Source organism: Psittacula echo, assembly GCF_963264785.1.
Source record: "Psittacula echo genome assembly, chromosome: 11".
Classification (NCBI taxonomy): domain Eukaryota; kingdom Metazoa; phylum Chordata; class Aves; order Psittaciformes; family Psittacidae; genus Psittacula; species Psittacula echo.
In genome coordinates, this window is record NC_137746.1 from 14,640,398 (window position 1) to 14,779,428 (window position 139,031).

Here is a 139,031-nt window from a genome sequence, read left to right on the forward strand (position 1 = left end):
TGTTTCACACAAAACTCCCCACAATTAATGCCCACAGCTCTGCACAATTACATACTTCTCCAGGTTTGAGAAAAACCACCCCATTTCATTTGTATTAAGTTATACACGAGGGTGAGTGCCCGAAGCCTGGTGTTATCTCTTGCAGGAGCATATACAGGCCCAGGGACGGGAGAAAGGGTTGAATACAGACATGAGGGGAGAACCAGCACACTCCTGAGATGGGGTGACCAGATGCTGTCCCTAGGAAAGGTTTAGAGACAAAAGGGTACATGCAAAACAAGCACACAGGTACCTTGCAAGCCACTCACTGAGCATCCAAACTTTCAAGCCAGGAGCATGTCACTGTAGTCCAAAATTCCATTTGGATCCGAGGCTTAAATTCCCAAGGGAATTTTGCAAGAAGTTTTCACAAGATCGGCTCAAAAAGGTCCAAAAGACATCACTCAGCTATGAGACAACACCACAAATAGATCCAGGATCCCGAGTACCTTTTGTAACTTAAACACTGAGGAAGAGGAGGAAGAAAAGCAAGGAGGTTTAAAATATGAACAGACAGAGAGAAAGCGCTTATGTGGGTGACTGCAGGTTAAGTCCTAATACCAAAGGATTGAATTCAGCCGCGAGTGGGGTGCCCAGCACACATTTTTGCACCACAACTGCAAACACCCAACCTGGCAAGCACCGGTTCGGGGGCACCAGCACTTACACACCACAAAGCTGCACACAGCAAACCCCACCTCACTACAGCAATACCTTTAAGGGCCTTTCCTGGGAGAGAGGCATCCTTTTAGCGGGATCAGGGTGAAGCTCCAAGCCGGAGCTTGGGGTGCTGCTCCTACTTTAGCAGCACGTTGGAGTGCAGACACAGTGGATGGGATACCTGGGGGGGGGGGTGTGTGTGGGGTGAGGGAGGTGTTAGCTTTATTACTGTCACTTTTGCAGCTGAAAAACTATGGGCATGTCCCCCTGGATGGCAGGAGCCAAGTGAGGCTGGCATTGGGATGGCAGGGAGCTCAGCAGGTCAGAACTGGCAGCAGGAGTGCACCAAGCATCAGGTATTTGTGCAGTGTTGCTGTGTAAGAAGGGGCACCAACAGACGAGGTGCCAGAACACCTCATTCCTGTGAGCAATGGGAGACTGAAAAAGAGTTGAAAAACATAGCTCTGGGGCTGCTAAAGACGGGTGCATGCTCAGCATCCCCGAGGTGACTCAGGCTGGGAGTGCTGGGAAAACAGTGAGACATCAGGGTGGATCCCAGCCTGGTGAGATGGTGCCATGGGGCAGGAGCAATAGACACGGGCTTGGTGGGACGGTGGTCCCCAGCAGGACCAGGGTATGCTGGCGTTACTGGGCACCCACCTGAACGTATAGTGCCTGCGGGGAAGGGGTTTTTGGGGGGCCAGGAATAGAGGAGCACTACACCAGCACAACAGCAATGGGCTGAGAGCACAGGGCAGGAAGGGGGTGCACTGGAGACACTTGATACACCCACAGCAGAGGGGCACAGAGAGGGACTCACACAATGCTACTGAGATCCCTGTCACTTTTAATGGCACAAACCACTGCTAATCCCTTCTCCTGCTCTCAAACTGCTTGACAACCAAGAACCCAAAAGGCTGGAGGGCAAGTGCTGCTTTTGTGGGCCAGGGCAGGTGATTTCCCCCTCCGATCCCCTATTCCCCTCAGCAGCAGATGGAGCCCTCCCATCCCAATTATGGCCTTGTCACAGGCATTGAAAAGAAAGACAAATCTCCCAAAGGAAGCTGTCTCACAGGACAAAGGCTGCTGGCAATGGGAGCTGAGCTGTTCTTCCCAGGTTCGGGGTGGGGGGGATGCAGAGCGAGGGGGGGTGCAGAGCAGAAGGGGGGGCACAGCAGAAGCGGGGGCTGGCAGTGCGCAGGATGGGATGCGCACGCAGCCAGCACTTCCCCTCTTTGTCTGGAAAAGGAGGTCGCGGGGGGAGAGATGGGGGATGCAGGGAAGGATGCAGGGATGCGTCAGCTTCTCGTCAGCAAAGCAGCTGATCCCTTCTCCCAATCACAAGCCGCTGAGCTCATTCCCAGGAAGCGAGCCAAGGCGGCTCAACTGCGCGCACCTGGCGGATGAAAATAGCACTGCAAGGGACCTGGGGATGGGAACACACAACCAGGGGGGCACACAGAAAGCCTCCGGTTTTCACAGCCAGAAAACCCCCAAACCCACAAAAGGCTAATACGTACCCTTGGGCACCCCTGGCCCTGACCTGGGGTTCACGCAGGGGCCTCTTGGTGCTCAAATTGCAAATAAAATCACTGCCCAGCGCTGATGTCCCAGTGTGAACACGATGGATAAGTATAGGGGCTACCACAGGCAAAACCCAGCTCCCAGTGTCCCCCAGTAAGCACCACACAGTGCGTGCGAGCTCACCAGTAGCATCCCAAGTGCTTCTTGCAGTGGCAGCAGCCTGGGACAGGCAGAAGCTGCACCCCAGACCTGGGTGCACCCATCACCTGCAGCACCCCAAGAAGCAAGCACCTGCAATGGGGACAGCAGCAGCTCCTCGCTCCCAAGGAGGCAGCCCTGGGTGACAGCCTGACCTCACTCCCACTTACTTTTCTACACATCTTCTGTTAGAAACACCACATCCACCTGGAAAAATACCTGTACTGGGATGTCTGCTGCAGCTGGAGCAGGCCGGGTGCCCAAGGGATGGATGGCACTGCAAGGGCAGGAAAAGTGCTGCTTGCCCTGGAGGGCAGTCCAAGACATACAGGTGACACCACTGCCTGTTGCAAGATGAAAACATCAGCTGCTGAAATACACAGCCATGCTACAGGAAGTTTGTGAGCTGGTTGTAGTTCTCCTCTCCAGACTCTGATGCATGCAGGTGGGAAAGAGTGGGAATATACAAACACCCCCCAGAGCAGCTAATGCTGTACCTGTACTTATAGAGTGCCCAAGTGTGGTGAGGAGTGACTTCAGTGTTCAGAAACTACAAGGAATAGGCTCAAAACCCTCTCCTAGGACATGATACAGAGATGAAATGGGAGATCCGGGGAAAAAGCTCTCCAAAGAGGTTCTGCCTCCTTCAGAAAGCAAAGGAGCAATCAGTTTCCCACCAGCACCTTTCCCAGAGCTCTGTAAAAGTAGAGATGCTGTTAATGTGTGTTTCCCAGCAGCACTCCAGGAGAAATGAGGAACCAAGAGCAGGGAGAAGGCTAAGGGATAATACCCACCAGCTCCAACAGGGAAAATCCTGACTTCATATAAGGAGAATGTGAAAATATGCATGAGGGTGGTTAACCACCAGGAAGGGAGCTCGGTTGCATCCTCCAATCTCTGTCCTTGAAGAGATTCAAACTTGACTGCAAAAGACCCTGGACAATCTCTAACTTTCAGGTCAGCCTTTACTCGGAGCAGGACAAGATGCACCAGAGACCTCCAGAGGACCCTTTGAATCTGAATCATTCCACGACGCTGGAGGGATGCCTGGTGAGCTCCCCCCAATCAGCAGACACTTCTGAACCAGGATTTACCAGCGCCAGGGTTCAGGGACATGTTTCTCCATCTTGCCTAAGAATCTTCCTAAGCAACAGAGGAAGAGAGAAGTTTCCATCCCTATTCACTGTCATTTGCTCAGCTGATGCTGGCACAGCAGGCATGGATGTGTGAGGAAGAGAGAAGCTACAGCTGCAGAATGCTGAACTCCTCTAGTTCACCAGAGAGAGGTGATGGACCTGGGGACATAGGACTGGAAAAAGACAAGGGAAGGAGGTATTGGCTAGAGGAGACACTTGTGCCAGGAATCCCTTAGCAAAACACCTGTGAGCAAGAGGATGTGATGGCTCCCAGCATCCTGGAAAACCAGGGACATGTGAAGAGCACATGGGGATCCTTTAAATGCATTTGTGAGCACCTGAATGGCCCCATGAACCAGGAGCAGATGTTTTGGGAGCTCTGCCACTGTGCTGGGCAGCATCTGCAGAGATCCCCGAAGTTCCATTTGGAGAGAAGCTTTGGTTTGAGCCACAAAAGGCTTTCAGGTCCTTGACCCCTGGCTGGGTGCATACAGGGCCACTGTCTGTTAATGGTATCTTAAGTTTCTATGTGTTCGGAACTAAATACTTTCTGGATCTGGCTATCTGGAGCTAAGGACTTCCAGCAAAGCTCTGGATCTTATTAGGTGGATAAGGAATTGGGTGCATGGCTGCATCCTGAGAGTTACAGTCAGTGACTCAATGGCCAAATTGAACATGTGGTGTCCCCCCTCCAGGGTCCGTACTGACACCTGCACCACTTAATATCAGTGGCTTGAGACGGTGGGATTGAGTGCACCCACAGCCTGGACTCACCTGCAGGCGGGCTGAGTGGAGAAGGCAATGCACTTGAAGGGATGTCATCCAGAGGGCCCTGCACAGGCTGACGTGTGCCATACAAACCACACCATGTTCAGTGAGGTCAGGGCAATCTCCAGTGTCAGTACAGGCTGGGGATAAACTGATTGAGAGCAGGCCTGCAGAGAAGGACTTGGGCATGCTGGTGGGTGACAAATGGAACAGGACTGGCAGTGTTCTACAAGAAACCTGGAGAGGGGCTGTGGACAAGGGCCTGTAGGGACAGGACAAGGGGAATGGCTTTAACCTGCCAGAGGAGAGACTGAGATGAGCTCTCAGGCAGAAGCTCTTCCCTGTGAGGGTGCTGAGGCGCTGGCCCAGGGTGCCCAGAGAAGCTGTGGCTGCCCCATCCCTGGCAGTGTTCAAGGCCAGGTTGGACACAGGGGCTTGGAGCAAGCTGCTCTAGTGGAAGATGTCCCTGCCCGTGGCAGGGTTTGGAACTGGATGAGCTTTAAGGTCCCTTTCCAACACAAGCAAATCTGGGATTCTATGATTTAATTGTCCTACCTGCACTTTTTGACTCCCTCATTCTTCCCCAGGCAGAAGGAATGCTTCCAGTGGGCTCCTGGTTCACCCTTCTGAGTGCAGTGGGACTGGGGAGAGCAGAAGCTGTGCCTGGCCTGGGGATAACCCTGAGCCCAATTTATTAACCAAGGGGCACTGATTTTAACCTGAAATAGGGTAGGCCTGAGTTGATCCCCTGCCTCTGATGCAGCCTCTGCCTGCAGCAGCTGCATTGCACTGGGGTCTCCCTAAGCTCTCCCAGAGCGCAGCCAGGACTCTGCTCTCCCCCATATCCCTCCTCCAGGTCTGAAGCCCCCCCGGCAGGCTCCCACCAAGGCTGGAAGCCCAGGCAGCAGCAGGACACAAAGCCTCCATACACAACAAGAGATCCATCTGCCACCTGGTGTCCAAAGGCAGCTCTGCACCGTGACCGGATTGCAGAGACCTGCCTGAAAGGGAAAGAGCAGCTCCAACGAGACAAAAACACCCCCTGCTCTGCTGCAAGACCCCCCAGTGCCACCGCTCCTGTCCTACAGACCTGCAGGTCACAGCACAGCAACACTGAGCTTCAAACAGCCCCGTGTGTTTTCCATCATGCAGGGTAATTCTGTCCCAGAAGGAAACTCTTTGCCAAGTCCTGTCTCATAGAATATTGGAGCCACTTGGGTTGGAAAGGATCTTAGAGCTCAAAGGTTCATCTAGCCCTGTGCCCACCCTGCAGTGACCAAATGACAAAGGCAGGAATGGTACAAGCAAAGGGCAAGCACACAGCAATGCTTCCCCAGAGCACTCACCCAGCCACCACCAACCTGAACCCAGAAGTGTCTCTGTATTAACAGCTTTGATTTCCCCCGGTCCCCAAGTCCTTTCTGAAGCCACATTTACATTATCTGGTGACAAAAGCTTGCACAGCTCACCTTCATGTGTGCAAAGCAATCTCCTCCTTCTTAAGCTGGCCCCTTTCTAGCTTCGTTTAATGCTCCTCTAACATTTGGAGATACTCCCTCCAACACTCATGGTTTTATAGCCCTCATGTTCAGACACTACCCTGCTGGGGATGAGCCTCACGTTCTCAATCTTCAGAGGACAGGCGCCAAAGGGTGTGAGCATTAAACAGACAAACAACAGATCAGGTAAGAAAAATACTGCCTCTTCTTTTAATGTTTAAAGACCTCGGTAAACAAACAGAACAGTACAGACAGGGGCTAAACCCCTCCCGCCTCCCCAAATGCGCTCCAAACCAGGTACCAGGTGATGATTTGGGAGGAGGAGCAGCAAAGTCTGGGATTTGAGGGATGGCCAAGGGAAATCTCTGCTGTATGAGGGCAAGCAGGCAAGCCCTGGAGGAAGCAGCTTCCCTCACCCATAAGCAGAGTAACATCTTACAGTGAAGAGGGAATGGTTTCCACTCTGAGCAAGTAGCCCAAATCTCTTGCTAACACACAGAAGGGCCATGTGTGACCTTGGAAAATGCAGCTGGAAGCTGTATTAGAGCTGCAAGACAGAGTCTGCACTGACAAGTACAGCAGCCAAACCTCTGCTCCAGTGATTTTAGCCTCTTGAAGAATACAGAGAACAGGGAAGTTAGGTTCAACTCAAAGTGTTGCAGTATTCATTTAGAACACAAAAACTGAGGGGGGAGGAGAGAGGAGGAACAAGACTATGCCCTGCATCCATTCCTCCATCCTGCTCCATCAAGCTGCTCCCTGTCCCAGGGACTCTCCCAACCCCTATCCCACAACTGGCCTTATCTTCTTGAACAGTTTTCCTTGAGCTCTGGAGCACTGGATGGTTAGGAGGGACATCAGGAAGCAGCTTTCAGTGCAGGCTTCTGAGGACAGGCAACTGGGTACCTGAATGGACGGCTGGGGAGGGCAGGATGTATCAGGTGCTGCTGCAGAAGAGAGGCAGAGATCATAGGCACAACCACTCCAGCTCCATGCTGCTGGCAGGAACCTGCATGGGAGTTACGGGAGGCGAAGGAACCACCATGGGTCAAGCTCTGAAGGCAGCTGCACAGCTGCAGTCAGAACACAGCACAGATCAGTGCTACTCGAGTTCCCATATCCCAGAGCAGTGACAACTGGAACTGTAACATGGTAGAAAGGAAGGAACACGTTTCCCTGCTCTCTGCCTCTCCAGGTAGCAGAAGCCTGCAGTGGTGGTGTTTCTGCTGCCACCACCACATACAATCAAATTCAAAGGGAGGGCTAACTGGGTCCCACACCAGTTACCTGCTCCAAGCACCCATGTCCAATGTGGGACCCCCCCCACAGTCCATTGCCACACAGCAGAGCTCTCAGATCTCAACATCACTCTCTTTGTCGTTATCGTGGTCACCATCATAGAACTCGTTGGCAGCTTCAGGCCTGGGGGAGAGACAATCACCATCAGCAAGGAGAGCCTTGGCACCCTGGAGGCCACAAGAGAATGCCTTCCACCACTGAAGGTCAGGAGATGCTCTGCACCCAAACACCCCATAATATGTTATGTGAGGAGACCACACATCTCTAGATAGAGGCTGTCTGGATAAAACCAGACTTGGAAGTGATTTAGTATCTGTTCCAGGAAGCACATGGTCTCCAGTGTATTAGGACAGAAACGGAAGCCCCCTTCTCCAGAACAGGATCTGGTACCTGCTGTAGTTTTCCTCAGAGCCTCTTTCCTCTGGATCAGGCTCATCTGTGCGATCGTAGCTGAGCAAGTCAGAAGGGACATCATGGATCTGCACACTGGGAGCATGGTTCAGCATCTTCAGGTTCTCAAATATCGTCTGCCTGATCTGATCCAAGTACTATATAGGAAAAACAGAGAGAGATGATCACAGTGAGATCTGGCAGTGTGCACCAACCACTGCTACCTGCTTGCATCACCTGTGTGGTGGCCATGAGTGTGCAAGAAACTGTTTATCAGAGCAGATGGAGGAAGGATTTAGTTCAGTCACTGAAACTCAAACACACACAAAACAGGCAACCCAGCAAGGCTTTCAAATGCTGGGAGACTTCCCGACATCCCAAAGGAAAGGTTCTGCTTGTTCTTGGTCAGTTTTCGGCCCCACAAGAATTCCTTGCCTGGAAACCTCTACCTGGTTTTACAGGGCACAGCTTCAACCCCAGGGTTTTGCTACTACCCAGCTAACCCTGCAATAAGGCTGCAAGGATTTACCTGTCTGGAGTTCTGATTTTCAATCCTTGTACTGACATCAGGATGAAGGGTGAAGTCTGGAGCAAAGTATTCAAAGTACTCTGTGATGGAATGAGAGAGTTAACAGCACAGAGCCCAGAGTGCTCTGCAGAGAGCAAAGCTCATTCCCACCATGCTAGGAGGGACCAGACCCTAAAACTCAGAGTGATTTATAGCTCTGCATCGACAAGGAATTGTATGAAACAGCCAGTAAAAAAACCACTCAGGTCATTAGCAGGAAACAATCTGGATTAAATGATACATGACACAGTAATGGTGTGTCTGCCCAGCAAAGTGGGTAGTAGAAGACAACCAAGGCCTCTTTCATCCTTCTCCTATCTCTGGTCAATGCAGACCAGAAATGTTAATTCTTAAGCTGACGTAACAAATAGCTTAGCTTATGAGGAAAACACAAAACTCCGACTTACCACTGTAAGGGAGCTCTTCACTAATGGCTTCATCTACAAGCAATGAAGTTTCGTAAGTCCTGGAAACATGGAGTAAGATAAGCTCAGTCCAGAGAAAGCAACACAGTGCATGAAGGGTCACAGCCCACAGCAACTGCTCAACAAGCAGAGGAGAGACTCACCAACAACGTGCCACATTGCGGACTGTGTAACCACCTCCTCCCAGCACCAGTAAGGGGATGTTGAAACTCTTCACATACTCCACACACTCCCTAGAAACCCCAAAAGAAAAAATGCCAGAGCTGTTAATTGCAGCACACATCCATTATGTCAGAAATGTCACTATGCACTAAAACACCACTACACAGAATCCTAGAATGGTTTGGGTTGGAAAGGACCTTAAAGCTCATCCAGTTCCAACCCCTGCCACAGGCAGGGACACCTTCCACTAGAGCAGCTTGCTCCAAGACCCATCCAACCTGGCCTTGAACACTGCCAGGGATGGGGCAGCCACAGCTTCTCTGGGCACCCTGTGCCAGTGCCTCAGCACCCTCACAGGGAAGAACTTCTGCCTAATGTCTAATCTGAGTCCCCCCAGCGCACAGGAGAGGGGGAGAATCCCCACCCTGACCTGCTGCTCACGCTTTGGGGATGCAGCCCAGCACACTGAGAGTTCTGGGCTGCAAGCACACAGAGCCACGTCCCACTGTCACCATGGTTGGTGTGATACACCTGAGTTCAGGGCTTCCACCCAGGCAGCCTGAACCATGTGCTACTCTGTCAGCCAGCGCCTTTCTATGAAGCCTCATTCTGAGACCCCCTCCTGTCATACCAGAGTTAAAAAAAGCCCACAACCCTGCTGGTGCTGCTGGAAGGCTGAAGTCAAAGCTCAGTCCTCACTGCACAGGACTCAGAAGAGTCCCTCAGACTAAAGGATGGTCTTTCAACCATCTGCTGTGCCCCAGCCCTGCTGCACTTACCCATGTCCCCTGATACTGAGGTTAAAACAACCCAAGCGGTCGCAACCCAGAGAATCAGCACCACACTAGGGAGCAGAAAAAGAACAACAGAGTTTTTGCTACAGAGGCATTGCTTTCCAGACACATAACAGTATTCCCACCCCTTGTCCATCCTTATTCACCAGAGGGTAGGGACAGCAGCTTGGCCAGGACACACCAACCCTGACTCCCCAGGAACACTGACTGCAGCCCACTCCAACCTCAAACAGATGAATACACTTTCTTACCTGCAGCACTATGCAGGTGGGCTGATAGTAATCTACCACCTGGTTAATGACTGGCTGGAAGAGGTGTTTATAACCTGTGGAGAGAAAGGCAGATTTGGCTTGGCTCTGGAGAAGGACCAGCAAACACCTTGGCAAGGGAAAAGGGCAGGAAACACCTACTTTGGTCATCAATGCCATCCCGCAGAGGCACATTGAGACAGTAGTAACGCCCGCTCTCTGCACCAACTTCATACATGTCACCTGGCCAAGGAAAGACAGGAGAGTCACAACAGCTCTGAGGCTTCAGAGGTGTCGGAAGGCCAGATCTGGTCTGGGCTGAGATCTCTTAATCTAGCTAGGATCTCTCTTTTTAACAAATAACTACACTTCTGCTCCTCTGTGATTGCCTTTCCATGCCCTTTCTTCTATCATTTCTCCCTGCAGCTCTCATTTCAGGGTTTTATACTTTTATACTCCAGCAGAGCTTCCAAAGGATTCTGAAGTGAGGCCAGGTTCACACCATAAGGGAAAAATACATACCAGTACCAGGAAAGAAATAGTTCCCATATTTATGAAATGACACTGTCATGACACGGTCTGTCAAGTAGAAAGCCTCCTGCACCCCGTCTCCATGGTGGATATCGATATCAATGTACAGCACACGTGGGTGATACCTGTTGAACACAGGAGGAAATGGCATTACTGTTTGCTCCGCAGCCAACCTCACTGCCCCCCCATGCCTCAGCATCACCTGATACTTGGACCACCTCCACCATCCACCCATAAGCCACTTGCCAAAAGAGTTCAATATGAGACATTTTAGAGCCAAACATGCCCCACCACTAAAACATTTACTTCTGATGTGCTTGGAAATAGGTATTAGAGTAAAAGGTTTTCAGATGAGGCCAGAAATATCTTGGGAAGCACATATTGAAGACAACCTATTTTATAGAATCATAGAATCACAGAATGGTTTGGGTTGGAAGGGACCTTAAAGATCATCTGGTTCCAACCCCCTTCCCATGGGTTGCAGGCTTTGGTTCCCTCTACAAGCAAGATGCCATTAGTAAATTATTAAGAGCTCCAACACTTATTAATCATATCAGGGAACAAAAGACAGGCTAACCAAGGAGGAGGATGAACACTTACTTCCTCCACATGCCAGAGAACTGGCAGCAATATGTCCCAGCTGGTGAGCACCAAGAACACCACATTGGACTAAATTTACTGGAGAAGCCTGCTGGGTCACAGAGACAGGATGGAGAAGGGGAGATCATCACAAGTGAATGCACTGGGGTAATGGTCAAATGCACCTCTGTTCCAGAAACAGGCTGAGATAGCTGAGCTTGTTCAGCCTGAAGACAAAGCTCCTTAAGGGGAGATCTTAGAGCAGCTCCCAGTGCCTAAAGGGGCTGCAGGAAACCTGGAGAGGGGCTTTGGACAAGGGCCTGTAGGGACAGGACAAGGGGAATGGCTTTAACCTGCCAGAGGGGAGACTGAGATGAGCTCTTAGGCAGAAGCTCTTCCCTGTGAGGGTGCTGAGGCGCTGGCCTAGGGTGCCCAGAGAAGCTGTGGCTGCCCCATCCCTGGCAGTGTTCAAGGCCAGGTTGGACACAGGGGCTTGGAGCAAGCTGCTCTAGTGGAAGGTGTCCCTGCCCGTGGCAGGGGGTTGGAACTGGATGAGCTTTAAGGTCCCTTCCAACCCAAACCAGTCTGGGATTCTGTGATAGAATCTCCTGTAAGGGGTAAATGGGCTGTACTTGAAGCCTCCGGTGTATGGGACTCACATGAGACTAGAAAATGAGTGCACAGAGATTCACAGTGAAGACCTGAGGTTAGAAACAGAGCAGGAAGACTGGAAGAGAGGAAAGAGATACAGGACATCCCAGTACATCCCATACGTCTGACTTCGAGAGCAAGCAGGCTTGCCACCAGTCATGTAATTGCTGTCTGGTCAACTCAAATCTTTTTTAATTCTATAATATCTTGTCTTAGGTTCAGAAGCAAGGAGGGAATTAGAAAGTACAAAAAAAATAATTTAGAAACCAGATTATTCAAAAAGCTGGAGGTATCTCTGTAACTCTTCCACTCTGAATTTCTTTTTCAATTTCTAAAAAGAAAAGAAGTAATCTGACTCTTTTCTACTCAAAGCAAGTGTCCTTTGATCATCCATGTGTTGCTCAAATCCTGTTTGTAAGCCACTCAAGCAAAACAAGACAGATTGGAGTAATTTACCTGTCTCCTGTGAGCCATAATACGCATTTACCTGCAAGAAGCTCACTGTGGCCAAAATGCTGAGAGTCAGGAGGCCCTGAAATGAGCATTTCACAGATGGATGAGAAATGGAACTGAAGAACTCTTTCATATCTCTTAACCTGCATGCAGCAAAACTGGAGTCGGGTATTGCAATTCTCAAGCCCCACTTCCTATATCCGAAGAGGCCAGGACAACAATTGAGTTGTTTGTTGGCCTTCCTGGATACTAGAAAGGCAAATGAAAAGGGGAGCAGAGAAAAGGGAAACTACAGCCAACCAGGACAGGACTGCACTTGCCCCAGGTCCTTACTTGAGCAGCTCCAGGATGCCGATAACTATGTCATTAACATAACAAAACCCAGAAGCCTGTAAGAGAAAAGAGAGCAGCATTAGAACAGGATCAACACAGAGCTGGGGCCTCAACAAGTCAGGAATACACACAATTCCCACATTACCTCAAACTTCTTCGCATGATGCAGGCCGCCTGCCCAGTTTATTGCAATGTCACAGATCTAGGAAAGGCAAGTTAGTTTCAGGTGACAATGTGGTAACAACAACCTTGCACCCACTTCAACAGCCCTGTGGCACACAAATACCATTCTGGCCTTTCCTTTGCTTATGGAGGATGATTTGAGTTGGAAGGGAGCTTAAAGCTCACACAATTCCAACCCCCTTCCAGAGGCAGGGACACCTTCCACCAGAGCACATTGCTCCAAGCCCCATCCATCCTGGTCTTGAACACTGCCAGGGAAGGGGCAGCCACACCTTCTCTGGGTACCCTGTGCCAGTGCCTCACCATCCCCACAGTAACTGGTTTTGGCTACACCACATCTACATTGGATTATACCCCGTGCTCTACATTCCCTGCTAGAGAACAGAGATCATCTCCCACCACCACTGCTCCCTCCTCAGCCAGCAGCAGCCACCCAGCACCAGGCACATACAGTTTGTTTCTGCACTTGCTCTTCCCTCTCATCAGACCTTTCTCAGCCTCTGAGACTTAAACCTACGTAGATTACTTTTTTATACACTCCTGAGTGACCCTCTTCTTCAGACCTTCTGTGTGGGCTCATTCAGTGCATGTCCATAGCACAGACCTAGCAGCACTCCTGGTCTCTCAGCAGCCAGTTTCACTAAGGACTCCAGGTTCATTCCACAGTGCTAAGAGAACTTCATGGCTTTAGTATGTGCAGCATCAGTATCCTCTGACTCCATTCAGATAAAACATCTACTGAATGGTTGCCTCTGACAGTACAGGAACATTCGTAAGCTTAATAGTCCTACAGCACTAGGTATTCACACTGCAGCACAGCAGTGCTGGCTATGCTGCTTTACACAACAAAGCCAGAAGGTTCTCCTTAAATAAAACACAGTTGGCTTTTATGACGGTGTTTCAAAAGATAAGGCCAGCAGCTCGGTTACCTTGTTGTTCAGCTGTGTTGCTCCCTGCAGGGAGGCCCCGGTATAGCGAGAGCAAAATTCAAAGAGGCCTGGAAACACGGGGCTGGAAAAGAAACCACGATTCAAACACAGGACATCTCCAGAACAAAGCAAGGAATGAAACTGTCCAGGGACATCACCTGAGCAAGATCACAACTCACTCTCTGTGAAACAATTAAGTTGGGATCACTCTGACCCTGCTTATAACACACTGAAAGCCAGCAGGGAGCAATCCAGCTGCAAACACAATGGGAAACTCTGAGTTTTATAGTGATTAATAAAGCTTCCAAGCCAGCCCTGACAAGGCTTCCCTGCTCACAACCATGCTGGAGCCTGTCCTGCAGCCCTGCTGCCACGGGCCCACAGCTGGGACATGATGAGAGATGCTGAGGAGAGGGGAGGGCTGGTCTGCTCCTACACTATCTCCCCCATGGCTGTATCTAGAAGATCCTTCCCTCACTCTGCTTCCAGGCACACAGCCCTGCATGCCATACACTGCAACTGGAGATGAACCCTAGAATGGTTTGGGTTGGAAGGGATCTTAAAGCTCATTCAGTTTCAACTCCTTGCCACAGGTAGAGACACCTTCCATTAGACCAGGTTGCGTCAAGCCCCTGTGTCCAACCTGGCCTTGAACACTGCCAGGGATGGGGCAACCACAGCTTCTCTGGGCACCCTGTGCCAGCGCCTCAGCACCCTCACAGGGAAGAGCTTCTGCCTGAGAGCTGATCTCAATCTCTCTGCTGGCAGGTTAGAGACATCCCCCCTTGTCCTACCCCTACAGGCCCTTGTCCAAAGCCCCTCTCCATGGACATATGGCTGGCTTTCTGGGCTGCAAGTGCTCACTGCTGGGTTATGTTGAACATGGCTTTATGACAGCACTAAGGTCTGATCCATCCCACCATGCAGAGCCAGCCCAGGCACTGGGAGAGTACAGAAACACAGGACATGAAGCCTCTGTGTCACCAGTTGGCTGACATAGTGTCCCACATTTCATTCATGGTCAGGCGATGGCTTAAAGACCACAGGGTCTTTTTTCCCCTTTCATTTCTGAAAAGATGGTCTCTGATCATCAGAGCAGCAAGGTTACAGAACAGTCTTCTTATTCTCAGCCTAAATATTAAACCCAGGCTATTCTACTATCTTCCTGGGCTAACACTGCTCTCCAGCTAACATAATTCCTCCCATGCTAGAACTTAAAAGCTTTCCCCCTCCACAGAATACATAAGAACAACCTTACTGACAGTCCTTATAATCCTCAACCAGACAAGGCATATTGCCATTTCCTCAGTCACCCACAGAGCCTTTCCACACATTTCTTTCAAGTTTCATCTCCCACAAGCATTAAAGGCTGGAATAGAATGTTCTCAACAAGATCTCACATAGTTTTGTACAGAAGCATGAGTATCTCCTTAATTCCTGAAACTCAGGCTCTCAAAGCTGTCTTGAACTTAACATGCATATATTAAAGTGGCTAAAAGGGCAGGAGATTATTAAAAGAGATAGTCAGCATGTTCAAGAACTGAGAACAACTTGTTCTGCAGGAACAAGCAGAAATATCATCTCTAATGCAACAAGCTTACAGCCTAAATGTAGCTCTTGCAGTCTTCTTTTTTAGACCTAAGGAGAAGTGAAAGGAATTGAGGAGGTTCTAGTAATGCGAGACGCAAGAGGGACACAAACTTCATCCTGGTTAAAAACAAGAAAGAAATGGACATCCTAAATGGGCTCTCTGGACACAGCCATGTAGGAGCACCCGATTTGTGACTGTGGAGGAGGCACAGAGCACTCACCAGTCATCCCCCACGTTGAAGGCGTTCAGGCTCTTGGTGAACCCCTGCATGTTGTTGGGACTCACTCTCTGCAGGAAGTCTATGTAGTCCTCGGAGTGGAATCGGCACATGTCATGCTGGGATGCCTGGTATGGTTTGAAAACCTTCAAGAGAGAAAGGCAAGACTTATTTCCCATCCAAACTTGGATTTGCTTTGGCTGTGAGAAATCTCAAGCTAATGGACAAACAACCTGCATGTGATATATCAAAAACCATCCCAATACATTGGCTTCCTGACATCTCTCTTCATTTAAATTCAATGAGTTGCTCCACAAAACCTGTTTTTCTACCAAGCTTTCTCTTCATTGAGGGCACTATTCACCAACTTTCACACAATTTTAAGTCCTTGACATAAGGGTGGTTTTGGTCCCTCCATTGGAATTGCCTGCAGTGGACTGAGAGGTTCCAAAGTCACTTGCAGAAAGCTCACAGACAGATGGAAGAGTTGCATAAGCTTTGTTTTCTTTGGAAAGCTGACAAAAAATGCTCAGGGAAGTGGATGGATTCAAATTCAAGCCCTTGTGACAATACAGACTTGCCAGTTTGGTACTTAACACACATACCTCAATATACAGGGAGTTAGAAATTAACATCATGTATCTGGCAAGAAGCAATTTGAGTTGCACTAAAAATCAATAAGAGAGCTTTTATGTGCTTCCCAATTTATCTTTAACTAAATAAGGCCCTTTACAGACAAAGTGGAACATGAGGCTCTCTTGGAGAACAAAAAGTAGGGATGTGTGATTCAAAGCAGAAAGGGAAATAGGGGGAAGACCAAAAGCTTCAAGACAAGCTCAGCTGCTGGCAGAGGAAACAACCTGCTCCCTTCCACCCTTCACCCTGCTCCCAGCAATCACAGAAACATAGAATGGTTTGGTTTGGAGAGAGCTTAGGGTCATCCAGTTCCAAACCCCTGTCACAGGCAGGGACACCTTCCACTAGAGCAGCTTGCTCCAAGCCCTGTCCAACCTGGCCTTGAACACTGCCAGGGATGGGGCAGCCACAGCTTCTCTGGGCACCCTGTGCCAGCATCTCAGCACCCTCAGGGAAGAGCTTCTTCCTTATATCTAACTTGAACTTCCCCTGTTTAAGTTTACCCCTAAGTTCACTGCATTCCCGCACCACCACAGCCACAAGGAAGCTGGGAAAGGTGGAAGGAGGCAAACCCAGCTTGACAGGATGGCAGCCTTTTATTTGGAGGAGGCAGAGAAGTCACATAATGATGTAACCACGACACAACCTTAACAGGACCTTTTATAGTCACAGCTGACCACAATCCCTGCTTTTATTTGCTCATAACTTTCCCAGTCACTGACTGTTCAGGAGGCAACTTCCTCTGTGGTTTTCAGCTTTAAGATGGCATAAGAAGGATGTGGAGCTGTTGGAGGGGACTGGAAGTGACACATTTCTGTCTGGCAGCTCTGCACAATCACTACATTTTCTCAGCAGCTCACAACTTAATACTAAGGCATGCTGCTGCAGGTGTGAAAACACAGCACTGAGACACCCTGATTGCACTTTCTACAGCCTCAAAACAAGCCCAGCTATTACCAGTTCCTTGCAATCATCTACAACTGCAAGCAACAACCCAGGATTGAGGTCTACAACCATTTTGAGAGCATAAACTGCAGTCTAACCTCCAAGGTCAGCCAATTATCATAGAACCATAAAATGGTTTGGGTTGGAAGGCACCTTAAAGCTCATCCAGTTCCAACCCCCTGCCACGGGCAGGGACATCTTCCACTACAGCAGGTTGCTCCAAGCCCTGTCCAAGCTGGCTTTGAACACTGCCAGGGATGGAGCACCCCTGTTCAGGCTCATGAGTAACAAGGGAAGCTGCTGGTTTGCAGAGGATCACAAGGAGCAGAACCTGACTGCAGAAGGGTGAGGAACACATGTGGGATGCACGAGCACAAAGAGGAAGGTCATGGAAAAGTCTTAACAAGGCTCACAGGTCACAGCAATAGTGGGTTTGTACCCTTCTTTCACCTCCCCTCCCCATTTGCTAGCTAGGCACAATGATGACCATGACAGAAGTACTTCTTAACTCTTTTAACAGGGGAATTCCCATGAAAAGACACTGTAAATGCATGAATGTGTGTGCCCATGTATGTACATAAACCCAGAAGTGCTGGGAGCTGTATTTTAGAACAGGAGGAACATTCTGGACAGAGGCCCTTCCCCAGGGCTCATCAAACAGATCACAGACAATAGGCAGCAGCTACACCCAGCCTGTGGATCAGATGGCATAGCCTGGAAACAGGCCAGCCAGGAATTAAATCACTCAATGGTTCAAAACAGCTCACTGAAAGTGAGAACAAACCCACAAAAGACTGAAGAAGCTGCCCCGAGACAATCAGCAGCTGCAGGTGGCAAGTTCTGCACATCAAAATGCACAAAAGCCACCTCAATAGGGCCAGACCCGTAGAAGACTTTCATCATTCCTGCCCTGATGTTGTACTGCGAGGCATTAAGTTACATGCGCTGTGCTCCCGAGAGCTTTTCATTTGCTCTCTTCTGCAAGAAGGGGCAGAAAAGTGAACAAGGATTCTGGGGAAGGGCGCAGGGTTCAACCCTGCTTGTGCCAAGGGAAATCAAACAGATGTCAAAAAGGGCTTCCACACATTCATGGTTATATTGCATTATCCCCAAAGTAGATCATTTCTTAGAAGATGAAGACTTAAGTTTGCTTTTTGACTATCACTCTACACTGACTACATTCTCTCAGGTCAACACTAAGAACCCACTGGACTTGGTTGCTGGAGCTGGCTGGGCAACAAAGGCATTGAGGAGCAGGTTGGGCACTCAGCAACCAGGTGTGAGATGGGATTAATGAACCCCATTACAGCATCAAAGTGAATAAGGAAGCCTCTTAGGGTTTTTTTCAGCTTTAACTATTCTATGATCATACAGTCCACAGTGGTCACCGGGTCAACCCTAGAAGAGGCTACAGGCACAGGAATGTCACACAGCAGCCCTGCTGCAGCTCCAGACACGCTTGAACAAGGCATTGACCACTAATGATGGGACCTTTCAGATCAGTGCTTGGCAGCACAGTGGGGGCTCAGGGACTGCTCAAAGCTTTGTCTGTAACAACTCCATTACCTGCTGTGCCAAAGTGGAGCTGCAGGAGAAGCAGCACCACAGGAAAGCTTTGAAGAACCTACTAACATGCACCAAGCCCTACCACGGAGGCCACAACTCAAGCAGGCAGGTGAGAGCACAGCGCTCCACCACCCTCCATGCGTGCTGAAGCACGGACACCAGCTGTGGCTGCTGCCTGCCCAGAGCCGCCCCCCGCAGTCCCCTCTCGCCGCGCCCAGCCCCAGGAGCGGCCCCGCTACTTACGATCATCTTCTTGTAGAGCCCGTAGTGCAGGACCAGGCTGTGGGTGAGCGCCAGGCGGTGCGGCTTCATGGGGTGCCCGGCTCCTGAATGGGAAACACACGGGAAGTCACCGCAGGGGGACGGCGACCGCTCCCCACACACCGGGGCCGTGCCGGGAGCCGCCGGGCCCCCTCTAGTGAGGAGACCGGCCCCAGGCCGGGCTAGGCCATACCCCCGCCCCGCGACAGGCCCCGGCCCTAGCGCGGCCCCTCCGTCACCCGGCCCCCTCCGGCCCGGTTCCCCGCGGCCCGCACCATAGTGGAAGTTGCCCACGTCCGGATCGTAGAAATAGGCCACGGTCTTCGCCATGGCGGAAAGGCCGAGACCCGCCGCCGCGCGCTACTGCCAACGTCATCACGCCGCGCCGTCAGCCCGGACCTCCCTGAGCGCCTTTAATAGCAGGCCGGGGGCGGGGCTAGGGGCGGGGCGGTTGCTGCGGCGCCCCCGCGGTCCTAGTGCCCTCCCCAGTTACCACTCGCTGCCTGACGCCCGGCTGATCACAGTTGGCCGCTGTAGCCCTACAGGTGCCACCAAGCACGTCCGGATGCTCACCAGTTACCTCGAGTTGCACCCCAGTCTCACCTTGCTGCCCCCTACCAGCCCCCAGCTGCCCCCAATCACTCCCAGCTACAGCCCATTACTCCAGCTGCCTGCTGGATCCTCTCCCGTAACGTATCTGCTCCCCAGTCACCCCTCACTGATCCCAGTTGTCACTGGATTCTTTTCTGTAGCCCTACAGCTACCCCACAGTCACTCCCAGCTGCCCCCAGTTACTCCAAGCTGATCACAGTTGCCCCCTGGATTCTCTTCTGTAGCCGTACAGCTGCCCCCCTGTCACTCCCAGTTGCTCACCAGTAACCCCCACTTGTCTCCCAGTCACCCCCAGCTGCCTCAGCCCACCAGCCGAGGCACAGTGGATGGGGTGGTGGGGTTCCCAAGGGGCACCAAAAACCTTGATGGGTTTCATCTCCTTCTGGGGAGCAGCCCCCATGGGGACCACCACCACTGGCTGTCACCCAGCCAAGCAGCAATTCCAGCTGCAGGTCCCACCTTCAACAATAACCTGATGGCGCTGGCAGGGAGTGGGAACAGGGAGGCACTGACAGGCAGGGGGTGGACAAAAGCTCCATGGAAAATTGCTGTGTACAAAACAGCAGCCATGTGGAATGGATGGAAAACCTTGAACCTCCCCTGGAGTCAGTGAGGGACAGGGCTGGGGCCACGCTGTGAGTGATTCTGGTGGCAAAACCCTGTTCCCTGTGGGCTGGAAAGAAGGAAGGTTAAATGGAGCAGGTGGCCTTGTCCAAAGGCTTGGAAAACAAATTAGCCAAAATCAAAGCTTGGCAAAGTCTTGGTCCTGCTGGTCTCCTGCCTGGGCACTTCCTGCTGGCAGGAGGATGGGGTTTAAGGATGCTGCGCTGGAGCCAGGCTGCACAAACCACCTGCAACAAACTGGGGTGTCAGAGAGCAGCAGGCAAAGGGCAAGGACACCCAAGAGACACGCCAAGAGCTGAGTAAGGATGGAGACCACACCGAGTTGGCACCAGGATGTTCCATGGCTTCTCAGCAGCAGGATTTTGGTGCTGAGAAAATGAGAAAGATTTTGTGCGGGAGGGAAACCCCTCTGCATGCAGCAAGGGAAGCTTCCAGCACGCGTGGCTGGGGTGTGCGGGATGGGGCTGGCAAGGCGTCGAGGTGATGGCATGGGGTTTTGAGGTCTGTGCTGGCAGCAAGCAGGTGAGGGACTAGTTTCAAGGTGCCATTAAATCACGGGATCATTAAGTGATGCTTCTGTCTGGCTTTGCCACTTACTGCAGGGGCACCGCTCACTCCACACTGTTCCTCATGATTGTTTTCCTTTGGGATGCTGGCTCCAACGCATGGATGCTCCAGGGGACGGAAGACCCTCTGGCCTTGACCCCACAGGGCTGTGGGCACTCAGAGCTGTGATTCTTGGCCCAGTGAGCACTGAGCCCAGCACCATTTAAATAAACAGGCTTTGAACGTGCAGAACAACAAGGGTGTATCAGGGAGCACAAGGAGCGTGCTGACGTCTTGGTAAGGCTGTTCCCTCAGCTTGACGATCACCCAGTTGTCACTGTGCAAGGTGCTGCCACCAGATAGTGTCCAGCCAGCTGGGGATAGGGGTGAGGAAGGAATAAACACGGCCCTGCTCCCAGCTTTGCTGGCCCAGCTCCCTTTCTGGAAGCTAGTCGCTGCTCAGGGCATCTTCACGAGTCTTGGAGCAGTGCAAAGAAAGCATCAGATGCTCTCTGTGCTCAGAGAGTGAAACCACACTGTGGTTTAAAGGCCATTAGCTTGCTGGTATGTTTGAAAATCTTAAATAAGGGCTTAATAATCAGGGAGGTGTTTGATGCAATGGGATGTAGCACTTCTGCAGCGATGATGGTGGTTCTGAGGGCTGAGCATCACAGTGGAAACCCTGGTTGGAGCATGCCCATGGGATTGCTGGAGACAGGCGAATCTGTGCCGTTTAGCTGCCACGTGGACAACCAGCAGGGCCAGGGTGGATGATCCCCTGAGCAGGAGCATTCACATTGCTTGTGGGGTGACATCTGTCGTGATGGCTGCGGAGGAAGCGTGGGAAGAGAATGGACAAGAGGTAAAGTGGCAATACACTGGGACCAGAGCTGGCCATGGTATGGGGTGATGTGGGAGAACACTGTTCTTCCACCCCTCCTCATTGCTCTATCCCCTCCCTCCCTCCCATGCCACCTCTGGACCTGGTGGCTTAAAATTTAAGGGCTTCCCGGCAATGGCACAGGAGGGACCAAAGCCTCCAAGGACTTGGAGGTCTGGCAGGACTGGTGCTGTGTCTCAGCTTGTGCTGCCTTGGCTGGTGGGGTCACACAGGATGGGGACAGGAGCTGGAATGGGGTTAGGAGGAGACAGAGGATGCAGAGCCCAGCCTCTGGATGAGCCATGGGCATCCAGCCCATAGCCATGTTCACACCTCCTTGGTGTGGTGTGGAGCTTAGCCCCATGTGGGGACCATCCACCTGGCCACTCAACCTCTTTGGAAGAGTGATCTCAGCTGTGTGGATTCGTGCCTACCATGCTGCCTGGTCTTGGGGCAGAGAGGAGCCGTGGTGTCTTTTTTGGGTCGCCTGCGAGGTGCTGCATGGGCTAAGGCTCATGGTCTGGCCATTGAAGTGCTAACAGGGTCCCACAGTGGGACAGGGACTGAGCAACCCAGAGGGATGCTGAGGCTGGGCTGGTGGAAGGAGGATGGAGGCTCAGACCATTCCCTGGGGGGAGGCATTAGGAAGAGAAACACTATGGGCTGGGATAACCCAGCTGCAGAGCCAGGCAGGAGCAGCTTGACTATTCATTAGGGACTGTAGTGATAGGACATGGGGTAACAGGTTCAAACTTAAACAGGGGAGGTTTAGATTGGATATAAGGAAGAAGTTCTTCTCTGTAAGGGTGGTGAGGCACTGGAATGGGTTGCCCAGGGAAGCTGTGAATGCTCCATCCCTGGCAGTGGTCAAGGCCAGGTTGTACAGAGCCTTGGGTGACATGGTTTAGTGTGAGGTGTCCCTGCCCATGGCAGGGAGGTTGGAATCGGATGATCTTAAGGTCTTTTCCAACCCTAACTACTCTATGATTCTATGATTCCATGATTCTATAACAAGTAGTGGAGCCCCCTCCTCATGCCATTCACCCCACTGAGACCAGGATTTGTCCCCAGGTGGGTTGCTGGGTTGTGGAAATACTTCGACATCAGCAGCAGTGGGAAAAGGGAATCTTCCCTCCAAGAGGGGAGGGCTGAGCAACCTGGGCTTGTTTCGCCTGGCATGGCTGGAGGCTGGAAGCTGGAAGGGGTGCAGCAATGTGTTGGGTGGGTGGGAATGCCTGAGAGGAGAAAAAGTGATTTGTTGTGCAGGACAGCGTGTGTGGGCATAAGGAAAATGGGAATAAGCTCACAATGACTGCATTCCCTTTGGGCTGTGCAGAAATCCATTCCTGTGAGATTCCCCTCTTCAAAGAAACAGGGGCAAGGAGTAAACCTTTAAGGTCTTGATCAGCAGAGACTTGGATGATGCTGCAGCTTGTTCCAGCATTAGGAGACCTCTCCTCTCCTGTGGCGGCAGCAGCAGTGCATGGCAGAAGGAATAAGTCTCACTGCCTGTGGTCTTGCCATAAATGGTCCATCTTAGCTGTCCCTACCAGGACAGCAGACGAATGGGTGGTACCTGTGATGCTGTGACCTCCTGATGTTACAGTGATGGAGCTCCTGGGCTCCTGGGAGGTGACTCTTGGTCCCCACTTGAGTTGTCCTCACTTGTGGATAAGGACAGGAGCCTTCATCATTACATAGTTGTTGATGAGGAGCTGCAAGTTTCCTCATGGCAGTATGGATTATGGTGGGATAATTCCTACAACTGAATGTGTATGTAGCTTGATAGCTAGGGAGGGTTGTCTGTGCTTCTCAGGGTCTAGGTGGAAAACTGGCAGGTGGGCTAAGGATGGGGAGGAGCAAGCCTAGGTTGTAGTAGGAAAGGAGGGTTGGGTGAAGCCTCCCAGAGTGAGGATAATGTGGTGGAGATGGAGGAGCTCCTGGGACCACCGTGGCTGGAGATTTCAGACGGCTCAGCCATCCCTTTTGAGGAAGGAGGGAGGAACCGTTGGCTGGGGCAGAGGGTTGGGCTGTGGGGTCTCCAGGGGTTCCTTTTCCACCATGTCCTCGGTGTTGTGATCATAGTGAGGGTGTCTGCACCCCCCTCCCCTTGCACACACCAGTGCAGGACCTGTCCTGGTCTAGCTGAGCCCCACTTCTACCCCTGTGCCCCCCCCATCACCACGGCTCAGTGCTCTAAGAATCGCCGAGCGCTTAAGAAGGGGAGGGTGCCGGGGGAACCAGGGCTGGCTCGCATGTGTGTGGGTGAGGTTATTTGCCTCGGGGCGGGCAGCAGCTTGCCAGCGCCGGCTTCCCCGAGCGGCGTTCCTGTTTGCTCTCCGCTGCAGCCGCCGGCGTTTCCCTGAGCTTCCCTCTGCACCTTCCTCCCCTGAAACCGCTTCGGAGTGATTCTTCCCAGCGCTGGGACAGGAGGGCTGCTCTCGCTGTCAGGCAGCGAAGGGCTGCCGCGGCTGCCGGGAGCAGCTCGGCTCCTTCCAAGGAAGGAAGAGGCAGCCGGGAGCCGGGGGGCCAGAGGATGCTCGCCGCGGTCCCGGGCCGCAGGGATGCGGGGTTGCTAGGAGGCAGGTGAAGGTGAAGAGGAGAGCGCTGCGGAGGACCGCAGGCCCAGGTACCGCCGCAGCAGCGGGGACAGCCGGGGGACACCCTGCCTCGCACCGGGAAGTGGAACCGGCGGGCGGGCGGCCGGGCTCTGAACCCCTGGGAAGGGAGATGGGAAAGCCCAGGGGAGCCGGGGCGCAGGGAATGAGCTCGGTTCCGCGGGCGGATGATGTGGGAGCTGCCGGCCGGCTCGGCCCTTCGTCCGCCCGGCTGCCGCGGCTCCCTGCCTGCCCGGCCTCTGCCTTTGCCTTTGCCTTTGCCTGTGCCGGTGGAGGCCCCCGGCCGTGAGTAGCGAGAGATGCAGGGGGTGGCGGGTCGGCGCTGTGCGATGAGGGTGCTCATCCTCCTGCAAGGGCGAGCGGGGTGATGCCGCTCGCTGCAGAGCGCGGAGGAGGCCGGGGAACCGGTGCCCTTGGGAAGCTGCTTGCAAGGGATGGGGAAGCGCCGCAGCCAGAGGCCGGGCAGGCCTGCGGGGATGCTGCCACCGCTGCCCTTGGGATGCCTCTTGCCGGGTTCGTATGGGGCAGCAGTGTCCTTGGGAGACTGCACGGAGCCACCTCCAGCCTGCACTCTCCTCCTTGGGGTCCCAACCACACTGGACCTTGTGGGGCGAGAGATGAGCCCTTGGCAGCCCATCCCAAGCTGGGAGCTGGCTTTTGCTGAAGGAGGACAGGAGGAAAGGAGGAAGAAGAGGATGGGGCATGGGGGGGTGAGCACTGTGGTCTCTGAGCTGCCTTCCCCTTTCTCCTAGATCCGCATGTCAGACCAGCACAGCACCGACGATGGGGAGACAGACCCCCAGCACAGCCTGTCTATGGTCTTCCTCCTCGTCCTCGTCTTCTTCATCATGGGGCTGGTGGGTTTCCTGATCTGCCATGTCCTGAAGAAGAAGGGTTACCGGTGCCGGACTTTCCGGGATGAGCTTGACCCAGATAATAAAGACGTGCTGGCGGAGCTCCAGGCCAGTGAGTGCTGGGGCTCGGGGGGCTCAGTGGGGATCCGATGCTGTCTTTTGCCTGGTGTGGACTGATGCTCCTTTAAACACACTCCTGGGATGTGGGCTGGGGATGGGAGGATTACCCATCACGTGCTGCTGGGCTAGGAAAAAGGGGTGGGCAGTGCGGTGTTCCCTGGGGATTGGGAGTGTTGTTGTCTGGAGATCCCTCTGAACTGCTGGCTCCACAGGCTGGAAAGTCCGGCGGTGTCAAGGAGGTGGGAACCAGCATCTGGCTCTTCCCAAAGCAGCATTATCACCAAAAGACGATGCTGATGAACCGCCAGGTTCTGCTGGATCCCCAGCACCTAAATTATGTCTCCTATAAGGAAAGCATCCTTCAGCCAGCAGTCCCTCTGCCTCTTTGGCATTAGGAGGTCCAGCATGGAAGCATCATGGTGTTTGCTATCACTCATGTCTTCTTCCAGTCCCTGTTGTGTTCATGAAGGCTGGAGCTAGAAGGTGACTTTTAGGGGTTTTCTGCACCACTTCAGGCCACTGCAAGTCACTCTTGGGTAGTTAGATTGGGAAGTTACTGCAGCACCAAATGTGGGTACAAGTTAGAGCCTGGTCCAAGCAAGATCTGACTTTTAATGGTTTCATGAATCTCTGCTGAAATGGAGAAGACATTCCTCTGGCTGCTTCTGTAGGCCAAATGGTGCCTCATACCTCCTCCACCTTCCCTGTGCCATCACCAGTGCTTGGGGGGATCAGCACCTCCTGCTACCACTTCTCATGCACACGAAGGTAATGTGACTCCTTCAGCTCACCTATGGACACAAGAGGAGCTTCCCGGTGTCCTTGGATGCACTCCTTTGGCTTAATTGACTTGGCTGCATATGGAGACAGTGTCTAAACTTTCCAGGATTGGCTTTGCCTGCAGGATATACCACAGCCAAGGGAACATCTCCATGGGCTTCCAGGATTGTGGTGGTGCCCCTTGATTATGGTGGTAGCCCTCTTTGAGGCAGCTGCCTTCCAGACCATGGCTCTGACCTGCTCACTGGAACATGTAATGCTGTGAACTGAGCTGAAGTCCACTCAGCCAAGCCTCCTGCCTCCGACAGTGGCCAGAAGCAGGTTGAGAAGGATGCTGGGGGTGAATACCACAATGGAGCAGACACTAAACCAAGCTTCCCCAGCACAGTCTGTTAGGCTCCTAAAAGTGTGCAGCTCCTGGTTTGCTCCATCAGAGATGGCTTCTCCATATTTAACAGGACCCCATAGGTTTATTTACTGTGAACTTATCCTGTTCACCCTTGGAGACCCAGCACCAGCAGCATCCTGCAGCCAGGGGCTCCAGGGCTGGATTGTGCCCCCAAGGAACCTCCTCTTTTGATTCATTTTGAACCTTCTCCCCACTCATTTCTCTTGATGCTCCCAGTTCTGAAGGAGCAACACAACCCCTGTATGTGTCTCTACACACACACGGCTGCTGCTTTAGCCATTTCTTTTCCAGGGTGAGGAATCTTCTGCTCCCCATGGGTTTCCCAGCTCGATGGGGGACACAAGGCTTCTCCAACCTCTCTGTTGACGTGGCTGCTCTGGGGAGGGACTGGTGTCCAAATCCCAGCCCTCAGTGCCACGTTTTCTCTTTCCAGATGAAGAAGAGGAGCTGAACGAGGACACTGTGGAGAAGATTGTGAGATGCATCATACAAAATGAAGGTGAGCGCTTCCTAGGGCTGGCCTGGAGATGTGCTGACTGCCTCAGCTGATGCATTCTCTTCTTCCTCTCTCTTCAGCAAATGCAGAGGCCCTCAAGGAGATGCTGGGGGACAATGAAGGAGACATCCCAGTGCCAGTGCCCAGGTGAGAGAAGCCTGTACCGGCTTGTAGGGTGTAAGGGAGGAGCAGCCTTTGGGTATCACCTTGGTTTGGAGGCTGCAGCCAGCCCCTTTCCAGTGTGTTATAAAGCATCTTCTCAATAAGAAGTCCTGCTCTCCCAAGGGTTGCTTCACCCCACTGTCAAGGGGGATAGGTCTTCTTCATTCCTGTCCCCACAGGAGGTCCCCTTCAGAGCTGCTGCTTCTCAAGGCTTGCTGCAGTGAAACTGCTCCATGGTTGAGAAGTATCCAGATAACATGATCTGTCATGTCCTTCTATTTGCAGCCTTTGCCCCCACCGTAACAGCCAGGATGGGGGCCCACCACATCACCACACAGTGCATCTGGGCTCCACGCAGGCCCCCTGCATCCACTGCAGCAAGAGGAAGAGGCACCCACTGCATCGACAAGGACGGTCCAAGGATGGCAAAGGCAGGATGCACCCTGGAGAGACCACTGTCTTCTCCGTGGGCAGGTACTTCAGTGACACTTGCCAGACACAGCCCATCTGCTCTGATGGAGCAAGCATCATGCAGAGTCTTCTCAGTTCCCCATGCAGAGTCTTCTCAGTTCCCTTGTTCCTTTCCCCTTCCCCACTTGCAGTCCTGAGGACCCAGGCGCCTCTTGGACCTGGAAATGCCTGTGGTATGTGGTGGGCCATGATGCTCATGTGGTAGCTTCCCTCCTTCTCCTTGAGGAAGGTGACTCAAACCTGGGTTGTTCTGCTGACTCAGTGCTGGGCAGAGTCCCAGATCTATGTCCTTTCAAAGCTTGCTGTCCCAGCTACATGAAGCAGGGCTCTTGCTGCCTAACAGCAGCAGTGACTCCAGGTTTTAGGGATCTCATTAGGAAGGAGAGATGACAGCAGGGCCCAGGTCCAAGTTACCAGCCACCGTCATCAGAATGCAAGGGTGACTGTGTTCCTCCACGTCTCTGTGTCAAACGACTGTAATTAGATGTGTCAGGAATATAAGAATAGGGGAGTGTGCCTGATACTCCCACAGATACTTTTCCAGTTCCCAACTGGTTTCACCTCAAGGGACTTCCTGTGGTCTCTGTGTAGTCCATAACCTCTAGCACCATCCGCAGCATTGCCCAGGTTGCCCCATTCCCCAGCACAAACCCTTTAGCGAAGTCCTCCAGGGCTCAGCTCCGCACTGCTGTGCTGACCACAGCAGGATGATGAGCAATTGCTGGTCCCTGGATGGACACCTTGGTGAGACACAGAGCTCTGCTGTGCTCAGATCCTGCAATGGGTCTTCATTAGAGCATAAGACCTGCTGAAGCTGCACATTGTGGTCCAGAGTTCATGGTGATGTTGAGCCAGAGTGGGCATCACGGGGGTGAGCTTTGGGTTTTTCCACCATCACAGCCAGGAGTTTCAGTAGGGAGGTGAATTGGGGGCTTTATGGGGAGCTGAGGGAGACACACGCTGGACCCTCCCCATGCTGAACTCCAGCTATGATCTCACTTTATGGTGGCTGATGGCTTCCAGCTTCCTCTTTGCCTGTAGCTGTCAGCTGTCCTTGGTGGTGGTTGGTTGCCAGATCTCTGCACAGTTGCATACTCATGGCTAATCTCATTCCCCGGCTGGTGCCCAGCTCCATCCACTCCTCTATGTCAACTGACCATGCTCTTGTCAGTCTCCTGTCAGTCACCTCTGAGTGCCAGAGGAGATGGTCTCCTTTCTTACAGGCACCTTCCTGCAAATCTGGTTTTGGTCTCTTCAACCTTGTTAATATCCTGTGTCACACCAGCCTTTTCCATGGTGCAGTCATAGCATCTCTCCAAGGTCGTATTTGAAGTTTCCACTTTCTGAATCTCCTTGCTATGAGGTCCAAGCGTCAAGGGTCCTGTGAGCCCATGAGATACAAAACTACCTCCAAATTCTGGTTCTCATTTCCAAGCTGGCCCCTTTGGTCTTTCAGATCCTGGATGACTCTTCTGGAACTGCCCTTGCTGTGCCTTATTTACTAGGAATATCTTGATTGCATGAAGTGCTTTGACTCATGACTGCTGCTACAGACAAAAGCTCCTTTAACCCACCTCTTCTGTTGCAATCCTCAGGTTTTGTTCTCTTTTTCTTGCCATTGCTTCTGTCTTGGACACAGTGGTTGAGAGTCCAGCACCCTTCCATGTTATCTACAGCTCATTGGCTGAGTCTGGTTGGCAGCTGATAGGCACAGCCTCATCCCTAGTGGAGTGGAAAGAAGGGAGGATAGGGGAGGTCCACCAAGATCATCAGGGGCTTGGGCACGTGGCATGTGAGGAGCTGCTGAGGGAACAGCGTTTATTTAGCCTGAAGAAGTAATAGAAGGGGATCTAATTGCTCTCTAAAACTACTCAAAAGGGTGGGGGAGTTCAAATGGAAGCGGAGCTTGACTCTTCCCAGGGATGCACAGGGAAGAGGCTGTGGTCAAAAGCTGCAGCAAGAGAAATCCAGAAAAGCCATAGGGAAAAACCCCTTTCACTATGAGAATGGTGCAGCCCTGGGGCAGGGCCCAGGGGAGCGGCGGTGCCTCCAGCCTTTGAGACTGGATGGGGCCTTGGGCAACCTGCTTGAGGGTGGGAGGTGGCCTGGTTCCGAGCAGAGGGTTGGACTGGAGACCTCCCGGGGGCTCTTTGCTCTTAAATGATTCTGTAATTCTGAGGCAATCAGCGTTATATGATCTGCACTCTTACATTATTGACTGATTCACCATTTACCTTAGGGCTTTCTCTAAACCAGTTATCAGCGTCAGAGCTTGTCCACTGGAGGGTCTGACCCTCCGTCCTTAGCCTGGTCAGCCACAGTGTCCCATCCTGCTGAATCAAATGCCCCAGTGATGCTGATGAGAAGACAGAGCTCTCCTGCCTTTCCCCTCACCACACAGAAGCTGGTTACGTTACCTCTTGTGCCTCCTCCTGTCCGAAACCTGCGTGCTCCTTTGACCCTGTTCCTGGCTCCTCCAGGCTGGCATTGCTCAATGGTCTTGTCACCTGTGCCTCCTCCCTGGCCCTCTTCAGGTCTGGAACATTCTCTGGTCTTCCCGAATTGCAGTGCTTGGTGCCTTATCTCCAGTCATCCGGATAGACCTGAAAGGTCACATTTGCTGCTGCTTGGCTTGACCCAAGCAGTCCTGTGGGTACCTCCTCTGGAGCTGGAGCATTTCTCTTCCTGACCCTTCCAATCAAGAGCAATATGCAGAGGGGTCTGTGCTGCCCACAGGCTGCCACCAGGTCCTCAGCCTGGCAGTGGTCTCCTTTACCTCTGGTATCTGTTCTTATCTCTTGGACCTTTCTTCTCAGCTCCTTCCTTCCGAGTGGCTGTACTGCCATGTGCTTCACCTTTGGGCCCTGTTCTTTCAGCCCCAGCAGCTTGAATTTTGCTGCTGAAGTTGTGTTTTGCCCCAGTGCTGGCTCGCAGCTGAACCTCAGCACAGCCAGGGCCATCTGCAGCTTTCTCCACGTGTGACTCAAGCACAGGGCTGCTGGGTGAGTCATGGACTGCGTGAGATCTCTGTGGTGGGATCAGTCTTCCTTGGCTGGTGGACACCAGCTCACATGGAAGAGCCTTCCCATCTGCTGGTCCAGTGGTGGCTTGCCTTGCTTCCAAAGAGGAATCACAGTGTTAGTCACAATCAGCTTGCTTGCAATTCAGACTTAGGCTTTGCCTAAGCGTTACCCTCACAAATCCTGAAGTTATCGTAGATCCCTAACTTCTCCCCACGTGCAATACTGCATCACCTCTGATTATAAACTAATCCTTTGAGGGTGTCATACCAACTTCCACACAGCTCTTCATGGTCATCCCATCCTTACCAGGCTTAGCAGGTTTGCGTTTCACCTTCTGAATCAACACCTGAGTTTCTATGCAAGCTCCTGCTCATCCAGGTTGCATCTTGGAGCATTTCCAAGAGCTGTGACCCATCTTGCAGGGAGAACAGGCTGGCAGTGTCTGCACCAGACAACATCTGGATTGACCTTTTCATCCTTCTCTATTTGTTCTGCCAAAAGTGAAGGGGAAAATGGGATTAAGGCAGTGGGGGCATGGCTAGAGTGGGGATCAGTGGTGTTGAGTGGATCTGGAATGCTGGAGATCATCACCAGTTGATGACAAAGAGAGGAGATCCAGGGCTGGAGGTGCAGGCAAGCTGGGAATAGAGCTGGGGAAAAGAAGGGAAAGGATTCTGACCCATCCTGCGCCCATTCCAGGTTTCGTGTCACACACATCGGGAAGAAACCCACTTTCCATGAGCAGCAGGATGGGCCCCTGCCCGACGGCAGCCGGGAGCTGAGCACGGAGGAGCTGGAGCACAGCAGCGAGCGGCTCCAGCGGGAGCGGGCGCGCAATGGGACTGTCCCCACGGGTGGCCTGCAGAACGGAGACGTCCAGAAGGGTGTCCAGGGTGGCAAAAGCGGGGGGCAGAGCTGCTCCACCACCCCGGCCCCGAACACACCAGCCAGCTCCGGCACTCGCGACAGCCGGCGGGCCGGCAAGGGCTCCGGCACGGCGGGATCCCTGCAGGATGCAGGCGCTGCTCCCGGCAGCACCAGCCGCCAGAGGAAGCTCCTGAGCCAGCGGATGCTCGGAGGGTCGAGTCCCAGCATCCCGGGAGCGCTGGTGCAGGAAGGAGCCAGCATCTGCCTGGAGGAGACCGGACTGGGGTCGGCAGATGAAGTGTCAGATATTCACGGGAGCCTGAGTCTGCATGAGCAGGTTGATGACTTGGGAAGAGATGACAGCAGCCGGAAACAGCCCGCAGTGGGGGATGTGGGGCAGAAGGTGGGTTCCTCCTCTTCCTTGTTCCTGTGGAGTCCTCTGGGCTGGGGGGTTTGGGTTGTGCCTCAGCACCCCAAGTGCTGCTGACATCAACCAGCCCCGGTGTGGTGGTGTGAGCTGTGGCATGGGACCTGGCCTGCCACTCTGTTTCTGCTCATCTTTCTTGATTCCATCTGTTTCTAATGTCTGGGGGATGCAGTCACAGTGACAGTTCCTGTCTCACCAGTACGTGCACCGCTGGGGCGAAGGCAGGTCACTGGTTGGCTTGCATGGGGGATGCTGCAGATCTGCTGCCAGCTGCCCCTAGGGCAAGGGATGAGTATTCTTTTGTAGTTGAGATGGCTTTTACTTGACCTGTGGGAGCTCTATCACTGCACATAGCTTGGTCCCTCCGAAACTGTAGCCTCACCACAATGCTGGGGCTCAATATGGCCCCAGTGCAATGTCCAGGCAGGGACAGATGGCACCAGGAGCCCTTCTTGCCTTGAAGTCGAGGAGATGGCAAAGCCAACCGGTCAGTTCTTGGCTGTTCTTCCCTGCTCCAGAGGGGCTGGTGCTGGCTGTGCTCAGACAGGAGGCCACCATAGCTGGAGCTCCCAGCACCCTGGTATCTCCCAGCCATCCCACTCAACCACTCTGCTGAAGGTGTCAGAGAGCACTGGCGAGGACACCATTTGCATGGCCATCAATAGCCCCCACTTTAGGGGATTTGCTCCCTGTCAGTGGCTGTTATTAATGAGCAAATGAGGCTGTTGGTGGTGGCAGGAGCCACCCAACGTGTCCATTCACTCACCTGTGGCTATGCAGAAAGGCTTTTGTGAAGGAAGCTGGGGAAGGCACCTCATGCAACATCACCCCACCTGCATCAGCAGCCCCAGGAACTGGCCTTGGCTCATCCCACCAAACCAGCACTAGACATGTGGCAAAGCTCTTGAAAGAAAAGGAATAAAGAGCCAGGGCTGTTCCTGGGGCTGGCTCTGCTGGAGCTCCATGGGCCAGGCATGGACCATGCCTGCAGTGCTTGGCAAGGAGGTGGGATGGAGCTGACTGGGTCAGCATGGAAGAGCCAGGGAAAGGTGCCTGGCTGAAGGTAGGCTAAGGAAAAGGCAGGAACTCACTGTGTTTATTGGTCTTCTCTTTGCTTTCTGGGGGCCAGGCTGGGAGGTTCCAACTGTTTCATGAAGGGCAGCCCAAGGCATCCACACAGGACCGAGCCGATGGGCTGTAGCCCTTCTCCAGAGACCTGGAGAGGTGGTGGCAGGTCCTCCTTCCTCCCATGACCCATGGTGCCTTGGGCAATAGCTGTGGCCCCTCTGATCACTGGGGAAGTAGTTATATGCAGGACAAGCCCAGGGACACAGTGACTTTTTTCTCCTCTTTCTCCTCTGTGGTGCCAGGCTCTTGCCTTAAACCCTGCACCAGGCTTTGGGCTGTTGCTTTGGTGAGCTCCAGGACATGGAGTCCAGGAGAACAGTAATGGGACCTCACTAGAACATGTATCACCAAGCCCTGGCATCACTCTGATGCTCCCTCATCCTTAGGTCCCAGCCAGGGCCACCACAAGGGTTGTTAGGTGCTGCTCAATGTGTCCTGCAGGTGATGGAGAAGGGCAGCAAAATGGTGTTTGTGCTGTTGTCAGCTCCTGGAGCCTCAGCAGGGTTCCGTCCATGGCCCATGGATCACTGCTGTGGCCAATGGAGACCAGCCCCCCCTACTCCAGCATCCTGCTCCCACTGACATCCACATCCTTCCTCTATCCCACAGGAGCCCAGTGCCGTGGTGCACGACCGAGGAGCAACCGTGTGACGTGAGTGCTTGTCCCCAATCCCTGGGTGATGGCTGGGGTGGGAAGCGGCAGTGTCCCTGCCCTAGTGGGTCACAGTCCGGTGATGGAGAGAGAATGAACCCCTGCTCCAGGAGGGTTGGCTCCCAATGCCCTGGGGCCTGTACAGGCAGGTCCTGTTACCAGTGTGCCCAGCCCTGGCAGTGATGCTGGGTCTGGGCAGACACAGGGCCAGGACAGCCTGTGGCTAATAGGGGATGCTGTGGCCACAGGGACAAGCCCCATTCTCTTGCCCCTCTCCCTACAGCTCCTCTCCACTCCTGGCTGGAGCGTGGACAGGAGGTGCTCAGCCCCTGACCCCCGCCGGGCTGGGGGCTCTGCCATGGGGTACCCGTGGGGCAGCCGGCCCCGGCCCCGGGTTGGCAGCTACGCGCTTGGCATGGCCGGAGTGACACGCCGACGTTACAGACAACGCGCTCGGCGCCAGACCTCATCCCATTGGCAATAGGTACCCTACTCCCACCCACTGCACCTGCCCCGGAGACCCCCCCCGGGCCCGGCAGGGGCAGGACAGGACCCGGTCCCACTGCTCACCCGGTGCCAGGGGAAGGATGGCCCCGAGGGGCTGGAGCGAGGAGCGGGGATGGAGGCAGCAGCTTGAGCCCCCCCAGGGTGCGGGGCAGCACCCCCCAACCCCCTCAGCACGTTCACCACAGAGCACAGCCCCCCCGGGCACTCCTGCCACGCAGAGCAGGCACAGGCACACATCCTGCACCGGCAAGGGACCCGGCCATGTCCCTGCGGGAGGAGGCGGAGAAAGGAGATTCCAGCCCCATCCCCAGCACAGAAAGGGCTGGAGCCTGGCCCGGGGGGGGGAGGGACTGCAGCCAGGCCAGCGGGCAGCCCCCGTGCCAGCAGCGAGCTTTGGTGTGTAACCGCACTGTACATAGACAAGCTGAAACCATTAAAGCTGCTGAACCCCTCGGCAGAGGCTTAACTGGCTTTATTGGGGCACAGCCCTCAGTGCCCACTCCTGCCTGAGGGGAGATAACCCCAGGGCTCAGCGTCCCCAGGAACCAGGGCTGCACGGGTGATGGAAGGGGCAGAGGCAAGAGGTGGGTGAGATGGGACCCTGCCTTAGCACTGAGCATGCGTATAGAGGGGCTGTGAGGATGCCATGTGCTGTAAAGGGATGCAGGACCACTCTGCAAGCAGCACTGGGCAGGATGCGGCCCCTGGAGAGACCAGCTCAGGGTACGAGGCGGTGCAAGCCCCTGCTGCAGGACAGGAGCCCATGGGGGCTCGCTGGGGTCAAGTGAGTTGAGGAGCAAAGAGGGTTGTGGGACCTGCAAGGTCAGCTGAAGGGCAGCTCGGGGTCAGGCTCAGGGGCTCTGCTGGGCGGTGGTGGTGGTGCACGAAGCTGTGGAGAGAGGAGGGAAGTGGTACCAAGGCCACCCATTGTCCTTCATACCCCTCAAAGCACACAGATGGTGCTGTCCCCCATTACAGGAGGGCTGGGGGCAGGTTTGGGGGCACAGCATCGCTGTGATGGGGCTTACTGGCCGGAGGCGGGTGGCTGCCAGGTCCGGAGAGCTCTGCCCACTGCCCGTGCCATCCTGCCGGCAACCTGGAAGTGCGCAGCAGCTCAGCCCAGCTCTCTGCTGCCCCCGGCCCCTTCCCAGCCCCCAGCACTCACCTCCCAGCGATGCTGCTTCAGGAGAGGGGTTGGGGACCAGGCTGGCCCCGGGTGCGAGGCCAGGAGGGGAGAAGGGTGGTGGGGATGGCGATGGCAGCTCCTGGGAAGACACAGCCAAGAGGGATGGGAACAGTGGGAAGGGGGGGGTCTAACCCCCAGCAGCCACTGCACAAGATGGGGGCTGCCCCACACCAAGAGGACACAATGACCGTGGACCACAGACCTGCTCAGTTTGTCCCCGGGCCCCGGTGAGTTCCTCCACCACCAGGGAGGGGAAGACACCAACACGGCCATCGAAGTCACCCGTCCAGAAGCCATCGTCCACCTCACCGGCAGCGCGGGGCAGCACCCGGATGATGGCCCCCTCGGGGAAGCTCAGCTCCTCAGGGCTCTGCCCCTCATAGTCATACAGAGCTCGCACAAGCCAGGCTGTGGGGAGGATGGGGCAGGGGCTCAGCAAGCTCTGGGTGACCTGTCCCCGTCCCCAGGGTTGGGGGGATGCTCCAGCACCCACCTCCAGGCTCCAGCACCAGTTCTGCAGCCATGATGCTGGAAAGCTGGCGGTGCAATGCAGAGGGTCCCGGAGGACCAGCCCCGGCCCCTGGCTCACCCCCCAGGGACAGTAGGTACTTTTCAGGGACGTAGCCAACTTGGCCTGCCTTGTTTCGAGCCTGAGGGGACAGAAACCATACAACCATCCCAGCCCCTGGAGAGGGGACAGCACCGGGGACCTCCATAATGTGCCCCTCCCAGCATGGTGGAGGGACTCATCCCATTCCCACCTTCACCCACTCCTCTGCGTCCCCATCCTCGATGATCTCCAGCTCCTCGCCCTGGGTGATGGACAGCTCATCTGCCTGGCAGCCCTGCAGGGGACAGGGGACAAAGTGGCAGGGATGCTGAGGGTGCTGGCCCCGGGCAGGCAGGGTGAGAGACAGGCACCCACGGCTGTACCTGGTACCCAAAGATCACCCGGCAGGTGTAGGGGTAGGTACGGGCAGCAGGGCCGGGCTCATCGTCCTCATCTGGCTCATCACTGTCCTCGTAGTCATCGAACTCGGCTGGATCCAGCCCCGTGGGAGCCTCTTCTCCTGCCCCCACCATGGCCCCCGCCAGCCAAGTGTCCACATCCAGCCCTGCTGCCCGCAGCAGTGCCAGCCGTGCCTCTGCCTTCACTCGGCTCACCTGCGCACACACACATTGCCCAGGTCTATGGGGACACCTGGGACAGCCCAGCAAGCCCCATCACCCCTTGTCAGCAGCATGACTGCCATAGTGGCAGAGCATCCCCAGACACCACACCTCTCATCCCTGCATCCACACCTCGCCGTCCCTGCATCCACTACCCTGTGGGTGACAAACCTCGAAGCCACCCTGAGCATCCTGACAGAGGGACCCACCTCTGCCTTCCGGATATTCTCCCTCACTTCTTCCATCTGCCGCTCCACAGCAGCTGCTTCCACCTCTGTGACCTGCTGCCGCCTGGCCTCCAGCCGCTGCAGCACCTAAGTGGGCACCACAGGTCAATGGGAAAGTAGGAGCAGGGGAGAAAACAAGGAAAGCCCCTCATTGAACTCCCTGTGCTCCATGGGGAAGGACGGCACTCACCTCCTCACTGTGCACCTTGTTTTTGCGATCCCGGGCCACCCGTGTAGCCCAGCGCCGTGCCTCCTTCTCCAGGCTGGCTCCATCATCCCCAGGAGGCAGCAGGCATACCTGGGTGAGGACATGGTGGCTGAGAAGGAGCTGGCTGTGCAGACCGCTCCCTTGCTGTGATGTCTCATCACCCACCACCTACCTCCTCCACCCCGGTGAGCTGGAGGCGCTGCTCTGGGGCCAGGGTGAAGGAGGGATGCTCCTGCAGGAAGAGGATGAGGTCCTGCTCCCGGCACACCTGCAGCAGTGGAGCAGTGTGAGGCTGGGGGGCTCGTCCATCTCCTCCTGCCCTACCCAGCTCCTGGAGGGGGGCTGTTACCCGTGCAGATGCCTCTGCAACGCCCTGGAAGCAGTCCCGGGTGGCCCAGCAGGTCTCCACCTCCGTCCGGCTGGCTGCTGACAAGTGCTCCCGCAGCCTCTCATAGAGGTCACCATCCAGGGCCTGCAGGAAAGCGGGTGGGAACCACCCGTGGCACTGCCCGCATCCCCCCCAGCAATACCTGCATCCCCTGGGGAGCATCCCTGCCCTTCCAGGGAGGCCAGCCCTGACTCTGCACCATCAGGACCTTCTCTGCTGCACTCCCTTGCAGTGGCACTGGGGAGATACTTCTTGTAGGAACCTCAGGAGGGGACATGGACGGTCCAGGCAGCTCCTACCTGCATGGCAGCAGGCAGCTCCACACGCCAGTAGTGCTCCAGGTGGGCAGTAGCAGACACCAGGGCAAAGCTGTACTCGTTGTGCACCCCTGCGAGCTGCCTGGAGTGCTCGGCCAGCCGTGCAGAGAACTGCAGGGATGGGGAGAGCAGGGGTTGGTGATGGGCTGGGGGCCACCACCCCATCCCCCTGCACCCCGCTGTTTAGATACCCTGTGCTGCTGACCTTGGCACTGAGCTTTTGCAGGCTGGCCTTGGTGTGAAATATCCTTCGGTCACTCTTCCGGAGCCTAGGGAGGGTAGGAGAGGAGATGTGAGCCCACCCTGAGGCTATGGCAGCCCCCTCCCACCATCCCCTCTGCTCACCGAGCCTCCACATCAGCCGCCTTGTCCTTGGCCACCTCGTTGCTCCGCTGGAGGTGAGTGAACTGCTTCTTCGCCTTGTCCAGCTCCTTCACCGTCTCCAGCAGCTCTGCCTGTGCCTTCTGCAGCCGCTCAATGCCCTGTGGGGAGTGCCAGCAGTGGGACACGTGGAGCTGTCCCCACTGCCCAGGCACAGGGGACATGTCCTCGTCCTGGTACCTTCTTGAGCATCCTCTCCTTGGAGAGCCGGGCGGTGCGGGCGGCCTCTGCAGCGAGGGCACGGTAGCTCTCCGAGGCGGTGACACGGACCTGCCCCGCATGCGCGGTCCCCTCGATGACACCTCTCCAGACAGCGACTGCGCTCCTGTGCGGGGTACGAGGGTTATGACGAAGCAGGGGTCCCTCCGGCCTCCCTGCCAGCGTCCCCAGTCCCATCGGAGTCGGGTACCACATCCTTCATTACACCCCATCCCCGGGATGCTGAAATCCTGGTTGGCATTAGATGTTTCCCAGCTGGGAGGGCCATGGATGTGCACAGCCAGCCCCAGCCCCTTGCTCCCTGTCCCCAGCCCACCTCGAGTCGCCGGCCTCACCACGACTCCGCTGCCAGTCTCTCTTCACAAACTGGCTTGCCAGCCTCTGCAGCGCCTGCAAACAGACCCAGCATCACCAGCACTCCCCAACCCTTCCGAGCACTCCAGCATCCCACCATCCTGCTCTGAGGCTGAAATTGGGGTCCCCCACATCGTCTGTTCACCCCATGGGTGTCCTCAGAGCAAGGAGGGCACACATCTCACAGCAGCTGGGTGTCAGCAGGGATCTCCTCATGCTTCCTGCAGGAAAAGGCTTTTGGGGAGCAGCCACTGTTACGAAAGGATCCCCTTACTGTGGCTTTTGGGGCAGAAGACTGGCAAAGGGACACCAGTGAGGGACACTAGCTGCAGAGGTGGGGCAGAGGAGCCCCCAGCAAAGCAAGACCCCAACCTTGAGGACAAGGTCCCCCCCCAGATTGGAGAGCAGAGAGGGAGCAGGATGGCATGGAGCACAGCTGCAGGGAGGGGGGATGCAACTCCGCTGCAGGCTGTGCCCAAGGGATGCTGTGAGGACATCTTACAGAGCAAACCAAGGCTCTGACATTTAAGATCAGAGCCCTGCGATGACCCAGCAGACAGCAGAGCCAAGCAGCTTCCTCCCACTGCAAGATTTTCCCTCCAGGCCCCCAAAACACGTGAGGTTCAGGCATGCTGTGCTCAGCAAAGCATCCCAGTGGGTGCCCTGAGGTGGTCAGTGTGTTCGCCCCCCCCCCCCCCCCCCCCCCCAAGCAGGGAAAATGCTTCCTTCACCCATCGCCACAGCCCTCCATGGCCGACACGGACCAGCCAAGCCCTGTTGGCTGGATAATTTCCAACGCTGCCCATCACTGTGTGATGCTGTGCTCTGCTCCAGAGCCCCCCACACAGGGAGGATGGAGCCTGGTCTCATGTCCCCCCAGCCCATCGGTTCCTGAACTACTGGCACCACCTCACCTGCCCGTACTCCCTGTCGATGGCAGCCCTCTGCTTGCTGTAGGACCTGTGGGGAGTGGGCACAGAGGGCTGGTGAGGACCCACATAGGAGGTTAGGGACGGGCCACCCCTGCCATCACCCCCTTGCCACCACCCCACCGCGCAATGCCCCCATCTGGCTACCCTGGCGGGTGATGGAGCCCACGACCTCGGCGCGGCAGGCTCAAGGTGAGCCGTGCCCGGCGGCCTGGGCCCTCGCCTCACACGTGGGATGAGCTGCCCGGTCTCAGTTCTGGAGGGGACAAACACAGACCCGCGGGGGGCCCTACCTGATGTCCTCCAGCAGCTCGGCATCCCGCTGCTGCTTGCCCTGCAGGCCCGAGAGCTGCTCCAGGACGTGGACCCGCACCTCCTGTGTGAGCTTCACCTGCGGGAAGGCACCGCTCAGCCCCCGGCGACGCTGCGGCCCCGGCCGAGCCGGGCCGGCGTGCGCTGCCCCAGCACAAGTCCCCACTGCCCACCACACCGGGTGCCGCTGCAGGTGCCGGTGGCCAGGGCCCAGCAGCAGCCCCGCTTCACCCAGTGCTGGTGAGGGTCCGCCGGGGGCGACTCCCGCTCTGCAGGTCCCGGCCCCGCTGGTACCCGGGGAGAGCCCGGTCCCCAGCGCCCGGTGCCCCGCTCCGAGCCCACGCTCACCTTGCGCGGCGGCGGCTGCATCGCTGCGATGCCGATGCCCGGTCCCGGTCCCGGTCCCAGCCCCGGCCGCGCTCCCGGTACCCGGTGCCCGCCCCGCGCGTGCGGAGCCCGGAACTGCCGCGACCGGACCCGCCCCTCCCGAGGCCCCGCCCACAACCCTGCCCCTCCTGAAGCCGCGCCCACCAACTCCGGTCCCTCCCGATGCCACGCCCCTTTACCTGCCCAAGCCCCGCCCACCGCCACCGGGGCGAGCAAGCCACGCCCCCAGCTCCGTGTCCCCAGCGCCACCTCGTGGTCGGCGCCGCGCGTCTGTCCGGGGCGGTGGGACACACATGGGGACGTGGGGACACGGGACGGGGGGACACAGGGAGCAGTGGGGGCCATGTCCTTGGGCAGGGGACGTGGGAAGTGCTGGGGCACAGGGGCACTGGGAACGCTGAGGTGAGGACGCACAGGGCAATGGTCCCCAGACATGGTGACCCCTGGTGTGCTGGGGTGATGTGCGGTGCTGGGGCACTGGTGGGGTGTGGGAGCATGTGGGGCAGTGGGGCCTCAGCCCCCAGGCACAGGGACATGTGGGGTTCCACGTCAGGTGGAGGATGCAGAGGCCCTGGATGGCAGGGTCGTGCCATGGGGACACAGGCACAGATCTGAGTAGGGGCATTTGGCAGAGGGCACCAAGAACCTGAGGGGGTCCCCAGCCAGCCTTTGCCTCACCTGTCTCCCATTCCCTCTGTCCCTATCCCATCCCTCTTCCATTCCCTTCATCTCTCATCTCTCTTTCCATCCTGCTTTTTCTCTGCCTATAATTCCTGCAGAGCTCGTGGCTTTCTCCACTGTCCCTATTTTCCCCTTGCTCTTTCTCTCACATTTTTGGTGTCTGCTGCACATGTCCTGGCTTCTCTGATGCATGTCAATGCGCAAGGCTGGGCTGGGGCTGTGTCACTGGGTCTGCAGTTCCCATTCATGGCCCCTCTGCTGCAGGAGGGAGCTGGGAAAATGAACCAGTGGCCACGCAGCACCCACTTTGGTGGCAGGAAGGAGACAGAAGAGTGGGACACCGCAGGATGGCCCCATCTACAGGGTGACATTGGCTTGTCAGCCAGACCAAGGTGATGAATGTGACGCCTGTCCCAAGGCATGCTGCTGAAGACGTCATCAGGCTGAAACCCGGCTGCCTCCTTCCTGCTCCTCATGTGGGACACGTACGGCTCCGCTGCGGTTCACAACTGTCTTTCGATGGCTGCCTTACGCCTGCTTTCCCCTCCCCACAGCGTGTCACTGTGGGCAGGCAGCTGGAAATCACCCCAGCCTCTAGCGTGTCCCCTGCGTGCTCATCAGCGGGGGCTGCTGATGGTCATCTGGAGCTCCCGTCTCGTCTCACCACGAGGATGTGGTCACAGGCACGACGTGGAGTGAAAGAGGAAGGAGGCAGCGGGCCGGGGCTGGCGCCGGTCCTGCCGCGGTGACGCACGGAGGGGCCAGCCCTGCCTGTAGTGCTCCTGCAGACCCAGCTTGTGCAGAGGCCACCCTGCAGAGATGTCCCGGCCGGTGCCGTCGCCTGGCTTTGCTGCCGCCTGTGTCACCCTCCTGCTCGGCTGTGCCTGCCTTGGCTCGGCCGTCCAAGTCTCCCCAGGTAAGTGCCTTGGTGGGTCTAGAGGGTGATGGGGCAGGACAGGGACACCCATCATGTCCTGTGGTACTTGGAGGGGATATCTGGCTGTCATGGCGAAAGCGCAGGGCATCACTCTGCTGCCTTCCCAGGGTGTTCACACTCAAAACCTAAGTGAAGACCTGAAACCTGGCCACCCCTTCTCCATTTGGCAGCAAAAATCAGGTTGCTGCTCTTGTAACCTGAATTTCCCCTGTGCCCTGGATGTGGAGAGGTGGCAGAGGTTGTGGGAAACCTATTGGATGTAACCAGGGTCCTCTGGGGACCATCTGGATGGAGCCTTTGGAGCTGGGGGTGACGTGCAGGACAGCAAAGCCTGGATGCTTTCTGAGACAGCCACAAAAGGGATTTGATCAGAAGTTGTTTGTCTGGTGTCCTGGACCTTCCTGTTCTTCACTTTTGTTCTGAGCATGCAGTGAGAAGCCTCTGACTGCAGGAGGACAAGGAGGCAGCCTCCTAGTTGAGAGCTTGGTCAGGAGGAGGAGGAGGAAGCAGCCCCCATGGGAGAACATCTCCTATGCTGGCATAGGTGGCCTTATCCCAACCCTGTCCCTGTGGGTTTCCTGTCTGCCCTTTTGGTCCTGTTGGTTTGCATGGGACCCCTTGTGTTGGGCTCATGGGGGTCCCCATGCTCTGAGCCATGGGGCAGAGCAATGCCAGGTCCTGCAGTTGCTGATGGCAGCTCCTGCATGGTGCTGAGTGGGAAGGGGCAGTGGGAGCTGAGCCTGATGCCTTGTCCTCTCCACAGTGCACGGCAAAGGGCGAGCCTTGATCCCCCTCACTGTCCAAGAAGAAGCCACTTGCCCCAGTGCTTCTGTGGAAGGTTTCCTCAACAGCACCCTCACCACCCGCCTCCTGCCTGCCCTCTACTCTGTGGTCCTGCTTGTGGGGCTACCAGCCAACGCTTTGGCCTGCTGGGTCTTGGTGACCAACTTCAGGAGATGTTCCAGCACCCTCTTCCTGTTCAACCTGGCGAGTGCCGACCTGCTCTTTGCCCTCCTGCTTCCCTTCAAGATCTCCTACCACCTCCTGGGCAATCACTGGCTCTTTGGGGACTACCTGTGCCGCACTATGATGGCCTTCTTCTATGGGAACATGTACAGCTCCATCCTCTTCCTCACCTGCGTTGGCCTGGAGCGCTACATCTCTGTTATGCACCCATTCCTGTGGAAGGGCTCCAGTCAGACGTGGGTCAAGGCAGGTGTTTGTGTGGGCATCTGGCTGGTGGTGGGGCTGGGCATGAGCCCCCTGCTTTTGTGCCCCCAGACAAGTCATATCTCAAGCCTGAACATCACAACATGCCACGATGTCCTAGGAAAGGATAAGCACACGTTCCTTGTCTACTATTTCCTCTGCCTGGTGGGGCTGGGCTTTGGCTTGCCCTTTGTGCTCATGACCATCTCCTACAGCTGCATTCTAGTGCGGCTGCTGGCTGAGGGGAGACGCTATAGGCAAGTGGTGCATGTCCTGGCCGTGGTCCTCCTGGTCTTCATCCTCTGCTTCACCCCCAGCAACGTGCTGCTCTTCATCCACTATATGCTGGAGGCCACGGGGTGCCACAATGCCACATACATGTGGTACACTGTGGCCCTGGTGCTCAGCGCCTTCAACAACTGCTTCGATCCCTTCATCTACTTCTACGTCTCCCGGGATTTCCGGGTCTGGGTGCGGGATGCAGGCAGCTGCTGCCTGAGGGGGCTCGACCCCTCCTCCCGAAGGGCTTTGGAGAAGGCAGCCTTGCCCCTGCGGTCCAACGAGCACAGCCAGCCGTAGGCAGGGCTTGAGGTGCTGCGTTGTGTCCCCGTGCCCCAAAGGGGGACATCCTGCAGTGTGGTGCCACCACAAAGGGCTGCTCCGTCCCTGGATCTGAGCTTCATCCCAGTTTTGTAGCTCCTTTGCTGGTGGTGCCCCTGTCCTACAGGTCCCCCAACTGGGTGCCTGGCCCTGGCACCCTTATTTCCTCATCTAATGGACCCCCGCATCCCTCATTGCTCCTCCTGCAGTGACCAAACCCTCCAGAATACAAATAAACCTTTATTTCTCTCTGCTGCTGGAAGGAAGAGGTATAAATACCCTGGCTGAGCAGGAGCTGTCCTCCATCGCCAGGACTATGCTCCGTGCACACATGGCCAGCCCTGCTCCCATTGATGACCCTTCTCCCCCCCACAAATATGCCATGCTAGAGGCAAGAAGGGAACTGGGGGGTGGCTTGGGTGTCCTGACGTGTCCCATGGGCCAAATGCTGGAGAGGGGACATCATGCTGTGTTCCCCCATGCCGGCAGGCACCATATGCCCTGTGCCTGCAATGTGGATGCTGCTGAAACATGCAGGCTCCATGTTTCTGCTTTTATTTTCCCTTTTACTTGCTTCCTGTGGTGCTGGGCCCAGTGACAGATATGCCACCCAGGAGGGAGAGCACATGGGGCAGCATCCCCAGCCCTCCCAAGAGGGGTACCATGGCTCAGCATCCTGGTCCCCACTAGTCCTCTGGTTCCCACTAATCCCCGGGTCCCCACTGGTCCCCACTCCCAGGTGAGGAGGAGGAGGAGGAGGGTGCATGCTCCATGCTGTAGGAGTGTGGGGTACCCATTGTCGCTGCTGCTGGGCACGACCTGACCCCCCGGTCAGTGGCCACCCCTTTGGCACAGTGAGTCACGTCACCGGCTGGCCCGGCCCCGGTGGCTGGCCCTCAATCTTCCTGAGGATGACGTTGCTGAGCTCCTGGATGAGTTTGTCGTTGATGGGTGAAGGAGGCTGAATGCTCCTCTTCCTGGGCATCTCCACGGTGGTGTCTGCACTGGGACTGCTCCCTGGTGTGGCTGCCTGCTCCCAGTCCCTGCTCAGTGCCAGGGAAGGCTCCATGTTTCTCTCTAGAGAGGCTGTTTTTGTGGGTCTGAGCCCCTGGGCTGGAGCTCTGTCACTCTCCAGGTTCAAGCCCCTCTCAAGGGACAGGGCTTTGGTGACAGAGGGACCTGCCACCCTCTGGGCCGGGCTGGCAGGCAGCGATGACCGCAGCGCTGTGGCTGGGGGATGCTCAGGGAACAGAGATGGCTTCTTGGACCTGTCCATGGGGGGCACAGCCGACAGGTCTGCCAGCAGCCCCTGCCCCAGCTCCAGCGTGGCCAGCTCGGGGAAATTGCCCACCTCCTCGTAGACAGGATCAGCATCTGCCTCCTTCTCCTGCTGCTCCTCCAGGGAGTCCTGGTGAACCTTCATGGGCTGCGGGAGGGCAGGATGTCACGGTGAGGGGCACTGTCCACACTGCTCAGCACTGTACCCTCCATCCCCCCTCACCTTGCCCTCCCTGCAATCCCTGCCATGGACTCATTATCCATCAGGTCTTTCTTCCCTGTTGCTGATGGAGGGTGAGCATTTTGGTGCCTGCTGAGGCATGGTCCTCACCACCAGGCTGTAGCACCTTGGCAGAGGTGGTCTGGGGTGGGAAGGGAAGATGGGTGCTTGTGCAGAGCATAGAGCCAGGTGAAGTGAGGTCCAGCCAGGTAGCCCCCATGCAAATAACTTGATGGTGAGGAGGACTTAAACCTATTTCCTCACATTTCTTATGCTGATTGTTTCTGGGCAATGGGAGAGGCTGTGGGAATTGGGCTGGTCTGTTGTGGTCTTGCTTGCACACACCGGCACCATGCAGGGACCCCCATCCCTGGGTACGGGACACCCAGAGCAACGGGCACCCTGCCCTCTGCCACACAGTGTGGGCAGGATGGCCTGGGCATGTTTCAAGTGTAGGTGACGTCCCATTGCCAGCAAAGTGCAAAGCCAGCAACGGATGCATTCAATGTGTGCTGATACTTACAAAGAACATGGACAAAGTCCTTCTTGTGTGCAAGCGGCGCTGGAAACAGAAGAGGTGGGCAGAGGTAAGCACGAGATAGCATGGAGCAGGGTTGTGGATGCCTGGGCAGGCAGCAGGGAGCTGCTGTGGACATGAGCACAGCACCAAGCACAGGGACACCCACCCAAAGCATCCATCAGGGACCCGCGCATACACCTGCCTCTGGGGCCCTGAGGTGGGCGCATGGAGCTGGGATGGGTGCATGGAGCTGGGTGGGTGCGGAAGCCCCTGTGGGCAGGGGTAGCTGTGGGGCTTTACCAAGGTCTGGTTGGCAGACAGCATGGTGGCATCGGTGCTGTCCCCGTGCAGTGGCACCAGCGGCATGGTGCCGAACTTCTGCTTGGCGAGGTCAGAGGAGGAGCGCCGGCGCAGGATCACGGGGTGCAGGTCATCATGCTGTGCACAAGGACAGGGAGCGGGGCCATGCTGGGCTGCCCTGACAGTCCCTCCGGCCCCAGCACAGCCAGTCTGCACCCACCTGAGCCTTGAGGATGCTGGTGGTCCAGTCCCACAGCTCAGACTGCCCTGAGCACACCAAGTACCTGCAGAGGAGTCAGTGGAGAGGCTGCCAAGGAGCAAGGCCAGTGGGGCCCATGTCCCCTTGTTATCCTGTCTGTGAACACGGGGCTGTCAGGCACAACGACACCTCTGAAACCCAAATCATGCTTCAGGGCAAAGCGAGAGCTTGTTGGGCTCCTCAGCTCATCTGCCCTTGCTGCCCTTAGCAGAACATCTCAGCCCCATGTCCGTGCCCCAGCATCAGCAGTGTTGGAGGAATGGGGAGGGGATCAGCAGGATGCGGGGATGTGCCCAGGCACCCGCTGGTGCTAGGGAAGCCAGTGCAGGGAGCCCAGCTTAGTGCAGGTGCTGGGTCACAGAGCGGAGCCGGGTGGAGGCTGGCAGGCAGCACAGGCATGCAGGTGGCCTGCAGACCTGAGCAGGGTGGGCAGGTCCCTCTGAGCCTGCTGTGGGTGCTTGGAGATGCATCTCCCGGGGGTGCTGGTGTGGATAGGAAGGTAGGAGGGGTGTGTGGTACGGAGATTGCCCCTAAAGCCTGGCCCCTGCCTTGTGCCAGGGTGCGTATGGCCCTACCACTCTGTCCCTTGAGTGCCCCAGCCAGGCGCTAGCTCTGCCCTGACCCCCGGGCCCCATAGCACTGCCCCTGGCTGTGCCACTGCCACTGAAGCTGGGGACTGATCTCAACACCCCCAGCCCCAGGGTGGCAGGGACAGATACTCACAGCTGCTGCTTGTCCAGGGTCAGTGTGAAACCCCACCTGGGGAAAGGAAGAGATGGGCTGTGAGGAGGCACCACTGAGCTCAGTCTGTGGGCAGTGGCAGGGGGCTGAGCTCCCCCATGGATCCAAGCTTGTCATGGGTTTGGGTCCCACTGGGGACCTGGCATGCTCTCAGTGCCTGGGTTCATGTGTGAGTGCCCATGGAACCAAGGGATGCATGCCCCAGGGAAGGTCCCACTTACTGGGCTGGTGGCTTCAGCTTCTTCCTAATGCCCATGTAAACCTTGGCTGCATTCAGGGGCCACTCACGCTCCGGTTTGGCGCTCTGGAGAAGGAGATCCACTGGGTCAGCCCAGCTTGGTACCAGCCACCCCATCGGAAGGACAGCCACCACTGTGCCACTGCTGTCCCCAGGCTCCTCTCCCTGCCTCTCCTCCCTCAGCATCCCCTGGGTACCCTCTTCTCCTTGAGCAGCAGCAGCCTCCGGTCCCGGATGACGAAGTAGCGCTCCTGAAACTTGTTCCCCAGCAGCTTGGGGGGCTCCTCACGGCACTTCAGCAGCCCACACTTGGGGGTCTCACGCTTGACGCCTGCCCAGTTTGGGGAAACAGGGGTCAGGGTCCCACTGTGGTCTCAGGGATGCGCCCCTGATGGCTGCAGGGTGGTGGCCAGGGCAAGGGGAAGCTCAGGCAGAGCTGTCCCACTTGGGGACACCCTTTAAGGCTGGGACCCTTTATGACTGCCTTACCTGTGAAGAGGCAGCTGCCCTCACCGATGGGGACCTTCTTCACCAGCAGGTATGCGGCGCTGGGCTCCGGGAGCTTGCACCACTGCAATGCTTGCTCCAGCACCTTCTCCTTGGGGTGCAGGGGCCGCTCTGGGGAGGCACAGACACCGTGTCCCCTTCCCTGCCACCAGCAGCAAGCTGCCCCCCTTACCCCACACCTCTCCTCACCAGCCCTGCCTTGCCGAGAGCATCCCCTGGTGCCATCCCCCCTCACTCACCCAGCTCCCCGTTCTCCAGGGCCTCGAAGGTCAGCCAGATGTCCAGGCTGGCTGCCACGTTGCGCATCTCCAGCACGTGGTTGGTGAGCTCCTCTGCTGTCATCGTGGGGGACACCTGGGGCCGGACACATGGGGAGCTGCAGGTGGTGGCAGGATGGGTCCCAGGGACAGGCTGTGCCTGCATCCCTCCCTGTCTCCCCCAGCGCGGTCTCCTTTGGGACTCACCTTCAGGGTCACGCAGCAGTCGGGCAGCTTCTGCTCCAGGTAAACCTCGATGATGAGGTCCCCTGCCTGTGAGAGCTGTGGGAAGAGCGGGTGGCATCGGTGCTGTGCATAGCCCCTCTCTATGGGGCTGGGGGTGGTGACCCAGGAAGCTGGGGGTGCTTATCCTCTGGGCAGGAGCCTCAAGGTGATGGGTGAAGGGGACACAAGCGGAGAAGTTCCTTCCCCATATATCTGGTGTGGGACAGTGGGAACCTGGGAGTCCCACCAGCCCAGGGGTCCCTGACATGATGGGCACTGGCAAGCGCATCCCCAGTACCTGAGTGTCCTTCCAGGTGGTGATCAGACTGTTCTCCAGATCCATCTGGGATACCTGGTCCTCATCAATCTGCCAGAGGAAGGATGCACAGAGTAAGAAGGGAGACACATGCAGTCGATGTGGAGTGAAGACACATTGCCAGGATGGAGGGATGCAGGGCGGAGCAGAGGTGAGCAGCACGGAGGGATACAGGGGGAGGGAGACAGAGCCATCATGCATGGGGCTGGCAAAGCCCTGCAGGGAGCTTACATTGAAGATGCTGACATAGTTGTCAATGAGGTCTTCCATCACCTTGACCTCATGCTCCCCTTTTCCATCGGTCTGGAAGAGGCTGGGTGCGAAGAGAAGTGACAGGTTCTTGGTGCTCATCTGGTTGAGGTCTGCACATTTCTGCACCCTGGGACAAGGAGGACAAGGTGAGGGGCTGGTCCCACTTTGGATGGGGTTCCAGCCCCAGCCACCCTCCTCTGCCTCTTATAGACTCTCCTGAAAAACAGCTGTGGAATTTGGGTTTTTTCCCTCTTTTTTGGGGCACTGGGTGAAGTTTACATCCTACTGGGCTGTGTCTTTTACTCCTAAACCTCCTGTCACTCCTCCTTGCTGCAGGATGACTTTGGGAACATTTGAGGTGTCCCAGATCATCATGCTTCATCACACCCCAGCAGCTGGAGGTCTGACAAAGCAGGGCATGGGCACTAGGCTCTTCCTGTCTCCCTGGGACGGCAGTCAGCATTCCCTGTGCAATGGAGTGATCCCATACTTCTGACTGGCTTTGGGTACCCCGGCTGGACCAGGGGACCCTGCAGGGAGGTGTCCCACTGACCGGTAGAGGTGCCCGATGAGCGCAGCCAGGGTCTTGTGGTTGAGGCGAGGCAGGCGCTGAATGAGCTCCTTGTACCGCTCCAGGCGCTGGGGCTTTGAGGGTATTTCTGCAGTGAGGCAAACAGGTCACGGCTTAATGGTGAATCCAGCGGGTCCAGAGCTGACAGGATACCAGGACCCTGCCCTGAGGGACATTGACCCTTGGGTCCGTGGCAGGCAGCCCAGCGTGGTAGAAGAACGTACCTGCAGCCTCTTTCCACTGTGGGTGCAGCTCCAGGGTGAAGACAGGATCTTCCAGCTCTCGGAAGAACCTCTTCAGCACATCCGTGACATCCTCAATGAAGTTGTCACTGATGCGCAGCTTGACATTGCGGGCATCCCGCCGGAACTCCTCCATCAGTACCTTGATCCGGGACTTGGCTCCATTCTTGCGGTAAATCCCCTCATGCCGCAGCCCTGGGATGGGGACATGGGGTCATAGGGGCCCTATCCTGCCCAGAGAATCCTTAATGGGGCTGCCTCACCCTGTTGGTCACTCCATGTGTATTGGTGCATGCTGTGGCTGTGGTCCCCAGGCCGGGCTCACCGTACTGTGTGATGAAGGCGATGCAGCTATCCACGATGATGGGGATGTCTGCCCGGCTCAGCTGCTGGTCCCGCAGCGCGTTGCCCCGGCCCCCTGCCGATGCCTGGATGTCGCTGTACCATGCTGCCGAGTCTGCCCGTGACAAGCCCTGCAGGTAAAATGTCCTGAGAACAACAAGGGCAGAAAAGAGGGAATGAAGGTTGCCAGGGGTGGCAGGTTATCCCCTCCTGCCCTTACGCACAGGGAGCAAAGCACAGCCAGGCTGAGCCAGGGGACACCCTATGCCAGTGAGACCCTGGGCTGGGGTGACCTCTGTAAGCCCCTTAGCCACAGAGCTGCTGTCTCAGTAGCATCCCCACCATGGGTTTGGGACCAGCATCAATGCATGGATGAGTGCCTTTATCCTGGGCAGCCTGCTGAGGTTGCTTGTCTCATTCTCCATCATTCCCACAGCCAGGCCTCACCTCCCCATCTCCACCAGGATCAGCAGCTCCTTCTTCTCTGGGGTCTCGGTGGGGGGAACCAGACCTGCATTGGGGTGAGAAGTGGAGGGTTCAGAGCCATGCGTGGCCACCCGCCCTATGTTGCCTTGTCCCGGTCTGCAGCACGGCACTCACTGAGCTCCTGCAGCCGCCGCAGGTTGATGCTGTCCTCAGCCCCATCGTCCTCAGCGGGGCAGATGAAGAGGTGAGCTTTCTGCAGGATGAAGAAGGCCTGCTGCCACCGCTCGGGGTTGAGCATGCACTTGTAGCGCAGCTGGCCCACGCGCTGGAACTCGTAGCCCAGCAGGCAGTGACAGCTCACGGGGGTGAACCACTGCGGGATGGAGCGAGAGGTGAGCTGGGAAAGGACAGGGCTCAGCACCCGAGCGCAAACCCCCATGAGGATGGGAGCAGGTTGCTGGGGAGAATGGGAGCCCCTGCAAAGGGAAGGAGGGTGCTTCACACAGAGGATGAAGAGTGTGGGAAGCACAATGGGGAGGCAGGGACAGAGCCCAAGGACCCACCATTGGCATGGCACTGGGGCTGGCTCACCTTGCCAATGGCGCTGGCCCATGCTTGCAGTGTCTCAGGCCCATCGGTCCCCAGCTGCTGCACTTTCTCCCCAGTGAGGAAGAGCTCGAGGGTGTAGCGGAACCTGCAGAGGACGAAGCAGCCCATCAGGGCAGCCCCTTACCCTGAACCTGCTCCAAGCAGGAGCAATGCCCATCCACGGGCATGCAGTGGGGGCACTGCTGGGGCTACCTTTCAGTGGGGCCAGGGCTGGTGACTGCCTGAGCTCTGCTCACGCCCATGGAGAGGAGGTCCCCGCTCTCGATGTGGCCCAGGGCCTCCGTGCATTTCTCTGTCTCAAAGAAGAGCAGGGCTCTCTCCAGGGAGCACCACGTGCGCTGGAAGTCTGTGGGACCAGGGCTCAGTGGCACCGGGGTGCACATCCCCTGGCTGCCCTCCTGTGCTCCCCACACTTACCCTCTTTGGTCTTCTTGGTGCCTGGGAGCTTGTGTGGGGCTGTGGCCCGGTACAGGTACCCACTGTGTGCCACTGGCTGCGTGATCTCATTGTAGACACCCTCCGGACCTGGTTCCTGTGCGCGGGGTGTCCCTGTGGGGAACAATGTTGATAGCGGGGTGGGAGCAGGCACCCACCAAGGCATGGGTACTGGAGGGGCAGGGAGACCCTGCTCATGCAGGTGTGGGTAAGGGGGTGTGCCAGGCATGAGGTCCCCTGAATAAGGGCCCCAGAAGAGCCCACTGCCTTGCCCCATCCTGAAAGAGGGTGCAGGTGGGTCACGCAGCGAGCCACAGTATCTAATGTCCTGCCTGTCCCCAGCCTTGGGGCATGCTGCGGGGGGCAGTGGATAGGAGGAAACCCCCATATCACAAACAGATGGGACTTGGGGTTCCTTGTACCTGAATGGTTCCTGAGCCTTTTCCTCTCCAGTGCCACCTCACAGGCAGCAGGGTCAGCCGTCAGCCCAGCCTCCGTGGATGAGAAGAACTGCAGGATGGTCTTGAGCAGAGCTGGTCCTGTCACTGCAGTGCACAGTGCCTGGGATGGGACAAGTGCCTGTAGGGACCATGTCCTGGCACACAGAGACCCCCAGCAGTAGGCTGGGGGTGCTTGAAGGCAGGCAAAGTGGGGTATAACCTCCCACCCGAGCCCCAAGAGCTGCCTGGCACAAGGGTGCAGGCGGACACAGCCAAGCAGGAGGTGTTGTCATCTCTGGGATGGTTCCCAGCACCCCAGTATCCTGCCTGCATCCCGAGGTTCCCTGCTCCTACCTGGAGCACGTCCTCCTGTGTGGTGTAGTGGGGATGGGGCAGGCGGTACCGTCCCTCTCGGTACTTGTGGGAGATGAAGTCCCGTCTCTGCTCGGCGCTGGCATCTGGGTACAAGGCCTCAGCGGCGGGGAGGCGAGCGGCCCAAAACCGGTTGGCTCGGTCATTTCCCAGCATGATAAAGAGCTGTAGGAGAGTCCCGAGGTCATGGCGAGGGTCAGGGGGGAGGAGCAGCATCCCTGCATCCCGAGGGAGACCGTGGGGCTGCTGCCCTGCCTGGAGAAGCAGCCTGGCCCCTGAGCCTGCTGTGCCAGCCCCAGCATCCTGCCCTGAGTGCCTCTACCTGCACGATTTCATTGGACCAGACGCTGGTGTCAAGCTTCAGGCTTTGCACCTTGGAGATGTTGGAGCCCAGACTGCGGTGCTGCCCTGTGGGGAGCAAGAGAGTGAGCACCCCTTGGTCCCACCAGGAGAAGTGGTACCCAAGTCGCACCCACACCCCAGCCAGCACCCCCGACCCACACCCATGAGATCCCCATGGGAGATGTACTGGCCTGCACACTGCTTGCAGATGACCACACACAGGTTGATGGATGCCCAGTCAGGGCTCGGAGCCCAGCAGTCCGCACAGTGTTTGTTGGCTTTGTTGGACCAGATCTTCTCTGCCACCTCGTAGTCATAGAGCATCTCCGCTATGGCCTCCTGCAGGGCCTCCATCCACTCCCTCTTCTCCCGCTCTGACTCCGCCACAAAGCTATGAACACCAGCACAGCAAAAACTCAGGGGCCTGGAGCAACCAGCACCTGGGTCCAGCATCCACGTGCTCCCCCCACCTCATCCCACTGGATAACTGGGATACCTGAATATTTTGGAGGGGGTGATGAGCTCAAAGCTGCGGTTCTTGGCTTCACGGATGGTGGAGCCGCGCATCTCAATCACACAGATGCCGATGCCCATTTTAAAGAACTGCAATTCAGAGTGACACTGGTGTTGGCTCTGCAGCACTGTGGCTGCAGAGGATGCACCACCCAGACATGCCTGTGATGCTGGGGCTGGAGCCAGGTTGCTGCATCCAGCACTCTCAGCATCCTATCCCTGCTTTGCCTGGACAAGCAGACCTGGTACCATGTCACATCTCTCAGGTACCTCATGAGGGCTGACATAAAGCATCCTGCAAATATGTGATACCTTAACATGAAAGGCACAAAGCCCCTGAATTTAGGGCATTCAAGTGCCTCAGTTTTGGGGTCAGGTGCACTCATAAAGCAGGTATCAACTTGAGCAGAAACCACAGAGACTTGATGTTGCTCAATGCATGTCCGCAAACTGAAAATGAAGTGACTGGGGAAAAAACAGGGGTGCTGAGAAAGCTCAGCAGGCAGGAGGAGGGGAACTCCGTGGGAAGCAGATCATAGTGAGAAGATTGGAAGGAGGGGTCCATTCCTGGTACCTGCATCTCCAAGCCCAAGCTCCTGCTACTTCTGCTGTGTGCAGCATCTCCAGCTTCCTACTCTGCCATTCCCTTTTTCCTACCTGTCTTCTTCCTCTCTGCTCTCCCTTTGACACCAGCCCTAGCTAAAATCCCTCCAGCCCTCCATTGCCCTCATCCTGTTCAGCCCCCTGCGGTGTCTGGTCCAGCCACCAACCTGCTCGCTCTTGTACAGCCACATCTCCGGCAGGCTCAGGGTTGCAAACACCTTGGACTTCTGTCCCTTCAGCTCCAGGGTTCCTGACTTCTGGCAGTGAGCGGAGTTGGCGGGCCGGGGCCGGGACCCCACCAGGCGCTGCTCCGTCACCTTCTTCTGCAGCGTGGAGCACCACTCGTTCCTCTGGGCTGGGGACCAGGCATGAGGGAGCGGGTCTGAGCCCTTCCCAACTGCCCTGGCATGGAGCAGAGCACCCAGTGGACATGGCAGGGGACAGGTCCCCTTGATCATCGTGGCTGGATGGTTTGGGGATGGGGTGAAAGCTGCCTCCAGGATGCTCTGGCTGGAGGATGGAGGCAGGGAAGGTTCCTTAGGGACTGGTGGTCCCTGGCTGGGGTCTTGGCTTACCCTCATTCTCAGCACGGAAGACAAAGATCCGGTGGCTGGTGATGACTTGGAACTTGTTGTCCTTGGTGCAGCGAGCCATCTCAATCACGGACAGCGGGATCACCCCCTTGGGGTAGGGCTCCTGGAATGAGCCCCAAGCAGGGTTATCCCCCTTTACCCTTCCTGTGGGACACCTCCATAACCCGCCCACCCCAGCACCCGCCCTGTGGTGCCATTGCCATGGGGGTAAGGAGATGGGACAGGGATGCCTGCAAGGTCTTGCAGCTGCGGGCCGTGCATAGTGCCTGTTTCTGCATGGGTGCCATTGATGTGAGGCCACAGAAGCAGTGTCTGTCACGCCATGTGGTGTGGCAGCCGCCAACACCCCACGTCAGGCCTAAATGGGGCCATGCACTCATGGAAGGATGAGAGGATGTGGGACAGGAAAGGGTTGTTTCACCACATGCACCTAACCCACAGCGCAGCACTCACCGCAAGAAAAGCTGCTCTGTGCAGCACATCCCTAGATACTCAGCTGGGTGCTGCTCAAAGAGCCTGGGGCCACAAGGAAATGAGGATTCAGGTAGGGATGGGTCCATGGTAGCACCCAGAGATTCCCCATTTGTGGTCTGCCCCAGTGCTTGGGAGCCAGAAGGACCCCTCTCGCTGCTCCCAATTGGCAGAAGGACCCTTGCTACCCCAGGCTTCCTATAGCATGAGGCTGCGTTCAGAGCCCCACCACGCTGCTCTGCCCTGGTGATGGTAAAGGAGTGCTGGCTCCTTGCAGAAGGACAGGAGGAGGCAAAGGGGACATGGCAGCTCATGTGGTGTCAAGGCACCCTGCTCTGAGTGCAGCCTCCCTGCCCTGCCCTCATCCTGTCCCTTGGTACCTTCTCACTGCTGAAATACATCAGGTTCTTCCCATCGAAACGGACGTAGCGCCTCTGGAAGACATAGTTCCTGTTGGGATGGTAGAAATGAGAGGCTGTTGGGAAGGAGATGATCCCCCCCAGGGACCCCTCATCTGTTCACAGACCCCTCCTTCCCCTAAGAATGGCTGCCCAGAGACCGGTGCAGTGGTACCCTAAAGGTTTCTTCTCCTGTGGGGATGTCTGGCACGGTGACCAGTGTGCCAGCCTCACCAGCCTTGCCCAAGGGGGCTCTACCTATGGGGACTGTCCCATAGGTGGGCACATACCCCTGTGGGGAGAGCTTGTCCAGCCATCCGCTGAGCATGGTGGGCCGGGGCTCAGACAGCGAGGTGAAGCTGGCATAAGGGGAGATGGTGAGGTCATCCAGGACCTCGTCCGGGTAGAGATGTGCAGGCAGGATGAACGGGGTGCCCTCGGCCTGTGGTGCCTCCACAGTGGAGTATCCCTCTGTGTCATTCTGGATGATGCGGTCAATGAGCCGGGACCGAGTCTCCTCGTCCTCACTCCTTCCTTCACTGCTGCACTCACTGCTTGTCCTGTAGAAAACAGGGCTATGAGGGAGCTGGCCTATGGCAGCTTAATGCCATCCCATTGGGACGTCTCACACTGCTCCTGGACCCATCCTGAGCTCCTCGGGGCACCCAGTGTTGCGGTGTTTGCACCTCCATGAGCAGGGTGGGACAAGGGCTCAGTGTTCATGACCCCCATAGCCACCAGCAGCCTGAGGCTCAGCCAGTCCTACACGGTGGCAAGGCTGGGGCTACCTGGCAAAATGGGTTTCCCCACTGTGGGTAACACTGCATAGGCCATTGCACATCTCCAAACCCCTGGCATCACCTCCTGCCCCTCTTCATAGGCAGCAAACCAAGCCCAGTCCCACCTCCTGCTCCCTGCTCTACATTCGCCGCAGACCTCTTCACCAGAGGTTTCAGCTTCCTTCTCCTCTACCCCTCCAGTGTTCATGGCACTGAGAATGTCCTTCTGCCACGACACCTTCCTGCCTGCTCTTGTGTCTTGCAAAGGGATTGGGATGGAGAGATGGGCCAGTGGAGCTCCTGCAGCCATCTGCTGTTGTTGGGAAGCTGAGCTGCCCCCTGAGCCAGGCTTGGTGACCCCATCCAGCCATAACAATAAAAGGAAGTTATAAAAATAAACTGCTAAGCCTGCCCCTTCCCCTCAGCCCTCCCAGCCAGACGTGGCTCTTTCCCTGGAAAGGAAATGTGCTGGGAAATGTCTGACAGCCCCAGGAGCAAAGAGCAGAGCTGCCCAGGTGCAATGGTGATGGGCAGCAAGACAGCCATGGAAGCCGGGACACTGCAGCTGCAGCACCAGCAGCAGAGCATCCTTACCACTGGACCACTGGTGGCATCCAATGCTAGGATGAAGAAAAGACTCCAGGACAGGCAATGAGGATGGTCCAAGCCCCGTCACAGCTTCTGTCTGAGGAGCACCTGAGCAAGTGGTGCTTCACTCCTCCAGTGGGGAAAGGGTGAGTGATGGGGCAGGTTCCTGAAGTCATGAGCAGCATGAGGAGGGCAGAAAAGCATCTCCTGGCCACCTCTGCTCCAGTCACAGGAGCTGGGTGACAGCAGATAAAGCCAGCAGGAGCAAGGTGCAGAAGCAGCTGATCTGCAGGAATCCTCACTATGGGATGTTGTAGAAGGAGAAATGTATGGATGAGAAACCCACTGGGGGTTACTCAATGTGAGAAACCACCTCCAGCACCATACCATATGCTGTAATGCTTTTGGACCAGGAGAATGACTGCAAACGCCTTCCCTCATTGCAAATTCTCAAAACACACTGTTTTGAGCACTGCCTCTTCATAGGAACCAAGGCGATGCATGGACCTGTGCTTTAGCCATGGATAAGCACCTTAAGAGGTCATTGGACATTATTGAACCATGCGGGACAAAAGCAAGACCTGCCGTCTGCCTGGGAGGGTGCTGGGCTGGAGCCACCCAGGCTAGGGGTCGGCTCTGGGATAGTGTGTGGGGCTGGAGAGGGAAAACAGCCTGTTTGGCTCCAGAAAGACAAGAAATGGCCATGGGTGGTTGGAGGCTCAGATCACAATGACCGTTGCTGTTGAATTAGAGTAACAGAGCCTTGGCAAGGTGATGGATCTGGCTGCAGTCCCAGCCTGGTGTCCAGCTCCTTCAGGAGGGGCTGCCCAGGGAGTGGGGTGGCTGGAGGACTCTGCACGCCACAGGCGGCCATCAGCCTTGATGTCAGAGCCAAGTGGGAGAGAGATGCTCTCAATGGGTCAGGGCAAGAGAAGAGGAAATCCCCATGACAGCCCCTTCCTGAGCCATGGTTTACAGCCACTGAGACCACAAAGAGCTGGAGGACAAGCAGCATCGGCAGGGACAAGCAAAGCTCTGGCCTAGCTGGAGTGGGGTCTCTCAGCATTCCAGGAGCACACCAAGACCCAGGCCAACTCCCAGCTCTGCCATCGAGGACAGGGTTGGTACAGGAAAGCTCCAAACCTCCAAGCAACTGTGGTAAGGCCAAGTCACCTCCCTTTCAGCTGGTGCTGGGCAATGAAAACAACCACCGTTAGGGCCAAATGAGTCCCCAGGGCAAGGAAAGGGTAGTTCCAGATCAGCTGAACCTGGAACATGATGCTTGAGGTGCACTGAGTTGGGGCAGTCTCAGCCTGTCAGTGCTTACATGGGGGATTTGGGAAATGGAGGGTGGGTGATGGAGGAAAGGGATCTGCAGGTGCTGAGGAGACCAAGGAGCTGCTGATGGATCTGGTTACTTCTGCTGGGGGTCATGGGCCAGACAATTAACCTTGAGGTAGGTAGGGAGATAAGGAATAAGCTGTCATGGATACACCCAGTGTCACCATTCCCACCATTCCCAGTGTTTCTCTTCCACAGGGAAGATGCCTTGAGGTGCGGGGAGCAGCAGTCTGGGTACGTATCTTCCTGAGGATCATCTCATTATGAGTCTTGATGCAAACCAGGGTAAGGTCCACTATCCTCACCACAAAGAGCTGCTCTCTGACCCAGTGCCCTGAGCTCCATGGATGCTGTGCCACCATCTCTCTCCTGCTGAGACTGATGTCCGAAGCAGGGCAGATGCTATCCTTCACACCAGCATTTCATGGAGCTGAGCATCACCAGCTTGGATGAAGGTGCTCAGTATCAGAGTGGGTGAATCCCTGCGTATGCTCCAGCCTCTGCTGGACCCTCAGAGATGCAGCTCCCAGATTAAGGGGAATTTCTCATTCCTCTTCCTCTTTGCTGAGGATATCTTGATGCTGGCAAAAGCAGCTCTGCTCATTTCTAACACTGACCCTCAATGCCCAGACCCCAAGCCAGGGAGCAGCGTGGTCCAGATGGAACTCCCCCAGAAGAAGGTGAGAGAAGGTATCTCATGTAGACAGCCCATAGCCCTGTTCCAGGGGGATCATGGTTGGACTGGTGGGGAAGAAAGCGTTGGATCAGCCCACCAAAAGGGTTCACGAGCACACTGCAAAAGGTCTTCAGAGGCTTTTCTGTCTCTTGTTCAACTCCCCTTGCCCCAACCTTAGTGCTCAAGGCTGTAAGAAAACCCTTTCAACTGCTGCCTCTGACCCTGCTGATGGTCACATCCTGTCTCTTCTCAGCAAGACCCTGGTGGGTCCAGGCCTGAAAGCACCCAGCTGATGCCCTCAGGATGCTCTGCATCCCAGCTGCCTGGAAGCTGATGGATGGAAACTGTGACCCACAGGCCCCCAGCCCTGCTCTGAACTGCTGGTTCAGTGACTCCACAGCAGACGTCAGTATTTCTGTTTCCAAAGCTCCTATTCCCAGGTATTTGCAATTCCAGCCCATGGTCTGTGTTGGGATTGTGGCACTGGATCATACTCACTCCCAGAGCTGGACCGACCAATACTGGGACCAGAGAGGCAGGGGCATGGGGGTGCACTGGCCGACAAAGCCACGGGCAGAGCTGAAGGACACAGAGCTGCAGCTCAGCACCTCCTCTCTGAGCAACACAGGAAAAGGAACCCTCCCCATCCGAAATGGGAAGAGCAACTTTCCTTCCTCTTTCTGAGATGGTATCAGGAGCTATGGAAAGGACATTTCAAAAGCATTTTAAAGCACCCCTCATAATCTCACTGTTCACCATGGTGCGTGACAAACTGGCAAATGCTGATCAAACGATGCTGGAGCCTTTGGAGGTCGCACATTCCTTCATCTGGACCTCAGAGCCATCCCACTTCTGACTGATCCCTGTCCTCTGTGGTGTTTTCCTGCTCCCAGAAGCCAAATCCAGACTCTGCCTGGTGTGTAGGTGCCCAGTACCACTGGAACAGCTCCACAGCATCTGTTGGCAAGCACTGACCCCTCGGGGGCCACCCACCAGCACAGCCCCTTCTCACCTCTGAGCCCATCGGCTCTTCTTGTGACTGCTGACCTGATCCCAGACACTCCTGATCAGCTCTGCAGTGGGTGAAAAGCTCCCATGGCCTCAGGCTGTCCCCAGGGGTGTCCCTGTCCCTTGGCGTGCAAATCCCAGTCCCTGAACCCAGCCCCTGAGCCCGGAGGAGGTGATTCCTACCTGCACGCTTCTCGCTCCAGGTCCATCTCGGACACTGCCTCGCAGCTCTGATCAGAGGAGATGCCAGCACCCTGGGAGGAGAGATTTGTTACATCTCCCCTCTTCTCTGCTTTCTCCCATCCCAGACCTTCTCAACCAGCCTGGCCCACTGCAAGGGGGCTCAGCTTGTGACCCCCACCCCATCAGTGATGCTCAGCACTGCCAGGCACCTCGGTGTCACCAGCAGTGGCTGATGGGATGCAGTGACATCAGGGGACATGCACCATCCCCACCGTGTCCTCTCACCTTCTGCTCCCGTGATGGGGCAATGTGCCCAAAGATGGTCTCGCTGTAGGGGCTGACGAGCTGCTCACTGACCTCTGTGGGCAGAGACACGGGAAGGAAAGGCAGTCAGCAGTGCCTGCTGCAGGCAGCAACCAGCTGGGACTGATGGCCCCGGAGGGGATCGCTGAGCCCACCACAGTGAACCCCAACATCCACAACACCACAGAGACGTGAGCCAAACGTGTCCCTGAATGAGACAGGGGCACAGGGCAGGACCTGGGTGTCCCCCTCAGCCCCCTTCCTTGGGGACACCGGGAGGTCCCCACTGTGCTCCGTGGGTGCTCTCACCTGATGTGCTGGTGGGTCTCTGCGGGACGGGGGGCAATCCGGGACTGCTGGAAAACGGGAGAAGGGTTATTATGGCTGCGGCCGGGATGGGGCGGGATTTCTCCATCATGTTTTCCCATCTGGTTTACATGGGCTTGAGGCTGCGTCTGACTGGGGCAGAGCCCAGCTTCGTCCCTCGAGATGTGCAGCATCCCCTCCCTGCTCCCAGCGCCCTCCTTTGCTCCCTTCTCCTCCCAACCCCATGCTGTGGCCCCTGGGGCTGCCAGGCATTTCCCACCCCAGGTCTCCTCCTCTAACATCTCCCACCTTGCTCCCAGCAGGAGCCAGACCCAGACCCTCACTCAGCCACTCCTCACCATGGCAGGGACCCCCAGCCCTGCTGCTTGGTGGGGGGCAGAGGAGGACCAGCAGCTTCTTCCCCCAACCAGAGGAGCCATCCAGGGGCCCACGGTCACCCTGTCATCTCAGAGGGATCCCAGCTGCCCTGTGGGCTGGCTCAATGCGGAGCCTGGGGGAGGCACGGGAAGGGTGGTGAAAGGGGCTTGTCAGCACCCGGAGGCAGGCAGGGCCAGGCTGGGAATGGGGTCCTGGGAATGGAGGGGGTCTTTGGATCCTTGGATCTGGCTGCTCTGTACCCCCCTCCACTTGCTGTGAGGAGGGAAAGCATCTGCTTACTCAGGTTTGTCCGGCTGGGTCAGCTCCTGTGGGGACAGAGCCAGGGGCTGAGCCTGGCCGTGGGGACCCTCCTCCCCTCCTGAGTCCTCAGTGGGTGCTGACAGGCGCTTGAGTCCTTCATAGATGACGTTGGACACCATCTCCATCCTGCCCTGTGCTGAGGCGGGCTGCGGGGCTGGTCTGGGACATGGCAAGGGGTCTCTCCTGGCTGGGATGGATGCAGGGTGACCCTCTGGAACACCCCCAGTGCCGGTCTCTGCTGCTGGCACCCTGTGGCTGTGCCGTGGTGGGACAGACGGGACGGACAAGGGGGATTTCTCTGATGCCTCCAGGGTTTGTCCATGATCCAGAGCTGGCGGGGACCATGACCCCTCCCGAGCGCTGTCCCGTACCCGCAGCCGGGATAACCCCATGCCCATGGCCACGGCTGCCCCTGGGCCAACCGGTTGTGCTGGCCGGGGCTCCGGGCTCTCCAGATCCGTGGAGCTCTCCCCCGGCACGAACCCCTCCAGCACCACAAAAGCTGCAGTGGCCCCGTCTCTGTGTGTGTGCACCGGCACCGTGGGGCGCACCGGTGGCGCAGGCGCTGAGCCCTGCTCCGGCTTGGAGCGAGGGAAAACCGTCCTTGGCTTGGGAACGGGCTTCACAAGGGGAGGAGCAGGGTCCTTGTCTATAGGCGATGCCTGGGCGGGCGCAGCCACAAGCTGCTGCGTCCCCAAGGTGTCAGTGGCCCCTCCTGGCTCTGCTTTCATGGCATCCTTGCCCGTTTGGGGAGCATCCAGGCTCTCAATGGCTTGGAAATGGGTGTTTTCTGCCGCGGGTCCTTTCCAGGACTGACTGAGCACCTGTGTCTGCTGCACCAAGTTCAGGATCCTTTTGCGGTGCCCAGTGGCGGTGATGCCGAGCTGCTGCAGGCGGTCACTGTCCAGCGAGGCGGCGTCTCTGGCCACATGGTACCCATGCTGCTTAAAGACATCCCGGTACCTCTCCAAGTGGATGGTGGCCAGCCAGTCTGTGATATCGGAGTCAGGACCGCACGGAGAGCTCATGGCCCTGGCGTGCCTCTGCGACGGATGCTCAGCCCATCATCTGTGGAAGAGGAGAGAAAGGGGATGAGGAGGCAGCAGGAGGGGATGGGTGCTCAGCTGTGGGTGGGAGCACGGGCAGCTCCCAGAGCTCCCCCTGCCTCACCACTCTCCCCGTTGTTGCTCACCTCCCAGCTCCAGGAGCCCGCATCCTGTTGTTCCTCAGCCCCAAACCTCTCGCCCCTCCCCGGAGCTGTCGGATCCTGGCCCCGCTTTGTCGGCGAGGCCGTGACCCGAGTCCAGGCAGGAACGGAGCAGCCGGGGGCTCACGGGGGAGCGGAGTGCTGCCCAGCTGCCGGGCGAGGAGGCACCCCGGGCTCTGCCAGGCACGGGGCTGGGTGTGAGGAGGATGGGAGCAGCCAGAGGGGTGTCCCGGCGGAGGGGCTGCCCGAGGCAGATAATGGGGGGAGCAGCTGGGCCCCTCCCAGGGGATGAGCTCCTGAGCCGGCCAGCGCGGGGAGGGCTCTGCAGCCGGAAGGACAGACCATAATCTCTCTCTGTCACTGCTGGCGAGGGCATGGGAGAGGTCAGCGTGACTCACGGCGGAGGGGGGGAAGCCTCCCACCCACCCCAGCCCCTGCCTGCCCCATTACCAGCACCCACAGCTCGAGGCAGAGGGGCACGGCTGGGGGCTCAGCAGGCTGTCACTGCCTGGGCCCCGCTCTGTTAGGGACCCCCATCCCCAGATCTTTGCTGGCACAGCCCTGGGACAGAATCGTGGTCTCTGCGGAGCGCTGAGGGCCTTTTTCCCATGAATCACGCTGCTCCGCACTAAACCATCTGTGCTGACTGTGCTGCCACTGGGTCTTTTTCCAGTTCCTCCATTTCCCTCTATTGTTCAGCACAGGCTTCCTTCCTGCTGCCTGCATGATCCCACACATCCCCTGCCCCCTCCCGCAGGAGCAGAGGGACAGCCAGGCCAGGATTCCTGCTGCACGATCCCTGTGCAGGCATCTGCCTGCTCCCCACTGCTGCCTGCACAAGAGTGCCATGGGGCTGGTGTGCTGCTGGTGGCTGTGGTGCCCCTGAGCACGTGAGGAGGATGCTGTCAGCAAGCGCATGTGAAGAGCAAGGCTCTCTGCTTGCATGTGTGTGCCCAACCCTGTGTGTGTGTATGGAGGGCTCCCCATAGGGCAAGTGGCTGTGTACCAGAGTGCGTTGAGCAGGGACAGCCATAGCAGGAGCTGGCTGAGGAGCAAGGGGTGGGGAGCAAGGCATGGGGGCACTGCAGCCTGTTGAGGTAGGACCTATACAAAGGGCTGGGCAGGGGGGTATGAAGGGTGATGGCCCATATGGGTGTGGGTTGGGTATCACTGCCACAGGGTTAAGGGCTGTACCTAGCAGAAATCGGGCAATTTCCCCCTTTCCGGTGCCTGTATTGCCCCGAGGGACCTGTGGGCAGCTTTGCCGGCTGCCTGCCCTGCCTGGGAGGGGTCAGCAGGCAGCCACCTGCCAGGACCTGGCTCCCAAGACCCCCCCATGCCAGGCACTGGGCACTGGCTGGGTTGTGGCTCTTTGGGGCTGTCCCGCTGTGCCCAAGGGCAATGGCATTCACAGGGAGGTGGACACCGTCCCTGTCCCTGCAGGACCATCCGGTGCAGGGGGCTGGAAGCGGGCACAAACTGCCCCAGCCCGGGCCCTTCCCTCCCTGTCCCAGGTCTGCCCCATCCGCCCCCTGCCACCGCCGGGGTTGTCCCTCACCTCTCGCCCCGCAGCGCGGTCCGCAGCCCCCCCAGGCCGGTGGCAGCGCCTCTGCGGGCTCCGTCCTGCTCTGGGCTCCAGGGTGATGCCAAGGTGTGCCCCGGGCGCAGGGCTCGGCCCGCAGGCACCGCGCACAGGAGCTGCTGCGGGCACAGCCAGGTTTCGAGGCACCCAGCCCGCCTCCCGCTGCCGGTCCCTCCTACAGCCCAACCCTCCGGCCCCCATCCCTGCCCCGTCCTGCCCCTTCCCCGGCATGACCCTGCCCCCGACTGCCCCGGGTCCTGCCCCTCAGCCAGGCTCTGCCCTCCTTTGGGGGCTGCATCCTCCCTGCTCACCCCCTCATGCTCCTTCTCTCACCTTCCCAGTGAAGGTCCGGCTCCCCAGGTGCATTGACATAGAGGAACCTTCACCCACACCAAAGGCTGCACAGCTGAGGGGAATGTTTCAAGTTCTCAGGTGCATTGGGCTCTATCAGCTGCTCCTGCCTCTGGCCACACTCAGAGGAGATACTCACCATGGCCCAGAACGAGGCAGGGAGCAGGTGCTGCCAGATTGGTGGAAACAGGCTAAAATGTCCATGTTTATGGGGGGACAGGGGAGGGCTGGTGCTGGCTGGGTGAAATGCTGGGAATATAGATCCCTGCCTTGAGCTGTGGGGATGCTGGGGATGCAGCACCCACCCCACTGCTGCTGCCCCATCATGAGAGTGGAGTGAGCTGAGGGGCCGGATGGCACCAGGATCTGGGTGTCAGAGGGACATCAGGAGGGTTTCTCTCCTGCAAGGAACTTGTGCTTTCACCAGGGGCTGACCTGGCTGCCTTTAATGCAATGCTTTGTGCAAGAGCCCCAGTGGGGCTGGCAGTTGGTGCAGCTCTGCTCTTACCCAACCTTGCACACAGAGCGTGTCTGAGGCAAATATCTCACAGCATCCTTCAGCCCTGCTCTGGTCCTGACGGCGAGGCTCCAGCTCCCTGGGCAACCCCTTAAACCAACTCAGATCCGTCCTTTCCTGCCTCAACAATGTCCCCAAAAGCCATTGCAGGGGCTGGGAGCTGCAGGAGGCCCTGCTATGGGAAGTCCACCTTTACAAGCCTCTGTGCGTGCAACTAGAAGTGAAAAGGCAGCTTCTTATCACAGGCTTGCTCCTACAAAGCAGAAGCAGAACTCAGCATAAATCTGACATGGCTTTTGCCTTCCTCCCCCTTCCCCACCAGCTGTTCTAGAGGTGGGTGATGTGTCCCTGGGGCTGGGGATAGCATCAGTAGCCCCACAGACCACCCCTATGTGTGAGGTGTGGAGACAGGGTGCACTGGGACCCACAGGGCATGTAGGGACCCTCTGCTCCTGCTCTGCAGACTGTGTCATCCTGCTGGGCTCCTACCGCTGTCCATTAGAGCAAACTGGATAGACACAAGCACTGATGCTCACAGGAAGGTTGCTGAGGTCTGCAGTGTGAGGGGCTGGAGGGGCAGAGCAAAGGGTGCCGGTGGTACTGGTGGCACTGGTGTGCCATCACTTCCATCCCGCTGTGCTGGGGCATAAGCACCAGTGAAGCACACTCCAGCGAGGGACCAGATCCTGACTCACCACTCTTTGGCACCCTGTGGCATCTCTATAGAGCCCTCACAACCTGCTGCACTGAGCTGTGCTCATCCCATGTGCCAGGAAGGCAGAGATGCGCTGCTCGGAGGGAGATGTGCAAGGGTGGAAGGGACACCGTGGGACAGCCCCAGAGTGGCAAGTCTCAGTCCTATCCTGCGGCCAAGTGTGACCACACACTCCCACAGCCCACATCCTGCTGGCTGCTGACAGGCCAGCGCAGTGCAGAAACCTCCTCCCTTGATCCCTTCTCCCTCCACAGCCACTGAAGTGCCAGGACTGGGGCTCTGTTCTCCTGGCAGGGGGGAACCCACTGCTCAAACACCTCTGCTGAGCCTCAGTGCCAACAGGACCTGCCCAGCTGGAGCTGGGACATCCCCCAGCCATGGGACCACCATGGATCCAGATGGCTGGCATGGGGAGAACAGGGCGCAGCAGAGCACGGGAGCTCAGGGTCCTGGTGTGGGTGTTGGTGGTGAGAGATGCCCAGGACGTATCCATGAGCTCAGGAGATTCAAAGCATGAGATGAGGGTGCTGAGACACTGGCACAGGGTGCCCAGAGAAGCTGTGGCTGCCCCATCCCTGGCAGTGTTCAAGGCCAGGTTGGACACAGGGGCTTGGAGCAAGCTGCTCTAGTGGAAGGTGTCCCTGTCCGTGGCAGGGGTTGGAGCTGGATGAGCTTCAAGGTCTTTTCCAATCCAAACCATTCTATGATCCCGGGGATGCAGTCTCATCGTCCCCCAGCCAGGGTGTGTTTGACACTGGGAGCACTGGAGTGGGTTGCACAGTTGTGTGCAGGCAGGATGGGGGGCCCATGCCACACTCCCCCTGACCCCTCTCCATCCAGTGCTGGCTGACATCACCGCCTCCGGGCTAATCTCTTGTCCAGCAGCAGCTTCCCGTTTCCTTTCCAATCTCTGGAATGACTCGCCTCTGCCTGGAGCCAGCAGGAAAAGCTGTCCAGATGGGGCTGCAGCCCCTGTGTCTCTGCCTGTGTCCCACTGGGCTGTGGACCACCCACATCGGCACCTGGGGGGCTCCATTCCCCCACATCTTCCCTGCCTATCCCTCCCTCAGGCACTCCAGGATACCAGCACACTGCTGCCTTCCTCTTTGTGCCACGGGAAACACAGCAGTGGCACTTATAAGAAATCACCACCCTAGGGGTTCAGCACCCACAGGGTCTTCAGCAGCCCCACTGCCCAGTGCTGCAGGTTTCACTCCCTTCCCAGAGTGGTGTTGGGGACCAGTGCTGGATGTGGACCTGTGTCCCTGCCACCCCAGCAGCGCTTGCCCTCTGCATGCACTCGATGTCACTGCCGATCTGATGTCTTGAGCAGCATCGTGGGCTGGGGGTCAGCCCCTGGCACAGCCTCCGCTGGGGCTGGTGGGATCAGGAGCTCAGGCCGCAGCTCCTCACGCCTACCTCTGGCTGGCTGAGGGTAACTGCAGCCTGGCTGCTGCTGAGGAGCCTCTGGGGAGTGAGGAGAGAGGAGGCTGCTTCTGCAGCACCGAGGCTGTGTGGGGTGGTCTTCACCCCAGCACCCTGCGGGCTCGGGCTGCCAGGGGGATGTGCCCCGTTATGGCAGCACGCAGGGGTGTTTGCGCCCATTGCTGTGGCCATGGCTCCCTGCCCAGCTCGACCAGAAAGTGTTACTGGGGCAGTCAGGGGCTGGGATGTGTTAAAATCCTCCCTGGTGTGAGCGCCCTCCCTCTGCTGATATAGCGAGAGCAGCACAGGGCAGGGAGGGACTGTGCTGTGGGGGCTGCACATCCCCAGCCCTTGGGTGTTCCACATCTTCCCTTCAGAGATGGCTCCTCGCCCCTGCTCTGCTTGTGCTGCCGGCCCAGCTGCAAGCCGTGGGAGCTGCTGCCTCAATGGGCCTCCTCTCCCTTCCCCAGCACGTGTGGCTGATGTTCCCATGGAGCAGCACCTACGCGGGACATATGTGACCTTATGGGGTGGCTAAAGGGGGACAGTGAGCATCCGTGCCAGGGATGCTGGGATGGGGGTCTGGATGAACTGGGGAGGAGAAGCAGAAGATGTGGGGGAAGCAAGCACAGGGCAGCAGCCCTACAGCTCGGGGTGGGATCACAGGGGTTGGGGTGACCAGGGATGTGGAGCTGAGTTGGTCAGAGGGGCCTCAAAAGACAGAGTGGCTCTATGGATGCTGCCATCCATGGAGCCACAGGATGGCTGATGGGGTCACCCCCATCTCTGAGTAGGCTGACTGTGTCTGCCATGTCCTGGCCATGTCCCTGTTCCCTGGTCTTTACCTTGCTGGGACGGTTCTGGAGCTGAACCTCACAGCACCATCAGCAGTGACAGCCCCATTTGCATTGGCCTTGCACAGATCAGGCTTCAACCCATGTAGGGCAGGAGCCCCGCAGCCGAAGACAGCCTTACAGCATGGAGGCTTGGACTTAGTGCCTGGACAGCCCCAGGGAGGGCTCGGTGCCAGCACCATCCTGTGCCAGCCCGAAGCTCTCTCGTGCACACAGCAACCCCTTTATTGTTGTGCCAGAAACCACAGCAGCGGCAAACACTGAGAGAGTGGGGACAGAGGCTGCCAAGACCCCATGGCCAGGACAAGCCCCCCCAACACCTCTGGGGAAGGGGTCCCCAGAGCTGGGCTAGAGCCAGGCTCAGGGCTGAGCCTCATGCCCATGACAGGACCTGGGAGCGCTCCCTGAGGTGAGGGGGTCACACTAAACCTGGGGGTCCTGGTGGGCTGGAGCAGGTGCAGCCCGATGGTGGGGCTGTCAGAGCTGGAGCACAGGCCAGAGAGGCTCAGTGCAAGCCCTCTGCTGCTGCAAAGCCTGGGCAGGACCCCCGTAGATCCCCCTACTTCTGGACCTTTGGAGGACACCCCTAGAAGGTCTTACACTGGCAAAGGGACATCCTGGTGCCAGGAAAGCTCCTACCCACCCCAGGAAGGGTTCCCCCTCTCTCCGCCCAGCCTCTCCTTGGGGCACCCACTCCCACTTCCAGCTCTATGTCCTGCATGGGGACATCATTTCCCATGCGACAGTACCTTGCTGCACTGCTAGGGGGGTCTACGATGAAGGAGTTGGAGAGCAGACACGACTGTTGGGGTGCAGGGGGCCAAATTCCCACCCATTCCCCCCCTGGCTGCCAAGCCTCAGTCATGAGGGGGTGCCCCTAAGAGGTGAGGGCTCAGGCCTCCTGGTCACTGGTGCTCAGGTGGTCCTCGGGCAGCCCGGTCTCATCGATGTTCTCCAGCGAGTCCGCGTGCTGCAGCGAGAGCTCGGCCAGGCTGACGCTGGGCAGCGTGTTCTGCTCCGGGTACACCCAGGGCTTGTACCCGGGGTCGTGCTTGCGCTTCCACTCTGGGTACTTCAGCCCGGCCTTGTAGATCTTCTTCATCGCCTGTGGGCAGAGTGGGACCAGCCCGTCACAGTGCCCAGGGGGGATGGAGCATCCTGCTCTGTGGGCACAGCTCCCAGCTCCCCCATTGCTTGTCCTTCGGGGATGCTTGGAGGGAATGGGGGCCTGCTGGTGGCTTGGACCACACAGACCTGTGAGTCCTGGGTCACTCAGCACCCATCCTGCAAGCCCTGGGACACCAGCACCCATCCTGCCCTTACCTAGGGCCGCTTTGTGACAGCTCACCCCTGATGCCCCTGCATCCCACCACCACCACGCACCCTGCTTACCTTTGGTGCCACAAACTGGGAGACGCGGTTCACCACCCACTTTGGCAGCGACCCTGCAAGAGCCCAAAGCCCCATCACTAAGGCAGTCTGGGCCCTGCACAGTGTCCTGTGCCAGGCTCAGCACCCCCCAGCACTGATGGCTGTGCTCTAGAAGGGACCCGTTTCTTCCCTGGGTTGCCCCCACTTCCCTGAGTGATGGAGAACCACAGAGGTTGAGCTCTCGGGGTGCATTGGGGCACGCTGGCACTCACCACGAGGGTCCACCTGGGTGAGATAATAGAGGATGCAGGCACCGGTGCCGTTTGCCTTGATGAGGTACCCGGTCTGCAGGGACACGGCTCTCACAAAGTCCTTCCTGGGAGGGTATTTCTGCAGAGAAACCCCATGCACCTCAGAGCCTGCCCCAGCCACTGCCCAGCCCTGCCTGTGCCTGCTGGCACCAGCGCCGTACCAGGGCTGGGGCTCACCGGATGCTTGACGCTGTAGTTAATGATCATGTAGTCATTGCCCAGGGGCAGCCAGGAGCGCAGGGTGACGAAATCCCTGTTCTTCAGTGGGCTCGGGCACTTCCCTGTGGATAGACCCTGTTACATCTCAACCCAGTGCGCCTCATGGCCCCACAGCCACGCACGGTGCTGTGGGGTGAGGGAGGGGGTCCCCAGGGGCTGCTCACAGGAGTAGTATCCCACGTCAGCGTTCACAGTCAGGCGCCCGATGTCGTAGGTCTCAATCATATTCGAGTCCCATTTCTTGCGGTAGTCAGTGTCATGCAGCACATCATAGAGTGTCTCAGCAGGGACGTCCTTGCAGGAGATGCGAGTCTGGGGGGTGACAGGCAGTGGGGCAGGGGGGCAGCAGACACCCCACAGCATGGAGCAGTGCCTGCCTGGGGATGAGGGCTTCAGGCTGTTCCTGTGTGTGGTGGCATGTCCCTGTGCGGTTATAAACCCATGTACATGTGTGCCATGGAGGATGCTCTGCACACACTTGGTGCAGGGCATGCCCCAGCTTCAGGATAGCCCATGGTAGCCAGAGGGTATCCAGGGGGTAGAAGGACCCTCAAACAGAGCTGCATGGTGGTCCAGGTTCAGCTGCCTGGGTACCCTGAACCCAAACCTGTTCAAGCACAGGGATGCTCCTGCCCTGGCAGGGTCGTTTTGGTGAGGGGTCCAGCCCAGGGGGGTTGCTGGGGCCCTGGCTGTAACCAGAGCCATGGAGCTGCCCTACTCAGCAGCGAGTGCATTATTGATGAGCTGGCCGCCCTGCTCCGCTCGGTGCAGGCAGAAGGGAGATGTCATCTGCTCCTCGTTAGAGGCCTTGCATCTTTGATGAGGTGCTCAGCACTGGCAGGTAACTGGAGATGCCCCTCTGAGCGTGGCAGGTCCCATCAATCTCGGGCAAGCGTTCCCCGATGGCCCCGGTGACAGCTCCTGCCCCATGTGCTGGATTTGTGCCCAGGACAGGCTCGGAGATGTGCTGCAGCCCCTGGGGTACCACGGACGAGAGTGTGGGAGCACCCAGAGCCATGCTCTGAGCCCCAGGCCCCAGCCTGTGCAGCTCAGCTCCTGGGTGGCATCCTCCATTCCATGTTTTGGGAAGGGTCCCAAACCCCTGCACCATGCCCAGGCCCTCTCCAGGGCAAGGAAAAACCACATCCTTGCAATGAAGCAGGGCGATGGTGCTCAGACCTCCCCCCAACCTGCCTGGGGTTCTCAGTCTATGGGGCTTGGTGGTGGCAAAGCAGGGTATAATTGTGTCCCTGCTGCTGAGCTCTGCGTGTTTGAACCTGGCTGGACCTCACAAGGTTCCTTCCAGCCCGTTCAGGAGCAGCTTTGTCTCCAGCACATCAAACACTCGCCACACTTCAGGGCTGCACACACTGCAGACACGCTGACAGGGCACTCCCATCATCCCAGTAACAGGGTGGGATCCAGCAACTGGCCACCATCCAGAGCCTGCACTGCTGACCCCCATGCTGTGAGCCTGGTGCTGAGCTGGTTTTCCACCCACCTCGTCATCCACTTCTGTCCAGACTCATCAATGTGGTGATGAGACTATGGGAGACCCTGCCAAAGGTTTCACTGAAGTCAAAGTACTGGGCTTTCATTGTTCTCCCCATTCCCAGCCAGCCAGTCCTCTCATTGCAGGAGGCAATCAGGCTGGTCTACCATGATTTGTCCTTGGTAGGTCCCTGCTGCTGTTACCACCGCCCTTGTCCTTCAGGACACGGCTTCCAGGAGGAATTTCTCCATCACCTTCCCAAGGATGGAGGTGACACAGCAGCACATAGTGCCCTGGAGCATCCTTCTTGGCCTTCTGCAAGATGAATGTGACCTTCACCTCTTCCCAGCTGTCAGGGGCCTCCTGCAGTCACCAGGACTTTTCAAAGAGACATTGACCAGAGCCCTCGGCACCCCCTGGTGCATCCTGCCTGGTCCTGTGCACTTGTTCATGCCCAACTGACCTAAGTGCTCCCAGATCCTAGCCCAAAAGCTCTTCGCTGGCTCACAGCAGCAAGGCAGCATGTAAGGAGTGCTGCTCCTCCTCCTCACCTTGCCCTGAAGGGCCTCCATTCATGGCAGCACCACAGCCATCGTGTACCTAGTTCCACCTTGTGTCTGCCCAGCTGCAGGCACATCAGACGGGCTGCCGGTTATTCTGTGTCCAGGAGAGCAGTGCAAGAGGCTCCTCCAGTGTTCTGTACCCCGGACACCCACCACTACCTCCCCATGCCCTTCAGGCCATAGCAACCCTTCCATGACACTCCTAGTTGACAGCTCCCCTTATCAAGTTGTCTGTTCCATAGGTAAGATGCTCCCATCCTACTTGCTTGGGCAGATTCCATTCCTGCCCAGCAGCCCTGGGCCTCTGTGCCCAGGAAAGCCAAAGCCCTGTCCATGACACCAGCCATGGAGTCACGGCTGCATTGACCCATAGGATGCTCCCAGCCAGGGCTTACCCTGTAATAGGGCTCCCTTGCCCCCAGCATCCTGTAACCACTCTTGATGTACTCAGGGTCACCTGCCAGTGTCACTGGTGCCATACAGAGGAGCAGTTAGGTATAACAGCCTGAGGGAGGGTTGAACCTCATCCCAGATCCATTCTGGAGGTGAGGAAGGAATTCTTCACAATGAGGATGGTAAAACACTGGCACAGGTTGCCCAGAGAGGTGGTGGATGCGCCACCCCTGGAGACATTCCAGGACAGGCTGCATGTGGTTCTGGGCAACCTGATCTAGTGGAAGGTGTCCCTGCTCATTGCAGGGGGGTTGGATTGGATGAGCTTTGAAGGTCCCTTCTAACCCAGACTATTCTGTGATTCTATGATCCAGCCCCTGGCAAACAACAAACATCCTGAGACAGCACATGGGGGCTCTTAAACACCCCAAGATGCTCCTCCAGTGCGGGATGGCAGGGATGTGCTGCAGGACGGTGTGGCTGGGGGAGAGGCACCATGGAGGCATCGCACTAGACTGTCTCATGCCCGGGGGCTCCCAGCAAGGCCATCTCTGCAACGTAATCGATCCTGGGGCCTTCCCTCTTGTGTCTGGATCAAGGGCAGCCGCAACGTGAGCCCACACGCGCGCACGGCAAAATGCTGCAGCAGCATCCCGGCAGGTCGAGAGGCTAAAGGCGCAGGGCAGGCAGTGAGAGCCCTGGGGAAGAAACACCCCCAGGCAGGCTGGACCAGGATGCTGCGCACCCCTAGGGTGGGCCAACACCCCAGGAACCCTCGGGTGCAGCTGGGGTAAGGAAGGGCTGCAGTCCCGCAGCTGCAGGCATTTGCTTACCTTGATTTTCTGCACAGTGCAGCTTTCCTCCTGGCCCTGACTCCACACGGTCACGCCAGCCTTGTTATACCGACAGTGCCAGCCCTCCAGGCTCTCGCACTGATCCCTGAAGGAGCTGAAGTCGGAGTCATCCGGGATGTAAACCATCTCCCCTCCTCTGGACATGGGGCTGCGCTGCCGGACCCAGGGCGCAGGCACTTGGCTGCAGGCAGGCTCCTTCTGCCTCACCTCCCGGGGAAACCCAGCTCTGCCCTTGAGCTCTGGGTGCCTGCTGCAGCTCACATCATCCTCTGAGCCCTGCGCCCGTGCCCCTGCGGTGGGCACCGGGGCTGCCCAGGCACCCAGGACGGGCAGAGGCACTCCGGAGCAGGGGGAGGAAGGCTCGGCTCCTGCAGTTGCTATCGCAGCTGCCGGGAGCTCGGGTGTCTCCTCCGGCTGGCTCCCGGGATCACATTTCTCCCGGCGGGCTGGCAGCTCCTCTATTATTCAGCAGGTAGCAGCGCGCAGGTGACTCGGCTTTCAGGGCAGAGCTGCCCCCGGCCCCCCGAGCCCCCCAGCCCCGCAGGCCCCGCTCTCCCCTCGCTGCACGCTGCAATCTCTGTGCCTGACTTTGCAGCACCAGCTCGCTGATGGGATCAGCTGATCACCTGCCTGGAGCAGCAGCCGGGCCTCCAGCGGCGCGGCGGAAGCAATGGGCAGCAGCATCAGCAGGATGCGGCCTTGGGGGGGCCTGGCCTGTCTGGGGTGAGGCCGCGGTCCAGTGCACAGCACCCTGGTGCTCAAGGTGCCCTGGGTCTGTGGGGAGGCTCCTGGCAGTGTTTGCAGGTGCGGAGATTGCCCCTCACTGGGCTCACCAGGATCCTGGTGATGCTGGCAGGGAGGGACCCCTGGGGTCTTTAGGCCACCCTGCTCCTTGGAGCAGAAACACCACCAGCACAGGGTAAGGTGACCCATGGCTTTAACCAGCTGTGTCTTGAAGGATGGACTTGTCCCATGTCGCTGGTGGCATGTCCTACAAGCACCACCTCCCCAGGAATAAAAACGAGTAATTCCTGCTTGTCCTACCTCAAGCTGCAATTAGTGCCCCTTGTGCTTCGTTACACCTCATTTTGCCCGTTGTCCTATGTTACTCCCTACGAAAAGAGATGGCTCCATCTCCAGGTAGCTGCATGCTGGTAGATCCCAACCCACCCCTGTTGTAGCCCCAGCCCTGCCAGCAGCAATTTGCTGGTCCCTATTCAGCTCCTCCACCTCCCCCTGAGCTGGCCGTTCTCTCAGGCTGCTGCCCCACTCCTCCTCATGTCACCCAGGACACAGCTTGCCCCCTTTTTTCAGCCTCTTGGCCAGGACTCTGGGTCCTGGTTTGTGTTGATCCAACTTTGGAGCCTCTTGGGGTCCACCTGGGCTGAGGCTCTGCATTTGCTGCACACCCGTTCCTCCCACATTAGCCTCACCTGCAAGGCAAGGGTACACATCTTATCCATCCCTCTGATGATGATGTGGAACATGGCCCCAGCACTCAGCCTGGGGTACCCCACTTGGGACTAGCTGCCACATGGGCATCAAGGCACAGGCAAAAAGGAAGGGAGAGCAGGGAGGAAGCTGCAGCACTCGCAGAGCCTTGCCTGGGGAGGGGGGCTGCCTGCAGCTCTGCACGCTGCAGCACGGTGGCTGAGCAGCTCCTCCATGCACACTGGCTCATCCTGGGGCTGTGTTTCCCATCTTGGCCTGCTCTGGGCCATGGTCACCACCAGTGAGGCAGAGCTGCCAAGTGCCACACTCGGCTGGAGAGCTGCCGCAGTGGGCAGGGAGCAGCGTGCCGAGCTGGGAATAGTGCAGAGGAAAGACCTTAGGGTGGCCTTGGGGCTGTGGAGCAGGGAGCAAATGAGGCTGGAGGGATTTATGGTCCAGAGCTGTCCAACAGCATTGCTGTAGTGTCCCGTGGGGCGCATAGGAGAGTGTGTGAGCATGTGCATGCCTGTGTGTCCATTGCAAGCATGGGCAGTCACCCCAGCCCCTGTGAGACAGACACAACCTGGAGAGTCCATGCATGGATGTGTGGGGCAAGGTAGAACCCAAGCCTGGGGGCTTTGTAGCTCCAAAGCTCCGTGGGGTGAAAGGAGGAAGGACACTGCAGTCCTGCGGATGGAGCAGCTCTGTTGGGCTGCATTGGAAGGAGCACACTGCTTGCCCAGCACCACTGAAGCGTGAACCAGCCCTGCTTGGCCACATTTCTCTCTGCACCTGAGAGATGGAACATTTCTCTCCCTGGTTGGACAGGCTGGTGGAATTGAAGGTGCTTTCTTCTCTTCTGCAGCACCCTTTGGTCAGTGTTCAAGCTGGACAACAGTGCAGCCACCCAAGAGCTTGCTGGTCACCATCATGTCACCTGCAAGCCACCAGCTGAGCTGAGATGGGTTCCCATCACTCACTTGGCCTTGCAATCACTCAGGGCTCAAGGCAGCCCCCCTTTGCCACTGTCCTTGGCCCTTTTGGACCCAAGGTCTGGATCTGAGTGATGCTGCTGGGATCCTGCACATCCCAAGCAGAGAGAAGGTGTCTGTAGCAAATGTAAAGACACAGGTCAACGTGACCTTGCCTCTGTCACCCGTTTTTAACCTCTATTCACGAACATTGACTATCAAACATCCTGCCTTGAGTTTCCAGCCAGGCAGTGGCTATCCAGGAGCAGTTTTATGGTGTGTCTCCAGGTACAACAGCCCCATGCTCCTCATCCTCCATGGAGGAAGTGCTGCTCAACAGCACTGTCTGAACAAGGACTTTCTGGTCCCTTCTTCCTCCTCCTTTCAATCTTCAGGTCAAATTCCTAAACTCTGCAAGTGTCTTTGCAGATCCCAGAGCCAGGATGCGGGATTTCTGTGCTGGGAGTGGGGTTGCAGGGCTCTGATGTGGGTGTTCAGGGCCTCATTAATGAGCTTGGGTGCCTCAGCAGGATGAGCTTCTAGCCTCTCCAGAGCTGGAGAAGAGCAACCAATCTCCTCTGCTTCTTAAAGAATCAACTTCAAAAGGCTTTGCAAATTGAAATGGAAAATGCTTTTCCCACAGAAAACGGTTCTGCTTTGGCTTTATGTGAACCATGGTGCTCTCCCCAGGTACTTGGGTTTGTCTCCAGGGAAATGAAGAAGAGAGGTAGGAGGAAAAGCTGAGATGGCTGAGAGTTTCCTGGCCTGTAGGGACAGGACAAGGGGAATGGCTTTAAGCTGCCAGAGGGGAGACTGAGATGAGCTCTTAGGCAGAAGTTCTTCCCTGTGAGGGTGCCGAGGCGCTGGCACAGGGTGCCCAGAGAAGCTGTGGCTGCCCCATCCCTGGCAGTGTTCAAGGCCAGGTTGGACACAGGGGCTTGGAGCAAGCTGCTCCAGTGGAAGGGGTCCCTGCCCGTGGCAGGGGTTGGAGCTGGATGAGCTTTAAGGTCCCTTCCAACACAAACCAGGCTGCGATTCCATGACCCCTTGATGCCAAGTGTGATCCGGGAGTCCCAGGACCTCAGGAACCACCCCAGATCTGCAGGGGCTGGAGGGCCCGCCCCAGTTAAAACTCACCTGCGGCTCCCTGGGGAGCTGCGATGTCCCCGCACCGGTGACACCCCAGGGCAGGGCACGGCTCGCAGGGACCAGCCCGGGCTGTGCCGCCGTGTGCAGCCTGGCACTCGCCCGCTGGGTGTCACCAGTGCTCCACGGACCGCAGCGACAGGGACACGGCAGGGAGAGGGCGGGGAAACGGATCGAGCCGGGGAGCAGGGAGCGGAGCGGACCTGTCCCCCCCTCAGCGGTAGTGCCATCAGCTCGTCCACGGAGGTGGAGGTGATGGCTGGGGCTGATTCTGACCTGGGCCATAGAAGCACAGAGTGGTTTGGGTTGGAAGGGACTTTGCAGCTTGTTCAGTTCTCCCCAGCAGAGGGGCAGGATCCCCTCCCTGAGCTGCTGCTCACGCTCTGGGGGTGCAGCCCAGCACACGGGGGGGTTCTGGCCTCAGGCGCTCACTGAAGCCGGGCCATGGGGAGCTTCTTGTTAGCCACCACCCCCAAGTCCTTCTCTTCAGTGCTGCTCCATCCAGTCCCCCTCAGTCTCTGTCTGTGCTGTGGATTGCCTCGAGCCATGTGCAGGACCTTGCACTTGGCCCTGTTGAACTCCATGAGGTTCACGGTCCCACCTCTGCAGCCTGTCCAGGTCTCTCTGGATCCCATCCCTTTCGCACACACAGGGTGGTGCAGATGTGCTCTGTACGTGTGGACACGTGTGCCCACTGCAGCTGCTTTGGTGTGTTTCTTGACACTCCTCAAAGGCCTCTCCTTAAGCACCCCCTTCCTATTTCAAGTCTTGCTGGGAAGCATCCTGCTTCCCACTTCCCTCCTGCCACCATCCCTGCACCATGGCCCCGCATTCCCGCTTTCCAGTTCTCCCACTGCCCCATACTGCTCATTTGAGCTAAATCCTTCTGCTGTGGTGGCAGCCAGCCTTGTGTCCTCCCTGCCTTGTGTGCCCTGGAGCATCCATCCCTTCCCACACTGTCTGCAGCGACTCAGGGACCCTGTGCCAGCCCCCCACTGCCCAAACCCCATCTCTGCTCCACCACCCTTCTCCTAGTGAGGCTCACAGGGCCGTGGTACTCCACGGCTGCCAGGCCAGGGCTTGTTCGCACAGTGCCCCAGTCAGGTTTCAGCGTGATTTAAAAGGACTGTGAAAAATGCAGTTATTTTTTCCCCCCTTTCAGCTGCAAGTCAATACTTGGGGAAAGATGTTTAATTATCTTTGTCACCCTCCGAAATCTCTTTATGAAAGGGTTTGGCTGCAAATCTTCACATCATTTCAGAGTTATTGGCTAGCGCAGTGCGCAGCGACATAGTAAATTAGCCGGTTGGAGCAGGCACGGGTGATCCCCCTGTGCTGCGCTGTATCCAAGCTCAGCACTAACCTGGGGCCGTGCCAGCGTGGGGGGCAGCAGGGACGCCCCCTGCTTGCTTGGGGTTAGGGCTGGTGTCCTCTCCATGCATGGGCACCAAGTGGGCATCATGTCCCTGTGCATGCCCCATGCCTGCAGTGGGTAATGCCACAGGCTGGCAGCTTCCCTGGGCCCCAGGATCATAGAATAAACCAGGCTGGAAAGACCTGTAAGATCATGAAGTCCAAGTTCTCCCAGCACTGTCAAGGCCACCACTAACCCATGGCACAGAGGGCCTCATCTACACAGTGTGTGAACACTTCTAGGGATGATGAACCCAGCACTGCCCTGGGCAGCCATTCCCCATCAGACTTGAGATCTAAAATGGATGAGACAGGATCCAGGGACATGGGACAGCCAGGGCACCCCAGGGTGACCTCCTGTATCATGAAGTCCACTGCTCTCTGTGTGGCATGGTATCCCCAACACAGCCTTCAGCCCCCTTCCAGATGCTCTCCCCAGCCCTGTGGACGCCTTCCCTGGAGGCTGTTTCCTGGTGCCATGGCTGGCAGGATCCCCCCGGTGTGGCCCAATATCACCCCTGGCTGAGAGACAGACCAGGATGGGGCTGAGGCATCTGCACACCAAAGATGTTGGGTCCACCCAGCTTCTCTGAACCCCCCGAACTTCCCAGCTCTCCACCTTGCATCTCCTCGAAGGCAGATGGGAGAGCAGATGGATGTACTGAGATCCAGGGTGGTCACTGCCGGGTGCTGCTGCTGTCCCCAGGGCAGGAGATCAGAGAGTCACAGAATCACAGAATGGTTTGGTTTGGAAAGGACCTTAAGATCATCCAGTTGCAACCCCCTGCCATGGGCTGGGATATCTCACCCTAGACCATGGGCGCAGGGCTCGTGGCTGCAAACCAGAGAAGGATGGAGATGCTCCAACAGGACAGAGAGCAGGCACAATCATGCACCCCAGCCCCTCCTCTGCTGGGAGGCACAGAAAGAGGGTTGCAGCCCTCCCTCCCCAAGCATCACCCTCCATGCTCTAAGCCTCCTGTTCTCATGCAAAGCCAGGGCTGGGCTGGAGGCCTGAGATATGCCGGAACAAAATGCCACCTTCCCTATAATGCCTTTTATTGGACTAGGTGACACGGAGGCTTTAGGGGATAGCAGGAGAATCCTCTTGGCTCATCCACAGAAAGGATTTCCACAGCCCTCCCGGCGGCTTGTCAGCCCCTGAGGAGTTATTACCTCCCGACACACGGCTCTGTCTGCTGGGAGCTGAATGGGAATGGTGTCCCTGCCCCCTGCTCACTGCTTCCGAAGATTATGGCGCCTTTGGATAAGCTCCTCGGAGCGCTGCTGCGGGCGCATCAGACAGGGGCTAATCACAAAATTAGCAGTGAGAGAAAACCTGGTGCCAGGAACTTATCCGTGGCGCGCGTTTGTGCTGCTCCCGCACCCGGCCTTAGGGAAAGCTTCCCTGGGATCGCAGCACCAAACCCTGCCACATATGAGTGTTGTGAGGAGGTGATGCCGCACGTGTGTGGTTGAGCATGGAGATGCAGTGTGTGCGAGCACGCCTGCATGCATGTGCAAACACACGCTGGGTTATACACACAGGCATCCATCCGCGTGTGCTTGTGCAGATTGCACAATTCTAGATGTGGGCACGTACACAGGGGTGTGCCTACACTCATACACACACATGGAGACATGCATATAGATAGATAACAGCAGCCTTCCAGTGCCTAAAGGGGCTACAGGAAACCTGAAGAGAGGTTTTGGATAAGGGCCTGTAGGGACAGGCCAAGGGGAATGGCTTTAACCTGCCAGAGGGGAGACTGAGATGAGCTCTTAGGCAGAAGCTCTTCCCTGTGAGGGTGCTGAGGCGCTGGCACAGGGTGCCCAGAGAAGCTGTGGCTGCCCCATCCCTGGCAGTGTTCAAGGCCAGGTTGGACACAGGGGCTTGGAGCAAGCTGCTCTAGTGGAAGGTGTCCCTGCTCGTGGCAGGGGTTGCAACTGGATCAGCTTTAAGGTCCCTTCCAACACAAACCAGTCTGGGATCCTACATGCACATGAATATATTACATACACAAGACACATGATGACACACTCGCGTGTACACTCACACACTGCACTTTGGAGCACAGACCTGCACACACATGCATATTCCTCCACATGTGAACACACGACACTGGGACAGCAGCGCCAGACACCCTTGGGTGCTCCCCAGGCACCCTGTGCTGCATCCCGGGGCTGGCAGTGTGCTGGGGGGGGCAGCAGGAGCCGTGCAGGGGTGATTAAAAAGCACTGTTTGTTTTATTTAAGCTCAAGTGTCAGGGATAGCTACAAGGCACTGAGCTAGCATCTACAGAGCCACCTCCTGCCACCCGAGCCCTGACCTTTGCAGTCTTCATTAGCACCGCACACATGGGTGCACGTCCAGCCTGGGGAGCATCAGAGGGGAGGGAAGGGATGTCTCCCAACCTGATGTCAGCACAGTCCCTCCATGGGATAACAAAAGCAGTCTCTATGGAGTGACTGAGCCCCATGGGACCCAGCACTGTGGCACAGTGGTGGTGGTGGCACTGAGGGCAGAAGCACATGGACCGTGCTGGGATGCCCAGGGTGCTGCTGCACCCAGAGATGTTGGGGCAGCCCCACTCAGCCACAGTCACGTTTCGGGGATGGCTGGTCCAGCCATAGCAAGGGTTGCTATGATTCCCTTTTCCATTCCCTTTTCCCAACTCCTGCTTCTTCCCGTGGCAGCTCTGGCTCTGCCGGGGATGTGTTTGCAGCAATTAAAGCTCATTAATTGCTCAGAAACAACAGAGGCCCTGTGGCAATGTGTGCGGGTGAGTCCTGCAGGGGAAAGAGCCAGACCTGGCTGGTCCCAGCACATCCAAAGTGGTGTGAGGGGAAACAGGGAACTGCACTCACCTGAGGTGATGCAGGGATGAGCTGAGACCCCTGGAGGGGCCCGGAGCTGGCAGCAAAGTCTGTGGGATGTGTAATGTGTGGGCATTGCCATGGTCTCACCCACCCAGCAGCCCTGTGTGGATGTTAACTTGAGCGCTGCCACATCGAGCTCTGAGCATCACACAGGGGGTCAAGCCCCCCGATGTCACCTCATTTGGGGGGTACCAGCCTCATCTTCCTCCTTGCAGCCCAGTGCTTTGCCATGGGGATGAAATGGGCTCTGCTCTGGGCAGACAGGAGCCAGGTGGGTGCTTGTGTGAGGCTCTGTCCCATGCATGTCTTGAGCAGAGCTGCTATGGGCTGAGCAGCTGCTCCTATCCTTGGAAAAACAATAGCATTTGGTAGGAAGTGGGGGGGAAACCTTCTCCTGGATTGAAATGATGCTTTGATTGGGAACAGATGCACGAGAGAATGGGAGGAGGCAGGTACCCGCATGGTCAGACACAGGGCCAGCCGCCAGCCTGCTGGTGGGTCCTGGCTGCAGGGAACTGAAGTGAAGAGCCCCCGGAGGTGGCCGGTGCTTGGCTTCCTGATGCCTTGCCTGCTCCAGGGCTGCTGGGATGGATGTAAGTCTGCCTGGGCAGGCAGCAGGCACTGGAACGAGGGGAGGATGCACTGGTACATGGGATGTACCTGGCTGCTGGATGCAGGATGCTGTGGTTGGGTGTGGGCATCACTGCTGGGGCATGAGCTGGCTCCTGGCTGGGGGGGGGGTGTCACTGGAAGCAGGGATTCGTGGGGAGAGTGCTCTGCTGTACTGGGAGGAGCTGCAAGCTGGGAATTACCCTACCAGGGAGGATGTGGGATTATGTGTGTGATACTGAGCCCCATGCCCGGCTTGGCATCCTGAAGGACCAGCACAAGAAATGCTGTGGGTAGCACAGGGCGGCCCCCTCCTCCTCCTCCTCTTCCTCTTCTGTCTCCTCCTCCAGTGCTGTCCATGGGGCCCAGCTCTGGCAGGCTGAGGCCAAGGGCACAAATGAAAATGAAGAGCAGTCATGCTGAAATTCAGTGCTCCCTCTCTGCACAGAGGCTGCTGCTCACGGGGCTGGGTTCTGGGGTGCTGGCAGAGATGCTCTGGGCATGCAGCTGTCAGGGAGAGGTGGAGAATGGCTCGGCAGGGCCTGACCCCTGCCCTGGCTCTGCCTCCATCCTCTCTAGTTCTCATGCTCACCCACAGGACCATGGTGCTGGCCTCTCTGCCAGGCAAGAGGGTGCAGGATGGGTGCAGAGCTGCCCACTGCTGGGTCTGGCCTCGTATGGGCAAGAACATCCTGCCAGGGCACTGGGGAAGAAGAGGACATCTGCCTGCCCTTTGGAGACCCCCATATTGCCTGGCGAGACCTGCAGAGGCTCATCACCCACCTCCGAGGAGGTACAAGCCTTTTCCTCCCTAAGAGCGAGCTCCCAGCGGTGGGAGACGGCTCTGCCTTCATTCCCTGGGAAGGGATGCAGAGCTCAGTGAGCTTCCCTGAGAGGCTGCAGACATCAACTCATCCCCATGTCACCCCACCGCCCCTCCATGCTCTGCCCCAACGCTCACTGACTGCAGGACCCAGGCTGTTCAGGAGCAGAAGCCTCCAGGGAATACTTACGTGAGCCAGAGCATTGGGGTGCTGGGCACCCTGGGAAGCTGACACTGTGTCCATCCTTCCTGGGGAGGTACTGTGCAGCACCAGCAATGATGGAGGATGCTTGCCCTGTTTTAACGCTTTCCCTGGCACTGCTGCCTCTGCCCATGATTGCCATTGGGGCTGGGTCCCCCCCCTCCCATCACCCAGAAAGGATCCAGCGGGAAGCAGTCGTCAGGCGCCCGCTGCGGAGCGGCGCTTTTCTTCTCTAATCTTCTTATTTCATTTTAGCATTTACAATACAGGCAGCCGGTAATCCTGACATCAAACACGCCACGCACGCTTCGAGCTGCACCGACGTCAGGCTGCGCCCGCACTGGCAGGAGCTGGCAGCTCCGACGTCTCCAGATAACACACACAAGACAGGCAAGGAAAGCGGCTCTGCCAGCCTGATGAGCAGCACCAGGGGCTGTAGCCCCCAGAGCCCTTCCCCATGGGGCACACAGAGCGGGTCCTGGGTGCAGGACCCATGGGGTGCCTCTGTAACTGTGCTGCACCGCTCAGGTCAGGTTGTGTCTCTAGGAAGAGGCTGCAGTGGAAGTGATCCAAGGTGGCAGCCCAGGGGACGGGGCAGAGCTGGGTGATCCCATTAGTGCCCACTCGGCTGTATTCCTCCTCCTTGGAGCTGCACATGCCTCTGGGGCAACGGCAATATGGATGCTGGGGGCTATCCTCAGCCTTCACCCTGCTGGAGCATTCTTTGGGGATGGGGCATGGCAGCTGAACCTCTGCTGGGGTACCTGGGTCTGATGGGGATGCAGTGGGGCTGTGCAGGGCCACAGCATCATGGCCCATGTGGGGCTGGCTGCAGAAACGCAAGGGCTGGGCAGTCAGCGAGGCTCATGAGCCCCTCTGCTGCCCTGTCAGCAGTTCTCTGTTGGACATCAGCAGCTAGGACAGAAATTTAGGTGGCCAGGGAAACATCTCCCTGCTCCCACATGGAGCGGTGCAACACCCATCTCACCATGGTGAGAGATCCATGGTGTCCCAGAGCCCCTGGGGCATCTTTTCTTCCCCAGCTCGGTGTCCAGCACTGAGATTCCAGCTGCTGAGAATTCCTGGAGTTTTCTTGGAGCTGGGGCTGGGGAAAGGGGAATGAAGGGCAGGGAGAGGCAGAAGAGCCTGAAAAACCATTTAACCCAACTTCAGGCCCCAGTGAGGATGGGACTCCCACCCGGCTCGCTCTCATGGGTGATTTCAGAGGGTACCACAAGGCTCAGGAAGGTTTCCTCATGGCAGAGCATCCTAATGCTCTGTGCTGGGGTGGTGCTCTGTGCCCATGCAGTGCTACCATGCTCTTCCTCAGCCCACATCAGACGAATGAGCTCTGTCAACACCATGCTCTGCCTAACGCTGACAGTGCCAAGGGATGTGAGGGATGACAGCCCATTGAGGAGGGCAATGGCTTGTGTCCCTGTGCAAACCTCAGTCCCTGCCAGCCCATCCTTGGGGTGCCTGCATGGGGCCAGGCAAGTGCTGGGGCTCTGCCTGCTGGGTTGCACCCCCAAAGGAATAGTCTCAGGTCTAATCTGTGTCTTGATAGCTGGGATTTAATCATCCCTGAAGTAAGCAGCTTGCTGGGGTTTTTTTCTCCTAAGGCAGAGAAGAGCTGTGACTCCATAGGAATTAATTTGCCTAATTAGGGTCTTTGGGAAGCTCTCTCCCCTGCGCTTCCCAGTGTGGGGATTTGAGGGCTTGGGGTCCCAAGGCTGAGCCTTGTGGGGTGCTGCCCAGCACTCTGATACCCCCCTGCTACAGACAGCACTGCCCCAAGGCCCTGCAAGGACCAACCCGGGATGCAGATGTCGGGCATCACCCAGATGCCCATGACGGTGGTGGCACCCACAGGTGGTGCGGGGCAGGGGCCAGCTGGGGGGTGCGGGAGCAGGCGACTGACAGGGAAGATGAATGGTTTTAATCACACCGCTTACAGGGCACCATCTGAAGTTTCATGTAAGTTATGATAGCGACAGTTTGCACGAAAATTGTATTTCCAGGCTTCATTGACTGGCTTAATGAGAATCTTTACATGTCAGATATTAAATTAAGAAATTAAAGAGCTGTTTCGGTGTGTATAGACTCCTTTCCCTCGCACTGAGCTGCTTCTTCCAGATCAATCAGGAACGTGCCTCTAGAAAAGATGGGAGAAGCCTTTGATTTTCTGTCACTGGGGAAGTGAATCTAATACGCGTTGGCACCTAATTCATGTTTTATTAAAAGGTATGAGGTGGATGCTGCCGGCCCCCACCTCTGCCCGCTGCCCTCCCTCTGCCTGCACTGCTCCAGGAGGAAGGAGCATCCCTGGCTCCACCATCATTGGACCTCCACGCTGCCCGGCTGTCACACTGCATCCCAGTATCAGCATCCTGGGGCTTGGGTGATGCTGAGCACTGACAAGGTGCAGGGGTTTACTCTGATAGCCAGAGGTTAAGATCAATTTGGAAAACTCCCACGTTGGAATCACTAGGATGGAAAATGTTGCTGCTTTCCTGCTTTGTATCCCGGCTTTCATTTCTGTACTGGCCATGTTTGACCTGAATTCATGGATTGTTTCAGTCTTCCCTCAGATTTTGTTGGAAATTGTACTTGGCAAACAATTCAAGAATAGATGGGGAATGGGGAAGGTGTCCCAGCCATGGGGAGGGACTGGAGAACATGGAGTGAACAGGCTCTCAGACACGGTGAGCAGGAGTCATGCACCAGAGCAAGATGGAGGCAGCGGATCACCGAACGTCACTCCATGGATACTGGACATAAACACCCGGCACAGGGATGCTGGAAAGTGACTCACAGGGCAGGGACCCCAGGGGTAAATATCCCAGGGCAGGGACATCCAGGGACGCCAGAGATCAGTGCCTCAGGGTGCTGGCATCCACGACATAATCCAGGGATAAATGCCACCATTCAGAGGCACACAGGGACACTGGAGATAACCTGGGGTAAGGACATGATGGGACAGGGCAGGTAAGATGGAGACACGGGTCAGGGAGGGAGTCCATCTGGGATGTGCCCCCATTTCCTGACTCACCTGGGCCCTGAAACTTGTCATGGAGGAACCTGGAGCCACCTTGGCCCCTGCCACGATCTCATGTGTCCCCATGAAGGGCACAGGGGCATCACGCTCTCTCTGGCTGGGAGAGTGAGCCAGGGCGAGCTGCAGGCCCTGGCTGTCAGTGTGTCTGGATGGAGTCCTGCTGCCCGAATGCTCCCTGAGCCCCCTCACTGCATCTCCACCTTGTGAAGTCGCAGGTGAGGAGGGGAAGGCATTGCTGTTGCAAACTGTCTGTCACAGCAAGAAGAATCACACCTTGGGGGCCCTGAGTGTGCCATCCATCTTCACCTCCCCACGCCGGCCCCAGCTTCTCCTTGTGCGGGGAAAGTTTGAGTAAACAGCTTAATTTGGCACTAATATGAGCAGAGACATCGTTCGTGGTGTCAACCATTGATTTGTGTCCTTGCGGCCCCATCAATCCTCTGGGCTTTTTTCATGTTTTGATATTACAATCAGAAGGGATAAACCTCCCAGCAGCTCCAGGCTGGGCTCGCTCTGCCTGTCCCCGAGCACCATGGCCAGCGACCCCGTGTCCACTCAAGAGCCTCATCCTGGTGCCATGAGCCTTGTACCCACCTCCACTTGCAGTGTTCCTCCCATGGGACATACTGCAAAGAGGGATATTGGGGGAGCTGGAGCCATGGTGACCCCTGCAATGAGGACTGGTTACTGGGATAGAATCACAGAATGGTTCAGGTTGGAAGAGATCTTAAAGCTCATCCAGCTCCAACCCCTGCCACGGGCAGAGACACCTTCCACTAGAGCAGCTTGCTCCAAGCCCCTGTGTCCAACCTGGCCTTGAACACTGCCAGGGATGGGGCAGCCACAGCTTCTCTGGGCACCCTGTGCCAGCACCTCAGCACCCTCACAGGGAAGAGCTTCTTCCTTATATCCAACCTGAACTTCCCCTGCCTGAGGATACCCTGAGGACCCTTGCCCAGCAGGACCAGGATGGGGTCAGGACCAGGATCCATGGATGCCGTTATCCCCCAGCGATGTCCAGGCTGGACAAGGTGCTGTCACAGCCGGCCCTGGCAGCCAGGCACCCCGCTGGCCGTGCCTAAATGCCTCATTAAAGGGATCGGTGGGGCGTGCTGAGCTGGGCTCTAATCTGGCTCTTGCCATTTATTTGTCCAGCATCGCAGGCAGTGGGAAAGGTCGTTGGATCTTTAATTACACGGAGGCAAGCGGTGGGCACAGCAGGGAGGAGGAACCGCTCTGGGCATCCCACAGGCAGCGTCAGGATAACAGGGAAATGCTTTCTGCCCTCGGGAGCGCCGGCCAGCACAAGGGACCTTTCCTGTGTGATGTTGTCGTGGCCAGCCAACCCATCCCTTGGCTGCACAGTGACTGCAGCCTTGGCTGGCATTGCCCCTTCCTCCCCTTCCTCCTCCTTCTTCTCCCTCTCCTCGGTGGTGCACTGCCAACTCCAACCTTGCTGGCTCCTTCCTGCTCCTCCTGGGCTGTGAGATACGATGGAAGCCCAGCCCTGGGGACGTGGAGGTGGCTGGGCACACTGTGCACACCTCAGTGTGTGCAGCTTGAAGGTTTGGAGGCATCCCCCCACTCTCTGGGCAGGTTTTGGAGTCACAGCCCATTAAGGGCAATCCAGAGTCCCTGAATGGTAAAACCAAGGGGATGTGCTGGTACCTCATATGTGCTCCCTGCCTGCAAATGCACGTAGGACGGAGGTGATGGGTGTGACCCAGCCTTGAACACTGCCAGGGATGGGGCAGCCACAGCTTCTCTGGGCACCCTGTGCCAGCGCCTCAGCACCCTCACAGGGAAGAGCTTCTGCCTAAGAGCTCATCTCAGTCTCCCCTCTGGCAGGTTAAAGCCATTGCCCTTGGCCTGTCCCTACAGGCCCTTGTCCAAAGCCCCTCTCCAGGTTTCCTGCAGCCCCTTTAGGCACTGGAGCTGCTCTAAGGTCTCCCCTTCAGGAGCCTTCTCTTGTCCAGGCTGACCCAGCCCAGCTCTCTCAGCCTGGCTCCAGAGCAGAGCTGCTCCAGCCCTCACAGCATCTCTGTGGCCTCCTCTGGACTCGCTCCAACAGCTCCTGGTCCCTCTTGTGCTGCTGCCCCAGAGCTGGATCAGGGCTGCAGGGGGGGTCTCCCCAGAGCGCAGCAGAGGGGCAGGATCCCCTCCCTGAGCTGCTGCTCACGCTCTGGGGGTGCAGCCCAGCACACGGGGGGGTTCTGGGCTCAAGCGCTCACTGAAGCTGTGTCATGGGGAGCTTCATGTATACACTAAATGCCCATGTGTGTGTGCATTTGCATTCTGAACCATTGTGTGTTCAAGCATGTGGGTGTATTTCTCAGTGCTGAATGTCCCTAGAATGAAGGATGTGTGTGTCTATGTTATGTATGCATGTGCAGTGATATGCATGCAGGATACAGGCTGTGTTTGCACACATACATGTGTGTAGCTCACTGCTGCATGCACATGGGCAAAGGCACACATGTGCACACATGCATATACTTGTGCTCCTGTGTGTGACTGCTCTACACTGCAGGATACACTGCGTGTGTGTGCTGAGCTGTGCGGTGCTTGTTTGTGCTGCGGGAGGGGGCTGGAGGATGCCGCATGCTTGACAGGGCTCCAAAGAGCAGGTGACAGCAGGATAGGAAGTGAGGAAAGTCAAACAATTATCCCTGCCCTGTGTGCAGAGCCGTCCTGCTCCTCTACGGTCATTAGTGGGCTGTCATGTCCCGCATTGACATGTGGGGGTCAGCGCCTGACACACAATGAGGTGCTTGGGGTGACAGGCAGGGACCGTGGTGGGGATGCTGCCTGCACTTCCCCATGCACTCTGCCTGGCTCCTTCTCCTTGGTCCCCCCCCAACCCACAGGGTGATGCTGCACCCAGGGAGGTTGGATGGTGCTGTGCAGCTCTCCCTGCTATCCCCATGGGCTGCAGAGCATGCTGTGGGGATGCAAAGGCTCACTACAGGGATGCAAATGTTCTTCCAACTGCTCTGTGCTGATGCGGGGACCCTCCAGCCCCAGGTGTGCCCCCGGGGCTGGCTGCAGCCTGAGTGACAGCCTGTCACAGTAATGAGCCCTGATGCCAGGAGGATGGCTGACACCCGCAGCCACCTCCTCAGGCCATCCCCAGGGACTCGCCACCACCAGTGCTGCTGGGGGGGCTCACCTTGACGCCATCCTTCCTCCTCAACACCCCTGGAAAGCTGCCTGGGTTTGCCTGGCCCCAACAGTTTTGGGGTGCCAATTGTCCTAGGAAACACATGGGCTCCAGAAGATGCAGCCTCACTGCCCATGCTCCCTGCGTGCTGCCTGCCCAGACCATGGCTTATGGAGCCTCCCCTGTCTGGCCCCAGCCACCCCGGACAGGACAGAAAGGGATGGAGAAAGGCTGAGCCTGGCCATGGCTGCAGAGCAGGGTGTGCTCTGAGCACTCAGCACTGATTTTAGAGCAGCCTTGTCATATCACAGCATCATCCTCCTGCCTCTGCACCATTTCTGGAGCACCCTCCTGCCTCTATCCCAACCCCACCATTTCTGGAGCATCCTACTGCCTTGGCCCATCATTTCTGGAACATCCTCTGTAGTTCCTCTGCATCACTGCAGCTGTGCCCTGGAACCAGCCCCAGCTCCTGGCTCCTGCCTTTTCAATAGCAGGGGGGCCTTATTGCACGTTTACTTGTCTCCTATCTCTCTCTCTTCCTCCCACCTCCCCACTGGCTCACTGCTTGAAGACACACTCCTAAAACACTTGTTAGCTTATCCCTTTATCTAAACCCAATATGGAGCTGAATGCTGGAGGTAATGAACTGATCAATTAGATAGCGAAATGCTTGTGCTGGTGGCAGTGCACCTGCAGCACGGTTCCCCAGCACCCATCCCACATCCAGCCACGCACACCCAGCTACATTCCATGCTCACATGAACCCCCACACACTGTATATCTGCACAATGCTTTCTGGAGGGTGCTGAGCACCAGCGCACCTGCTTCCTGCCCTGATTTGCTCCAGGACACATCTGCAGGGGACAGGTCACCCATCAAGGTGACCCTGCGGAGGTGGCAGCTCATGAGGATCATGGCCAGCCTGCCTGCCCTGCTGCAGGGGCACAGGCAGCTACCCTAGCCCATGGCCCTGCTGTCCCCCAGCCCAGCCTGGATGTGGGCAGGGGATGGGGCAGTACCAGGCACCTCACCACCATGCTGGGTGCTGTGTGACACTGCGACATGGTCTGCAAAGCGTTCCAAATCCTACCTGGGGGCTCCTGCACCCTCATGTCCTCCCGTTGCCTCCAACACCCCCCCACCCTGGTGCTGCTGTGCGTGGGTGCCCCCAGCATCCCAGAGCATGAGGTGGGATGCTGAGTGCGGGGGGGTCCCAGCACCCAGGAGTGGGGGGGACAGGCAGGGCTGCCAGGGAGGCAAGGCAATGTGGAGAAGTAAATAATGCAGCAAACCCATGTCTGCCAACCCCCTCCTCCACGGGCTTTGAAAAGCAACACATTACCCTGATCTCCAGACATGAGTTTTTGTCACCAAACAGGGTGATGAGGAGACTTTGAAGCAAATACAAACACCGGGAAAGGGAATACATAAGAAGAGAGTCGCGTGTTCTCTTCAGAAAACAATTGTGGTGTCAACTACGTGGTGCAGCTCCGCTGAGGGGGAGCTGCTAACCAGGAACCTGACAGCCCCGAACACCCAGGAATCAGCCTCAAAATCAGGAATCCTCCCTCCGCTGTCAATGCTCTGGAGCCTCCCTGCTCCTGGGTACAAGGTGCCCCTTCCCCTCCTCCCCTTGTACCCTGTGTTGCCCCCATCCTTTTGCCCCAGTGAATCCCTGCAGTGGCATTGCCATCCTGGCTGGGGACACAGCACCCCTGAGCCCTTCTGCACCCGCTTGTGCTTTGCATGCGTGTTGTCACCTATAAACACAAGCCTTGCACTCACACTCCTGCACCCTGCATGCTTGCACACCTTGCACAGCGCTCACAATTCTACAGGCACACCTTGCACAGCACTCACACCTTGAACACCCCCCCCGCTTTGTGCATGTGCTCACACCTTGCACAGCACTCACGTTGCACACCCCCTTGGTCTGTGTGTGTACTCAGACCATGCACAGCACCCACACCTTGCATGCCTTGCACACTTCCCCCTCCCACCGTCCTACACATGCCCTACCTGTGCGTTCCCCTTCTCCCTGACATCCTCCTTGAAGCAGCATAAATAAGTATATATCTGTATATGTATATAAAGGCAGTGCTATATATAGCATAGAAGATGTTATCACTGTGTGGCAGGTCCCTCTGTGTCTGACAGATTTCGCTTGGGCATTTAAGGTGCCTTGGTAATTCGGGCAGGATTTGAGCGGGTGTCCCTTGGGGCGGGGCCCACGTGTGTCCTCATGAAGCTCAGGACAGCCCCTGGGAGCCCAGCTTCCTTGAGGAGCCAAGGAAGGGCTGTTCCCAGGGGCACAGCTGGCACTGGGGGTGTCTCCATGTGGGGCTCCTGGGGGGCACCTTTGTGTAGCACACAGCTGCCTCCTCCCCTTCGGATGCTCTGCACTGCACTCCTGCCCCAGGCACGCTTGCAGCACGTGCACACTCACCTGCACGAGCACTGCCACCCTGCTCACGCTCACCCCCTGCATGAGCACTCCTCACGCCCATCCCTGCACAAGCACTCTTTTTCTGCTCATGCTCACCCTTGCACAAGTGTTCCCACCCTGTTCACACTCACTTTGTGCGCATCCTCGGGCCCTGCATTCTTTGTGCATTCACACCTTGCACACCCGCTCAGCTCTCAGGTGTGTGCTCATGGCCTGTGCGTCCGCTCACACCTCCTGTACTTCCACACCTCGTTCATGTGCTCAGCCGCTGTGAGTCTGTTCATGCCCACTTGCTGCCCCTCATGCTCCTCCTGGTGCCTTGCACACCTTCATACTCAGAGGTGCCTCCCTGGCATGATCACACTTCAACAGCCCCCAAGCATGCCTCTTCCCATCCCCATGGCTCCAGGAACATCTCACCCCCTCCTGCACTCCCAGACCCCAAACCTTGCTCATGACCCCCACTCATGGGGGTATGTGGCAAACCTGGGCATGTCACCTCACCCCCTGCATCCACAGTATCACAGTATCACAGTATGTTAGAGATTGGAAGGGACCTCAAAAGATCATCTAGTCCAATCCCCCTGCCAGAGCAGGAACACCTAGATAAGGTTACATCCCTGCAGACACCTGTCCCCATTCCCTCCTTCCCACTCTGCTCATCCCCTATTCATCCCTCTGTTCCATCCCCCTCCATCCATCCATCCATCCATCCATAATCCACCCTTCCATCCATTCATCTGTCCGTCCGACTGCCACCTTCCTGCACTCGGTGCCAAGCATCCTTTTCCTCCCTCTTTATCTCTAGCTCCCAGCTGCTTCTCGCCCCTCCCCTCCTCTGCTGCTTCCATCCCTCCTTCTCCCCATCCCTCGCTCCCACATCCTCCTGCCGCTGTTATCGCTCTCTTGCATGCATCCGTCCTCTCTCCCTCCTTCCTTCCCTCCCTCCTGCTCATCCATTCACCCTTCTTGCACTTCCCTTCTTCTTCTTCACATCCATCACTCATTCCTTCCATCCCCAGATCTCTTTCACCCCCATCACTCATCCCCTTCACCCCCAAATCTTTCACCCCCATCACTCATCCCCTCCATCCCCAGATCTCTTTCCTTCCCATCCCTCTCTCCCTTTCCTGGCCTCGCGGTCCAGCCTCGTGGCCACCACCCCGCCCGGCCACACGTGTTCCCCATGTCCCCCGGCTCACGTGCCCCTCGGTGTCCTGCCGTGCCCCGTTTCCACCCCGCTGCTGCAGCCTTTCAAGTTTCAATCAGCGCTGGCTGGGAGAGGCGGGGAAGATGCGCCTCCCGCTCCCAGCCCCGCGATGCTGCGCTGCCACTCTGAGTGCTCCCGCCTTATAAATTTTACATTATTACCCTCTTTAAAGTATATAAAATAACTATTCATAAATTATTGAGGGGAAGTTTAAAATACTACAAATGTTTATAAATGTTTATCAAGAGGTCTTCAGAAGCAAGCGAGCGGAGCCGCAGTGACTTCCCCACGGCTGGCAGGAGCGTGGCAGCCACCCTACCCCTGCCCATGGGGGGATTTCTATGGGACCACCATCAAGAGACCAGCACTGGCTCCCACAGCCTCTTTAATCCATGTCCCCGTGGATGGTGGTGAACAAATTACCATCCATGTGCTCCCTCCTTCTGCCAGCAGCACCGTGTGCTTGGGCAGCCCTGGCCTTCCCCATTGCTTGTGGCTGTGTGACCTCACTCTCGGTCTGCCAGTGGGCAAGGGCCAGTGGCCTGTCCTGCCTCACTAGGGACACGTCCTGCTGCACTGGGGACATGTTCTATCCAGCTTGGTGATGTGTCCTGTCCCCAGCCCAACTCCCACTGTGTGCCCAGGTCACAGGATGGCTCAGGGTACCCAGCAAGGGACCGAGCGGTGCGTGCACACACAGAGATGTTGGTACATGTGTGGACACTTGTGTACATGCAGTGCCAGCAGGATCAGCTTTGGTGCGACTGCCCAGAGGTGGTGCATCCACACTGCTGGAACCTCACAGTGCCATGGGAGCAGTGGCACAATGGCACTGAGCCATGCCAGGATTCTGGTGACAGACAGGGTGAGTGTGGAATGCACTGAGCAGGACCTAGTCAGGGCTGCCTGAGTTGTGCGACAAACAGATAGAGCATGGCACAGGCACCGGCTTCTTCCCTGTGAGGGTGCTGAGGCGCTGGCCCAGGGTGCCCAGAGAAGCTGTGGCTGCCCCATCCCTGGCAGTGTTCAAGGCCAGGTTAGACACAGGGGCTTGGAGCAAGCTGCTCTAGTGGAAGGGGTCCCTGCCCGTGGCAGGGGTTGGAACTGGCTGAGCTTCAAGGTCCCTTCCTACCCAAACCAGTCTGGGATTCTGTGATTTATCATGCACCAGGATGGGGCTTGGCATTGACACACACACACATATGTGGTACCTCCCCAGCAAGCACAGCACCTCCGAGACTAGGCAGTCAGCATGGCATGGCATGGCACGGCACGGCATGGCATGGCACATCCCTTCAGATATGGTACTGCCGAGCCTGACCAGACCACTTGGCACAGCACAGCATGGCACAGCACAGCATGGCACAGTACTGCAGGGATGGCAATGCTGATTCTGGGCAGTGTGCTTGGCTTGGCACAACGTGTCAGGCATGGTGCAGCACATCCCTGCAGGGAAGGCCCTGTTGACGCCAGGTAGCTGGCACGGCACAGCCCTAGCACCATGATCCTGCACACTTCTGCTCCTCAAGGAGCTCCAGGAGCTTGCCCACAGCAGAATGTCACTTCCAGCTGGATACGGTGCTGGAGGTGGGCTCTGCCAAACCAGTTATCCAAGGAAAGACCAGTGACCGGGACAGCCGCATCCCTGTGCAGGACACGATGCAACGTGCACACTGCAGAGCATGGACACAACCAAGGCTGCTGGAGCCTTCCCTCTAGTCTGGCCACTGTGGGAAGCTCAGCACAGCCTGGCGACTGTGCCACCATGATGGGAGCTGTGCCCACCGCAGGGTGGCAAAGGAGCTCTGCTGTAACCCCGGTGAGTGGATCTGCCAAGTGTGTGCAAGTTGTGCGTGGATGCTCGGTGATCCTGTAGCTTCCAACAAGAGCTGCCTGCAGGGATTGTGTTTAAAGTGCTGGCTGATTGGGGTAATCATGGGAGCAGGGAGTGCATTAGCTGTGAAGGTTTATAAAGGGAAATTAAAATAAAATTGGATGTGACAGAAAAGTACATGGAAAATTAGTATAAGAATATGAATATTTATGGCTGAGGGAGCACGCACTGGGAAAGTGCTCCTCTGAGCCCCCTGACACCCCCCCCGCCCTGGGTCTGAGGCTGATCCCATCGGCAGCACCCAGCTGTGGGGCCAGGTGGTGGGGCTGGACATGCTGCAGTGGCACCGTGTGACCACCCACCTGCCTTCAGGGTGACTTTGGGGTTGATGGAGGCTGTGTCAACCCCTCTCATCCCTGGGGGTGCCCACAGGGCTGGTGGTGGCACTGATGCAGGGTCACATCAGTGCTTACACTGCTGTGATGGCACAATGGCACGGGGACAGGTTGGAGCAAGCTGCTCTAGTGGAAGGTGTCCCTGCCTGCGGCAGGGGTTGGAACTGGATGAGCTTTAAGGTTCCTTTCAGCCGAAACTATTCCATGATTCTGTGAGAGGCGCAGCTCTGGAGCATCGCTGGTGGCAGAGAGGAGGGGGTTGGCACCGTGCAGTGCTGGCACACGCCGAGGCTGCTCATGCAAGAATGAGGGCACTAGGACAGGGCTGAGGCTTGCCAGGATGGCAGGGCACAGCGCTCCTCCTGCCCGCTGGGACTGTGCCCACCGGGCTGAGCTCCGGCAGGGATGCACCGGCAGCAGCGTGTTAAAGATGCCACCACCCTGCTGGGGACCACAAGCTTTCCCCCAGCCCTCCCACTGCAGGGGGCTGTACACAGCATCCCTGCCCGCCCTGCCTGGGCCCGGCGCTGGACCCAGGAGCAGCTATCCCCCTGTCCCCTCCCGCTGTCACACTTAGAAGCCATTAAAATAATTGAATGCTTTAAATATTCAGCGCTCGGCTTAAATATTCATCAGCAAAGTTATTCTGATTGCTAAACTGCATCAGCCAGGCTGGGGAACGGTTCTTCTCCACAGAGCATCCCCCACCCTGTGCACAGCCCTGTGCGCCACGACCCGCACGTGGGCTTGTACACATACATGAGTGTACACACGTGCAAGTACCCATGTGCATGTATGCACACGTGTATGCGCTGCACCTCTGCACAGGCATGCATATGCATGCACATGCATGCACATAGGGAGAACGATGCGTACACACACACTCCCAGAGCGGGTGGCTGTGGGTTCTGGGAGCGCTGGGAGCACATTCAGGTGGTTGGGTTGTACCTCCCCATAGCTGTGCCTTCCTGCAGAGGATGGGGGGAGGTTCCCAGGCTATCCCTGCCCATCCTGGCACCCACAGCCTATATCCCACTCCAGGACCACTCTAGGCTTGGTCCCAGAATCCCAATATCTGCATTGCCCAGGCTCCTGACATGATCCAGGACATGGCAGCACTCACCTCTACCGAAAACATACGAAACCTGCTGTGTGATGTGCACATGGTGCTGGTCCTTGAGTTTATGCTTGCATTATTTACCTGTTTCTCCAAGGGGGAAGGACTTATTAAGGACTGAATCATAACAAAATATTAGTGAGAGACTGTCTGAAGCTGAGCTCGTTGCCTGAGAAGGTTTTGCTTTGAACCCCCCTTGCCCACTCTGTGGTATCCCGTGGGTACCCCAGCCCTCACAGTGCTGCCAAGCCGTGGCATGCTGGGGACATGCAGCAGAGAGGTGCCTTTGAACACAAAAGGAGGGTTTGTTCTCATCTCTGCAGGGCTGATCCACCCAGCTGGGCCTGTCAATAGCGCCAGCTTTATTCTTCCTATGTGCCCATTGCATAATCCCATCCCTCAGGCTGGCTCCTGATGGGGATGCTCTTGGCAAGTGCTGCAGATGTGGCACCACGCATCACTTGCAGGGTGATGTGCCCAGTCTTGGCCATCGCACTGTGCCCTTGCCTCTGCAATACTCCCCTTTACACCCTGCTGTGTATTTTCTGTGCCCCCAAATACTGACCAGGATGGCCTGAACAGGGGTGTGAAGGAGAAGAGCATCAGTGGAGCATTCCTTGCAAAGCTAGGGGTCAAAGTGGGATCGGATGGGAACCCCAGGAGGGGTAAGAGCTCTGCACTGCACCGGGGCTCTCAAGCTCCTCTCGTCTTCTGCTGAGCTTGACAGCACTCTGGTATAATCTCCTATTAGGAGACAAAAGATCATTACTCGACACCTTTGTTTCTGGAACAGAGCAACTCGGCTAAAAGAGCAAGAAGAGGAGAATCAAGAGCTGATATAACCCATGGCTGGGAGCAAAGGATGCCCTGAAAAGAGGAAAAGAACCTGCCTGTGGCAGGAGAACCCAGAGCCAACCTGCTTTGAAAAGGATTTTCCTTCTTCACTGACATGCTCCGGGGTGCAGCAGCATCGTGTGAGCCTGTAGGGAGCCTGCACATCCCTGGCCAGGCAGGCACAGCGGTGCCTTCTCCACCTTCCCATCTGCAAAGAGTCCTGCAAGAGGCAAGATCTGAAGTTCACCACCTGCAGAACCAGGGACTGAGTCCATCCCATGGAGCCTCAGAGCCACCAGACCCTCCAGCAAAGGTCTGCAGCCTCCTGAGTGAGGCCAGCCAGCGGTGCTGCGTCCACAGCCTTCTCCGTGAGTGTTGTCGGGCGATAAAGAGCTTTTGCCTTTCACACAGGACGCGTTTGCTCTCCAGCACTGGCTGCCAGGGCGGGTATTACACGTGGGTGCTGGTACACAAGAGCATTCCCATGTGCACAATGGGTGCTGGCATGTGCAGGCGCGCGGAGAGGGGGAAGCAGCCCCGGCAAAGCTCTGCAAACAGCACTGATAAAATTGTTCCTCCAATACCTAAAGCAGGCTTAGGTTTAAGCGATCTCGCTCCAAAGACGGCTCCTGCATACATTCCGCAGGCTGGAGCTGCAGCTTTAATCCTTAGGAATCAGGTACTTTGCATTGCATTGCCATTCAGATTTGAAGAGGGGGCTCGGTGCTCCCCATGAAGAGTGGCTGGACCCTGCCCGCGCCACGGAGCCAAAAGCAGAGCCGGGCTGCCTGCTTCCCTGCACGGCTGCCGAGCACTGGGAAGAGCTGCTGGTTTATCTGATACGGTTTAATCAGCCCTATAATTAGATTAATTTGTTGATTTGATAGCAACCCATTTCTCGCTGTTAGATTTGTTTATGTGTTTTATGCGTCGCTTTGGCAATAAAATAGGAACTGAGGAGGTGGGAAAGTCCCTCTGTGCGCCCATGCTCAGCCCCTGCAGAGTGCCTGGGCTGGAGATGTGTATCCTGGTGCCCTGTGGGCTCCTCATGTGGGGCAGGAATGGTCAGGGTGGACAGATGAACCTTGGGGATGCCAGGAAACAGCCTGCAGCTAAAAGGGTGCATCCCTACGGAGGTAACTGGGATGGGGATGGAGGTACCGAGGATGGGGATGGTCCCCATGGCAGGAGGCACCCCATGCCTTGGTCTAGGCTCAGGGGAAGGCTGCAGGAGTTAATTCACCACTGCTTAGAGTCTCTCACAAAAGCCAGCTCTGCTTGCTGAAATGGACTGTGTTTTGTTTTGATGAATGGACACACAGCTGACCTGAACCTGCTGCATTGTTTCCTCCCTGTGTCAGTAGAGGAGGTCTGTTCAGTCCCATCCCTCAAGCCTTTGTGCATCCTAAAGCAGCATCCTCTAAAAGGTTAAAAATAAACCACAAAACTTGCTTGCTTGAGGGGAGTAGATGGGCTGCAGTGTGTGTTGTAAAACAGTTATAGACTGGTTTGGGTTGGAAGGGACCTTAAAGCTCATCCAGTTCCAACCCCTGCCACAGGCAGGGACACCTTCCACTAGAGCAGCTTGCTCCAAGCCCCATCCAGCCTGGTCTGAATATCAGCCAAGGTGGTTGTCAGCATCACTGCCAGACAGGGGCTGCCTGCTCCCTGGTACAGCACCCCTTGCCAGCAGCTCAGGGCCACCTTCATGGCAGGTCAATCCTTCACCTTGCTGGCAGCCATTGTCTCATCCAGGCTGGAATCACCCTCCTAAAGGGAACAGGTTGAATAATTCACGTTGGAAGTAATGATTTCAGGGCAGGGTGGGGAAGGCAGGCAGGGGAAGGCAGGCAGGGGAAGGAAAGCAAGAGAGACATGGAGTGACTGTGAGGGGTTACTGGAGAAGCCAGTTGCGAGGAGCTCTTTGATGGGCAGCTCCTTTGATCAGAGATGTGAATCCAGCCCTCACGTTCTCCCCATGTGAGCCTGCTGCCTAATTACCAAATGGCAGGGCTGCCTGGAGTCCTCGGCATGTTGCTGTAATAGATTTCACCACGTCCAGCCTGGAGAAGGACATCGATCCTGCCGCAGCCACAGCCTCGTGCTAAACATTGCGTCCCATCGATTTTCCTTTGCTTTTGCTTTTTTTTCCCCTTTTTCCTTCTTTCTTTTTTAAAGAAAAAAAAAAGAATATTCTTTATTTTCATTAAATCATTAATCAGGGAGAAATCTACATTTTTATCATTTCTATGGCTGGAGAGGAAGAGAGGAAAGTTATATTGCCATAGAAACCGTTCCCTACCATTCTCAGCCTCGGAGCAGTCCCTCTTGTGCTGTCTCTTGTCAAAAGGCGTAATTGTTGCTCCTGATCTTCACTGCTCAATTAGCAGTGATGTCTCCCTTCAAGTTAATTGCTGGAGATGGGAGGAAGTAGGACAAATGTAACCTTTTAGATGAAAAGATCTCTCTCCCCCCTCTTTTCCCCGCTTTTCCTCGCTTGTGTGCACTCAGGACCCCTCTGCAGCGAGATACATTGGGGGGGAGCCCCACCGGCGGAGCAGGAGTCACCACATGCTCCATCACTCCCTCACAGCACCAGGCTGAGGACCCCTCCCCATCTTCCTCATCCTTTTATCCATGGAAGAACCCCCTTTGCATCCCCCCTCGGTTCCCTCAACCTCATCCAGCAGCATCACAACCAGCTCCGCCTCTCCCCAGTCACCTCCATGCTGCCGGTGTCACATCTGCTGGTGCTGGGGCAACCCTCGTGGATGCTCCGGGGTTGCTCCCGTGGGCTGGTCCCATGCTGCAACAGCAACAGCGCTCAATGGGTTCACAGGGATGGGGTGGCTTTGGTCCAGGAGCAGAGGAACCCCTGCATGTGCCCAGGACTAAAAGCTGGTGACACAACAGGGCTGAGCGTGGGGATGTAGATGGGGAAAGAAGTGTGAGGCTTTTTCCTGCAGAACTAAACCCCAGAACAGCAGCACAGCTCACAGACATGTTTGATGGGAGCAGGGATCCTGGTGGGAGGAGAGCTCAGAAATGGTGCTGGGGCAAAGTGGAGTTCAACCTCGAGGAAAAGCTAGACAAGCCAGATAATACGTTAAGGAGAGGAGAAATGTGGCAGCTGCCTGTACTTTTGTTGTCCAAAGAAGAGCCCTTAAACAATGCCTGGAGTGTCTGGAAGACACAAATCATCCTAACAAGGCACATGTGGAGAGCACAGACACATGCGGTGATGCTAAGCATGCACAGCAGCCTGGGTGGGCAGCAGCAGCAGTGGGGATGGGCACCAGGGGTCACCCCGAAGGGAGGACAAGACAGCCTGGCCAAGCATGCAGCACAGGATCCCCTCCCCATGGAGCAGCCAATGGAACAAATGAGCTCCTGAAGCTCAGGGTGGTGGTGAAGGGAACATGGCAGATGGTGAACAGTGGTAGATGGAGGGTACGAGGGCAGCCAAAGAGTTGTCCCACAGGCAGGAGCTGGATGCAAGGAAAGAGGCTGTCACCACCCACGGGGGACATTGGGGCAAGGGGATACTCTCCAAGGATTCTCTAAGGAGGAACCCATGTTACTTCCAGCTCTTCAGCTCAGCTAGGAGACACCCACCTCCTTCAGGAAGCCCAGAGCAGCAGCAGATCAAGCTAAACCCCACTCACTATAATTACCCTCATTCAAAGCAAAACCTTGCTGTTGCTCAGCAAACCACTTGCAAGAGCATCCTGCTGAGGGGCAGATGGATGCACTGCTCATCCCCACTCCTGCTCTTGGGGTAACAGAGCTTCAGGCTGATCACTAGCTGAGTAGACCTGATGGACAGCAAAAAGGTTGGGAGTGAGCTGTGATGGAAGTCATGAGGCAAGGGGAGCTCTTACCTTGAGATGATGGCAGGGGACATGGGCACTGCTGCTCACATCTTGAGCAGCGGCAAGAGATGCTGGGAGCCCACAGAGCGATGGTCCTGACCATGCCCCTCCGGCTGATCTCCTCCATTCTGCCAAGTCAGACAGTAATTACTGACTTTCATCTCACGGAGTGGGGATTGGGGCAGCCAATCTCAGGAAGCCAGAACTAGGTTATCCTCTCGCTCCCGTCACTCACAAGACGCATTGCTGAGCACATCCACCCTCAGCCCCTGCGCCGTGGCAATCTCTACCTCACCCGCTCAAGGCCACCACAGCTCTACCTGGATGCTGCTGGGCTGAGCTCCAGCACCTTGTGCCCTGGCTCCTTGTGAGCTTGGTTTGCAGGTCTGAGACAAGGACCCACCCCACCACTGTGCATCCGAATCACAGAATTAGGGTTAGAAGAGACCCCTGGAGATCATCTAGTCCAATCCCCCCACTAAGGAGGGTTGTAAATGCTGCCCTAGCCATGCATATGCACCTTCTATGATGCCTGCTATGCTCCTTCTGTAGAGCTTGCGATGCTCTAGGAAGTCTTTAAGCCAAGTGAGGCTGAAAAGAAGCATTGTGGGGGGCTGAGCACATGGAGGAACGACTCGAGGATGCTTCCCTGTGTGGATGAGCACTTCCCTGGCCCCTTGGCTCCGGAAGGCACAGAAGAACAATTGCCAAGCTGGGGGCTCAGCTCCCGCTTCCCTTCCGCTGGAGGCAAACAAGCCCTTAACATTTAAGCAAGTGCCTGTGCTTGTGGAGGCACGCGGGGGGCCAAGTGCTCACTTCAGAGCACCTCATGACTCAGGTCGGGGGGGGTGACAGGGAGGAGAGTACCCAAAGGCCGCTCCACTGCAGGAGGTGAGAGCGTCCATCACCATGGCACCTGGGCCCTGCCATTAAAGCCCCCCCGAGTGTTGCGCGAATGTCAGGTTTACATTTGATTTCCCCTGCGCCAGGTAAGGAGGGGCCAGCAGGCTTGGAAAGGGATCACACGTGGCAGCTTTTAATAGCAACCCGCCCGCCTGTCACTGGCTCCTCATCATTCCTCTTGAAACGGTTGCTAATTACCAACAAGCTGGTGTTTGCGCTCTGGGTGTGACGTTCCCCTCGGCTCCCCCTCCTCCTGCTCTGCACCCAAGCTGTTGCCAGCAACATGGGGGGCTTTGGGGAATGTGGGACTTGCTCCAGAAGGGCTGTAAGGACCTGGCTCCTTCTGGAGATGGACCTAAGTGTGAGTGGAAAATGGCTGTCTTCTGCTTTCTCCTCCCTTCCCATTCTCAGGGAAGGATGGATCCTCTGGAAGCATTAAACCTGAGGAGTCAGGGCTTTGGGACCACACAAGCCAACCCCTCCCAGCCTGGTGATGCTCTGCTGGACCAGGACACCAGTGCCACCAGCTCTGCCTGAGCAATAAGTGCACCCCTGTGCCAAGTCAGTCTGCCCCACGCATCGCCCCTTTAGACCCTTACCATGGGTTGTGCCCAAGCTCCCTGGGACACCAAGACTTGGGTGGTGGCAATGTCAACAGCTTTTGTCTCCCAGCTGCTTCCTGGGGATGTGCCACCATTTTCTCCCATGTTTGGGAAGGCTGGGGAATGGCCAGGGATGGGATGTGGTGGGGACTTGCTGACAGTGATGCTCTGCAGGGACTGAGAGCGCCAGTCCTCAGGGGCTCTGATCCCATCGGACACCTTCACCCCTCACCCTGTGTTTGGGATCCCTCCTGCGGCAGCGTGAGCCATTGGGAGCGGGAAGCCAGGATTGGGGAAGGGGCTTCACCTCAACAGCCTTCACCCCACTTTTACCCAGCTATTGCCTCTGTCCCATGCCAGCCAGCCCCTCTCCTACCATAGCAGTGAGCGCTCCAGCATCACCTCATTGCATGCAGTGCCTGGCGAGGGGCTGGAGGGGGCGATATCTGCTGAGGTCAGTTACAACCATTCCTAATGCAGGGATGCCACTTGGGACCCCCTTAAGGTGGGAGACCCCTGCAAAAGGTTCTCCTGGTCCACATCATCCCCGGTAGCTCCCTGCTCCCTTCCATGTCCCAGCTGCATACAGAACCCCATGGTTCTCCAGTGGGTTACTACACATGGAGTCTCAAGGCTCATGGATGCTCCTTTTAGCCCGGTGCGATCTGCTTCTCTCCGGCACCAGAGCTGCTGATGGGGTGGGAAAGGGGGGAAGCTATATGGGACACCCCCAGCTTTACCCTCCCACCTCCTGAACGTGGTTTCTGTGTTGGAAAGGGACCAAGGCAGGTGCTTTGCTGTCTGGGGAGCCCACCCAGCGCGGGGAGAGGCACCCCAAGGCAAGCAGCTCCGGCTGCCACCCGGGTGAGTGACAGCTCCCAGCCCCCTGGCCCACCTCCCCCCTTGTCAATCCAACAGGGAATTATTTATCCTGACAATAGTAATTGTCTGCACGGGCCCTTCCCCCTCCTCAGCACCTACCCCGACAAAGGAAATCATCCTGATATGAAAGGGAAAATTAAATTACCCCAATAAAGACTTAGTGCAGCTTTAATGACATCACCAGACTCAGGCGCTAATTAGCTGAGTACAAAGGGAGCTAAATGTGAAAACGTGCATTTCTGTTCCTCTTCTCCTGTTGGAGAGCGTCGGGAGCGGGAGCAGGCGCGGCAGGGGGAGATGCTCCCACCCGGCCCCGTGCCAGGCTGGCTGCTGCCCGCCATGCCCGGGGAAAGAGATTCCCAAGGCTGGGAAGTGCATGGAGCAGTTGGAGCCTGTTTGGATCCAAGCAGGGATCACTGCGGTGCCCACGCTTGGATCCTGCTCCCGGCCATCCCTGGACTCTGTGCTGTGTCCCTGTGCCACAGGCATGCAGCTGCATGGTGTGTGCCTTGCCTCTGCTCAGTGTCTGCATCTGTGTGCCTCGCATGGTACTGAGCTGCATGGCTCACACTTCACACAGTGAGTGTGCACTGCACACACACACTGCACTGCACTGCACGCACACACTGCACTGCACTGCACACACACACACTGCACTACACACACACACTGCACTGCACAGCTCGCACTTCTCACATGAGCATGCACTGCACACACACACACTACACTGCATGGCTCACAACTCCCACATGAGCATGCACTGCACACACACGCTGCACTGTACACACACCCTGCGCTGCACTGCATGGCTTACACCTCCCACATGAGTGTGCACTACACACACACACACACACACACTACAGTGCACGGCTCACATCTCCCACATGAGCATGCACTGCCCACACACACTGCACTGCACTGCATGACTCACATCTCCCACGAGTGTGCACTGTGCACACACACTGCACTGCACAGCTCACACCTCCCACATGAGCATGACCTGCACACACACACTGCACTGCAGAGATCACAGTTTTGCAGTGAGCATGCACTGCACATGCACACACTGCACTGCACAGCTCACACCTCCCACCATGAGCATAACCTGCACACACACACTGCACTGCAGAAATCACAGTTTCACAGTGAGTGTGCACTGCACTCACACACACCTCATTGCACTGCACAGCCTGCACCTCCCACAATGAGCATGCACTGCACATGCCTCACTGCACTGAAGAGCTCACATCTTGCATAGTGAGTGTTCACTGACACACGAACACCTCACTGCGCTGCACAACTCCCACCTGAGCATGCACTGCACACACACTGCACTGCACAGCTCACAGCTCCCACAGTGAGCATGCACTGTGCGCACCCTTCACATTGCAGCGCACACTCACGGCTCGCTGCATGCATAGCAGCACACTGCAGGCATGCACACACAGCATGTCACCCACCCCTCACACTGCACATGCAGCAAGGCTACATGCCATTCATCCTGTACCTGTCACGCTTGTGCACCCCATCTCCCACACACCCTGCACATCCACACCCCCCCACTGCACTGCTACACTGCATCAACACACGCTCACACTGCTCGCAGACACCTCACGCCAGGTACAACGCACAGCCCCTTGCCCGAGCTCCATGCCATAGAATCATTCATACAATAGTTTGTGTTGGAAGGGACTTTCAAAGGTCACTGGGGAGTATGTCCCTGACACCCAGGCCGGTGCCAGCACCTCCCTGGGAGCTGTGTTGAAGCCTAACACCCTCCTTCCTCCCCACACACCATCAATGCATCATTCCTGTTTGCTCCGTGCAGACTCGGCTGCCTCCCCTGCAGGCAGCATGCACTGCTGTGTCCCCCGTCACTGCAGACCCCAGCCCTGGCACCCCCCATCCTCCCAGCTGTGGACTCACCGGTGCAGCGATGCCGGTGTTCTTCCAGTCCCAGCTGAACAGCAACAGCACTGAGCTGCCGGTGGGAGCTGCCAGCACCACGGAGCTGATCAGCATCGGGGTGCCAGTGCTGGTGGGACCCACACAGGCCCAGGGGGGCTCCTGCAACACCCCATAAGCAGCGAGCCCTGGCCCTGGGGCTGCCCAGTGGGACCAGCGCATGCCTGGGCAGGGGGATAAGGGGGATAAGGGATAAAGGGAGGGGGGGCATCTTTGCATCCCTTAATTTGCCTCCATATCCAGGCTGTTTTTCCCATTGGAAGTGCTGCTACATCCAACCCCCCCACCTGGATAATTTCTCAACTGGAGTGGCGGTGGCAACGCGGGGGGGATTCCAGTAGAGGCACCAGTGCTGCCTGCAGTGCTGGAGGCAGCTGGTTGCAGGGAAAGGGGAGGGGGGGGAGGGGGGGGAAGCTGCTAATACGTAAAGCTTCATTTTAATTAAAGCTCAAATTATCCACAAAGCCAGGATGTGGCTGCTTCCACCCTGAACCTCATCCCAGCCCTTTGGTCTGCACTCACAGCCGCTCCCCAGCCTCAGGAATAATTGGGTGGGGGGGAATATATTGACCTCTGCTCCTTGCAGGCTGTTCCTTATCGCCTGCTCAGGCTGGGCTGGCAGCAGAGGAACTGCCCCAGTGCCACCAGTTGCTCCTCCTGGCCCCAGGAGATGCTGGCACACCCTGGGCAGGCAGCTCTGCCTGCAGCCTCACTGCTGGCTCCTTGTGGTGTGGCACTGCTTGGGGACCAGCCGAGCCACTGGTGACCTAAGGAGATGCTGGTCACTCCCACCCCGCTCCCCTCGCTGGGGTTCATTCCAGAGGGATGGGCGCGAATGCCTCCGTGCCTCCTTAAAATGACATAGCTGGTCTCCATGGCAACTCTTCTCTGCCTTTCGCCTCAGACCAAGAGCATCATCTGCTCCATCATCCCTGCAGGCCAGGGCTGGCCTCCCCAGAAAGGGGCTGATGAGATGCTGAGGCTGCTGGACCCCCCCTGCCCCACACCTCTGCCCTGGCAGTGCCAGCTCGTGTGGCTCCTGGTATCTGCTCCATGGCCAACTATGGGGACCCGTCTGGCTGCAGCATCCCTGTTTCCCCCTTCCCACTGCAGCCAGTGCTGTGGGATGCACGGTCACAATGCAGCCTGCCAGGGCTGTGTCTGGGTGGAGCTGGCACTGCTGGTGATGCCGTATGGCCTCTGCCCACCCCAAAGGCATTCAGATTCATACCAAAGCCCCTTGCTCCACATCCATCTCCTCCTGTGAACACTGGGTGTGCTGGGGACATCGCTGCAGAGCTGCACCAGCGATACCAACCTGCCCATCAACCACTCAGACCCTGCTGTGAAAATGAGAGGACGGAGCAGAGCGGCAGGGAAATTGCTCTGTTCTCCAGCAAATCCCACCACTCCCTGCCTGGCACGGTGGGGCTGGCCTCAGCCTCCAACCTGCCACATCCCTGCCTTTCCCTTAAACCTCGCTAAGCCGTGGTGTGGTAGCAGAGCTGCGGTGGCATGGATCTGGCCGTCCTTCTCCACCCCAATCTCTAACATACTGTGATACCCCCGGGCAGGCAGGGCCCAAGGATGTGGATCTGTGGTGGGGAAGAGGGAGATGTGTGCACAGGGAAGGATGGAGGCATGAGTGGCACAGAAGAAGTGAAGGTGCATGTGCATATGGAGGGCACATGCTGGGATGAAGGGATGAGTACACATCAGGGTGAACACAAGGGGTACAGGGGAGCTTGCACACAGGGATGGAGATGTGGGCATGCACTCACAGGGGATGTATGTGTGCACATTGTGGGGGGGGGTACAGAGGTGTGCATGTCCCCTAATGGCACATCTTCCCCTCCAGACTGCACAGGCTTTGTGTTGCATCACACCCGCTCCTGCCTGGGGGCTCCAGCCTGTGCCTGGCTCCCCAGGAGCTGCCTTCCTCCTCCCCACGGCTCCTTTGCCAGGCAGCGGTTCCTGATACCCACGCAGCGTCTCCCCGTGCTTGGTCTCACCTCATTACCCCCCACTGCCCGCGGGGACCCCCACACCGCTGCCTCCCTGCAGCATCCCGGCGTGTGGGAGTGTTTGTTTCTAGGGCTGCTGCAGAGCCAGCCAGGAGCTGTGTGGGCACCCAGCACCCCCAGCACAGCCGGGCACCCCTGGAGCCGTGCCCCGGTGCCCGTTGCTCTGCAAACTCACTTGTGGAGGGAGTTCATCTCTCTCAGCACAACCTTCCTCATCTGCACCTTGTTTTCCACTTGATCAGTGCCATTGCAGCTTCCAGGCTTGCCTGAGGTCCTGCTGTTGGGTTAAACTTCCCTCTCTTGAGGCAGATGTGTCCTGAGGTCTTCTCCTGCAGCCCCTCCTCCAGCCTCACCGAGGTTTTTGAAGCATACCTGGTGTGCCAAGCTTGTCCTGCCCTCCCTGCCCGTCTGGGTCCAGCAACGGAGCCTGCCTATGCCCAGGGCCTCAGGGATGTGCTCTTGCTGACCTCTGTGTTCTTGACCCAGGACACTGGTCTGTTTGCCTTAGATTACAGGGACACATGGAAAAACCAAGCCACATGGGGATCCCAAGGACAGCAAACACATTCCCTGACTGCACCCAGACTTTAAAATACCTGAGTGGGTGCATTTGAGTCCCATGGTGCAGCTGGAGGTGCGCAGCATGAGGGCATGGAGGTGGCAATCTGCATGCCATGGGGTGTCCAATGGGGCATTGACAGCTATTGAGCTGATGAGAGGATAGCTAGAGCCTCAGCCTACGTGGGCAGATCCACTTGGCGACAAGCTCTCCTCCTTGCAATGAGACAGGCTATGGGGGGGATGACAAGGTCTTGCTTTAGAGGCACCCTGTGGTGATGGAGCACCAAGATGCAGCTCCCAAAAGGACTTCATGAAAGGGCAAGGGGACGGCGATGGGTCAGGGGCTGCCAGGAGGGTGCACGTGGAGTGCTACCGGGGTCCTGCTGGATGCAGGCTGCTGCAGGGGGGCAAACTCTGTTTAGATGACACGGCACAGGGCAGCTGAGCCGCTGCAGCCCCCTGCATGCACCATTAAGAGTGTCCATGGCTCTCTGCGGGCACAGGGCCAGGGCCAGCACACGGGACAGGGTCCGGATGCTGCAGCCCAGCCCCGCACTCGCTGGCCTCTCATTTGTTCTCATTAAGGGCTGGCAGGGTGTCTAATTAGGCGGTGTGAGTGCCAGCGCCCTGCTGACAGGCACCTGTGCAGACAGACCTCCTCCTCGGCCTGCCTCGTAATTAGCTTGCAGGATGCTGCCGCGCCGCCCGGCAGGACCTGCTCTGGCACCGGGAAACAAAGCTCTTCCTCGCCGAGATGTGGCACGGCTCCAGGCCCTGCCGACCGCTGCCGTGATGGCACTCCTGGCACTGCAGCCCCGCGGCATGCCAACCCCATGGCCATGGCAGCCGCAGGGAGCATTCCCCTGCATCCCGCTCCCATGGGTACCACTGCAGCCCAGCCACATGCTGGCATCACCAGGAGCCTGATGCACAGAGCAGGGTCACTCCATCATGCGCAAGCAGCTATTTTACCCCCTTATTCACCCCAAGGCAGTGCTCCAGGCACCTTGGATCCATGGAAGGAGCGAGCTGTGGCTCTCCATGCCCACTTGTATGTGCCCACTCGAGCTGCTCGTGAGCAGGAGGATGGTGAGGATGGGCTGGATGCCTTCGTAGCCTTGTGAACTGTGCAGGGATAATGAGCCAGCGGCCGCTTTAATTAGATTAATTGGCTCCCATTCGACTCCAGAAGAGCTGTCAGGCTGCAAGTGTGTTCCTGCTGTACCTGGCTAATTACAGCACCACGGCCGCCACTCTGCAGCGCTTATGGCCATGGAGAGCCAGCACCGGGCAAAACCGTGCTGGTGAGATGCTGCCAGGCAAGGGGAGCTGTAGATACCAAAATAAACCTAAGAACAAGAGGAGGAGGAGGATCAGGGACACCTGAGGATGCTCCTGGCCCTGGAGAAGGAGCAGAGCTGCAGGAGAGCATGGGCTGGACCTTCTGAGGAGCTGGAGCCCAGGGATGGGGTTTGAGGAGCACAGGATGGGATCCTGATGGGGATCAGGGCCAGGGAAGGAGCCAGAAAGATGTGGGGTTAAGAGACAGAGGATGGGGTGCCCCAGGCTGGGGACAGCATCTGGAGCACTCAGATGAGCACAGGCAGTGGAGGAAGCTCTGCCCAAGCCCTGGAAGCTGGCAGAGAGGGATGGGTGGTGGGATCAGGCTGTGTCCCTGCTGTCTGTGCCCAGAGGAAGAGGACGGTGCTGACGGCAGTGAGTGGGCAGGGCCGGGCAGGTGATGCAGGGCATTTCCCAGCCCTGCCAGGCACGGGCACATCAAGCTCCTGGCACGGGAGCCATGCAGAGGCACTGGCTATTTATAAAAGCCACCAATGAGAGAAGCAAGGAGGTGACAGCCTTAAAATAACCACCTGGGCTGGGGTGGCGAGGAGCCACTTCCCCCCGGCTGCAGAGGGGGAGGCAGCACCGGGGGCTATTTTTATCCCTCTTGTCCTCAGCCTGTTATTACAACACTGGCCTGCAGTGCCCACGGCAGCTGGAGCTGCAGCCTTTGCCCACGCACATGGCCTGTGTGCCAGGGCGCAGTGTTTGCCTGCAGGCACAACCTGGGATGCGGAAAGGATGGTGGGCAGGAGCTTAAGGCTCCAGAGGGCAAGTAATGTGGCAGACACCCTTACACATCCCCAGCAGACACCCCAAGGGCCCTCTGAGCACCAGGGCTGCTGCAGGCGGATGGTACCCCGAGGGTTTGCCCAGATGTGGGATGCCAGCAGCTCCAGCAGCTCCCCAGGGTGTTTCCCAAGGGAGAGGCACAGGTTGGAAAGAGACACCTGCACACATATATGTGCAGAGCATCCAGTTGATCCCACACATCAGTGAGTGGCAAGGAGACAGGCTGGACCCTGCACCCTCCAGGGACAGAGGAGGAAAAGGCCTTGCAGGTAAGGTGGGTACCCCTGAGTGCTGTGCATGCCACCCATGCTGGCATCCTGGTGCGGATGGCACACACTGCCCACTTCTATGGGGGATTTTGTGTGTGGGTTCATCACACAGCTCAGCAATGAGACTGAAACCCCCATAGCAGCTCCCCAGGAGCACCTATATGGATACTGTAGCCCAGAAACCCCGCATGTTCCTATAAGATACCAACCTGTAGATCTCCTGACCACAGAACAGGCTGCCCCACATCCCCCGGGGCCAGTGCAACACCCCAGGCTGCCTGCCCAGCGTGTCCTTGTCATGCCCGCATGTCCCCAAGTGATGCCCGCACAGACCTCACACCCCAGCACACGGGATGGCTGAGGAGGTGATGGCACTGCCAGGAGATGGGCAAAGGAAAGAGCTGGGAGAAGATGAGGGAGGAGGCTCCATCCTCAGGTGTGCGTAGGACACATTCAGCTGGGAGCTTGTTAGCCAAGGCGTGAGCAGCCCTTGCAAAGAGCTGACGTGGCTGCAGCACACACATCCCCGGGGCTCCCGGGGGAGCCTGCGCTTCGATTCGTGCCGCACACGAGGCCCCCAGCACAGACGCAGCTTGGATGGAGTTATTTTCTCGCTGGTGAATGTTAATCCTGGCTCAGTTAATGCCTCTGCAGCAGCTCGCCTGGGCCCCCCTCCAGCCTGGCTGCTGCCTGCGCTCCCCGGCAGCAGGAGAGGGGGAAGCGTGGGGCAGCCTCATCCCCATGGCTCACTCTGGGATGCTGCTGTGCATGGCAAAGAGAGAAGAAAGCACCATGCCTGAGATGGGGGGCAAAGACAGGAGGGTGGATGAGCTGCTCTGCCCCAGGTCTGCTGTACATGGAAGGACACCCTCACTATGGGTCCAAGGGGTGTCCCCAGGGCTTCCGTGTACCATGGGGAGGGGGTTGGATGTTAGCTGTAGGATTATGGGGTCTGGTACCCCCAGCTCTGGTCCCACAGGGGATATGGAGAAGAGCGGGATGCTGGCAGCAGGGAAAGGGCTTCCCCAGCTGGTGAGGACGATGTAATTGTGCAGTGTGATGGAGCCTGTCAGGTGTCCCTCCGACAGCGCATCCTGGGGTGCCTGCACCAGCAATAACAAACAGCCTGGAGAGGAGGGGATTAACCGGGACAGTGAGGAGCATTTTCCTAAATGCTGGGTCTGCTTTCCTGCGGAGGCTGGAACCACAGACACCCCGATGCCATCCGGGGAGCAGGTGCCTCCTCCCCATGGCTTCAGCAGGGAAATGCAGGCAGGGAAATGCAGGCAGGGGAAATGGAGCTCTGGGGGAGAGTGGACAGCAGGGCCTCAGCACAGGCAGACAAAGGGGCAGTGCCAGCTCTGTCCCAGATGTCCCAGCATCTCTTGATGCTGGAAAGCCTTATGTCCAGCCAGGCTCGCTGCTTTTCCTTTCATCTTCTGTTTAACTTCATTTCTACTAAAGCTTTAAAGGAGAGACCAAATTCCCAACGTACTACCCCATCCCTGCTCATAGGGGCTGGGATGCAGGTTGTTCCATCTCCTGCTTTGCCCAGGCTTTGGGGCATCCCAGCAGGAGTGGGATGAGGTTCCTGGACAGCCCAGACAGTTTGTATTTCCACATGGGTTTAGCCAAGCTAAAACCAGCTCTGGGAGGAGGCTGGGTCAGTTTTGGAGATATAATTATGTATAAAAAAAGCTTGGCCTTGTCCCTGTGGGGACGAGCTGTGTCCAGCTCTGCTGCTCAGGATGTGCTGGGATCTGACAAGGCCATGGGGACCCCAGAGCTCCATTTGGGGCTCTTTCCCTTGCTCCAGCCAGCCTGTGGGCAAGGGGTGCCCGGCCACCACTGTACACAGGGCTGGTGCCCGCTGCTGCCACGTGGCCTGGTTTCCATCCCGGATTACCCCGTCCCCACTGATGGGAGGGGAAGAGCTGCCTGAGTGCCAGATGGTGCCGTTTGGTTTCTGAGTGAGGCTTGAATCTGCTGGTGCTGTGAGCAGGACCCTGGGAGAGCAGCAGCTCAGAGCCCTGGGTGCAGCTATTTCCCATCTGGAAACAGGAGCTTTGCAATGAGGACCAGTCCCAAAAGCATCTCCCAGTGCTCTTCCTCACTTACCAAGCTTCCCTTGCACAGTGACCCCAGCCCACTTTGGGGTGATCTTGCAGCCCTGCTTACCTGCCTTTCCCAATCACAGAGGACACGGGTGGGCTTGAGGAGGTGAGGGTGAGGAGGGCAGGGGGATGCTCTGGTGCTGGGGCAGCAGTGCAGGTGCTGCCTGCCAGATTGCTCCCCGTGGCCTCTGCTCAGCTCACACTTATCTGGGGTAATGGAAGGGGAGGGTGACCCAGATAGAGCGGGAAGGAGGATAATAAGGAAGATGTAAGTAAGGCTTTGGGAATAAGAAATGAAGGGGGTACAAGGAAGAGATGAACTCCAGGATGAACCCTGAGCTGGGAGGTTGACCTGGCACAGCCCAGAGCATCCCCACAGGGCACGTCATCCCTCACCCAGGCAATACCCCACTTTGTAACCTGAAATATCCCCTCCCAGATCTATGGACCTTTATGGTTTGGGTGGAAAAAGGGGTAGGAAGGGGACAGGACTGGCAGCAGTGTCTCCAATCTTCCTTCCCCAGTGAGTGGTGCTGGCTGAGATGGGCGGATAGGCTCGGAGCAAGCAGCACTGGAGGGGCTGCACATCACCCTACTGCTTGGCTTGCAGAAGGGACACAGCGCTCAGCATGGGGCCACCCGCTGTCCCCAGGGGCAGGTCTCATTCAGCTGTGGGGACTTTGCTGGAGGGCACCTTGCAGGAGAGCACCTGCAGGTCAGCAACGGGAGACTGGGGCTCTTGCCCTTGCCGAGCACCTTTTCATCCTTGCAAAGGCTGCACGCAGCAGTTCTGGGCCCCAACTGGCACACACCGAGCAGTATTTTGTTATAAATCTCTCATCCTTTCCCCACGAAGAGCTGAGGAAGCAAAGGTCTGAGCCAGCGCTCATACATCACCATGGAGAGGTGTCCCCACACCACCACCACCTGCTCCGGCCACCTTGGCAATCTGCTGTGGCCATTGCCTTGGGGACATGCTGTCTCTGGGCTGCAGCTCTGCTCCATGGCTCCGGTTCCCCCACCATGGGCTGGGGCAGAGCTCATCTCTCCCCTCCCTGGTTGGGCTTTGAGGCTGCTTTTGAGTCCAGCAATGAGGACCAAAAGTGGGGACTGCCCATCTGAGGTGATGCTGATGACACGCTGGCAGTGCAGGGCTCTTCATTTAAAGGAAAGGAAGCTGGGAACGGTGTGGGATCAGGCCAGCATTCCCAGATCCCATGGTGCGGGGACAACCCCTGGGATGTTCCCAGCCAGGGATGCTTGTCCCCAGCCTGGAGGCTGGCCATGCTTGAACTGAAACCCAAGGGTCTTGGTCCCAGCAGTGTGAGCACATCCGGTGCTGACACATCCATGTCACAGAGCAAAGATTCAAGTTCATTTAGTGCTTGGCTCTGAGTTACAGACCCCAGCAGGACACAGGGTCTCACTCAAGGCTTTATTTGGAAGAGCAGAGTCTGCCCTGATCCTGCAGCTGGTACAGGAGGAGCAGTCCCAGGGCAGAGAGCTATAGAAAAGGGACCTTCTGCTCCATCAATGGGATGTGAGGTGCCATTGGGTGACCCCACATCAGCCTTATGGCCAGGAAAGCGTTGCTGTGGGCACTGGCACCGATAAGGAGCTGGGGAACAAGACCCAGCCGAGCAGCACCAGTGTTTCCAAGCAATCTGGGCTCCTCATCACAGGATATTTTAAGTGGCAGAAAAGAAAATGAAGCAGACAAGGGAGGGTGGGAGAGAAGATGTGCTGGAGGGAGGGAGAAGCTGCCCTCCTTCCCTCCCATGCAACCCTATGGCTTGGGGTGACAGGGTGGGCTGGGGTGATGCTGGGCTGGGGCGATGCTGGGCTGGGGCATGGTGCTTTTTGCAGGCTGGGTTTGAAGGGGTGGCAAAGGGAGCACAATGTCTTCCATGACAGGCTAAAACGTGACTCAATGTCACCTACTTTCCACCGTGATGACTTATGTCACTTCATCTCCTCAGCACAAAACTGGGGCTCGGCGAGCTTGAGACGTGGCTGTGGAGGGGGGCGGAGGGGAGGAGGAGGAGGATGCGCTTCTTCCTCCATTCCCCTCCCGAGCTACCCCCGCGGGTGCCTGCACCCTGGGGAAGGGAGCACCGAGAGCCCTGCGAAGCCACTCTGTCATTAATTGAATATTCAGTGTTCGGAATAACCTTGAGAAACTAAATGAAGAGGCTGGGAAGAGAGAGCTAATTGTCAGCTGCACCTGCTCGGCACCCAACCACAGAGACACTGCTTCCAGCTTCCCTCCAGCCCACTCACACCATTTGTACAGGTTTATTTTCCCCTTCTCCTGAGCCATTACGTCAATGCAGAGGGCACGGCAGCCTTGCAGGGCATGAGGAGCACACAGGGACCCTGTGTGTGGAGTGCAACAGGGGCGAGTGGCTTTGCCTGGCCCTGGATGATGCTGTTTTGCCAGGCTGGGAGAGCGGGGTGGGATGTGCACAGGGATGTGGTACCATGAGGGGTGCAGGTAGCGATGCATGTGAGTGCTGCACCTTGTGGTGGTGATGGTTTGAGTGCCTCCAGACTGTGCTGCCTCTGTGGGGCAGGACAGGAGGATGCCACAGGCTGCATGGGCTGGCAGGGATCAAGGCATCCTGCTCCCATCATGGGGCTGTGCTTGTCCCCACACCACAGCCCAGGGTGCAGCCAGCATCACCAGGCTAAGTCAGGGTCTCATAGCGCTGATTCTGGCTTCTCCCTCCTTCCTCTGTGCAGCCCCTGCCCCTGCATCAGACACATCGTGTGCCTGCCCTCACGCTGGAAAAGCCCCCTTGTGCCCTCTCTATGGGCCATTTACCAGCAGGAACAGCACAACTCGCTCTTCGCAGGGCTGCGGAGACCCCGGCCTGAGCATCCCGGGGCAGAGGGCGTCCCGCACGCTGAGCTGGGAGCAGGCAGGAGCACGGGGCACTGCACGCAGGAGGCGTGGCCCCGGCTCTGCTCCTACCATGGCAGGCAGCAGGCAGCATCCTGCAGGAACGGGCCTCACCACGGGGGCAGCCGAACCGGTCCATATGCTGCCTTTCACCAGCACTGCCCAGGCCCATCCCTCCAAACCGCTTGCTGCCTCCACACTTGGCTGCATTAATAACCAGCCGGCTGATGGGGAAGGATTTACCAGCTGTTTTCCATGACTCCATTGGCCTCAGATAAATCAGGGAGGGGGGTGTCGCGCGGCATTTGCCAGGGGCCTGATGGATGGTGCCGAGCGAGCGGATCGCTCACACGCTGACACTTACAGACTCTGTCAGGTTGGCGGCGAGCTCAGGATTAATGGCCCCAATCAAGCGGGAAGGAACGGCTGGGGTGGTGCCCAGCCCACCCCCGGCACAGCATCGCTTCCACCCTGGCAGAGGGGGCTGCCAGCAGGGGCTCCCTCCTCTTCCCCGGCTCCCCGGCTGGCGTGGGCAGCTCCCCCAGCCCCGGCTGCAGGATGGAGATTAGCTCTAAAGAGCTGAGCACACACAATCGTTCCAAAGCAATTGCAAGCGAAGCAGGGAGCAGCTGTGGGCTGAGCAGCCGTCTCCCGCAGTACCAGCAACATCTGGATGTGGCAGCTGTGCTGGTGAGAGAAACCTGTGCGGGGTGAAGGGGAAGGGTGCAGGGACCCCATCGCTCCGCTGGTGATGAGAAACAGGTCTCTGCTCACAGGATAATTCTCCAGGGGCAGCATCCTCTCCCTGTGCTGTAGGGCAGGGTGCTGGGCCCCACTCATTGTGCACCCATTGTACTGGGAGGGCACTCATCCCACTTCTCTGTGGTGTAAAGGGAGCCTCTGCCCTGGGACCATGGCACACTGCAGAGTGTTATCCCCTCCTTGGCTTGCTTGTGGTCCCTGTTGTGCAGGACTCCACTGTTGCATGGGTGCTATGGAGCAGGGGTGCCCTAGGAGGGGCTGGATGCCTCGGTGGGAAGCCAGGCTCTGCTCTGACCATCTCAGCAGCATCACAGAGCTATACCATAGAGCACTGTGGTAGTGGGAACACCGAAATGTGCCACTTCCCAGCCCTGCACGATGGGCAGAGCAAGCTGCTGGCACACAGGGTGCTTCCCCACTGGCCCTCTACCTGAGCTGGCCTGGGGATGGAGCACTGGGGGACTGCTCCACATCCCCATGGGTTTGGTCCCTTAGAGTCTCGAGGCCAAGAGACCATGTCCTGCCCGTGTCAGCCGTGCCAGGAAACAGCATGGCAGCAGGGTGCGGGCACGCTCCACAGAACAGCCAGAAAATGTCTTTTTGAAGCCAAAACAAATGAATTATTCCATTTAATCTGGGGGCACAAACAGCAGCGCAGGCAGCAGCATGGCCTTTTCCACTGCAGCAGCTCCTGGCTTCACAGCACCCCATCTGCAGGGGTCCGGGTCAGTGCACGCTAACCATGCACCTGTGATGGGCAGGACAGGAGGTGGAAGTGAGCTTCCTGCCTTCTGGGAAGGAGCAGGGTGCTGCACAGAGCCGCTTCAAGCAGGCAGCCCCATGCCATGGGTGCTCAGCTGGGCAGCAGCTCCCAGTGGGGATGGGGACATGGGCAGCAGCTCCTTGATGTCCCTGGCTGTGGATGGGCTGAAGAAGGGCACAGGTGGTGCCCAGGTTTGCTCCTGGCTAGGCTGCTTTGATGTCCCCCCCCCGCCCGCCCCAAGTGCTGCTGTCTCTTTGCTCTGCGCAGGGCCTGGTGAAATATTCACACCGTGCTCCCCTTTGAAGTCTGGTTTGATCCCAGCCCTGCTCCCCGCAGCCTGCAGCCCTCATTGCCTGCACAGCGCTGAGCTCAGCCCCGCTGCACCTATCCCTGCAGCAGGGAAGGGCTCGTGGCCGGGATAACTCATGCTGCTTCCCACCGCTCTTGCTCCTTGCCTCCTGCTCTCCTCAGCCTCCCAGCATGGGGTGGAAAGGATGCTTCTTCCGGAGGTTTCCTCCCTGGCTGGATGTGCCTGTATCCACAGGCAAGCATCCCTGCTGCTGCTCAGGGCTGGCTGTGCTGTGATTCCCTCCTGCCCTCATCCCATGGATGTGGTGATCAGTCCCAGGCCCCACAGTGAGCTGGGATGTACCCGGCTGTGTGCCCCACGCTGCCAGTTCCAGCAGCACTGCCAATGGAATGGGAAATGGGAGCTGGAAATGGAGCCACCTCCTGCTCCCTGCCTGGGCACGAGTGGGGCTCCACTCCTAGCCCCGGCCATGGACCATTTGTTGCTGGCTGTGCCGTGCGGGAGCAGCCGTCCCTGTCCCTGTCATGCCACAAAGAGGAGGTTTGCTACCAGAAGTGTCCCTGGCACTGCCACCCACCCCTGAGCATGTGAGGGGATGGGGTCTGATGCAGGATGGATGCACCATCCGTGGGGCAGGGCAGGGACTGTGCAGCAGATCCTGGATGTGCCTTGCTGGCAGCATCCCTGCTGTAGTGCTGACTGGAAGCCACATCCTTCCTTGCAGTGGGAAATCTTCCACCTTCCCTCTCCTTGAGGCACAGAGCTATTTGCTGAGCCTGGATACTCCCAATGAGACCCTCACCTTTCTGTTTGCAAAGCCCAATGGTCTTAGCAGAGCCACCAAGCACATAGGTGGGGACAGGGTGCTCCATTTGTGGTGGCTTTGGCTCTGCTTTAGTGCAGGTGCCTTTGGGGCTGGCCAGCCATGTCGACAAGCTCCCCTTTGGCTCCGGCTCCCCGACAATGGTGTTTCTGCTGGAGCACTGTCTCCCTCTTCAGTGAGAAGGAAACCTGGACTCACTGGGAAGCTGGATTTGGCAGATGCAGGAGCCAAATGGGGACACCCTGCTCCCTGCCTGCCAGGAGCTTTGCCAGCACCCTCACCTCCTCTGGAGGTTCCAGTGTTGCCTACAAACATGACAGCCAGCCTTTGTTCTGGGAGCCGCAGTGATGCTTTTCATGGGGTGGGGGGGGAAATCTCCCCTGCTCTCCCTTCAGGTCAGGAAACACAAACAGAGACCCCCCATCCATTTGGGGTGCTTTGGATGTACTAGGGGCAGTGCTGGTCCAGGGCACAGGGAGCACTGGGGCCTCTTGTGCCCACCTCATGCGCTGTGCATGGCCATGCCATGTAGCAATGGGAGGCTCATCCCAGCCTCACCCTTCCAGCATCCATATTTTGGGGGGGCAGAGCTCTTCCAGTACCTCCTTCCAGCCTCCCCTGGGGTGCAGGAGGCTCCTGGTGTCCCCCTTGGGCAGGGAGGGCATCTCGTGCATGGAGCAGGAGAGCAGCTCATTGCAGTCCTCTGGCACCTGAGAGGAGTGAAACTCCCTGATTTATGGGTTGGCAGCAATAAAGCTTCGCATCACTGCAAAGGGAATTCACCCGCCTCCGAAACAAGGTTAAATAAATAGCTAATGGGAGCGCACAGAAATCCTGCAGCACACACACACACGTGGGGCTCGTGCCACACTCACAGTGACAGGGTGACACATGCAGTGTCACTTCAGCCCCCCAAGTGATGTGCACACAGGGATGTACACAGTGATGCTTGGTGACACCCTCATCACACAGGCACTCTGTCCCCTGTGCAGGTGGCAGGGGGTCCCCCAGACTCCCCATGCCCATGCACAGTGCTCTCACCTTTGTCTCCTAAAAGACCAGCAGTGATGCTGAGTTGAGAGCCCCGCAGGCACCCGGCTCAGCAGAGGATGGGGGTGCTGTGGGATGACTAAAAAGCATCTGAAAACATCCTGCCAGCTGCATGTCGAGTGTCATGTTGGGGACGTGGAGCTGCGCCGGAGCTGTTCTGCTCGAGGCAAGATGCTGGCTGCTGTCCCAGGGGTGTGGAGCTGAGTGGTGGCATGGCACAGTGCATGGAGCAGTGACACAGCTCAGTGCATGGCTGAAGCATGGCTCAGTGCATGGCAGCAGTGATATGGCACAGTACGTGGCAGCAGCAGCTCCCAGCTCTGTCTCTGCTTAGCCCTGGCTTCAGACATGTCCCCAGGGATGGGGTGGCCAGGGCCCCGGTGCTCTCACATCCACATGGGGATGGAGCGGGTGGCACAGGGAAGGATGCAGCCGGGGCTGATGTGCCTCTGAAAATCATGGGCTGCTCATCCCTGCCTTGTGTTCTGCAGCACTGCTGCCTCCTGCTCCCTGCCTGAGGCTGCAGTAGCAGGGTTTTGCAGGTAAAGGGAATTTCCTGCGTGGTGTGAGGGGTTACAGAGCATCCCTGCCCTGCAGCAGCATTGCCTTGAAATCCCCCTCTCCAGATCAGCTTGACCAGCCCCAGTGCCGGCAGGGGTACCCATGGAAGCAGAGCAGCCCTGGGAAGGCACCAGCCGGAGCTGTCTGGGGGATGCCAGCCTGGTGCAGCTGCACATCAGCAGGGTGCTGGAGCAGGAGGAGGGCTGCACGCTGTGCTGTGCACCTCCAAGGCCCGGCAAGCATCTCCTGTACATCATGAGGAGCTTTCCCGTCAGGCTGGGAGCACTGGCACATCTTTGGATGGTTTGTTCCCTGCATCAACCCATCTCAGGAGTGAGCGTGGTCAATTTTGTGCTGTGTTGTAATGGCAGCCACCTGCTGAGCAGGGACCCCACCACCCTGCCTGCAGCACCCAGTGGCACTGGGGAGGTGGCAGGCAGAGGATGGGGACTCTGCAAAGGCATGGCCTGCAAAGTAGGGTGCTCCCTGGGATGGATGGAGGAGAGGGGAGAGGGTGTGGGAAGGAGGGGTTGAAGGTTTGTATCCAGGAGTGGGGGTATGGATGCTTCCTATTTGTATGGAGAAAGCAAGTGCCCCCAGCAGAGCAGAGGGAGAAGGGATCAGGAATGATAACTGCACTGGGGATGGAGATCAGCTCCTGGAGCTGGCTGGGAGCTGTAGGTGATGGAGCTGAGTGATGCAGGCATACGCTGCAGGTAACCCATCCGGCCAGGACGAGGATGCTGTCCTCCCTCATCCGAAGCCGCAATCTCACTCAGCATCCTCCTCCCACCTCCTCCAGGCTGGCTGGTGGCAGGTGAGGCCCTGGGTGACATGTACACTGCACCCAAGGCCGGATCAGTGCTGGGGTGAGCATTGTGGTGCTGCTGGGGAGCTTTCCCCCTGTAATTGCGGTGTGTTTGCTGCTCTCCCGCTTTGCCATGGCAACGCCTGCCTGGCAAAGCACAAACGCGCCTCGCAGCACATATTGTTTCGCAAAGGTCACCGTGGAGTGTTGGTGGGCTCCGCAGAGTGCGCTGCTTTGATTTCTACATATTTATGAAGGGGGAGATGGAAGGTAATTGCAGCCCCTTCTCAAGAATTAATCTCATGATGGGCTGGGGTGATTCTGGGGATGAGCTCCAGGGTGGATGCGGGTGGCTGAGGCTTGCTGCAGGTGAAGCAGGCACTGGGCATGGCACGACATGGCAGTGGGGTGCACCACCCTGGGGTGTGGGGCGTCATGGGATACTGTGGGTTACACAGCACCATGGGGTACCATGGGATGTGGCATCATGGTGGAACATGGAGAGCCATAGGCAGGACCAGACCGCGGCCTTGCACTCCTGGCTTGCCCACAGCTGGGAATTAAAGATCACTCAATGCAGCATTGCTGGGTGGGTGGCAGTGCCACTGGTGCTCCTTTTTCTACCAGGGACATGGTGATTCCCTCCCTGTCCCCAGGATGGACTGGCTTGGAGCACCCTGCTCTAGTGGACGGTGTCCCTGCCCGTGGCAGAGGGTTGGAACTGGATGAGCTTTAAGGTCCCTTCCAACATAAATCAGTCTGGGATTGTAGGAGCAGAAGGGGCCTCCCCATCTACCAAGGTCTTCTCATTCCCATGTCCAGGATCCCCTTCATGCGCCTGCAGCTGCTGCAGCACCCGGGGAGCCACCAGGGTTAAATATTCAGGAGTACTGGCTGTGCAGGGTAGGTAAAGATCAAGCAGGTTTCCAGGTCTCCCAATGCACTTCCCTGCTCTGGGATGCGGCTCCTGCCTTCATCAGTTTGCACAATGGTGCATTTTTAAAGTCATTATTTCCAGCCATGCCCAAAGTGACAGCATTGTTCCCCGGGGACCTGCACCCCCTGTGTGTCACAGAGGGGGTCACCCGGCAGGGATGGGGCACCTGGAGGGGAAGATGGGGACATGGGGGGCTGTGGGGATTGAGCAAGGAGGGGTCCTTGAAGTGATGAACTCTTCTGGGTCCTCACTGCCCTGCCGCAGGTCTCTGCATGGCCTGGGGTCCCTGGGGACATGGATATTTTTCCTAAGGGTATAGGGACATGCATCCTTGCCCTTCCTAATGGCAATAGGGATATAGATCCCTGTCCTTCCTGAGGACATGACACTGATCCCTGTCCTGCCTGGGGCATGTGGGACATGATCCCTGTCTGGGAACATGGGAACATTGGTCCTTGTGCTTCCTGAGGACATGGGGGCACAGATCCCTGCTCCGCCTGGGGCAATGCTACATCATCCCTGTCCTGCCTGGGGACATGATCCCTGCCCTGCCTGGGGACACAGGGGCTCCGTGTGTGCCCTGCCGGGGCAGTGCAGGCAGCACAGGCACAGCAGCAGCAGCTCACCTCCCATTGCAGGCTGCACACAGGCAGGGGCACAGAGGCAGGGCCCGAGCTGCCACCAGCAGCAGTCCCGTGGTGATGCTGGATCTGCCTGTGTTTAATCACAGCCTTTGGACCAGCAGCAGTCGGGAAGCGCCATGGAAACCATCCCCGTGCTGCAACCAGGGCCCTGCCCCGCGCTCCCAGTACCCGTTTGGGGCTGCATCTCCCACACATGGATCTGACCCTGGATCCACTGCCCTTCCCCTTCTCTGCAGCTCACCTGCCCTGCCCGCTGCCTACTGCATCCCTTCCCACTGCAGCATCCCTGCTCTCAGCCCCTCCCCACTCTCCAGTGACCCCTGTCTTTGTGCCTCTGCCCTGCTCCAGCCCCTAGGTCCTGCTTGGGAACACGCAGTATTTTTTCAGGCTTCAAGAGGTATTTCAGCTCTGAGAGGATGGGGTTCCACTGAAATACGGAGCACGAAGGCTTTGATACCTGAGGTGGGAATGAGACCTGGCATGGGAATCTGGGCACTGGTGATGCACGTGTGCCATCTCATGTGCTGCTCTCCTTGTGCCCCTGCCATGCCTGCCCTTGTTGTGCCATCTGCGTGTGTCCCAAGCCTGCAGTGCAGGGCAGGCAGAGAACCCCTGGGACCACCACTTCTCCCTCCCCACTGCCTGCCTTGGCCAGTGAAGAGAGAGGGAGCAAACCAGCACATGAATAGGCCAGCCCTCTGTGCAAGGCACAGGCACTATCTCACCAGCACATGGCTTTTATGAACATTTCTCATCTTCTCCATGGCTTGGAAGCTGCTGGATCCGGAGCTTTCCCCACATGGAGCCTGGCAACTTTAGAGGAGGTGGTTGTGGGCATGAGGATCTTTATAGCCACTCACCTGCCTCTGCTCCAGCCCAGGGAGGGGATTTGGGCTCTTCCACCTCCTTGCCATCTGCAAGCCCATTCAGGGTGTTCCTATGCTCTGTCATCAAGGTGGGAGTGCAAGAATCACCTGTGCGGTGCCAACAAATGCCAGACTTGGTGGGTTTGGCTGTGTGGGAAGCCCTTCCTCATCCTGTGACCTGGGTGACACCAGTGGCATGTCCAACAGGGCCAGCAGTCAAAGTGAGCGGAGTGACACATCCAGCTCATGGCAGGCTATGGGATCACTGCCTGGAAGGGAGGTGGGTGAGGCACAGACCATCTCATGGCTGACCCAGGGGAGATGAGCACCTGGAAGCATGGTTGGTATCAGGGCTTGCGTGGGCTTCCTACCTGGCCACTCAACACCCATGCAGGAAAGATGCCCGGGCTCCACCGTGCACCCAAAGAGGAGCAGCTCCATCAGCGCTGGCAGCACTGTGCCCTGCCAAGGAGGGAGCTTGGGGTTTATTCCTTCCCTCAGCAGCGGCCAGCAGGAGCATCCTAGCGCTGTCGCTGCCCGGACTCCTTGAAGAGGCTCTGGAGGGGCAGGGGCAGGTGAAGTCCATCACATGGGGGCTCTCTTCTCCCGCGGATTTGGGTCCCCGCACCGCTGCACGCTGTGTAGGCCCTGGCTTTGCCGGGACACGCAGGCTGGCGCGCAGACAGAGGTGCCCCGGGAAGGCTCTGCAGCCCAAGCGCTAAACTGCCTGCCTGGCGATGGAGAGATAACTCGGTGCCTCCGGGCCCTGGGTTCATTATCTCGCCTGGATGTTCATTAATCAACAATTCTTATGTAAACAGACACATCCCCAGCCCTCTGCTTCCCATCACCCTGGCAACAGCACAGCAGAGCCGACCCTCCTCTCAGGATGTGCTCTGGCTCCTACCCGCTCCACAGCCCTGCCTGTAACTTTTTGCCTGCTCCCTTTGCTCCCACACCTTTCCCTTGGATGATCAAGTGTTTGAGTTCCTCTTTCCTGGCTTTGGATCCCGGACTCCCCATCTCCAGCAGCTGCTGAGGCAAGGAGTGGGGACTCAGCAGCGTGAGGGGACCAGGCTTGGCTGATGTCCTCCGTGGCTGATCCATGGCCAGGACCCAGTGAACGCAGCCCACGAGGATGAGTGTTGGCTGCAGGCATCATGGCAAGGGCCAGCCAGACCCACTGCAGTGCTGCAGAAGCCAAGGCCAGGCTCACACGGTGCTGTGGGTCACCTCGGGGTCCAACTGAGCTGCACTGGGTGCGATGTGGGCCAGGGCAGGGAGAAGGGCTCAGAGATGCCTGCCCTGTTCCAGTTGGGATGCTGTCTATGGGAAGCTGTCACAATGCAATGAGCAGATATCCTGTCCTGCTGCCTCCATCGGGACCCTCTGCCAGCGCAAGAACAACTCCTGGAGCTCCCTTAGGATCCAGCAGGGAGCTGCCAGAGGAGTGTGCTGCAGGTAGGGGACTGCTGCCCCCCGGGGCTGCCCCTCAGCAGGACAGCTCTGGTGTGGAGCAGAAAAGCCCTGCATAGAAGCTGAGAGAAGCCGGAGGAGCCCAAGTCATTTAAGGTTGAAGAGGAATGTTAAAGACAGCAGGAAAAGCAAACATTAGTGGTAGCCATGCGGCTAAGGGGAATAGGAAGGGCTTTTACAAATATATCAAGGGGAAAAGGAAATACTGGAGAGCCAAGACAAAGTAGGCCCATTAATAAATGAGGAAGGATATTAAATTAATGATGATTCTCAAATGGCTGAGTTAGTGAACTACTTATTGAGATCTGCCTTTAACAAGAACAACAAGGCAAAGTGGCTGAGACAATCAGAAAGCAATCAAGGATGCTGAAATTGGCCTCGATGGGGCAAGGGGAAGGGGACTGCTGGGCTACGAGCCCTGAATGGCAAGAGCCAGGGATTGAGGAAGAGCCCACCTCATCCATCTCTTTCCCAGCAGGATCAAAGGGAATGAGCCCCTTGATGAGCTGTAACATCTGAAGCAGACTGGTGCTTGGCAAAAGACACAGGGCAAATAAAGGGTATGGGAGCACCATGGGCACTTGCCTTGGTGCAGGATGGGACCATGGTGGAGCTGGAAGGGAGATTTCCAGGGGCTGTTCAGGAGCACCCTGATCCATGCTGTGGATCCAGCACCTTTTGGGAGGCTTGGGGACTGCCAGGGACCAGCAAGTACAGAGCCTGTGTTTAAAAAGGAGGGGAAGAGGTCCAGCTAGCTGGGCCTTAGTCCTTAGGTCATTAAAGTCCATCCTTGTAAAGTAAGACCTCTGCCACTGACCTGCCTCTGTTCATGCACTGAACCAAGCAGTGACTGCTCAGCCCAAGGTTGCTCCTGTGCTCAGCTCTCCTCCACCGAGAAGAAAAGCTCTGGGAAGGAGATTTTCTGTCCTCTGGGAAGCCTGGGAAATCCCTAAAGACCCCTCAGCGGCTGCTGATCAAATCAAGGGATCAGATCAAGGCAGCATCATCCCCTGCTTGGGCATCGCTTGGGCTCTGCGGGAGTCAGCGTGGCTCAGTGTCCCAGGCTGTGCATTCTGATGGAGAGCAGGAGCTGACACAGCCCGAGCGATGTCTGGAAACTGCATCCCACCCTTGGGACATGTCCCCATATGTGTGGTTCATGTCCCATGCACAGGGAAAGGTGCCTGATGTTCACCTGGGGATTCTAGTCCACGTCCTGCAGGATGAGATGGGATGGGATGGGATGGGATGGGATGGGATGGGATGGGTTAGATAGGATGGGGTGGAATGGGTGAGATGGGATGTGGTGGATGGGATAGGACGGGGTGTATGGGATGGGGCAGAGACGTGGGGCAGAGCCCATGCTCCTGAGACCTGTGGGCTCAGCACAGTCTCACTCAGCCCCTCCTGCCTCAACCAGGACCTGTGCTGGTGCAAGCATCCCAGGGCTGTATTCACACTCAGGGGTGAATGGTGACCTTCCTCTTTCCCCATCACACTGGGAGCCGGGGCTGCATCGCGGCAGTGCCCATCTTCAGCCAGCTCTGAGCTCGCAGCCCGTGGATGTGCCATCTGACAAAGGGGTCTGTGGGGGACCATGTCCAGGAAACGAGGGCCCTTGTCAATGTTTTATGGGCCCAGGCATCCCCAGGGCATGTTTATGGGGCAGTAAATTAAAGCACTCAGCCAAGTGACATTTGTGTTCTGCAAATGCGATTATTATGCATGATTAGCAGTCAAGTGCAGTGAAAAACCCACACTCACAGCAGGACGCTCCAGAGATGCACCCCTGGGCATGCACCTTCTCCATAGGAAAGCCTCTCCAGGGGACAGCACACAGAGACAAGCCCAGCGCCAGCACGGGCAGGGGCCCCAGCACCACCATCAGCCTGCCCGCTGGGAATGCAGTGTGGTAACAGAGGTAAAAGATGTTCTTTGCAGCTGCTGACCTGACTTTCCAGAGGAATGCATCCAAACCTGCTTTTTAGCTTTAATTATTTATCTGTAACCAATTTGGCAGGAAAACCAATTAAATGAGTGGGTGATTAATGACCTGCTCATTCACACAGGTACCTAATTTAAATGTCTATATAATACATAAGCACATTTTGGAGATGCTTCGGTGCCTCAGTTCAGTCCCCAGTTGCTTGGACCTGTGTGTGGATGGTGCTGGGAGGATCACTCTGATGGTGAGTGCCACCAGCCGGCTGGAGCATCTCATGCCTCCCGCTGGCTCAGGGAGCACAGGGCCTGTTTGCTCCCGGGTTCCCTCTGTGTTTGCTCCCTGGCCAAAGCCACGCTCACCAAGTGCCTCCCTTGTCAGTGTGTCTCGCTGGGAAGGTTTGACCCAGATGGAGGAGCCGCTGGGACAGAGGAGGGTGCCTCCTGAGCAAAGTGCTCTGTGTCTGAGTCATGGAAAGCAGCTGGAAGTGGTGCTTCTCAGCCCCTAGGATGCTGGGCAGGGGCTTTTCACACCTCAGCTGGATGCAGATTTGGGTTGTCACCAGCTGGTGCGCACAGCAGAACCAGCCAGGCTCTTCCCTCCTGGTCTGTGCAGCTCAGAGCAGCCCTGTTCTCCCCTACATCATCCATCCTTCATCCAGGCATTGTCTGTGGAGTGGATGGGTCTGTACACAGACTCTGTGGCATCCCAACAAGTGGCCTGATGCCACTGCACTAGGAACTTGCCTATGCAACCCCTTGCAGCCCTCCCAGAGGGACAGATGCCCTGTGGGTGAACAGGAGGACCCCTGGTTTCTCCAGTGCAGTGTGGGGCTGGGGCCAGTCAGAGCCCAGGCCAAGGGCTGCCAGACCCCAAAGCCACTCCATGCCCTTGCAAAGCAGGGCCATGGTGTGGTCTGAGACACCCTGAGGACAGAGGCAGGGGAATGCACCTCATGGTAGAGGGGAGCATCGGGGAATGGGACCATTGTTGAGATAGAAATGGTAAATCCATTAATCTTTAGGAATACAATTCACGGTGCAAAACAGAGAGGCAGAAGCGACACCTCATTTGTTATCAGGTGCATTGTTGGAGTCAGGTTCTTTAATTATCTCACCAAATTCTACAGCCCATTCATCAAGTTGCCACCACCACCCTGCCGAGATTACCACCCACAGACCAGCTGGGAGCTGCAGCAGCCACGCATGGATGCTGCAGCACAGGCACAAGCTGCTGTTGCCGCTGCTCCTGGTCCTTGGGTACCCTCAGGGAAGTGCCCTTGGGATGTGGAGGTAGAGCCCTGGAATTCCTTGCCCTGGAGCCACCCAGCAGGAATCATTGGTTTGTCTATCGTGGCTGCTCAGGCCTGGCTCAGCATCCCCTAGCAGACCTGGGCAGGGCCCTGTGCCTCTTAGCTCCCGCTGTCCCATACGGCATAAGCCTGCTCAGACAGAGGGTGGAGGCTTCTGCCCAGCCTGGACAGCATCCGGTGGATGGGAAAGGGATGCTGATGGGAAAGACACAGGGAAGCAGAGGATGGTGATGGCAGCAGGTGTGTTGGCAAGGAAGATGGAAAGGAAAGGGATGCCGAGAGATTGGAGACCTCTCTGGGATACTGAACCAAAAAGCAGAGTCTTTTCTATAAGTGCAGAGAGAGCTGGCACCCACAGGACATGCCTGCCTGGATAAATGCTCTGTTTAAATAAAGCCAGAAAGGCGAGAGGTGGCTGCACCCACCTTGCTCCTGGCCTCCAGTGCATGGGTGCAGTGTGGGGTGCACAGACCTGCGCCCCACTCCTGCTCCTCCTCTACCCTCTGCTTCTGCCCTCCACAAACCCTGAACACTGGGGAGCACTCCAGCTCCTGATAACTGAGGATGGAGCCATGGGAGCTGGTCTGGGCGTTCCCATTAATCCCATGGGGGGCTGGACCAGGCTCCTGTCTCCCCTCCTTCCTCTTCCCCCAAACCTCCTGTGAGGAAAACCAGTTCCGGCCCATCTGGAGTCCAGATCGGCTCCGGTGAGTAATGAGGGAGTGGGAGGGAAGGCAGACATCTCCCTGCTCTCCCCGGCAGCGTGGAGGAGAGAACAGACTATCCTGGGAGCGCAGATGCGGTGGCACAGCACGATGCGCGGGGCGTGCTTAACCCTGACGTGGCCAGGACGGGCAGGAGAGAGGGGCCCGCGGTGGCCAGACCTCAGCCTTCACCTCCCGTCACTTATCCATGAGGTCAGGAGGGAGAACCCCCCACCATGGGCACCCTAGGAGAGGCCACAGTGATGGCCACGGGGCACGGTGCAGGGTCCTCCAGCCTCAGGGACCTCCCATGCCCGCAGCAGGGATGTGGCTCTGCGGGTGCTCTTTAGCTCAAGCCACATCTGGGGACAAGAGAGGTGCAAAGCATCGCAGCTGCCTGCAGCGAACACTTCCTGTAGTGTGAAATCACAAGCAGAAGCACCCCCATAAAGTCCACGAGCAGCCAGCATGGGGAGAGATGCTCAGGCAGTGCTGTCACTGAAATCACCTCCTTTCTCCCCAAGGTGCCAAATGAGTTTATTTTAAGGCCTGACAGAAAGCCAAGCTTCCCCTGGGTGCAGCAATCACGCAGCAGCCGTGCCAGGGCCCAGCAGCACAGGCACCTGGGAGGAGGAGTGGGATGCTTCCTTCCCCCTTGGGATGTCAGGGCACCTCCATGAGCACCACTAGGTCTGGGGCACTGCCCTCCAACCACCTCCTTGCTGCTTCTGGGATCTCAACAGAGCCCTGATGCTGCCTTGTGATGTGTTCAACACACTGCGATGCCCCGAGTGGGATGCCCGTATCCAAACACAGTCTGGGATGCGGAAGCCTGATGCAGGAGCCAAGTGCCTTTTGCTATGACTATTTGTTCTTTTCTCTTCTCTTTTTTTTCTGGTCAAATGCAAACATTTCTGCAGGGAATGACTATGACTGATTACATTTGTCAGGGTTTTTATCAAGCAATTGAAAGAGCCGGAGATTTTTGGAAACCAAATAAGTGAAATATTTTGGCTGGTCAAAATTGTTTCCAGCACAAAAAAAAAACCTCCCCAGAAACCATTGTAGGAAATCTGCAGCACAGATTAAAATGTGGTTTTCCAAGGAAAACAGCTACAAGGAATATAAATTCCTTAGCTGGAAGGATGCTCTGTGGTGAAGGCATCACTCTGTAAGAGCACCCTGGGGAGCAGGTACCCCGTGGGTGCTGGCCCCTGGCAGCACAGCACCAGCCTAGGGCTCGCTTTTGCTCTCACTTAACTGAGAAACGGCTGAACAGAATTCACCCTCATTGTCCCCAAAATGTCACCTTTAGGCCACAGCGAAGGGAGGCGGATTTGGGCTGAGGGGCCTGTGTCTGGCTGACGTGGTCTCCTGTGCATGGGGGCTGGCAGGGGAGCTGGCAGAGGGGACGTGGCGAGGACATCCACTGCTGATGCTGTAAGGAAAGCTCGAGTGATGCCTTAGGAAGGGGATTTACAGCAGCTGGGATGCTGAAAGGATCCCTGTAATAACGTCCTAGGAAAGTCCAAGAGAAGGCATGGGCGAAGAAAGAATGCCAGCAGGGAAGGATGCTGGCAAGGAATACATGCTCACACCCTCTCTTTCCCCTCTGGCTTAGAAGCTGGACCCCTTTCTCTAGCTGCCAGGCCCTACTGATGGATTTGTGCCCTGAAGAGGGAGAGGGCAGCACCTTCTTCAGGCAGGAGCCCTGTCAGGGAGGTTCCTGGGGCTGCAAATGGGTCTCCTGCAAAACGGTGGCCTTTTACGAAGAAAGCCAGAGAACTCCCTGCTCCTGGATCCCAGCATGGTCACTGCTGCAGTTTGCAGCCTTGCCAAGCCCTTTGGCCAGTGGTTTGGGACCTCTGCATCCGTGCTGTGTCTCCCATCACTGCTGGTGCTGTCCCAGCAGCAATGTGGCCACCAGGAGCCTCCTCTTTAAACCCTGAGCATCTCCTGTGGCGTGGCACAGTACAGGCTGATCCCTGACCCCAGAGCAGGCTGAGCTCTGTGCTGAATGAGCTGAGCTCCCAGGTTAAAAATAGCTCATGACCATGCAGATCACCGGCTGGATATTAACGTGGATGCAAATAGGCCCTGGCAAAGCTGGCAGAGACGCCCTGCCCAGCCATTCCCACCTTGAATCTGCAGCATACAGGCTTTTAACATCAGCTGCTAGGAGTCATTTGTTAGGGCTGGGTGGCAGACTTGGGAAGCCCTGGTGTGTAGTGAAGGGAAGTGAGGGGCTGCAGATCCTCTATGGATCCATGCCCTGGGCTCAGCTGGTGGCTGGGGAATCATAGAATCATGGAATGGTTTGGGTTGGAAGGGACCTTAAAGCTCATCCAGTTCCAACCCCTGCCACGGGCAGGGACCCCTTCCACTGGAGCAGCTTGCTCCAAGCCCCTGTGTGCAACCTGGCCTTGAACACTGCCAGGGATGGGGCAGCCACAATGAGAAGCTCCCACGGGCAAAGGGAAGGAGGTGGGTCTGGGGCAGGTTGACCGCCCTTCCCAGGATCAGTTCCTGTTGGTGCTGGTGGCTGGCACGCCTGACAAGTAAATAGCAAGGCCTGACATTGTGCTTCTTGGTGCCACATCACACGTACCACACTGCACGTTGCAGCTGCCACCATCATGGCCGCCGGGGTGATTTGAGCACACCAGAAATGCCAGCCCAGGAGCTGGCAAAGCAGCTCTTTAGAGCAAGCTGGGTTTGGGTTCTCCACCGCTGGAATGCCCCTGAGAAAAAGCCATTTGCCATCTCTGCTGCAGCGCTGTGCATGTCAGATATACAGCTCCTGCGGGCACGGCAATAGTCAAGAAGAGCCAGAGCACTCCACGGGCAGAGAGAGTCATGTGAAAAATGCTCTTGTTCCCTCTTAAGATGCTTGGAAGCAGCCTGAGGGCTTTAGCACTGTGCCGCTTTGGTTTAAGTTTCTCTAATGAGGTTTGCCTTCTATTACTGTCAGGGAACATTTTTCATTGTTGAAGCCACTGTAAATGCAAAGCCTTAAAAATGAGTTTCCATTTCAGATCTGACAGCTCAGCTGCTAATGTAAAATAGAGAAAAACCACAGATCAGGCTGCCTTTTAGTGCAATTAGCCCTCCAAATGGAGCAATTTACATTGGCACACTTGTGTATCTTCCTGCAGAAGAAGAGAAGGGAAAAAAAAGCCTCATTACTTAAGCTCAGACCCTTTATGAACAGAAATGAGGGGAAGAGAGAGAAAACACACCAGGGACCGGAGCTCTGGGATGTGCACCCTGGGATGTGCCACGGAGCCGCTGGCTTTGTGGATGCACATGGAGCCTGCCCCCCTGTGCTCCCACCTGTGCCTCTCCCGACGCACATGCTCTGCACGGAGCTGTTGGCACATCCTCGGGCAGAAGATGGATGCAGTGCGCCGGCATGCGGGAATGCGAGCGTTCCCCGTGCCAAACGCTCCTCTGCCAGGGGGGTTTAGGGATTAGAGGCTTTCATCAGTGTTTTAGTCCCTGTAAGAGCTCGGATGCCATCGTCCTTCCTGTGCTGTGCAAGGGGGCCCGGCACCAGGAGCAGCTCCCAAACCGTGCTCGTGGAGGAGCTGTCAGCAACCAGCTCCATGCGCTGGCGCTGTGCCTGCATCTGTAACACCCACCCAAGGCCACGGCCCCGCAGCCCTGGCTTCTCCCTGAATAAAATGAGGCTTCTTCGAGGTCTCAGAGCTCTGATTCACACGTTGTGTCCTCCTGCCCCCCCCCCGCTCCATCCGTCTACATAATGAGGCCGGAGCAGCTCTGTCCAGAAGGTGTGCGTGCTGCCGGTGCCTGCGAGAGGAGACAGACCTTGAGACACAGCCCGGCTGCAGCCCCCACACGTGTTAGTGCCATTTGCAAGGACAAGCTCCAGCTGCCTCGGGAGGAGGAGGCAGGCAAGGCACCGGCGGGGAAGCCCGTTCCTGCAGCTGGCATGGGCCGAGCTGGGGCTGGCTCAGCGGTGCTGCATGGGCAGGATGTGCTGCGGCTCCGGGCAGTGATAAATCAGCATCAGCTGAGCAGTTAGGAGCTGCTTTGAACTTGGAGACAGCCTGGCTGGGGTGGGGTGCTGCAAGGAATGGGTCTGAGCAGGGTGTGCTGCTGCCCTGCATGGTCACTGAGCTTGGGACTCCAGCTTTTCTATTCCATCCGGACATCTGGATGGACAAGGGGAATGGCTTTAACCTGCCAGAGGGGAGACTGAGATGAGCTCTTAGGCAGAAGCTCTTCCCTGTGAGGGTGCTGAGGCGCTGGCCCAGGGTGCCCAGAGAAGCTGTGGCTGCCCCATCCCTGGCAGTGTTCAAGGCCAGGTTGGACACAGGGGCTTGGAGCAAGCTGCTCCAGTGGAAGGTGTCCCTGCCTGTGGCAGGGGTTGGAACTGGATCAGCTTTAAGGTCCCTTCCAGTCCGGATCAGCCTGTGAATCTATGATTCTACAATCTGACCTCTCTTCCCAGGCAACCTGCACTGAAATCCATTGCTATTCCCTCCACTTCCAGCCCTCAGTGCAGGGTTTTATCCATGGGTCTCTGTGCCAAGCTGGCAGGAGCAGCAGTAGCCATCCCTGTGTGAGAGCAGGCTACAGGCAGGACGAGCCCTTCAGGGATTTCAGCATCTCCTGGGGTGGCTGCAGTGACGGGGTGCTCTCCCCACATCCTCTGTGTCCCCTCCGAGGAGCAAGGAACTGGGCTTGTGCCCTGGGTGACATGCAGGGTGGAGGAAGGATGGGTGATGGCTCTCTGGCTCATAAGCAAGGAGATGTAACCCCAGAGGTCTGCACTTTGGCTATCATCAAGCCTGTCTCACACCCCCCGACGATCCTGTCAAGCTGACACCATGCTTCCCTCACAACCCGTGTTGCCTGTTGCTGCTTACACCACCTTCCTCTGGCTCCTCTGTCATCCATCCCTGTACAAGCTGCTCTGTGGCACTGCCCGGGATGGATGTCAGGCCGACCTTTTCAAACCCCAGCCTGACACCAGCCTGCCTCCGCTCACCTGCATCCTCACCCGCTCACGGCAGGACACGGAGCTCCGCATCCAGCTCTTCCCAGCCTTCCTGCTCTGCATCCACACCTCTGTCCCCCCCAGCACCAGCAGAAATCACCTCCTCATTACCCCCAGCTCTTTCCAATGGAAAGGCACAGCAGGTCCTGAGCCACCGTGGCCGAACCCCCCCTTCCCCACGGCTGCTGCTGGATGCGCGGGATGCTGCAGGTGTCCAAACGCCGCTTCCCATTGTCTCCCACAGTTGTTTTGTCATTTTGCAAGGTTGGAAATGATCATCTTCCCGTTCCCCCACTTGCTGTGTGTTGCTGCTTTCATTCTCTACAGCTGGTTTCACTTTTGTCTAATGCTGCCCGCTTTCCTTAACAGGCCTCTGCTCTCCTGATTGAGGGATTGTCTCTTCGGGAGCGGGTAAAGTATTCTTCACAGCTTGGAATTATGATTCAAATGTTTCAGTTTAAATGTGCTCTTCCAGCTGATTCAGCTCATCATTGTTTTCAGCTCTGTGGAACTGGCCCGCTCGATGCCGCAGGCATGTTCAGCATCGGGGGGGCTCGATTCCAGCCGTATCTTGGTCGCTCACACCTAAGCAACCACTGCTTTTTAACTTGGAGATCAATTCCTCTTCATGTGCCAAGATGGGTCTGGTGCAGGCTTCCCTGTGCTGCGTGAAACTTTGCTTTATTGAGGGTATTGATTTAGGAATCCATGGCCCCTTTGGATACCAGTGAGTGTGAGACGCTTGCAGGTCACTACATTTTAAGTATTCTCACGCTTCCCTCCTCCTACCGTGCAAGAAGCATTTAAGGAGCTGGTTGTTCATCTCCCAGTGTATCCGGTGCACCCCATGCAGGCCAGCTGGCCAAAAGCAGTGGGAGAGAATGGTGCATCGCCAAGCTGGGATGGAGCACTGGCTGACTGCAGTCCCATGGGGTGTCCCATGCCAAAGGGAGCAGTGCTTCGCCCTGTGAAGGGCAATGGTGAGAGGCTTGACCAACCCTGCCTGCTGTGCTGCCATGGGAAGGTGTCTGGCAAGTAGGATCACCCCAAAACCTGCCTGAAAACCATGCTGGGGACCCAGCGTCCTGCAAGGAGCCATGGCTGGATGCTCCCAAGACATCAGGGTGCAGGAAGCAGACTGACAGGCAGCGGGATGGCACTGTGTGTGCACACGTGTCCCTGTGACAGGGCTGGTGTGACTCCGGAAGGTGCTTCCTGGACCTTTTCTGATGTGGGAGGAGGCTGGGAATGGGACGAGGCACGAGTCTCATCCCCCATGTCCCCCTCCGCAGCCCTGGGAGGATGTGAGGATGGGAGATGGGGCGGGGGGCTCAGCTGGGGGACCTAACCCCCCTGTGCCTTTGCACAGAGCCGGCTGAGGATGGATCTGTCCCTCTCCTGGCACCAAACCTGAGAATACAGAGCTAAAACCAATTCCATGTACAAGGCAATGGGTGGCTGCATTTTTCATGAGCCAGATGATGCAAACAAAGCAAGGCTTTTCTAAGCAGGGGGATAGCTGGGGCTGCGTTTGGCTGCCGCTGCCAGTCACGGTCACTAAGCAAATGAGTGAGGAGCAGATTTGACAGGCCATCATGTTCCTGTGATCCACTGACAGGATCCATCCTTGCTCCCCAGCCTCCAGCCAGCTTTTCACACCAGCAACATCCCCAGGGGATGCTGTGGGGCCACTGACACCAGTACCCACGTGAGCAGGCCCTGCTTGACTCCTTCCTCATCTCCCCCCGATCCAGCTCCAGCCCAGGCTGGGCTGTCCCATGGGGAGAGCTGCGTTACTTGTTGCTTTTTTTTTCATGTCTGTCTTTATTTTTAACACAATTAATTAAAACCCAGCAATCATTTCCCAAAAGACATTGTGGAAAAGCATAAACCCAGAAGCAGCCGGGCTGCCAGGCAGTGGGGATGCTCCTGTTTGTTTTATCATGCTGGTGGAAGGGCTGCAGCACGCACCTCTGGGCTGGGCATCGCTGGCCAAGGCACAGATGGACCCTGCCATCATCTTCCTAGTGCAGGATGCAGCCAGGTCCCAGGGCTGCCCCCAGCCCAGGCTGGGTCTGTCTGGATCAAGCAGAGCTTTGCTGGAGTCTCCCAGCATCCAGGACCATCCCTGCGGAGCGGGTGGCAAGTGTGGTGGCTCAGCGGTGGCAACAGTTGTGAGCAACCACCACGTTCACAAAGCTCCAGGCCTTTGATTTTGGTGCTGTCTAGACGGGAGCACGTATCAAAGCATAGAAGCTGAGTGCATTTGCAAGAGGGACCCAAAGAGAGTGTGCAGCACACCCCCTGCTCTTCCAGAGCCAGCGTCAAAAGCCTTTTGACTCAGAAACTAATGAGCAGGTTCCCTAACGACTTCTGGAAATGCTGCCAGAGCCCAAAGAGAAGCGCTGGGAGCCTGGGAAGGGACCTGCCAACAGACTTGTTCTTGCAGAAGAGGGAGTTTGAGTATAGGTCTCCATGGACATGATGGAGATGTTCTCCTGGGTGAATGGGACTGGTTGTCTCTGGGACAGGGCATGGGGGATGTGATGTGTTGTGATGCTGGTGGTGTTTAAATAGGGACTTGGCTGTGATCTGGCTTTGCAGCTCGTCCAGAGGTGTCATGGGAGAGTGTGTGGGGGTTTGCTCCTTCCCATCATTGAAGGTGATATGTGGATCAGTGCTTTAATGATAAATAGGTAGCAGGGCCATAGAGCAAGCAGGGAGTGACAGATCCCACCGCTCCTCTGCCTGGTGCCAGCCCCATGTGTGCCCATCATACCTCTCGGGAGAACAACCTGCTCCATACAACCAGCCTGCGAGCCATGGAATGGGTCTTCTCCCACCCAGCCTGTGGGGGATCAGGGGTACCCATTCTGTGTCCTGCATCACTGCCATCACTGTGGGGAGACCAGGCTCATCCCCACAGAGGCTCGGGTGCTGCAGTGCGCTCACCAGGTCCCCTGTCAGCGCCTGACCCACTTAGAGGAGTGGAAAGAGCACAGCAAAGCTTGGGTGTGGGATTTGAGTTATTTATTTATTTCCAGGCAGAGCCTTCCTGATGCTAAATCAATGCTGGCAGGCGGGCAATGGCTCCCTGCCTGCCATGGGGACGGCTTAAGCCCTGGTGCTGGATCGGGGCCTGGAGGTGACAGCCAGCACATCCCCAGCTGACAGCAGCTCCACGGGGCACCCCCATGGGCACCCCCCAGCCTTGGGAGCCTTGTCTGCATCCCAGGGGCAGTGCTGAGGCACAGCTGGGTCGGAAAGCTTTGGGAATGTGCAGCCGATGGGCCAGCCCTCCCCAAAAGGCTGGAATGCTGCTAAACTTGGGACTACGCTGCTGTTACCTCCTTACCAGGGGACAATCCCTCTGTCCCCAGTGCAGTGTTCCTCATGCAGAAAGGCTTTCAGGGCTCTGCTGGGGCTCGGGAGGTTGGTGGGGACCAGTGGGAGGTTCCGGGGGGTGCAGTGGCTGAGGACCCATGGCCAGGTTGGACACAGGGGCTTGGAGCAAGCTGCTCTAGTGGAAGGTGCCCCTGCCCGTGGCAGGGGTTGGAACTGGATGAGCTTTAAGGTCCTTTCCAACACAAACCAGGCTGGGATTCTATGACTCTGGTGCTGGGGGGTCCTTAGCAACAAGCAGGCAACTTTGTGCCCATTCGGAGGGATGAAGCTGCCAGGGTCAGAGTAAATAATTCAAGTTAACTGTGGAGGAGAAAGCAGAGATAACGGAGGAGCTCAAGCAGAAAACATGGGATTTGCTCTCCATGCCACCAGCTCTCCTGGGCACGGTCACCCCATGGCCCCGCTCCCCTCTGCCCAGCCTCCCTGACAGCCATCCCTGCTTGACCCCTTAATCCTGCCCTGAACATGGCTTTGCTGTCTCCCACTTGCTTTCACACACTGACCACTGGCTTTCACACCGTGGTTTCCTTCTGGTGCTGCTGCAGCTTGCCCCATCTGCACATACTCCTGCATCACCCTTCGTTCTCCTCTTCCCCCCGCAGCCCTCCCAGCGCCTGGCCCCATCTCACAAGGAGGCCCCTCTCCAAGCGTGTGCCTATTGATTCATCTTGTTTTGCTGCTCCCTCCTGTGCTTCGTAAATGTCAACTTTTTTTCTCTGACAAAGAAATTTGGTGGTAATGACTCTTTGTGCCGCTTCTAAATCCCCAATTACATAAGGAGCAGCAGCACAAAGCCATTCCCTTTGGTGGAAATCTCCGCGTAATCCCTTTTCCAGAGAAGCAGCCCGCCAGTGACACGCTTCTAACTCTTTGTTTGTTCTTTTGGATCAAATCTAACTGATTGCCGTGACTAATTAACTTTCCCTTTCTTTGGGCCTCTGTTGTCTTAATTAATTTCACAAATGCTCCATTCCCAGCTCCCAGCCAGCAGGCTCGGTGGTGCAGATCACACAGTGGCGAGGCGGGCGCCTGTGGCGTGCCAGCCTTCGGAGCAGGGCTGACCTTGCTGCTGCAGCCTGGTTTCATGGCAGAGGCATCACCCAGCCATGGCCCCGGTGCCACTGAGCCACAGAGACGGGCTGCAGGGTGAGATCCCACCGGGCACTGATGCTGGTGTGGGTGCATCCAACCTGGCAAGGCAGGAAGTACGTCATCTGCCATAGCTGCCTATGGGGCTGCTCACACTGCAGGGATTAATTCCACCTTCCAGCACCTCCATGGTCTAATCTTTCCTCACCCCTACAAGCCCCTCCTGGGTCAGTGCCCAGGCGTGGAGAAATTCAGCCCATGCACAGGGAAGTGATGAAGTGTTGCTGCAAACAACTGGTTTTGTGACAGTTTGCCCCATTAGTGACATGGTTTAGTGGTGGACTTGGCAGTCCTGGTGTAATGGTTGGACTTGATCTTAAAGGTCTTTTCCAACTTGGTTGATTCCATGATTCTATGACTCCTTTCCTGTTGGATCCCAGTATAGTGGCCACCCCCTTACCTCCCCAGATGCCACTCCAGGACCCCCAAAGCATGTGGCAGCCCCCACCATCACTCCCAGGTGAGCAGCAAGGGATGTGGCCCATGTTCTGCAGCAATGGGCACGTGAGTCTCAGGCTTAGTTCTTCTGTGGGATGGATGCACATGTCCCTGCGGTTATCCTTGAGGCTGGGTTTTTCTGGACAAGGACTGGGTTGAGATCAGCGTGAAAATATGTCCCGTTGTCCTCGCCAGTGCTGCAAAATGGAGCTGCATATTCATGAACTGCATTACACAGTGGCTAATGCCTTGTGCGTGCAGCAATCTTTGAGATCCTATCTGCTTTTTCAAGTAGCCCGTTGTGGTTGTTATCAGTGTGTTGGTATCTAGGGTCCGTCCTGGATGAATAAACATCAGAGCTCTTCCACTCAAAGGCACTTGGTCTATGGAGTGAAGCAATAGATGCTCGCTGAAGATAAAGGGCAGGCAGCCTGGTAGCTTGCAGGGAACGGGATGCAGAGCTGCTGCAGCCCAGGCTGAGACTGCTGCCAGCCTTTATGTGCATGGGAAGTGGGGCTGGTTGCCCTTGTCACCCAATGGGGAGGGTTTTGCTCCATGGGAAGGGCACAAGTCTTGGGGGAACCTGGGACAGGGGAATGGGGACGAACACATGTCTTGGAGACTGCTCCAGCCCTTGATGTGGCAGAGTTGTATTACCACTGTGTGGCTGGGGGTGATGGGACCATGAGCATGGCCAAGGCAGGGGGTTGGAACTAGATGGTCTTAAAGTCCTTTCCAACCCTAATCATTCTATGATTCTATGGAGCATCCCGCTGTCTTATGGGACCTGCTGGAGGTGCCTGAGGCACAGGCTAGCATGACTGGCAGAGCTTCAGCATCCTGAGGTCAATGGAGGCATCATGCAGAGCAATGAGAGGGGGCAGGAAGAAAGTTGTGAGCTCTGAATCTGCGTCCAAGGGTGACCCTGTTTGCCATCAAGGCCTTTGGTAGCAAATGAAAGAGTTGGAGGAAATCCAGGAGCTTGGAGGAGGGGGTTAGTGAGGGCAGCCCATCACCCCTGCAGGGGGATCTCCGAGGGACCTGTGCTTTGGAAAGCACGCGGTATTACTGGAACAGAAGATGGCTTGGTCTGAAGGCTGCCAGGAGAAATCAGATCCTTTGCAAAGGGCAGATTAAAATCCATTTGCAATTAGCAAAGGCAGCGCGGATGCATTTCCTCCCGCCTTGGCCAGGCCTTGCAAACCAGGGTGCTGTCAGACCCGGCTCCTCGAGCGAGGACACTTCCACTTCCACTCCCAGGAATCTTGCTCCTCTGTCGCAGGGCTTGTAGCTGCAAAGCTTCTTTCCCTCAGTAGGCAGAAGGGTACCTGGCCCCTGGGGGCAGACGCTGTGGCTCAGCCGGCCCCTGGCAAACAGGGGTAGAGCTCCCAAGGAGAGGGCTAAGGACACATTTAAAACGATCTGGTTTCCCTTTGTAGATACCTTTGATCGAAGCATGGCAGCGGGATCGAGCTGGAGCTCATCCCCCCGGCCTCCCACCCCCTCCTGCTTCTTCATCTCCCTCTCTTCTGTCTGCTTTCCTCCCTTTACTTTGTAAGGGAGCAGATCGATAAATAAATAAACCAACAGAAATGTTATTTCTCTGGCGAGAGGCTCCTTGAAGTTCCCCAGCAAGAACAATCCCAACCCCTTGTGCATGCGAAAGCGAGGGAGAAAGGGATGTGATGGGCCCGGGGGGGGAAACACCAGTGCAACACGTTGGGCCTGTCTGGGCAGGTATCGGAGTGACAATTTAACAGCAGTGTTTGAGGTCTTACTCAGTGGCTGGGAGATTTTGACATGAAAAGGACACCAGTCAAACG

General features: G+C 57.3%; 6 protein-coding genes across 9 annotated transcripts; 2 read left to right on the plus strand and 4 right to left on the minus strand.

Annotated features, from left to right (window-relative positions):
* Positions 1-6,006: 6,006 nt before the first annotated feature.
* Positions 6,007-18,989, minus strand: HDAC3 (histone deacetylase 3). 4 transcript variants are annotated; one of them, XR_013957813.1, is made up of 16 exons: positions 18,861-18,989; positions 18,568-18,650; positions 15,181-15,323; positions 13,370-13,451; positions 12,403-12,459; positions 12,258-12,313; positions 10,233-10,366; positions 9,873-9,953; positions 9,714-9,787; positions 9,448-9,512; positions 8,650-8,739; positions 8,489-8,547; positions 8,043-8,122; positions 7,514-7,671; positions 7,112-7,246; positions 6,007-6,771 (listed from the first exon to the last, which is right to left on the minus strand). XR_013957813.1 is itself a non-coding variant. In XM_080627362.1 (15 exons), exons 1-15 carry the CDS (start codon positions 18,913-18,915, stop codon positions 7,177-7,179), a joined length of 1,287 nt encoding a protein of 428 aa, XP_080483488.1. In that variant the 5' UTR covers positions 18,916-18,989; the 3' UTR covers positions 6,007-7,176. The 4 variants fall into 4 exon arrangements, 2 of the variants coding, with proteins under 2 accessions (XP_080483488.1, XP_080483489.1); XR_013957814.1 differs by having other exon boundaries at positions 6,007-6,833; XM_080627362.1 differs by having other exon boundaries at positions 6,007-7,246.
* Positions 18,990-21,066: 2,077 nt separating this feature from the next.
* RELL2 (RELT like 2) lies at positions 21,067-33,677 on the plus strand (the record flags this gene model as incomplete). Its single annotated transcript, XM_080627378.1, is given in 9 exon segments — positions 21,067-21,087; positions 21,089-21,229; positions 24,618-24,831; positions 26,462-26,527; positions 26,605-26,671; positions 26,972-27,160; positions 30,880-31,450; positions 33,212-33,254; positions 33,538-33,677. Coding segments are annotated over 8 exon segments (1,311 nt in total). The 3' UTR covers position 33,254; positions 33,538-33,677.
* A 660-nt stretch (positions 33,678-34,337) lies between these two features.
* Positions 34,338-39,842, minus strand: FCHSD1 (FCH and double SH3 domains 1). Its single transcript, XM_080626859.1, has 19 exons — positions 39,801-39,842; positions 39,434-39,531; positions 39,126-39,171; positions 38,174-38,247; positions 37,819-37,963; positions 37,603-37,739; positions 37,463-37,526; positions 37,240-37,368; positions 36,902-37,024; positions 36,725-36,820; positions 36,535-36,642; positions 36,327-36,431; positions 35,881-36,111; positions 35,709-35,792; positions 35,441-35,597; positions 35,150-35,355; positions 34,927-35,026; positions 34,790-34,857; positions 34,338-34,650 (listed from the first exon to the last, which is right to left on the minus strand). The coding sequence occupies exons 1-19, from the start codon at positions 39,819-39,821 to the stop codon at positions 34,585-34,587; spliced, it is 2,058 nt and encodes a 685-aa protein (XP_080482985.1). The 5' UTR covers positions 39,822-39,842; the 3' UTR covers positions 34,338-34,584.
* A 1,497-nt stretch (positions 39,843-41,339) lies between these two features.
* On the plus strand, positions 41,340-43,245 carry LOC308225800 (proteinase-activated receptor 3-like; the record flags this gene model as incomplete). The annotated part of the gene is made up of 2 exons (XM_080626941.1): positions 41,340-41,436; positions 42,221-43,245. The coding sequence occupies 2 exons, from the start codon at positions 41,340-41,342 to the stop codon at positions 43,243-43,245; spliced, it is 1,122 nt and encodes a 373-aa protein (XP_080483067.1).
* An 880-nt stretch (positions 43,246-44,125) lies between these two features.
* On the minus strand, positions 44,126-61,647 carry ARAP3 (ArfGAP with RhoGAP domain, ankyrin repeat and PH domain 3; the record flags this gene model as incomplete). The annotated part of the gene is made up of 33 exons (XM_080627518.1): positions 44,126-44,692; positions 45,288-45,326; positions 45,585-45,722; positions 45,805-45,868; positions 46,567-46,602; positions 46,806-46,888; positions 47,020-47,153; positions 47,312-47,440; positions 47,569-47,683; positions 47,794-47,868; positions 48,110-48,178; positions 48,359-48,506; positions 48,933-49,038; positions 49,175-49,387; positions 49,518-49,681; positions 49,982-50,045; positions 50,135-50,333; positions 50,552-50,654; positions 50,762-50,915; positions 50,987-51,118; positions 51,427-51,565; positions 51,799-51,981; positions 52,139-52,219; positions 52,345-52,549; positions 52,655-52,761; positions 53,442-53,629; positions 53,850-53,970; positions 54,719-54,788; positions 55,027-55,296; positions 59,312-59,382; positions 59,597-59,670; positions 59,924-59,970; positions 60,599-61,647. 33 exons carry the CDS (start codon positions 61,645-61,647, stop codon positions 44,126-44,128), a joined length of 5,337 nt encoding a protein of 1,778 aa, XP_080483644.1.
* Positions 61,648-68,162: 6,515 nt separating this feature from the next.
* Positions 68,163-72,617, minus strand: LOC308225764 (START domain-containing protein 10-like; the record flags this gene model as incomplete). Its single annotated transcript, XM_080626899.1, has 6 exons — positions 68,163-68,375; positions 68,663-68,715; positions 68,914-69,031; positions 69,130-69,233; positions 69,336-69,483; positions 72,453-72,617. The coding sequence occupies 6 exons, from the start codon at positions 72,615-72,617 to the stop codon at positions 68,163-68,165; spliced, it is 801 nt and encodes a 266-aa protein (XP_080483025.1).
* Between the last annotated feature and the right edge of the window lie 66,414 nt (positions 72,618-139,031).

Bases quoted from the DNA above. Each gene is read 5' to 3' on its own strand.
- HDAC3 (XM_080627362.1), bottom strand. From the start codon at position 18,915: ATGGCGAAGACCGTGGCCTATTTCTACGATCCGGACGTGGGCAACTTC. The intron at 12,460-13,369 runs GTAACCGAGCTG...TGCCTTTCCTAG, and splicing joins CAACACAGCTGAACAACAAG to ATCTGTGACATTGCAATAAA. The intron at 8,123-8,488 runs GTAAGTCGGAGT...ATTCCATCACAG, and splicing joins TGAAGAGCTCCCTTACAGTG to AGTACTTTGAATACTTTGCT.
- FCHSD1 (XM_080626859.1), bottom strand. From the start codon at position 39,821: ATGCAGCCGCCGCCGCGCAAG. The intron at 35,793-35,880 runs GTACAGCCGTGG...TGTCCCCTGCAG, and splicing joins GGGTGATCTTTGGGTACCAG to GGCTGCCAGGCAGATGAGCT. The intron at 35,598-35,708 runs GTGGGAATGGGA...CTGTCCCCTCAG, and splicing joins ACGCAGAGGAGTGGGTGAAG to GCTCGAAACAAGGCAGGCCA.